The following is a 144179-nucleotide window of genomic DNA, read 5'->3' as shown; positions in this document are numbered from 1 at the left end:
ACTTTTACATTTTTGACCCAAATCAGAAAAACGCGTAGACCCGTGGTATGTCGTTTTGGTGAAAAGTTTGACCAATCATGAATTCTTGTTTTTTTCATGAAAAATTACTAGAATAAGTGGGGAAATGCATGGATATGGTATATTGGACCAAATTTAGCTCAAAAATGCGACAAAAAGCACTTTTCAATTTTTGACCCAAATCAGAAAAACGCGTAGACCCGCGGTATGTCGTTTTGGTGAAAATTTTGACCAATCATGAAACCTTGTTTTTTTCATGAAAAATTACTCAAATGAGTGGGGAAATGCATGGACATGGTATATTGGACCAAATTTTGCTCAGAAATGTGACAATAAGCACTTTTAAATTTTTGACCCAAATCAGAAAAACGCGTAGACCCGCGGTATGTCGTTTTGGTGAAAATTTTGACCAATCATTAAACCTTGCTTTTTCATGAAAAATTACTCAAATGAGTGGGGAAATGCATGGACATGGTATATTGGACCAAATTTTGCTCAGAAATGCGACAAAAAGCACTTTTCAATTTTTGACCCAAATCAGAAAAACGCCTAGACCCGCGGTATGTCGTTTTGGTGAAAATTTTTACCAATCATGAAACCTTGTTTTTTTCATGAAAAATTACTCAAATGAGTGGGGAAATGCATGGACATGGTATATTGGACCAAATTTTGCTCAGAAATGCGACAAAAAGCACTTTTCAATTTTTGACCCAAATCAGAAAAACGCGTAGACCCGCGGTATGTTGTTTTGGTGAAAATGTTGACCAATCAAAAAACCTTGTTTTTTCATGAAAAATTACTCAAATGAGTGGGGAAATGCATGGACATGGTATATTGGACCAAATTTTGCTCAGAAATGCGACAAAAAGCACTTTTAAATTTTTGACCCAAATCAGAAAAACGCGTAGACCCACGGTATGTCGTTTTGGTGAAAATTTTGACCAATCATGAAACCTTGTTTTTTTCATGAAAAATTACTCAAATGAGTGGGGAAATGCATGGACATGGTATATTGGACCAAATTTTGCTCAGAAATGTGACAAAAAGCACTTTTAAATTTTTGACCCAAATCAGAAAAACGCGTAGACCTGCGGTATGTCGTTTTGGTGAAAATTTTGACCAATCATTAAACCTTGCTTTTTCATGAAAAATTACTCAAATGAGTGGGGAAATGCATGGACATGGTATATTGGACCAAATTTTGCTCAGAAATGCAACAAAAAGCACTTTTACATTTTTGACCCAAATCAGAAAAACGCGTAGACCCGTGGTATGTCGTTTTGGTGAAAAGTTTGACCAATCATGAATTCTTGTTTTTTTCATGAAAAATTACTAGAATAAGTGGGGAAATGCATGGATATGGTATATTGGACCAAATTTAGCTCAAAAATGCGACAAAAAGCACTTTTCAATTTTTGACCCAAATCAGAAAAACGCGTAGACCCGCGGTATGTCGTTTTGGTGAAAATTTTGACCAATCATGAAACCTAGTTTTTTCATGAAAAATTACTCAAATGAGTGGGGAAATGCATGGACATGGTACATTGGACCAAATTTTGCTCCGAAAAGCGACAAAAAGCACTTTTCAATTTTTGACCCAAATCAGAAAAACGACTAGACCCGCGGTATGTCGTTTTGGTGAAAATTTTGACCAATCATGAAACCTTGTTTTTTTCATGAAAAATTACTCAAATGAGTGGGGAAATGCATGGACATGGTATATTGGACCAAATTTTGCTCAGAAATGCGACAAAAAGCACTTTTCAATTTTTGACCCAAATCAGAAAAACGCCTAGACCCGCGGTATGTCGTTTTGGTGAAAATTTTGACCAATCATGAAACCTTGTTTTTTTTCATGAAAAATTACTCAAATGAGTGGGGAAATGCATGGACATGGTATATTGGACCAAATTTTGCTCAGAAATGCGACAAAAAGCACTTTTCAATTTTTGACCCAAATCAGAAAAACGCGTAGACCCGCGGTATGTCGTTTTGGTGAAAATTTTGACCAATCATGAAACCTTGTTTTTTTCATGAAAAATTACTCAAATGAGTGGGGAAATGCATGGACATGGTACATTGGACCAAATTTTGCTCAGAAATGCGACAAAAAGCACTTTTCAATTTTTGACCCAAATCAGAAAAACGCGTAGACCCGCGGTATGTCGTTTTGGTGAAAATTTTGACCAATCATGAAACCTTGTTTTTTTCATGAAAAATTACTCAAATGAGTGGGGAAATGCATGGACATGGTATATTGGACCAAATTTTGCTCAGAAATGTGACAATAAGCACTTTTAAATTTTTGACCCAAATCAGAAAAACGCGTAGACCCGCGGTATGTCGTTTTGGTGAAAATTTTGACCAATCATTAAACCTTGCTTTTTCATGAAAAATTACTCAAATGAGTGGGGAAATGCATGGACATGGTATATTGGACCAAATTTTGCTCAGAAATGCGACAAAAAGCACTTTTCAATTTTTGACCCAAATCAGAAAAACGCCTAGACCCGCGGTATGTCGTTTTGGTGAAAATTTTTACCAATCATGAAACCTTGTTTTTTTCATGAAAAATTACTCAAATGAGTGGGGAAATGCATGGACATGGTATATTGGACCAAATTTTGCTCAGAAATGCGACAAAAAGCACTTTTCAATTTTTGACCCAAATCAGAAAAACGCGTAGACCCGCGGTATGTTGTTTTGGTGAAAATGTTGACCAATCAAAAAACCTTGTTTTTTCATGAAAAATTACTCAAATGAGTGGGGAAATGCATGGACATGGTATATTGGACCAAATTTTGCTCAGAAATGTGACAAAAAGCACTTTTAAATTTTTGACCCAAATCAGAAAAACGCGTAGACCTGCGGTATGTCGTTTTGGTGAAAATTTTGACCAATCATTAAACCTTGCTTTTTCATGAAAAATTACTCAAATGAGTGGGGAAATGCATGGACATGGTATATTGGACCAAATTTTGCTCAGAAATGCAACAAAAAGCACTTTTACATTTTTGACCCAAATCAGAAAAACGCGTAGACCCGTGGTATGTCGTTTTGGTGAAAAGTTTGACCAATCATGAATTCTTGTTTTTTTCATGAAAAATTACTAGAATAAGTGGGGAAATGCATGGATATGGTATATTGGACCAAATTTAGCTCAAAAATGCGACAAAAAGCACTTTTCAATTTTTGACCCAAATCAGAAAAACGCGTAGACCCGCGGTATGTCGTTTTGGTGAAAATTTTGACCAATCATGAAACCTAGTTTTTTCATGAAAAATTACTCAAATGAGTGGGGAAATGCATGGACATGGTACATTGGACCAAATTTTGCTCCGAAAAGCGACAAAAAGCACTTTTCAATTTTTGACCCAAATCAGAAAAACGACTAGACCCGCGGTATGTCGTTTTGGTGAAAATTTTGACCAATCATGAAACCTTGTTTTTTTCATGAAAAATTACTCAAATGAGTGGGGAAATGCATGGACATGGTATATTGGACCAAATTTTGCTCAGAAATGCGACAAAAAGCACTTTTCAATTTTTGACCCAAATCAGAAAAACGCCTAGACCCGCGGTATGTCGTTTTGGTGAAAATTTTGACCAATCATGAAACCTTGTTTTTTTTCATGAAAAATTACTCAAATGAGTGGGGAAATGCATGGACATGGTATATTGGACCAAATTTTGCTCAGAAATGCGACAAAAAGCACTTTTCAATTTTTGACCCAAATCAGAAAAACGCGTAGACCCGCGGTATGTCGTTTTGGTGAAAATTTTGACCAATCATTAAACCTTGCTTTTTCATGAAAAATTACTCAAATGAGTGGGGAAATGCATGGACATGGTATATTGGACCAAATTTTGCTCAGAAATGCGACAAAAAGCACTTTTCAATTTTTGACCCAAATCAGAAAAACGCCTAGACCCGCGGTATGTCGTTTTGGTGAAAATTTTTACCAATCATGAAACCTTGTTTTTTTCATGAAAAATTACTCAAATGAGTGGGGAAATGCATGGACATGGTATATTGGACCAAATTTTGCTCAGAAATGCGACAAAAAGCACTTTTCAATTTTTGACCCAAATCAGAAAAACGCGTAGACCCGCGGTATGTTGTTTTGGTGAAAATGTTGACCAATCAAAAAACCTTGTTTTTTCATGAAAAATTACTCAAATGAGTGGGGAAATGCATGGACATGGTATATTGGACCAAATTTTGCTCAGAAATGCGACAAAAAGCACTTTTAAATTTTTGACCCAAATCAGAAAAACGCGTAGACCCGCGGTATGTCGTTTTGGTGAAAATTTTGACCAATCATGAAACCTTGTTTTTTTCATGAAAAATTACTCAAATGAGTGGGGAAATGCATGGACATGGTATATTGGACCAAATTTTGCTCAGAAATGTGACAAAAAGCACTTTTAAATTTTTGACCCAAATCAGAAAAACGCGTAGACCTGCGGTATGTCGTTTTGGTGAAAATTTTGACCAATCATTAAACCTTGCTTTTTCATGAAAAATTACTCAAATGAGTGGGGAAATGCATGGACATGGTATATTGGACCAAATTTTGCTCAGAAATGCAACAAAAAGCACTTTTACATTTTTGACCCAAATCAGAAAAACGCGTAGACCCGTGGTATGTCGTTTTGGTGAAAAGTTTGACCAATCATGAATTCTTGTTTTTTTCATGAAAAATTACTAGAATAAGTGGGGAAATGCATGGATATGGTATATTGGACCAAATTTAGCTCAAAAATGCGACAAAAAGCACTTTTCAATTTTTGACCCAAATCAGAAAAACGCGTAGACCCGCGGTATGTCGTTTTGGTGAAAATTTTGACCAATCATGAAACCTAGTTTTTTCATGAAAAATTACTCAAATGAGTGGGGAAATGCATGGACATGGTACATTGGACCAAATTTTGCTCCGAAAAGCGACAAAAAGCACTTTTCAATTTTTGACCCAAATCAGAAAAACGACTAGACCCGCGGTATGTCGTTTTGGTGAAAATTTTGACCAATCATGAAACCTTGTTTTTTTCATGAAAAATTACTCAAATGAGTGGGGAAATGCATGGACATGGTATATTGGACCAAATTTTGCTCAGAAATGCGACAAAAAGCACTTTTCAATTTTTGACCCAAATCAGAAAAACGCCTAGACCCGCGGTATGTCGTTTTGGTGAAAATTTTGACCAATCATGAAACCTTGTTTTTTTTCATGAAAAATTACTCAAATGAGTGGGGAAATGCATGGACATGGTATATTGGACCAAATTTTGCTCAGAAATGCGACAAAAAGCACTTTTCAATTTTTGACCCAAATCAGAAAAACGCGTAGACCCGCGGTATGTCGTTTTGGTGAAAATTTTGACCAATCATGAAACCTTGTTTTTTTCATGAAAAATTACTCAAATGAGTGGGGAAATGCATGGACATGGTACATTGGACCAAATTTTGCTCAGAAATGCGACAAAAAGCACTTTTCAATTTTTGACCCAAATCAGAAAAACGCGTAGACCCGCGGTATGTCGTTTTGGTGAAAATTTTGACCAATCATGAAACCTTGTTTTTTTCATGAAAAATTACTCAAATGAGTGGGGAAATGCATGGACATGGTACATTGGACCAAATTTTGCTCAGAAATGCGACAAAAAGCACTTTTCAATTTTTGACCCAAATCAGAAAAACGCGTAGACCCGCGGTATGTCGTTTTGGTGAAAATTTTGACCAATCATGAAACCTTGTTTTTTTCATGAAAAATTACTCAAATGAGTGGGGAAATGCATGGACATGGTATATTGGACCAAATTTTGCTCAGAAATGTGACAATAAGCACTTTTAAATTTTTGACCCAAATCAGAAAAACGCGTAGACCCGCGGTATGTCGTTTTGGTGAAAATTTTGACCAATCATTAAACCTTGCTTTTTCATGAAAAATTACTCAAATGAGTGGGGAAATGCATGGACATGGTATATTGGACCAAATTTTGCTCAGAAATGCGACAAAAAGCACTTTTCAATTTTTGACCCAAATCAGAAAAACGCCTAGACCCGCGGTATGTCGTTTTGGTGAAAATTTTTACCAATCATGAAACCTTGTTTTTTTCATGAAAAATTACTCAAATGAGTGGGGAAATGCATGGACATGGTATATTGGACCAAATTTTGCTCAGAAATGCGACAAAAAGCACTTTTCAATTTTTGACCCAAATCAGAAAAACGCGTAGACCCGCGGTATGTTGTTTTGGTGAAAATGTTGACCAATCAAAAAACCTTGTTTTTTCATGAAAAATTACTCAAATGAGTGGGGAAATGCATGGACATGGTATATTGGACCAAATTTTGCTCAGAAATGTGACAAAAAGCACTTTTAAATTTTTGACCCAAATCAGAAAAACGCGTAGACCTGCGGTATGTCGTTTTGGTGAAAATTTTGACCAATCATTAAACCTTGCTTTTTCATGAAAAATTACTCAAATGAGTGGGGAAATGCATGGACATGGTATATTGGACCAAATTTTGCTCAGAAATGCAACAAAAAGCACTTTTACATTTTTGACCCAAATCAGAAAAACGCGTAGACCCGTGGTATGTCGTTTTGGTGAAAAGTTTGACCAATCATGAATTCTTGTTTTTTTCATGAAAAATTACTAGAATAAGTGGGGAAATGCATGGATATGGTATATTGGACCAAATTTAGCTCAAAAATGCGACAAAAAGCACTTTTCAATTTTTGACCCAAATCAGAAAAACGCGTAGACCCGCGGTATGTCGTTTTGGTGAAAATTTTGACCAATCATGAAACCTAGTTTTTTCATGAAAAATTACTCAAATGAGTGGGGAAATGCATGGACATGGTACATTGGACCAAATTTTGCTCCGAAAAGCGACAAAAAGCACTTTTCAATTTTTGACCCAAATCAGAAAAACGACTAGACCCGCGGTATGTCGTTTTGGTGAAAATTTTGACCAATCATGAAACCTTGTTTTTTTCATGAAAAATTACTCAAATGAGTGGGGAAATGCATGGACATGGTATATTGGACCAAATTTTGCTCAGAAATGCGACAAAAAGCACTTTTCAATTTTTGACCCAAATCAGAAAAACGCCTAGACCCGCGGTATGTCGTTTTGGTGAAAATTTTGACCAATCATGAAACCTTGTTTTTTTTCATGAAAAATTACTCAAATGAGTGGGGAAATGCATGGACATGGTATATTGGACCAAATTTTGCTCAGAAATGCGACAAAAAGCACTTTTCAATTTTTGACCCAAATCAGAAAAACGCGTAGACCCGCGGTATGTCGTTTTGGTGAAAATTTTGACCAATCATTAAACCTTGCTTTTTCATGAAAAATTACTCAAATGAGTGGGGAAATGCATGGACATGGTATATTGGACCAAATTTTGCTCAGAAATGCGACAAAAAGCACTTTTCAATTTTTGACCCAAATCAGAAAAACGCCTAGACCCGCGGTATGTCGTTTTGGTGAAAATTTTTACCAATCATGAAACCTTGTTTTTTTCATGAAAAATTACTCAAATGAGTGGGGAAATGCATGGACATGGTATATTGGACCAAATTTTGCTCAGAAATGCGACAAAAAGCACTTTTCAATTTTTGACCCAAATCAGAAAAACGCGTAGACCCGCGGTATGTTGTTTTGGTGAAAATGTTGACCAATCAAAAAACCTTGTTTTTTCATGAAAAATTACTCAAATGAGTGGGGAAATGCATGGACATGGTATATTGGACCAAATTTTGCTCAGAAATGCGACAAAAAGCACTTTTAAATTTTTGACCCAAATCAGAAAAACGCGTAGACCCGCGGTATGTCGTTTTGGTGAAAATTTTGACCAATCATGAAACCTTGTTTTTTTCATGAAAAATTACTCAAATGAGTGGGGAAATGCATGGACATGGTATATTGGACCAAATTTTGCTCAGAAATGTGACAAAAAGCACTTTTAAATTTTTGACCCAAATCAGAAAAACGCGTAGACCTGCGGTATGTCGTTTTGGTGAAAATTTTGACCAATCATTAAACCTTGCTTTTTCATGAAAAATTACTCAAATGAGTGGGGAAATGCATGGACATGGTATATTGGACCAAATTTTGCTCAGAAATGCAACAAAAAGCACTTTTACATTTTTGACCCAAATCAGAAAAACGCGTAGACCCGTGGTATGTCGTTTTGGTGAAAAGTTTGACCAATCATGAATTCTTGTTTTTTTCATGAAAAATTACTAGAATAAGTGGGGAAATGCATGGATATGGTATATTGGACCAAATTTAGCTCAAAAATGCGACAAAAAGCACTTTTCAATTTTTGACCCAAATCAGAAAAACGCGTAGACCCGCGGTATGTCGTTTTGGTGAAAATTTTGACCAATCATGAAACCTAGTTTTTTCATGAAAAATTACTCAAATGAGTGGGGAAGAGCATGGACATGGTACATTGGACCAAATTTTGCTCCGAAAAGCGACAAAAAGCACTTTTCAATTTTTGACCCAAATCAGAAAAACGACTAGACCCGCGGTATGTCGTTTTGGTGAAAATTTTGACCAATCATGAAACCTTGTTTTTTTCATGAAAAATTACTCAAATGAGTGGGGAAATGCATGGACATGGTATATTGGACCAAATTTTGCTCAGAAATGCGACAAAAAGCACTTTTCAATTTTTGACCCAAATCAGAAAAACGCCTAGACCCGCGGTATGTCGTTTTGGTGAAAATTTTGACCAATCATGAAACCTTGTTTTTTTTCATGAAAAATTACTCAAATGAGTGGGGAAATGCATGGACATGGTATATTGGACCAAATTTTGCTCAGAAATGCGACAAAAAGCACTTTTCAATTTTTGACCCAAATCAGAAAAACGCGTAGACCCGCGGTATGTCGTTTTGGTGAAAATTTTGACCAATCATGAAACCTTGTTTTTTTCATGAAAAATTACTCAAATGAGTGGGGAAATGCATGGACATGGTACATTGGACCAAATTTTGCTCAGAAATGCGACAAAAAGCACTTTTCAATTTTTGACCCAAATCAGAAAAACGCGTAGACCCGCGGTATGTCGTTTTGGTGAAAATTTTGACCAATCATGAAACCTTGTTTTTTTCATGAAAAATTACTCAAATGAGTGGGGAAATGCATGGACATGGTATATTGGACCAAATTTTGCTCAGAAATGTGACAAAAAGCACTTTTAAATTTTTGACCCAAATCAGAAAAACGCGTAGACCCGCGGTATGTCGTTTTGGTGAAAATTTTGACCAATCATGAAACCTTGTTTTTTTCATGAAAAATTACTCAAATGAGTGGGGAAATGCATGGACATGGTATATTGGACCAAATTTTGCTCAGAAATGTGACAAAAAGCACTTTTAAATTTTTGACCCAAATCAGAAAAACGCGTAGACCCGCGGTATGTCATTTTGGTGAAAATTTTGACCAATCATGAAACCTTGTTTTTTTCATGAAAAATTACTCAAATGAGTGGGGAAATGCATGGACATGGTATATTGGAACAAATTTAGCTCAAAAATGCGACAAAAAGCACTTTTCAATTTTTGACCCAAATCAGAAAAACGCGTAGACCCGAGATATGTCGTTTTGGTGAAAATTTTGACCAATCATGAAACCTTGTTTTTTTCATGAAAAATTACTCAAATGAGTGGGGGAATGCATGGACATGGTATATTGGACCAAATTTTGCTCAGAAATGCGACAAAAAGCACTTTTAAATTTTTGACCCAAATCAGAAAAACGCGTAGACCCGCGGTATGTCGTTTTGGTGAAAATTTTGACCAATCATAAAACCTTGTTTTTTTTCATGAAAAATTACTCAAATGAGTGGGGAAATGCATGGACATGGTATATTGGACCAAATTTTGCTCAGAAATGCGACAAAAAGCACTTTTCAATTTTTGACCCAAATCAGAAAAACGCGTAGACCCGTGGTATGTCATTTTGGTGAAAATTTTGACCAATCATGAAACCTTGTTTTTTTCATGAAAAATTACTCAAATGAGTGGGGAAATGCATGGACATGGTATATTGGACCAAATTTTGCTCAGAAATGCGACAAAAAGCACTTTTCAATTTTTGACCCAAATCAGAAAAACGCGTAGACCCGCGGTATGTAAATTTGGTGAAAATTTTGACCAATCATGACACCTTGTTTTTTTCATGAAAAATTACTCAAATGAGTGGGGAAATGCATGGACATGGTATATTGGACCAAATTTTGCTCAAAAAAGCGTCAAAAAGCACTTTTCAATTTTGTCCCAAATCAGAAAAACGCGTAGACCCGCGGTATGTCGTTTTGGTGAAAATTTTGACCAATCATGAAACCTTGTTTTTTTCATGAAAAATTACTCAAATGAGTGGGGAAATGCATGGACATGGTATATTGGACCAAATTTTGCTCAGAAATGTGACAAAAAGCACTTTTCAATTTTTGACCCAAATCAGAAAAACGCGTAGACCCGCGGTATGTCGTTTTGGTGAAAATTTTGACCAATCATGAAACCTTGTTTTTTTCATGAAAAATTACTCAAATGAGTGGGGAAATGCATGGACATGGTATATTGGACCAAATTTTGCTCAGAAATGTGACAATAAGCACTTTTAAATTTTTGACCCAAATCAGAAAAACGCGTAGACCCGCGGTATGTCGTTTTGGTGAAAATTTTGACCAATCATTAAACCTTGCTTTTTCATGAAAAATTACTCAAATTAGTGGGGAAATGCATGGACATGGTATATTGGACCAAATTTTGCTCAAAAAAGCGACAAAAAGGACTTTTCAATTTTTGACCCAAATCAGAAAAACGCGTAGACCCGCGGTATGTCGTTTTGGTGAAAATTTTGACCAATCATGAAACCTTGTTTTTTTCATGAAAAATTACTCAAATGAGTGGGGAAATGCATGGACATGGTATATTGGACCAAATTTTGCTCAGAAATGTGACAAAAAGCACTTTTAAATTTTTGACCCAAATCAGAAAAACGCGTAGACCCGCGGTATGTCGTTTTGGTGAAAATTTTGACCAATCATTAAACCTTGCTTTTTTCATGAAAAATTACTCAAATGAGTGGGGAAATGCATGGACATGGTATATTGGACCAAATTTTGCTCAGAAATGTGACAAAAAGCACTTTTAAATTTTTGACCCAAATCAGAAAAACGCGTAGACCCGCGGTATGTCGTTTTGGTGAAAATTTTGACCAATCATGAAACCTTGTTTTTTTCATGAAAAATTACTCAAATGAGTGGGGAAATGCATGGACATGGTATATTGGACCAAATTTTGCTCAGAAATGTGACAATAAGCACTTTTCAATTTTTGACCCAAATCAGAAAAACGCGTAGACCCGCGATATGTCGTTTTGGTGAAAATTTTGACCAATCATGAAACCTTGTTTTTTTCATGACAAATTACTCAAATGAGTGGGGAAATGCATGGACATGGTATATTGGACCAAATTTTGCTCAGAAATGCAACAAAAAGCACTTTTAAATTTTTGACCCAAATCAGAAAAACGCGTAGACCCGTGGTATGTCGTTTTGGTGAAAAGTTTGACCAATCATGAATTCTTGTTTTTTTCATGAAAAATGACTAGAATAAGTGGGGAAATGCATGGATATGGTATATTGGACCAAATTTAGCTCAAAAATGCGACAAAAAGCACTTTTCAATTTTTGACCCAAATCAGAAAAACGCGTAGACGCGTATGTCGTTTTGGTGAAAATTTTGACCAATCATAAAACCTAGTTTTTTCATGAAAAATTACTCAAATAAGTGGGGAAATGCATGGACATGGTATATTGGACCAAATTTTGCTCAGAAATGCGACAAACAGCACTTTTCAATTTTTGACCCAAATCAGAAAAACGCGTAGACCCGCGGTATGTCGTTTTGGTGAAAATTTTGACCAATCATGACACCTTGTTTTTTTCATGAAAAATTACTCAAATAAGTGGGGAAATGCATGGACATGGTATATTGGACCAAATTTTGCTCAGAAATGCGACAAAAAGCACTTTTCAATTTTTGACCCAAATCAGAAAAACGCGTAGACCCGCGGTATGTCGTTTTGGTGAAAATTTTGACCAATCATGAAACCTTGGTTTTTTTCATGAAAAATTACTCAAATGAGTGGGGAAATGCATGGACATGGTATATTGGACCAAATTTTGCTCAGAAATGCGACAAAAAGCACTTTTCAATTTTTGACCCAAATCAGAAAAACGCGTAGACCCGCGGTATGTCGTTTTGGTGAAAATTTTGACCAATCATGAAACCTTGTTTTTTTCATGAAAAATTACTCAAATGAGTGGGGAAATGCATGGACATGGTATATTGGACCAAATTTTGCTCAGAAATGTGAAAAAAGCACTTTTCAATTGTTGACCCATATCAGAAAAACGCGTAGACCTGCGGTATATCGTTTTGGTGAAAATTTTGACCAATCATAAAACCTTGTTTTTTTCATGAAAAATTACTCAAATGAGTGGGGAAATGCATGGACATGGTATATTGGACCGAATTTTGCTCAAAAATGCGACAAAAAGCACTTTTCAATTTTTGAACCAAATCAGAAAAACGTGTAGACCCGCGCTATGTCGTTTTGGTGAAAATTTTGACCAATCATGAAACCTTGTTTTTTTCATGAAAAATTACTCAAATGAGTGGGGAAATGCATGGACATGGTATATTGGACCAAATTTTGCTCAAAAAAGCGTCAAAAAGCACTTTTCAATTTTTGACCCAAATCAGAAAAACGCGTAGACCCGCGGTATGTCGTTTTGGTGAAAATTTTGACCAATCATGAAACCTTGTTTTTTTCATGAAAAATTACTCAAATGAGTGGGGAAATGCATGGACATGGTATATTGGACCAAATTTTGCTCAGAAATGCGACAAAAAGCACTTTTCAATTTTTGATCCAAATCAGAAAAACGCGTAGACCCGCGGTATGTCGTTTTGGTGAAAATTTTGACCAATCATGAAACCTTGTTTTTTTCATGAAAAATCACTCAAATGAGTGGGGAAATGCATGGACATGGTATATTGGACCAAATTTTGCTCAGAAATGCGACAAAACGCACTTTTCAATTTTTGTCCCAAATCAGAAAAACGCGTAGACCCGCGGTATGTCGTTTTGGTGAAAATTTTGACCATTCATGAAACCTTGTTTTTTTCATGAAAAATTACTCAAATGAGTGGGGAAATGCATGGACATGGTATATTGGACCAAATTTTGCTCAGAAATGCGACAAAAAGCACTTTTCAATTTTTGACCCAAATCAGAAAAACGCGTAGACCCGCGGTATGTCGTTTTGGTGAAAATTTTGACCAATCATAAAACCTTGTTTTTTTCATGAAAAATTACTCAAATGAGTGGGGAAATGCATGGACATGGTATATTGGACCAAATTTTGCTCAGAAATGCGACAAAAAGCACTTTTCAATTTTTGACCCAAATCAGAAAAACGCGTAGACCCGCGGTATGTCGTTTTGGTGAAAATTTTGACCAATCATAAAACCTTGTTTTTTTTCATGAAAAATTACTCAAATGAGTGAGGAAATGCATGGACATGGTATATTGGACCAAATTTTGCTCAGAAATGCGACAAAAAGCACTTTTCAATTTTTGACCCAAATCAGAAAAACGCGTAGACCCGCGGTATGTCGTTTTGGTGAAAATTTTGACCAATCATGAAACCTTGTTTTTTTCATGAAAAATCACTCAAATGAGTGGGGAAATGCATGGACATGGTATATTGGACCAAATTTTGCTCAGAAATGCGACAAAACGCACTTTTCAATTTTTGTCCCAAATCAGAAAAACGCGTAGACCCGCGGTATGTCGTTTTGGTGAAAATTTTGACCATTCATGAAACCTTGTTTTTTTCATGAAAAATTACTCAAATGAGTGGGGAAATGCATGGACATGGTATATTGGACCAAATTTTGCTCAGAAATGCGACAAAAAGCACTTTTCAATTTTTGACCCAAATCAGAAAATCGCGCAGACCCGCGGTATGTCGTTTTGGTGAAAATTTTGACCAATCATAAAACCTTGGTTTTTTTCATGAAAAATTACTCAAATGAGCGGGGAAATGCATGGACATGGCATATTGGACCAAATTTTGCTCAGAAATGTGACAAAAAGCACTTTTCAATTGTTGACCCAAATCAGAAAAACGCGTAGACCCGCGGTATGTCGTTTTGGTGAAAATTTTGACCAATCATGAAACCTTGTTTTTTTCATGAAAAATTACTCAAATGAGTGGGGAAATGCATGGACATGGTATATTGGACCAAATTTTGCTCAGAAATGCGACAAAAAGCACTTTTCAATTTTTGACCCAAATCAGAAAAACGCGTAGACCCGCGGTATGTCGTTTTGGTGAAAATTTTGACCAATCATAAAACCTTGGTTTTTTTCATGAAAAATTACTCAAATGAGTGGGGAAATGCATGGACATGGTATATTGGACCAAATTTTGCTCAGAAATGCGACAAAAAGCACTTTTCAATTTTTGACCCAAATCAGAAAAACTCATAGACCCGCGGTATGTCGTTTTGGTGTAAATTTTGACCAATCATAAAACCTTGGTTTTTTTCATGAAAAATTACTCAAATGAGTGGGGAAATGCATGGACATGGTATATTGGACAAAATTTTGCTCAGAAATGCGACAAAAAGCACTTTTCAATTTTTGACCCAAATCAGAAAAACGCGTAGACCCGCGGTATGTCGTTTTGGTGAAAATTTTGACCAATCATAAAACCTTGTTTTTTTCATGAAAAATTACTCAAATGAGTGGGGAAATGCATGGACATGGTATATTGGACCAAATTTTGCTCAGAAATGCGACAAAAAGCACTTTTCAATTTTTGACCGAAATCAGAAAAACGCGTAGACCCGCGGTATGTCGTTTTGGTGAAAATTTTGACCATTCATGAAACCTTGTTTTTTTCATGAAAAATTACTTAAATGAGTGGGGAAATGCATGGACATGGTATATTGGACCAAATTTTGCTCAGAAATGCGACAAAAAGCACTTTTCAATTTTTGACCCAAATCAGAAAATCGCGTAGACCCGCGGTATGTCGTTTTGGTGAAAATTTTGACCAATCATAAAACCTTGTTTTTTTTCATGAAAAATTACTCAAATGAGCGGGGAAATGCATGGACATGGTATATTGGACCAAATTTTGCTCAGAAATGTGACAAAACGCACTTTTCAATTTTTGTCCCAAATCAGAAAAACGCGTAGACCCGCGGTATGTCGTTTTGGTGAAAATTTTGACCATTCATGAAACCTTGTTTTTTTCATGAAAAATTACTCAAATGAGTGGGGAAATGCATGGACATGGTATATTGGACCAAATTTTGCTCAGAAATGCGACAAAAAGCACTTTTCAATTTTTGACCCAAATCAGAAAATCGCGCAGACCCGCGGTATGTCGTTTTGGTGAAAATTTTGACCAATCATAAAACCTTGGTTTTTTTCATGAAAAATTACTCAAATGAGCGGGGAAATGCATGGACATGGCATATTGGACCAAATTTTGCTCAGAAATGTGACAAAAAGCACTTTTCAATTGTTGACCCAAATCAGAAAAACGCGTAGACCCGCGGTATGTCGTTTTGGTGAAAATTTTGACCAATCATGAAACCTTGTTTTTTTCATGAAAAATTACTCAAATGAGTGGGGAAATGCATGGACATGGTATATTGGACCAAATTTTGCTCAGAAATGCGACAAAAAGCACTTTTCAATTTTTGACCCAAATCAGAAAAACGCGTAGACCCGCGGTATGTCGTTTTGGTGAAAATTTTGACCAATCATAAAACCTTGGTTTTTTTCATGAAAAATTACTCAAATGAGCGGGGAAATGCATGGACATGGCATATTGGACCAAATTTTGCTCAGAAATGTGACAAAAAGCACTTTTCAATTGTTGACCCAAATCAGAAAAACGCGTAGACCCGCGGTATGTCGTTTTGGTGAAAATTTTGACCAATCATGAAACCTTGTTTTTTTCATGAAAAATTACTCAAATGAGTGGGGAAATGCATGGACATGGTATATTGGACCAAATTTTGCTCAGAAATGCGACAAAAAGCACTTTTCAATTTTTGACCCAAATCAGAAAAACGCGTAGACCCGCGGTATGTCGTTTTGGTGAAAATTTTGACCAATCATAAAACCTTGGTTTTTTTCATGAAAAATTACTCAAATGAGTGGGGAAATGCATGGACATGGTATATTGGACCAAATTTTGCTCAGAAATGCGACAAAAAGCACTTTTCAATTTTTGACCCAAATCAGAAAAACTCGTAGACCCGCGGTATGTCGTTTTGGTGTAAATTTTGACCAATCATAAAACCTTGGTTTTTTTCATGAAAAATTACTCAAATGAGTGGGGAAATGCATGGACATGGTATATTGGACAAAATTTTGCTCAGAAATGCGACAAAAAGCACTTTTCAATTTTTGACCCAAATCAGAAAAACGCGTAGACCCGCGGTCATGAAATGCATGGACATGGTATATTGGACCAAATTTTGCTCAGAAATGCGACAAAAAGCACTTTTCAATTTTTGACCCAAATCAGAAAAACGCGTAGACCCGCGGTATGTCGTTTTGGTGAAAATTTTGACCAATCATAAAACCTTGTTTTTTCATGAAAAATTACTCAAATGAGTGGGGAAATGCATGGACATGGTATATTGGACCAAATTTTGCTCAGAAATGCGACAAAAAGCACTTTTCAATTTTTGACCGAAATCAGAAAAACGCGTAGACCCGCGGTATGTCGTTTTGGTGAAAATTTTGACCAATCATGAAACCTTGTTTTTTTCATGAAAAATTACTCAAATGAGTGGGGAAATGCATGGACATGGTATATTGGACCAAATTTTGCGCAGAAATGCGACAAAAAGCACTTTTCAATTTTTGACCCAAATCAGAAAAACGCGTAGACCCGCGGTATGTCGTTTTGGTGAAAATTTTGACCAATCATAAAACCTTGGTTTTTTTCATGAAAAATTACTCAAATGAGTGAGGAAATGCATGGACATGGTATATTGGACCAAATTTTGCTCAGAAATGCGACAAAAAGCACTTTTCAATTTTTGACCCAAATCAGAAAAACGCGTAGACCCGCGGTATGTCGTTTTGGTGAAAATTTTGACCAATCATAAAACCTTGGTTTTTTTCATGAAAAATTACTCAAATGAGTGAGGAAATGCATGGACATGGTATATTGGACCAAATTTTGCTCAGAAATGCGACAAAAAGCACTTTTCAATTTTTGACCCAAATCAGAAAAACGCGTAGACCCGCGGTATGTCGTTTTGGTGAAAATTTTGACCAATCATGAAACCTTGTTTTTTTCATGAAAAATCACTCAAATGAGTGGGGAAATGCATGGACATGGTATATTGGACCAAATTTTGCTCAGAAATGCGACAAAACGCACTTTTCAATTTTTGTCCCAAATCAGAAAAACGCGTAGACCCGCGGTATGTCGTTTTGGTGAAAATTTTGACCATTCATGAAACCTTGTTTTTTTCATGAAAAATTACTCAAATGAGTGGGGAAATGCATGGACATGGTATATTGGACCAAATTTTGCTCAGAAATGCGACAAAAAGCACTTTTCAATTTTTGACCCAAATCAGAAAATCGCGTAGACCCGCGGTATGTCGTTTTGGTGAAAATTTTGACCAATCATAAAACCTTGGTTTTTTTCATGAAAAATTACTCAAATGAGCGGGGAAATGCATGGACATGGTATATTGGACCAAATTTTGCTCAGAAATGTGACAAAAAGCACTTTTCAATTGTTGACCCAAATCAGAAAAACGCGTAGACCCGCGGTATGTCGTTTTGGTGAAAATTTTGACCAATCATGAAACCTTGTGTTTTTCATGAAAAATTACTCAAATGAGTGGGGAAATGCATGGACATGGTATATTGGACCAAATTTTGCTCAGAAATGTGACAAAAAGCACTTTAAAATTTTTGTCCGAAATCAGAAAAACGCGTAGACCCGCGGTATGTTGTTTTGGTGAAAATTTTGACCAATCATGAAACCTTGTTTTTTTTCATGAAAAATTACTCAAATGAGTGGGGAAATGCATGGACATGGTATATTGGACCAAATTTTGCTCAGAAATGTGACAAAAAGCACTTTTAAATTTTTGACCCAAATCAGAAAAACGCGTAGACCCGCGGTATGTCGTTTTGGTGAAAATTTTGACCAATCATGAAACCTTGTTTTTTTCATGAAAAATTACTCAAATGAGTGGGGAAATGCATGGACATGGTATATTGGACCAAATTTTGCTCAGAAATGTGACAAAAAGTACTTTTAAATTTTTGACCCAAATCAGAAAAACGCGTAGACCCGCGGTATGTCGTTTTGGTGAAAATTTTGACCAATCATGAAACCTTGTTTTTTTCATGAAAAATTACTCAAATGAGTGGGGAAATGCATGGACATGGTATATTGGACCAAATTTTGCTCAGAAATGTGACAAAAAGCACTTTTAAATTTTTGACCCAAATCAGAAAAACGCGTAGACCCGCGGTATGTCGTTTTGGTGAAAATTTTGACCGATCATGAAACCTTGTTTTGTTCATGAAAAATTACTCAAATGAGTGGGGAAATGCATGGACATGGTATATTGGAACAAATTTTACTCAAAAAAGCGACAAAAAGGACTTTTCAATTTTTGACTCAAATCAGAAAAACGCGTAGACCCGCGGTATGTCGTTTTGGTGAAAATTTTGACCAATCATGAAACCTTGTTTTTTTCATGAAAAATTACTCAAATGAGTGGGGAAATGCATGGACATGGTATATTGGACCAAATTTTGCTCAGAAATGTGACAAAAAGCACTTTTAAATTTTTGACCCAAATCAGAAAAACGCGTAGACCCGCGGTATGTCGTTTTGGTGAAAATTTTGACCAATCATGAAACCTTGTTTTTTTCATGAAAAATTACTCAAATGAGTGGGGAAATGCATGGACATGGTATATTGGACCAAATTTTGCTCAGAAATGTGACAAAAAGTACTTTTAAATTTTTGACCCAAATCAGAAAAACGCGTAGACCCGCGGTATGTCGTTTTGGTGAAAATTTTGACCAATCATGAAACCTTGTTTTTTTCATGAAAAATTACTCAAATGAGTGGGGAAATGCATGGACATGGTATATTGGACCAAATTTTGCTCAGAAATGTGACAAAAAGCACTTTAAAATTTTTGACCCAAATCAGAAAAACGCGTAGACCCGCGGTATGTCGTTTTGGTGAAAATTTTGACCAATCATGAAACCTTGTTTTTTTCATGAAAAATTACTCAAATGAGTGGGGAAATGCATGGACATGGTATATTGGACCAAATTTTGCTCAGAAATGTGACAAAAAGCACTTTAAAATTTTTGACCGAAATCAGAAAAACGCGTAGACCCGCGGTATGTCGTTTTGGTGAAAATTTTGACCAATCATGAAACCTTGTTTTTTTTCATGAAAAATTACTCAAATGAGTGGGGAAATGCATGGACATGGTATATTGGACCAAATTTTGCTCAGAAATGTGACAAAAATCACTTTTAAATTTTTGACCCAAATCAGAAAAACGCATAGACCCGCGGTATGTCGTTTTGGTGAAAATTTTGACCAATCATGAAACCTTGTTTTTTTCATGAAAAATTACTCAAATGAGTGGGGAAATGCATGGACATGGTATATTGGACCAAATTTTGCTCAGAAATGTGACAAAAAGTACTTTTAAATTTTTGACCCAAATCAGAAAAACGCGTAGACCCGCGGTATGTCGTTTTGGTGAAAATTTTGACCAATCATGAAACCTTGTTTTTTTCATGAAAAATTACTCAAATGAGTGGGGAAATGCATGGACATGGTATATTGGACCAAATTTTGCTCAGAAATGTGACAAAAAGCACTTTTAAATTTTTGACCCAAATCAGAAAAACGCGTAGACCCGCGGTATGTCGTTTTGGTGAAAATTTTGACCGATCATGAAACCTTGTTTTTTTCATGAAAAATTACTCAAATGAGTGGGGAAATGCATGGACATGGTATATTGGACCAAATTTTGCTCAGAAATGTGACAAAAAGTACTTTTAAATTTTTGACCCAAATCAGAAAAACGCGTAGACCCGCGGTATGTCGTTTTGGTGAAAATTTTGACCAATCATGAAACCTTGTTTTTTTCATGAAAAATTACTCAAATGAGTGGGGAAATGCATGGACATGGTATATTGGACCAAATTTTGCTCAGAAATGTGACAAAAAGCACTTTTAAATTTTTGACCCAAATCAGAAAAACGCGTAGACCCGCGGTATGTCGTTTTGGTGAAAATTTTGACCGATCATGAAACCTTGTTTTTTTCATGAAAAATTACTCAAATGAGTGGGGAAATGCATGGACATGGTATATTGGAACAAATTTTGCTCAAAAAAGCGACAAAAAGGACTTTTCAATTTTTGACTCAAATCAGAAAAACGCGTAGACCCGCGGTATGTCGTTTTGGTGAAAATTTTGACCAATCATGAAACCTTGTTTTTTTCATGAAAAATTACTCAAATGAGTGGGGAAATGCATGGACAGGGTATATTGGACCAAATTTTGCTCAGAAATGTGACAAAAAGCACTTTTAAATTTTTGACCCAAATCAGAAAAACGCGTAGACCCGCGGTATGTCGTTTTGGTGAAAATTTTGACCAATCATGAAACCTTGTTTTTTTCATGAAAAATTACTCAAATGAGTGGGGAAATGCATGGACATGGTATATTGGACCAAATTTTGCTCAGAAATGTGACAAAAAGCACTTTTAAATTTTTGACCCAAATCAGAAAAACGCGTAGACCCGCGGTATGTCGTTTTGGTGAAAATTTTGACCAATCATTAAACCTTGCTTTTTTCATGAAAAATTACTCAAATGAGTGGGGAAATGCATGGACATGGTATATTGGACCAAATTTTGCTCAGAAATGTGACAAAAAGCACTTTTAAATTTTTGACCCAAATCAGAAAAACGCGTAGACCCGCGGTATGTCGTTTTGGTGAAAATTTTGACCAATCATGAAACCTTGTTTTTTTCATGAAAAATTACTCAAATGAGTGGGGAAATGCATGGACATGGTATATTGGACCAAATTTTGCTCAGAAATGTGACAAAAAGAACTTTAAAATTTTTGACCCAAATCAGAAAAACGCGTAGACCCGCGGTATGTCGTTTTGGTGAAAATTTTGACCAATCATGAAACCTTGTTTTTTTCATGAAAAATTACTCAAATGAGTGGGGAAATGCATGGACATGGTATATTGGACCAAATTTTGCTCAGAAATGTGACAAAAAGCACTTTAAAATTTTTGTCCGAAATCAGAAAAACGCGTAGACCCGCGGTATGTCGTTTTGGTGAAAATTTTGACCAATCATGAAACCTTGTTTTTTTTCATGAAAAATTACTCAAATGAGTGGGGAAATGCATGGACATGGTATATTGGACCAAATTTTGCTCAGAAATGTGACAAAAAGTACTTTTAAATTTTTGACCCAAATCAGAAAAACGCGTAGACCCGCGGTATGTCGTTTTGGTGAAAATTTTGACCAATCATGAAACCTTGTTTTTTTCATGAAAAATTACTCAAATGAGTGGGGAAATGCATGGACATGGTATATTGGACCAAATTTTGCTCAGAAATGTGACAAAAAGCACTTTTAAATTTTTGACCCAAATCAGAAAAACGCGTAGACCCGCGGTATGTCGTTTTGGTGAAAATTTTGACCGATCATGAAACCTTGTTTTTTTCATGAAAAATTACTCAAATGAGTGGGGAAATGCATGGACATGGTATATTGGAACAAATTTTGCTCAAAAAAGCGACAAAAAGGACTTTTCAATTTTTGACTCAAATCAGAAAAACGCGTAGACCCGCGGTATGTCGTTTTGGTGAAAATTTTGACCAATCATGAAACCTTGTTTTTTTCATGAAAAATTACTCAAATGAGTGGGGAAATGCATGGACATGGTATATTGGACCAAATTTTGCTCAGAAATGTGACAAAAAGCACTTTTAAATTTTTGACCCAAATCAGAAAAACGCGTAGACCCGCGGTATGTCGTTTTGGTGAAAATTTTGACCAATCATGAAACCTTGTTTTTTTCATGAAAAATTACTCAAATGAGTGGGGAAATGCATGGACATGGTATATTGGACCAAATTTTGCTCAGAAATGTGACAAAAAGCACTTTTAAATTTTTGACCCAAATCAGAAAAACGCGTAGACCCGCGGTATGTCGTTTTGGTGAAAATTTTGACCAATCATGAAACCTTGTTTTTTTCATGAAAAATTACTCAAATGAGTGGGGAAATGCATGGACATGGTATATTGGACCAAATTTTGCTCAGAAATGTGACAAAAAGTACTTTTAAATTTTTGACCCAAATCAGAAAAACGCGTAGACCCGCGGTATGTCGTTTTGGTGAAAATTTTGACCAATCATGAAACCTTGTTTTTTTCATGAAAAATTACTCAAATGAGTGGGGAAATGCATGGACATGGTATATTGGACCAAATTTTGCTCAGAAATGTGACAAAAAGCACTTTTAAATTTTTGACCCAAATCAGAAAAACGCGTAGACCCGCGGTATGTCGTTTTGGTGAAAATTTTGACCAATCATTAAACCTTGCTTTTTTCATGAAAAATTACTCAAATGAGTGGGGAAATGCATGGACATGGTATATTGGACCAAATTTCGCTCAGAAATGTGACAAAAAGCACTTTTAAATTTTTGACCCAAATCAGAAAAACGCGTAGACCCGCGGTATGTCGTTTTGGTGAAAATTTTGACCAATCATGAAACCTTGTTTTTTTCATGAAAAATTACTCAAATGAGTGGGGAAATGCATGGACATGGTATATTGGACCAAATTTTGCTCAGAAATGTGACAAAAAGCACTTTTAAATTTTTGACCCAAATCAGAAAAACGCGTAGACCCGCGGTATGTCGTTTTGGTGAAAATTTTGACCAATCATGAAACCTTGTTTTTTTCATGAAAAATTACTCAAATGAGTGGGGAAATGCATGGACATGGTATATTGGACCAAATTTTGCTCAGAAATGTGACAAAAAGCACTTTTAAATTTTTGACCCAAATCAGAAAAACGCGTAGACCCGCGGTATGTCGTTTTGGTGAAAATTTTGACCAATCATGAAACCTTGTTTTTTTCATGAAAAATTACTCAAATGAGTGGGGAAATGCATGGACATGGTATATTGGACCAAATTTTGCTCAGAAATGTGACAATAAGCACTTTTAAATTTTTGACCCAAATCAGAAAAACGCGTAGACCCGCGGTATGTCGTTTTGGTGAAAATTTTGACCAATCATTAAACCTTGCTTTTTCATGAAAAATTACTCAAATGAGTGGGGAAATGCATGGACATGGTATATTGGACCAAATTTTGCTCAGAAATGCGACAAAAAGCACTTTTCAATTTTTGACCCAAATCAGAAAAACGCCTAGACCCGCGGTATGTCGTTTTGGTGAAAATTTTGACCAATCATGAAACCTTGTTTTTTTTCATGAAAAATTACTCAAATGAGTGGGGAAATGCATGGACATGGTATATTGGACCAAATTTTGCTCAGAAATGCGACAAAAAGCACTTTTCAATTTTTGACCCAAATCAGAAAAACGCGTAGACCCGCGGTATGTCGTTTTGGTGAAAATTTTGACCAATCATGAAACCTTGTTTTTTTCATGAAAAATTACTCAAATGAGTGGGGAAATGCATGGACATGGTACATTGGACCAAATTTTGCTCAGAAATGCGACAAAAAGCACTTTTCAATTTTTGACCCAAATCAGAAAAACGCGTAGACCCGCGGTATGTCGTTTTGGTGAAAATTTTGACCAATCATGAAACCTTGTTTTTTTCATGAAAAATTACTCAAATGAGTGGGGAAATGCATGGACATGGTATATTGGACCAAATGTTGCTCAGAAATGTGACAAAAAGCACTTTTAAATTTTTGACCCAAATCAGAAAAACGCGTAGACCCGCGGTATGTCGTTTTGGTGAAAATTTTGACCAATCATGAAACCTTGTTTTTTTCATGAAAAATTACTCAAATGAGTGGGGAAATGCATGGACATGGTATATTGGACCAAATTTTGCTCAGAAATGTGACAAAAAGCACTTTTAAATTTTTGACCCAAATCAGAAAAACGCGTAGACCCGCGGTATGTCATTTTGGTGAAAATTTTGACCAATCATGAAACCTTGTTTTTTTCATGAAAAATTACTCAAATGAGTGGGGAAATGCATGGACATGGTATATTGGAACAAATTTAGCTCAAAAATGCGACAAAAAGCACTTTTCAATTTTTGACCCAAATCAGAAAAACGCGTAGACCCGCGATATGTCGTTTTGGTGAAAATTTTGACCAATCATGAAACCTTGTTTTTTTCATGAAAAATTACTCAAATGAGTGGGGAAATGCATGGACATGGTACATTGGACCAAATTTTGCTCAGAAATGCGACAAAAAGCACTTTTCAATTTTTGACCCAAATCAGAAAAACGTGTAGACCCGCGGTATGTCGTTTTGGTGAAAATTTTGACCAATCATGAAACCTTGTTTTTTTCATGAAAAACTACTCAAATGAGTGGGGAAATGCATGGACATGGTATATTGGACCAAATTTTGCTCAGAAATGTGACAAAAAGCACTTTTAAATTTTTGACCCAAATCAGAAAAACGCGTAGACCCGCGGTATGTCGTTTTGGTGAAAATTTTGACCAATCATGAAACCTTGTTTTTTTCATGAAAAATTACTCAAATGAGTGGGGAAATGCATGGACATGGTATATTGGACCAAATTTTGCTCAGAAATGTGACAAAAAGCACTTTTAAATTTTTGACCCAAATCAGAAAAACGCGTAGACCCGCGGTATGTCATTTTGGTGAAAATTTTGACCAATCATGAAACCTTGTTTTTTTCATGAAAAATTACTCAAATGAGTGGGGAAATGCATGGACATGGTATATTGGAACAAATTTAGCTCAAAAATGCGACAAAAAGCACTTTTCAATTTTTGACCCAAATCAGAAAAACGCGTAGACCCGCGATATGTCGTTTTGGTGAAAATTTTGACCAATCATGAAACCTTGTTTTTTTCATGAAAAATTACTCAAATGAGTGGGGGAATGCATGGACATGGTATATTGGACCAAATTTTGCTCAGAAATGCGACAAAAAGCACTTTTCAATTTTTGACCCAAATCAGAAAAACGCGTAGACCCGCGGTATGTCGTTTTGGTGAAAATTTTGACCAATCATAAAACCTTGTTTTTTTTCATGAAAAATTACTCAAATGAGTGGGGAAATGCATGGACATGGTATATTGGACCAAATTTTGCTCAGAAATGCGACAAAAAGCACTTTTCAATTTTTGACCCAAATCAGAAAAACGCGTAGACCCGCGGTATGTCATTTTGGTGAAAATTTTGACCAATCATGAAACCTTGTTTTTTTCATGAAAAATTACTCAAATGAGTGGGGAAATGCATGGACATGGTATATTGGACCAAATTTTGCTCAAAAAAGCGTCAAAAAGCACTTTTCAATTTTGTCCCAAATCAGAAAAACGCGTAGACCCGCGGTATGTCGTTTTGGTGAAAATTTTGACCAATCATGAAACCTTGTTTTTTTCATGAAAAATTACTCAAATGAGTGGGGAAATGCATGGACATGGTATATTGGACCAAATTTTGCTCAGAAATGTGACAAAAAGCACTTTTCAATTTTTGACCCAAATCAGAAAAACGCGTAGACCCGCGGTATGTCGTTTTGGTGAAAATTTTGACCAATCATGAAACCTTGTTTTTTTCATGAAAAATTACTCAAATGAGTGGGGAAATGCATGGACATGGTATATTGGACCAAATTTTGCTCAGAAATGTGACAATAAGCACTTTTAAATTTTTGACCCAAATCAGAAAAACGCGTAGACCCGCGGTATGTCGTTTTGGTGAAAATTTTGACCAATCATTAAACCTTGCTTTTTCATGAAAAATTACTCAAATTAGTGGGGAAATGCATGGACATGGTATATTGGACCAAATTTTGCTCAAAAAAGCGACAAAAAGGACTTTTCAATTTTTGACCCAAATCAGAAAAACGCGTAGACCCGCGGTATGTCGTTTTGGTGAAAATTTTGACCAATCATGAAACCTTGTTTTTTTCATGAAAAATTACTCAAATGAGTGGGGAAATGCATGGACATGGTATATTGGACCGAATTTTGCTCAGAAATGTGACAAAAAGCACTTTTAAATTTTTGACCCAAATCAGAAAAACGCGTAGACCCGCGGTATGTTGTTTTGGTGAAAATTTTGACCAATCATTAAACCTTGCTTTTTTCATGAAAAATTACTCAAATGAGTGGGGAAATGCATGGACATGGTATATTGGACCAAATTTTGCTCAGAAATGTGACAAAAAGCACTTTTAAATTTTTGACCCAAATCAGAAAAACGCGTAGACCCGCGGTATGTCGTTTTGGTGAAAATTTTGACCAATCATGAAACCTTGTTTTTTTCATGAAAAATTACTCAAATGAGTGGGGAAATGCATGGACATGGTATATTGGACCAAATTTTGCTCAGAAATGTGACAATAAGCACTTTTCAATTTTTGACCCAAATCAGAAAAACGCGTAGACCCGCGATATGTCGTTTTGGTGAAAATTTTGACCAATCATGAAACCTTGTTTTTTTCATGAAAAATTACTCAAATGAGTGGGGAAATGCATGGACATGGTATATTGGACCAAATTTTGCTCAGAAATGCAACAAAAAGCACTTTTAAATTTTTGACCCAAATCAGAAAAACGCGTAGACCCGTGGTATGTCGTTTTGGTGAAAAGTTTGACCAATCATGAATTCTTGTTTTTTTCATGAAAAATGACTAGAATAAGTGGGGAAATGCATGGATATGGTATATTGGACCAAATTTAGCTCAAAAATGCGACAAAAAGCACTTTTCAATTTTTGACCCAAATCAGAAAAACGCGTAGACGCGTATGTCGTTTTGGTGAAAATTTTGACCAATCATAAAACCTAGTTTTTTCATGAAAAATTACTCAAATAAGTGGGGAAATGCATGGACATGGTATATTGGACCAAATTTTGCTCAGAAATGCGACAAACAGCACTTTTCAATTTTTGACCCAAATCAGAAAAACGCGTAGACCCGCGGTATGTCGTTTTGGTGAAAATTTTGACCAATCATGACACCTTGTTTTTTTCATGAAAAATTACTCAAATAAGTGGGGAAATGCATGGACATGGTATATTGGACCAAATTTTGCTCAGAAATGCGACAAAAAGCACTTTTCAATTTTTGACCCAAATCAGAAAAACGCGTAGACCCGCGGTATGTCGTTTTGGTGAAAATTTTGACCAATCATGAAACCTTGTTTTTTTCATGAAAAATTACTCAAATGAGTGGGGAAATGCATGGACATGGTATATTGGACCAAATTTTGCTCAGAAATGCGACAAAAAGCACTTTTCAATTTTTGACCCAAATCAGAAAAACGCGTAGACCCGCGGTATGTCGTTTTGGTGAAAATTTTGACCATTCATGAAACCTTGTTTTTTTCATGAAAAATTACTCAAATGAGTGGGGAAATGCATGGACATGGTATATTGGACCAAATTTTGCTCAGAAATGCGACAAAAAGCACTTTTCAATTTTTGACCCAAATCAGAAAAACGCGTAGACCCGCGGTATGTCGTTTTGGTGAAAATTTTGACCAATCATAAAACCTTGTTTTTTTCATGAAAAATTACTCAAATGAGTGGGGAAGTGCATGGACATGGTATATTGGACCAAATTTTGCTCAGAAATGCGACAAAAAGCACTTTTCAATTTTTGACCCAAATCAGAAAAACGCGTAGACCCGCGGTATGTCGTTTTGGTGAAAATTTTGACCAATCATGAAACCTTGTTTTTTTCATGAAAAATCACTCAAATGAGTGGGGAAATGCATGGACATGGTATATTGGACCAAATTTTGCTCAGAAATGCGACAAAACGCACTTTTCAATTTTTGTCCCAAATCAGAAAAACGCGTAGACCCGCGGTATGTCGTTTTGGTGAAAATGTTGACCATTCATGAAACCTTGTTTTTTTCATGAAAAATTACTCAAATGAGTGGGGAAATGCATGGACATGGTATATTGGACCAAATTTTGCTCAGAAATGCGACAAAAAGCACTTTTCAATTTTTGACCCAAATCAGAAAATCGCGTAGACCCGTGGTATGTCGTTTTGGTGAAAATTTTGACCAATCATAAAACCTTGGTTTTTTTCATGAAAAATTACTCAAATGAGTGGGGAAATGCATGGACATGGCATATTGGACCAAATTTTGCTCAGAAATGTGACAAAAAGCACTTTTCAATTGTTGACCCAAATCAGAAAAACGCGTAGACCCGCGGTATGTCGTTTTGGTGAAAATTTTGACCAATCATGAAACCTTGTTTTTTTCATGAAAAATTACTCAAATGAGTGGGGAAATGCATGGACATGGTATATTGGACCAAATTTTGCTCAGAAATGCGACAAAAAGCACTTTTCAATTTTTGACCCAAATCAGAAAAACGCGTAGACCCGCGGTATGTCGTTTTGGTGAAAATTTTGACCAATCATAAAACCTTGGTTTTTTTCATGAAAAATTACTCAAATGAGTGGGGAAATGCATGGACATGGTATATTGGACCAAATTTTGCTCAGAAATGCGACAAAAAGCACTTTTCAATTTTTGACCCAAATCAGAAAAACTCATAGACCCGCGGTATGTCGTTTTGGTGAAAATTTTGACCAATCATAAAACCTTGGTTTTTTTCATGAAAAATTACTCAAATGAGTGGGGAAATGCATGGACATGGTATATTGGACAAAATTTTGCTCAGAAATGCGACAAAAAGCACTTTTCAATTTTTGACCCAAATCAGAAAAACGCGTAGACCCGCGGTATGTCGTTTTGGTGAAAATTTTGACCAATCATAAAACCTTGTTTTTTTCATGAAAAATTACTCAAATGAGTGGGGAAATGCATGGACATGGTATATTGGACCAAATTTTGCTCAGAAATGCGACAAAAAGCACTTTTCAATTTTTGACCGAAATCAGAAAAACGCGTAGACCCGCGGTATGTCGTTTTGGTGAAAATTTTGACCATTCATGAAACCTTGTTTTTTTCATGAAAAATTACTTAAATGAGTGGGGAAATGCATGGACATGGTATATTGGACCAAATTTTGCTCAGAAATGCGACAAAAAGCACTTTTCAATTTTTGACCCAAATCAGAAAATCGCGTAGACCCGCGGTATGTCGTTTTGGTGAAAATTTTGACCAATCATAAAACCTTGGTTTTTTTCATGAAAAATTACTCAAATGAGCGGGGAAATGCATGGACATGGTATATTGGACCAAATTTTGCTCAGAAATGTGACAAAACGCACTTTTCAATTTTTGTCCCAAATCAGAAAAACGCGTAGACCCGCGGTATGTCGTTTTGGTGAAAATTTTGACCATTCATGAAACCTTGTTTTTTTCATGAAAAATTACTCAAATGAGTGGGGAAATGCATGGACATGGTATATTGGACCAAATTTTGCTCAGAAATGCGACAAAAAGCACTTTTCAATTTTTGACCCAAATCAGAAAATCGCGTAGACCCCGCGGTATGTCGTTTTGGTGAAAATTTTGACCAATCATAAAACCTTGGTTTTTTTCATGAAAAATTACTCAAATGAGCGGGGAAATGCATGGACATGGCATATTGGACCAAATTTTGCTCAGAAATGTGACAAAAAGCACTTTTCAATTGTTGACCCAAATCAGAAAAACGCGTAGACCCGCGGTATGTCGTTTTGGTGAAAATTTTGACCAATCATGAAACCTTGTTTTTTTCATGAAAAATTACTCAAATGAGTGGGGAAATGCATGGACATGGTATATTGGACCAAATTTTGCTCAGAAATGCGACAAAAAGCACTTTTCAATTTTTGACCCAAATCAGAAAAACGTGTAGACCCGCGGTATGTCGTTTTGGTGAAAATTTTGACCAATCATAAAACCTTGGTTTTTTTCATGAAAAATTACTCAAATGAGTGGGGAAATGCATGGACATGGTATATTGGACCAAATTTTGCTCAGAAATGCGACAAAAAGCACTTTTCAATTTTTGACCCAAATCAGAAAAACTCGTAGACCCGCGGTATGTCGTTTTGGTGAAAATTTTGACCAATCATAAAACCTTGGTTTTTTTCATGAAAAATTACTCAAATGAGTGGGGAAATGCATGGACATGGTATATTGGACAAAATTTTGCTCAGAAATGCGACAAAAAGCACTTTTCAATTTTTGACCCAAATCAGAAAAACGCGTAGACCCGCGGTATGTCGTTTTGGTGAAAATTTTGACCAATCATAAAACCTTGTTTTTTTCATGAAAAATTACTCAAATGAGTGGGGAAATGCATGGACATGGTATATTGGACCAAATTTTGCTCAGAAATGCGACAAAAAGCACTTTTCAATTTTTGACCGAAATCAGAAAAACGCGTAGACCCGCGGTATGTCGTTTTGGTGAAAATTTTGACCAATCATGAAACCTTGTTTTTTTCATGAAAAATTACTCAAATGAGTGGGGAAATGCATGGACATGGTATATTGGACCAAATTTTGCGCAGAAATGCGACAAAAAGCACTTTTCAATTTTTGACCCAAATCAGAAAAACGCGTAGACCCGCGGTATGTCGTTTTGGTGAAAATTTTGACCAATCATAAAACCTTGTTTTTTTTCATGAAAAATTACTCAAATGAGTCGGGAAATGCATGGACATGGTATATTGGACCAAATTTTGCTCAGAAATGCGACAAAAAGCACTTTTCAATTTTTGACCCAAATCAGAAAAACGCGTAGACCCGCGGTATGTCGTTTTGGTGAAAATTTTGACCAATCATAAAACCTTGGTTTTTTTCATGAAAAATTACTCAAATGAGTGGGGAAATGCATGGACATGGCATATTGGACCAAATTTTGCTCAGAAATGTGACAAAAAGCACTTTTCAATTGTTGACCCAAATCAGAAAAACGTGTAGACCCGCGGTATGTCGTTTTGGTGAAAATTTTGACCAATCATGAAACCTTGTTTTTTTCATGAAAAATTACTCAAATGAGTGGGGAAATGCATGGACATGGTATATTGGACCAAATTTTGCTCAGAAATGCGACAAAAAGCACTTTTCAATTTTTGACCCAAATCAGAAAAACGCGTAGACCCGCGGTATGTCGTTTTGGTGAAAATTTTGACCAATCATAAAACCTTGGTTTTTTTCATGAAAAATTACTCAAATGAGTGGGGAAATGCATGGACATGGTATATTGGACCAAATTTTGCTCAGAAATGCGACAAAAAGCACTTTTCAATTTTTGACCCAAATCAGAAAAACTCATAGACCCGCGGTATGTCGTTTTGGTGAAAATTTTGACCAATCATAAAACCTTGGTTTTTTTCATGAAAAATTACTCAAATGAGTGGGGAAATGCATGGACATGGTATATTGGACAAAATTTTGCTCAGAAATGCGACAAAAAGCACTTTTCAATTTTTGACCCAAATCAGAAAAACGCGTAGACCCGCGGTATGTCGTTTTGGTGAAAATTTTGACCAATCATAAAACCTTGTTTTTTTCATGAAAAATTACTCAAATGAGTGGGGAAATGCATGGACACGGTATATTGGACCAAATTTTGCTCAGAAATGCGACAAAAAGCACTTTTCAATTTTTGACCGAAATCAGAAACACGCGTAGACCCGCGGTATGTCGTTTTGGTGAAAATTTTGACCATTCATGAAACCTTGTTTTTTTCATGAAAAATTACTTAAATGAGTGGGGAAATGCATGGACATGGTATATTGGACCAAATTTTGCTCAGAAATGCGACAAAAAGCACTTTTCAATTTTTGACCCAAATCAGAAAATCGCGTAGACCCGCGGTATGTCGTTTTGGTGAAAATTTTGACCAATCATAAAACCTTGGTTTTTTTCATGAAAAATTACTCAAATGAGCGGGGAAATGCATGGACATGGTATATTGGACCAAATTTTGCTCAGAAATGTGACAAAACGCACTTTTCAATTTTTGTCCCAAATCAGAAAAACGCGTAGACCCGCGGTATGTCGTTTTGGTGAAAATTTTGACCATTCATGAAACCTTGTTTTTTTCATGAAAAATTACTCAAATGAGTGGGGAAATGCATGGACATGGTATATTGGACCAAATTTTGCTCAGAAATGCGACAAAAAGCACTTTTCAATTTTTGACCCAAATCAGAAAATCGCGTAGACCCGCGGTATGTCGTTTTGGTGAAAATTTTGACCAATCATAAAACCTTGGTTTTTTTCATGAAAAATTACTCAAATGAGCGGGGAAATGCATGGACATGGCATATTGGACCAAATTTTGCTCAGAAATGTGACAAAAAGCACTTTTCAATTGTTGACCCAAATCAGAAAAACGCGTAGACCCGCGGTATGTCGTTTTGGTGAAAATTTTGACCAATCATGAAACCTTGTTTTTTTCATGAAAAATTACTCAAATGAGTGGGGAAATGCATGGACATGGTATATTGGACCAAATTTTGCTCAGAAATGCGACAAAAAGCACTTTTCAATTTTTGACCCAAATCAGAAAAACGCGTAGACCCGCGGTATGTCGTTTTGGTGAAAATTTTGACCAATCATAAAACCTTGGTTTTTTTCATGAAAAATTACTCAAATGAGTGGGGAAATGCATGGACATGGTATATTGGACCAAATTTTGCTCAGAAATGCGACAAAAAGCACTTTTCAATTTTTGACCCAAATCAGAAAAACTCGTAGACCCGCGGTATGTCGTTTTGGTGAAAATTTTGACCAATCATAAAACCTTGGTTTTTTTCATGAAAAATTACTCAAATGAGTGGGGAAATGCATGGACATGGTATATTGGACAAAATTTTGCTCAGAAATGCGACAAAAAGCACTTTTCAATTTTTGACCCAAATCAGAAAAACGCGTAGACCCGCGGTATGTCGTTTTGGTGAAAATTTTGACCAATCATAAAACCTTGTTTTTTTCATGAAAAATTACTCAAATGAGTGGGGAAATGCATGGACATGGTATATTGGACCAAATTTTGCTCAGAAATGCGACAAAAAGCACTTTTCAATTTTTGACCGAAATCAGAAAAACGCGTAGACCCGCGGTATGTCGTTTTGGTGAAAATTTTGACCAATCATGAAACCTTGTTTTTTACATGAAAAATTACTCAAATGAGTGGGGAAATGCATGGACATGGTATATTGGACCAAATTTTGCGCAGAAATGCGACAAAAAGCACTTTTCAATTTTTGACCCAAATCAGAAAAACGCGTAGACCCGCGGTATGTCGTTTTGGTGAAAATTTTGACCAATCATAAAACCTTGTTTTTTTTCATGAAAAATTACTCAAATGAGTGAGGAAATGCATGGACATGGTATATTGGACCAAATTTTGCTCAGAAATGCGACAAAAAGCACTTTTCAATTTTTGACCCAAATCAGAAAAACGCGTAGACCCGCGGTATGTCGTTTTGGTGAAAATTTTGACCAATCATGAAACCTTGTTTTTTTCATGAAAAATCACTCAAATGAGTGGGGAAATGCATGGACATGGTATATTGGACCAAATTTTGCTCAGAAATGCGACAAAACGCACTTTTCAATTTTTGTCCCAAATCAGAAAAACGCGTAGACCCGCGGTATGTCGTTTTGGTGAAAATTTTGACCAATCATAAAACCTTGGTTTTTTTCATGAAAAATTACTCAAATGAGTGAGGAAATGCATGGACATGGTATATTGGACCAAATTTTGCTCAGAAATGCGACAAAAAGCACTTTTCAATTTTTGACCCAAATCAGAAAAACGCGTAGACCCGCGGTATGTCGTTTTGGTGAAAATTTTGACCAATCATGAAACCTTGTTTTTTTCATGAAAAATCACTCAAATGAGTGGGGAAATGCATGGACATGGTATATTGGACCAAATTTTGCTCAGAAATGCGACAAAACGCACTTTTCAATTTTTGTCCCAAATCAGAAAAACGCGTAGACCCGCGGTATGTCGTTTTGGTGAAAATTTTGACCATTCATGAAACCTTGTTTTTTTCATGAAAAATTACTCAAATGAGTGGGGAAATGCATGGACATGGTATATTGGACCAAATTTTGCTCAGAAATGCGACAAAAAGCACTTTTCAATTTTTGACCCAAATCAGAAAATCGCGTAGACCCGCGGTATGTCGTTTTGGTGAAAATTTTGACCAATCATAAAACCTTGGTTTTTTTCATGAAAAATTACTCAAATGAGCGGGGAAATGCATGGACATGGTATATTGGACCAAATTTTGCTCAGAAATGTGACAAAAAGCACTTTTCAATTGTTGACCCAAATCAGAAAAACGCGTAGACCCGCGGTATGTCGTTTTGGTGAAAATTTTGACCAATCATGAAACCTTGTGTTTTTCATGAAAAATTACTCAAATGAGTGGGGAAATGCATGGACATGGTATATTGGACCAAATTTTGCTCAGAAATGCGACAAAAAGCACTTTTCAATTTTTGACCCAAATCAGAAAAACGCGTAGACCCGCGGTATGTCGTTTTGGTGAAAATTTTGACCAATCATGAAACCTTGTTTTTTTCATGAAAAATTACTCAAATGAGTGGGGAAATGCATGGACATGGTATATTGGACCAAATTTTGCTCAGAAATGCGACAAAAAGCACTTTTCAATTTTTGACCCAAATCAGAAAAACGCGTAGACCCGCGGTATGTCGTTTTGGTGAAAATTTTGACCAATCATAAAACCTTGGTTTTTTTCATGAAAAATTACTCAAATGAGTGGGGAAATGCATGGACATGGTATATTGGACCAAATTTTGCTCAGAAATGCGACAAAAAGCACTTTTCAATTTTTGACCCAAATCAGAAAAACTCGTAGACCCGCGGTATGTCGTTTTGGTGAAAATTTTGACCAATCATAAAACCTTGGTTTTTTTCATGAAAAATTACTCAAATGAGTGGGGAAATGCATGGACATGGTATATTGGACAAAATTTTGCTCAGAAATGCGACAAAAAGCACTTTTCAATTGTTGACCCAAATCAGAAAAACGCGTAGACCCGCGGTATGTCGTTTTGGTGAAAATTTTGACCAATCATGAAACCTTGTGTTTTTCATGAAAAATTACTCAAATGAGTGGGGAAATGCATGGACATGGTATATTGGACCAAATTTTGCTCAGAAATGCGACAAAAAGCACTTTTCAATTTTTGACCCAAATCAGAAAAACGCGTAGACCCGCGGTATGTCGTTTTGGTGAAAATTTTGACCAATCATGAAACCTTGTTTTTTTCATGAAAAATTACTCAAATGAGTGGGGAAATGCATGGACATGGTATATTGGACCAAGTTTTGCTCAGAAATGTGACAAAAAGCACTTTTCAATTGTTGACCCAAATCAGAAAAACGCGTAGACCTGCGGTATGTCGTTTTGGTGAAAATTTTGACCAATCATAAAACCTTGTTTTTTTCATGAAAAATTACTCAAATGAGTGGGGAAATGTATGGACATGGTATATTGGACCAAATTTTGCTCAAAAATGCTACAAAAAGCACTTTTCAATTTTTGACCCAAATCAGAAAAACGCGTAGACCCGCGGTATGTCGTTTTGGTGAAAATTTTGACCAATCATAAAACCTTGGTTTTTTTCATGAAAAATTACTCAAATGAGTGGGGAAATGCATGGACATGGTATATTGGACCAAATTTTGCTCAGAAAGGCGACAAAAAGCACTTTTCAATTTTTGACCCAAATCAGAAAAACGCGTAGACCCGCGGTATGTCGTTTTGGTGAAAATTTTGACCAATCATGAAACCTTGTTTTTTTCATGAAAAATTACTCAAATGAGTGGGGAAATGCATGGACATGTTATATTGGACCAAATTTTGCTCAGAAATGCGACAAAAAGCACTTTTCAATTTTTGACCCAAATCAGAAAAACGTGTAGACCCGCGGTATGTCGTTTTGGTGAAAATTTTGACCAATCATGAAACCTTGTTTTTTTCATGAAAAATTACTCAAATGAGTGGGGAAATGCATGGACATGGTATATTGGACCAAATTTTGCTCAGAAATGCGACAAAAAGCACTTTTCAATTTTTGACCCAAATCAGAAAAACGCGTAGACCCGCGGTATGTCGTTTTGGTGAAAATTTTGACCAATCATGAAACCTTGTTTTTTTCATGAAAAATTACTCAAATGAGTGGGGAAATGCATGGACATGGTATATTGGACCAAATTTTGCTCAGAAATGCGACAAAAAGCACTTTTCAATTTTTGACCCAAATTAGAAAAACGCGTAGACCCGCGGTATGTCGTTTTGGTGAAAATTTTGACCAATCATGAAACCTTGTTTTTTTCATGAAAAATCACTCAAATGAGTGGGGAAATGCATGGACATGGTATATTGGACCAAATTTTGCTCAGAAATGCGACAAAACGCACTTTTCAATTTTTGTCCCAAATCAGAAAAACGCGTAGACCCGTATGTCGTTTTGGTGAAAATTTTGACCAATCATGAAACCTTGTTTTTTTTCATGAAAAATTACTCAAATGAGTGGGGAAATGCATGGACATGGTATATTGGACCAAATTTTGCTCAGAAATGCGACAAAAAGCACTTTTCAATTTTTGACCCAAATCAGAAAAACGCGTAGACCCGCGGTATGTCGTTTTGGTGAAAATTTTGACCAATCATGAAACCTTGTTTTTTTCATGAAAAATTACTCAAATGAGTGGGGAAATGCATGGACATGGTATATTGGACCAAATTTTGCTCAGAAATGCGACAAAAAGCACTTTTCAATTTTTGACCCAAATTAGAAAAACGCGTAGACCCGCGGTATGTCGTTTTGGTGAAAATTTTGACCAATCATGAAACCTTGTTTTTTTCATGAAAAATCACTCAAATGAGTGGGGAAATGCATGGACATGGTATATTGGACCAAATTTTGCTCAGAAATGCGACAAAACGCACTTTTCAATTTTTGTCCCAAATCAGAAAAACGCGTAGACCCGTATGTCGTTTTGGTGAAAATTTTGACCAATCATGAAACCTTGTTTTTTTCATGAAAAATTACTCAAATGAGTGGGGAAATGCATGGACATGGTATATTGGACCAAATTTTGCTCAGAAATGCGACAAAAAGCACTTTTCAATTTTTGACCCAAATCAGAAAAACGCGTAGACCCGCGGTATGTCGTTTTGGTGAAAATTTTGACCAATCATGAAACCTTGTTTTTTTTCATGAAAAATTACTCAAATGAGTGGGGAAATGCATGGACATGGTATATTGGACCAAATTTTGCTCAGAAATGCGACAAAAAGCACTTTTCAATTTTTGACCCAAATCAGAAAAACGCGTAGACCCGCGGTATGTCGTTTTGATGAAAATTTTGACCAATCATGAAACCTTGTTTTTTTCATGAAAAATTACTCAAATGAGTGGGGAAATGCATGGACATGGTATATTGGACTAAATTTTGCGCAGAAATGCGACAAAAAGCACTTTTCAATTTTTGACCCAAATCAGAAAAACGCGTAGACCCGCAGTATGTCGTTTTGGTGAAAATTTTGACCAATCATAAAACCTTGGTTTTTTTCATGAAAAATTACTCAAATGAGTGGGGAAATGCATGGACATGGTATATTGGACCAAATTTTGCTCAGAAATGCGACAAAAAGCACTTTTCAATTTTTGACCCAAATCAGAAAAACGCGTAGACCCGCGGTATGTCGTTTTGGTGAAAATTTTGACCAATCATGAAACCTTGTTTTTTTCATGAAAAATCACTCAAATGAGTGGGGAAATGCATGGACATGGTATATTGGACCAAATTTTGCTCAGAAATGCGACAAAACGCACTTTTCAATTTTTGTCCCAAATCAGAAAAACGCGTAGACCCGTATGTCGTTTTGGTGAAAATTTTGACCAATCATGAAACCTTGTTTTTTTCATGAAAAATTACTCAAATGAGTGGGGAAATGCATGGACATGGTATATTGGACCAAATTTTGCTCAGAAATGCGACAAAAAGCACTTTTCAATTTTTGACCCAAATCAGAAAAACGCATAGACCCGCGGTATGTCGTTTTGGTGAAAATTTTGACCAATCATAAAACCTTATTTTTTTTCATGAAAAATTACTCAAATGAGCGGGGAAATGCATGGACATGGTATATTGGACCAAATTTTGCTCAGAAATGCGACAAAAAGCACTTTTCAATTTTTGACCCAAATCAGAAAAACGCATAGACCCGCGGTATGTCGTTTTGGTGAAAATTTTGACCAATCATGAAACCTTGTGTTTTTCATGAAAAATTACTCAAATGAGTGGGGAAATGCATGGACATGGTATATTGGACCAAATTTTGCTCAGAAATGCGACAAAAAGCACTTTTCAATTTTTGACCCAAATCAGAAAAACGCGTAGACCCGCGGTATGTCGTTTTGGTGAAAATTTTGACCAATCATGAAACCTTGTTTTTTTCATGAAAAATTACTCAAATGAGTGGGGAAATGCATGGACATGGTATATTGGACCAAATTTTGCTCAGAAATGCGACAAAAAGCACTTTTCAATTTTTGACCCAAATCAGAAAAACGCGTAGACCCGCGGTATGTCGTTTTGGTGAAAATTTTGACCATTCTTGAAACCTTGGTTTTTTTCATGAAAAATCACTCAAATGAGTGGGAAAATGCATGGACATGGTATATTGGACCAAATTTTGCTCAGAAATGCGACAAAACGCACTTTTCAATTTTTGTCCCACATCAGAAAAACGCGTAGACCCGCGGTATGTCGTTTTGGTGAAAATTTTGACCATTCATGAAACCTTGTTTTTTTCATGAAAAATTACTCAAATGAGTGGGGAAATGCATGGACATGGTATATTGGACCAAATTTTGCTCAGAAATGCGACAAAAAGCACTTTTCAATTTTTGACCCAAATCAGAAAAACGCGTAGACCCGCGGTATGTCGTTTTGGTGAAAATTTTGACCAATCTTGAAACCTTGTTTTTTTCATGAAAAATCACTCAAATGAGTGGGAAAATGCATGGACATGGTATATTGGACCAAATTTTGCTCAGAAATGCGACAAAACGCACTTTTCAATTTTTGTCCCACATCAGAAAAACGCGTAGACCTGCGGTATGTCGTTTTGGTGAAAATTTTGACCAATCATAAAACCTTGGTTTTTTTCATGAAAAATTACTCAAATGAGTGGGGAAATGCATGGACATGGTATATTGGACCAAATTTTGCTCAGAAATGCGACAAAAAGCACTTTTCAATTTTTGACCCAAATCAGAAAAACGCGTAGACCCGCGGTATGTCGTTTTGGTGAAAATTTTGACCAATCATGAAACCTTGTTTTTTTCATGAAAAATCACTCAAATGAGTGGGGAAATGCATGGACATGGTATATTGGACCAAATTTTGCTCAGAAATGCGACAAAACGCACTTTTCAATTTTTGTCCCAAATCAGAAAAACGCGTAGACCCGTATGTCGTTTTGGTGAAAATTTTGACCAATCATGAAACCTTGTTTTTTTCATGAAAAATTACTCAAATGAGTGGGGAAATGCATGGACATGGTATATTGGACCAAATTTTGCTCAGAAATGCGACAAAAAGCACTTTTCAATTTTTGACCCAAATCAGAAAAACGCGTAGACCCGCGGTATGTCGTTTTGGTGAAAATTTTGACCAATCATAAAACCTTATTTTTTTTCATGAAAAATTACTCAAATGAGCGGGGAAATGCATGGACATGGTATATTGGACCAAATTTTGCTCAGAAATGCGACAAAAAGCACTTTTCAATTTTTGACCCAAATCAGAAAAACGCATAGACCCGCGGTATGTCGTTTTGGTGAAAATTTTGACCAATCATGAAACCTTGTGTTTTTCATGAAAAATTACTCAAATGAGTGGGGAAATGCATGGACATGGTATATTGGACCAAATTTTGCTCAGAAATGCGACAAAAAGCACTTTTCAATTTTTGACCCAAATCAGAAAAACGCGTAGACCCGCGGTATGTCGTTTTGGTGAAAATTTTGACCAATCATGAAACCTTGTTTTTTTCATGAAAAATTACTCAAATGAGTGGGGAAATGCATGGACATGGTATATTGGACCAAATTTTGCTCAGAAATGCGACAAAAAGCACTTTTCACTTTTTGACCCAAATCAGAAAAACGCGTAGACCCGCGGTATGTCGTTTTGGTGAAAATTTTGACCATTCTTGAAACCTTGTTTTTTTCATGAAAAATCACTCAAATGAGTGGGAAAATGCATGGACATGGTATATTGGACCAAATTTTGCTCAGAAATGCGACAAAACGCACTTTTCAATTTTTGTCCCACATCAGAAAAACGCGTAGACCCGCGGTATGTCGTTTTGGTGAAAATTTTGACCATTCATGAAACCTTGTTTTTTTCATGAAAAATTACTCAAATGAGTGGGGAAATGCATGGACATGGTATATTGGACCAAATTTTGCTCAGAAATGCGACAAAAAGCACTTTTCAATTTTTGACCCAAATCAGAAAAACGCGTAGACCCGCGGTATGTCGTTTTGGTGAAAATTTTGACCAATCTTGAAACCTTGTTTTTTTCATGAAAAATCACTCAAATGAGTGGGAAAATGCATGGACATGGTATATTGGACCAAATTTTGCTCAGAAATGCGACAAAACGCACTTTTCAATTTTTATCCCACATCAGAAAAACGCGTAGACCTGCGGTATGTCGTTTTGGTGAAAATTTTGACCAATCATAAAACCTTGTTTTTTTTCATGAAAAATTACTCAAATGAGTGGGGAAATGCATGGACATGGTGTATTGGACCAAATTTTGCTCAGAAATGCGACAAAAAGCACTTTTCAATTTTTGACCCAAATCAGAAAAACGCGTAGACCCGCGGTATGTCGTTTTTGTGAAAATTTTGACCATTCATGAAACCTTGTTTTTTTCATGAAAAATTACTCAAATGAGTGGGGAAATGCATGGACATGGTATATTGGACCAAATTTTGCTCAGAAATGTGACAAAAAGCACTTTTCAATTGTTGACCCAAATCAGAAAAACGTGTAGACCCGCGGTATGTCGTTTTGGTGAAAATTTTGACCAATCATAAAACCTTGTTTTTTTTCATGAAAAATTACTCAAATGAGTGGGGAAATGCATGGACATGGTATATTGGACCAAATTTTGCTCAGAAATGCGACAAAAAGCACTTTTCAATTTTTGACCCAAATCAGAAAAACGCGTAGACCCGCGGTATGTCGTTTTGGTGAAAATTTTGACCAATCATGAAACCTTGTTTTTTTCATGAAAAATTACTTAAATGAGTGGGGAAATGCATGGACATGGTATATTGGACCAAATTTTGCTCAAAAATGCGACAAAAAGCACTTTTCAATTTTTGACCCAAATCAGAAAAACGCGTAGACCCGCGGTATGTCGTTTTGGTGAAAATTTTGACCAATCATAAAACCTTGTTTTTTTTCATGAAAAATTACTCAAATGAGTGGGGAAATGCATGGACATGGTGTATTGGACCAAATTTTGCTCAGAAATGCGACAAAAAGCACTTTTCAATTTTTGACCCAAATCAGAAAAACGCGTAGACCCGCGGTATGTCGTTTTGGTGAAAATTTTGACCAATCATTAAACCTTGGTTTTTTTCATGAAAAATTACTCAAATGAGTGGGGAAATGCATGGACATGGTATATTGGACCAAATTTTGCTCAGAAATGCGACAAAAAGCACTTTTCAATTTTTGACCCAAATCAGAAAAACGCCTAGACCCGCGGTATGTCGTTTTGGTGAAAATTTTGACCAATCATGAAACCTTGTTTTTTTCATGAAAAATTACTCAAATGAGTGGGGAAATGCATGGACATGGTATATTGGACCAAATTTTGCTCAGAAATGCGACAAAAAGCACTTTTCAATTTTTGACCCAAATCAGAAAAACGCGTAGACCCACGGTATGTCGTTTTGGTGAAAATTTTGACCAATCATGAAACCTTGTTTTTTTCATGAAAAATTACTCAAATGAGTGGGGAAATGCATGGACATGGTATATTGGACCAAATTTTGCTCAGAAATGCGACAAAAAGCACTTTTCAATTTTTGACCCAAATCAGAAAAACGCGTAGACCCCCGGTATGTCGTTTTGGTGAAAATTTTGACCAATCATGAAACCTTGTTTTTTTCATGAAAAATTACTCAAATGAGTGGGGAAATGCATGGACATGGTATATTGGACCAAATTTTGCTCAGAAATGTGACAAAAAGCACTTTTCAATTTTTGACCCAAATCAGAAAAACGCGTAGACCCGCGGTATGTCGTTTTGGTGAAAATTTTGACCAATCATGAAACCTTGTTTTTTTTCATGAAAAATCACTCAAATGAGTGGGGAAATGCATGGACATGGTATATTGGACCAAATTTTGTTCAGAAATGCGACAAAACGCACTTTTCAATTTTTGTCCCAAATCAGAAAAACGCGTAGACCCGCGGTATGTCGTTTTGGTGAAAATTTTGACCATTCATGAAACCTTGTTTTTTTCATGAAAAATTACTCAAATGAGTGGGGAAATGCATGGACATGGTATATTGGACCAAATTTTGCTCAGAAATGCGACAAAAAGCACTTTTCAATTTTTGACCCAAATCAGAAAAACGCATAGACCCGCGGTATGTCGTTTTGGTGAAAATTTTGACCAATCATGAAACCTTGAGTTTTTCATGAAAAATTACTCAAATGAGTGGGGAAATGCATGGACATGGTATATTGGACCAAATTTTGCTCAGAAATGCGACAAAAAGCACTTTTCAATTTTTGACCCAAATCAGAAAAACGCGTAGACCCGCGGTATGTCGTTTTGGTGAAAATTTTGACCAATCATGAAACCTTGTTTTTTTTCATGAAAAATTACTCAAATGAGTGGGGAAATGCATGGACATGGTATATTGGACCAAATTTTGCTCAGAAATGCGACAAAAAGCACTTTTCAATTTTTGACCCAAATCAGAAAAACGCGTACACCCGCGGTATGTCGTTTTGGTGAAAATTTTGACCAATCATGAAACCTTGTTTTTTTCATGAAAAATTACTCAAATGAGTGGGGAAATGCATGGACATGGTATATTGGACCAAATTTTGCTCAGAAATGCGACAAAAAGCACTTTTCAATTTTTGACCCAAATCAGAAAAACGCGTAGACCCGCGGTATGTCGTATTGGTGAAAATTTTGACCAATCATGAAACCTTGTTTTTTTCATGAAAAATTACTCAAATGAGTGGGGAAATGCATGGACATGGTATATTGGACCAAATTTTGCTCAGAAATGCGACAAAAAGCACTTTTCAATTTTTGACCCAAATCAGAAAAACGCGTAGACCCGCGGTATGTCGTTTTGGTGAAAATTTTGACCAATCATAAAACCTTGTTTTTTTTCATGAAAAATTACTCAAATGAGTGAGGAAATGCATGGACATGGTATATTGGACCAAATTTTGCTCAGAAATGCAACAAAAAGCACTTTTCAATTTTTGACCCAAATCAGAAAAACGCGTAGACCCGCGGTATGTCGTTTTGGTGAAAATTTTGACCAATCATGAAACCTTGTTTTTTTCATGAAAAATCACTCAAATGAGTGGGGAAATGCATGGACATGGTATATTGGACCAAATTTTGATCAGAAATGCGACAAAACGCACTTTTCAATTTTTGTCCCACATCAGAAAAACGCGTAGACCCGCGGTATGTCGTTTTGGTGAAAATTTTGACCAATCATGAAACCTTGTTTTTTTTCATGAAAAATTACTCAAATGAGTGGGGAAATGCATGGACATGGTATATTGGACCAAATTTTGCTCAGAAATGCGACAAAAAGCACTTTTCAATTTTTGACCCAAATCAGAAAAACGCGTAGACCCGCGGTATGTCGTTTTGGTGAAAATTTTGACCAATCATGAAACCTTGTTTTTTTCATGAAAAATCACTCAAATGAGTGGGGAAATGCATGGACATGGTATATTGGACCAAATTTTGATCAGAAATGCGACAAAACGCACTTTTCAATTTTTGTCCCACATCAGAAAAACGCGTAGACCCGCGGTATGTCGTTTTGGTGAAAATTTTGACCAATCATGAAACCTTGTTTTTTTTCATGAAAAATCACTCAAATGAGTGGGGAAATGCATGGACATGGTATATTGGACCAAATTTTGCTCAGAAATGCGACAAAACGCACTTTTCAATTTTTGTCCCACATCAGAAAAACGCGTAGACCCGCGGTATGTCGTTTTGGTGAAAATTTTGACCATTCATGAAACCTTGTTTTTTTCATGAAAAATTACTCAAATGAGTGGGGAAATGCATGGACATGGTATATTGGACCAAATTTTGCTCAGAAATGTGACAAAAAGCACTTTTCAATTGTTGACCCAAATCAGAAAAACGTGTAGACCCGCGGTATGTCGTTTTGGTGAAAATTTTGACCAATCATAAAACCTTGTTTTTTTTCATGAAAAATTACTCAAATGAGTGGGGAAATGCATGGACATGGTATATTGGACCAAATTTTGCTCAGAAATGCGACAAAAAGCACTTTTCAATTTTTGACCCAAATCAGAAAAACGCGTAGACCCGCGGTATGTCGTTTTGGTGAAAATTTTGACCAATCATGAAACCTTGTTTTTTTCATGAAAAATTACTCAAATGAGTGGGGAAATGCATGGACATGGTATATTGGACCAAATTTTGCTCAGAAATGCGACAAAAATTACTTTTCAATTTTTGACCCAAATCAGAAAAACGCGTAGACCCGCGGTATGTCGTTTTGGTGAAAATTTTGACCAATCATGAAACCTTGAGTTTTTCATGAAAAATTACTCAAATGAGTGGGGAAATGCATGGACATGGTATATTGGACCAAATTTTGCTCAGAAATGCGACAAAAAGCACTTTTCAATTTTTGACCCAAATCAGAAAAACGCGTAGACCCGCGGTATGTCGTTTTGGTGAAAATTTTGACCAATCATGAAACCTTGTTTTTTTCATGAAAAATTACTCAAATGAGTGGGGAAATGCATGGACATGGTATATTGGACCAAATTTTGCTCAGAAATGCGACAAAAAGCACTTTTCAATTTTTGACCCATATCAGAAAAACGCGTAGACCCGCGGTATGTCGTTTTGGTGAAAATTTTGACTAATCATAAAACCTTGGTTTTTTTCATGAAAAATTACTCAAATGAGTGGGGAAATGCATGGACATGGTATATTGGACCAAATTTTGCTCAGAAATGCGACAAAAAGCACTTTTCAATTTTTGACCCAAATCAGAAAAACGCGTAGACCCGCGGTATGTCGTTTTGGTGAAAATTTTGACCAATCATAAAACCTTGTTTTTTTTTCATGAAAAATTACTCAAATGAGCGGGTAAATGCATGGACATGGTATATTGGACCAAATTTTGCTCAGAAATGCGACAAAAAGCACTTTTCAATTTTTGACCCAAATCAGAAAAACGCATAGACCCGCGGTATGTCGTTTTGGTGAAAATTTTGACCAATCATGAAACCTTGAGTTTTTCATGAAAAATTACTCAAATGAGTGGGGAAATGCATGGACATGGTATATTGGACCAAATTTTGCTCAGAAATGCGACAAAAAGCACTTTTCAATTTTTGACCCAAATCAGAAAAACGCGTAGACCCGCGGTATGTCGTTTTGGTGAAAATTTTGACCAATCATGAAACCTTGTTTTTTTTCATGAAAAATTACTCAAATGAGTGGGGAAATGCATGGACATGGTATATTGGACCAAATTTTGCTCAGAAATGCGACAAAAAGCACTTTTCAATTTTTGACCCAAATCAGAAAAACGCGTAGACCCGCGGTATGTCGTTTTGGTGAAAATTTTGACCAATCATGAAACCTTGTTTTTTTCATGAAAAATTACTCAAATGAGTGGGGAAATGCATGGACATGGTATATTGGACCAAATTTTGCTCAGAAATGCGACAAAAAGCACTTTTCAATTTTTGACCCAAATCAGAAAAACGCGTAGACCCGCGGTATGTCGTTTTGGTGAAAATTTTGACCAATCATGAAACCTTGTTTTTTTCATGAAAAATTACTCAAATGAGTGGGGAAATGCATGGACATGGTATATTGGACCAAATTTTGCTCAGAAATGCGACAAAAAGCACTTTTCAATTTTTGACCCAAATCAGAAAAACGCGTAGACCCGCGGTATGTCGTTTTGGTGAAAATTTTGACCAATCATGAAACCTTGTTTTTTTCATGAAAAATCACTCAAATGAGTGGGGAAATGCATGGACATGGTATATTGGACCAAATTTTGATCAGAAATGCGACAAAACGCACTTTTCAATTTTTGTCCCACATCAGAAAAACGCGTAGACCCGCGGTATGTCGTTTTGGTGAAAATTTTGACCATTCATGAAACCTTGTTTTTTTCATGAAAAATTACTCAAATGAGTGGGGAAATGCATGGACATGGTATATTGGACCAAATTTTGCTCAAAAATGCTACAAAAAGCACTTTTCAATTTTTGACCCAAATCAGAAAAACGCGTAGACCCGCAGTATGTCGTTTTGGTGAAAATTTTGACCAATCATGAAACCTTTTTTTTTTCATGAAAAATTACTCAAATGAGTGGGGAAATGCATGGACATGGTATATTGGACCAAATTTTGCTCAGAAATGCGACAAAAAGCACTTTTCAATTTTTGACCCAAATCAGAAAAACGCGTTGTGATGTTGTCAATAGGTCTGACACATCACCAGCACTTCTTTATACCATGTTGATTATTGTTTGTAACCTGTAAATGCTCACCTCATAACTTTCCTCAGTGGTCTTCCAGCTCTCTCAGGGGTGATCGAAGGGCCCTCGATTCACTTGTGGGGAGGGGGGTTTGGACTACTGCTCCGTAAAACCTGTGGGGGAAAAAAAGGGGAAATGTTGTTATTAATAAATTGTTGTAGAGGTACTTACCGGTAATATTATTTTGGTTATGTTGTGACGTCTGTAAATAACTGGATCCAGTAATGTATAGATTATTGTTGGTTTGTGTAGGTTTGTATATTTTAGACACCCCTATTAATGGTAGCAGCCAATTGCTCAGTGGGAGGGGCTATAGCCTTAAAAGGGGAGGCGTGTCTAAACATGGGAGGTTGGTTGGTTTTTTTTTTTGGTTTGGGTTCCTCGTGGCAGGGGGGGATGGCGCTGATAGAGGGAGATCGGGTTTTTATGCAGCAAGCCAGCTGTAGCCCTTTACTGGCTGATGTTTAGTCAGATAGCCCTCATCATTTTTTTTAAACTTATTACATTTCTTTCTTTTTGTACAGTTTTTTCTTTTGTTGTTTTGCTGCGTGCTGAAAACTAAAAATAAAAATCACTGGGATTTATCACTTACCTGGGATGTGTTCGTCTCTCTCTGGTTGGAGAAGCCCGCCTTTCAGTCCTTACACTCATCCCCACGTAAACCCATCACCAGCTAAACTCACAAATGGTGGCAGTGGACTAGTACTTGGTGGAGCTACGCTGATCGGCGGATGGTCACGAATGATGGCAGTAAACCAGTGCCTGGTCGAGCGACGCTGAACGTCGGATGGTCACCTGTGGAAAGAAAACGGGTCAGTAACAGCTTAAAACCAAGACTAACAGCAAGACAGAGACAATGCCTCCTAAAAAAGTGACAGTGAGTTCATCACAGCAGCAAGGAGAGGAGTCGGGGTCGCACAATCTGCTTTTACCCTCGTCCACCATGGCGACGGCGAGTAACACAACTGCAAGCGTGGAACAACTGTGTTCGATGCTTCAGAGCTTCATGACGGAGCAGAGGGAGAAAGATGAGTATCTCAAGAGAGAAGCGGCGAAACAGGAGCTTAGGTGGAAAACGATGCACCACCAGTTCGGACTGCTGCAGGAGGTGGTTCACAAGGGCCGGGCCGAAGGAGGACGGGAGGGAGAAGAGAGAGAGGAGTCAGCGGAGTGTCAGCGAACTCAGATTCTGAGGCGCACACAAGGTGGGAGTGCAGAACCGCAACACTTAGAAGACCCGCGGCACAGTTCACCACCAGTTCAAGCTCAGACAATGTGGCCAGCGCCAAGAATGCCAACACTGAAAGAATCGGATGACATCGAACACTTTCTGACTATGTTTGAACGCATAGCACAGACAGCGAATTGGCCGAGGGGCAGCTGGGCGCTTCATCTGGTCCCGCTGTTGGACGGTAAAGCCAGAGCGGCGTACGTGGCCATGGACAGTGCGGACATTGGCGACTACCAGAAAGTTAAGGACGCTATCCTGCGCAAGTATGAAATAAACAAAGACACTTACCGGCGACGATTCAGGAGCAGCGCGGGCCGGGAGGAAGAGACGCCGCGCGAGCTCTACACCAGGCTGAAGGGGCTCTATGAGAAGTGGATGGCGCCGCATGAAAAGTCCAAAGAGGAGATCGGTGACGCGATCGTGTTGGAGCAGTTCTTGCGAGTGGTCAAGCCAGATCTCAGAAGCTGGATAATCGAGCGCAGCCCTGAATCTACTCTTCATGCGGTGGAAATGGCCGAGGCGTATGTAGCGGCGAGGCTGGCTGAGGGCAACTTCCGCAGCGATGACAACAACAAACTACGTCAGCACGTCAACCCGGGTAAGTTTGTCGGTGGGCGGGGTGGTAGTCCTATGCCTCAATTCAGTAGACAGCCCACTCGGGGGCGCCAGTTCGCTACAAACATTAATGCTGATGGAGTTAGGTGTCCTGCAGAGAAAATGATGAAATGTTTTAACTGTAACCAACCTGGCCACAAAGTTAGTGTGTGTCCTAAACTGCCTAGCGGTTCAAATAACCTGTGTTATAATCCTAAAAATGTGGCTAATTTTAAACCAATCGCTAACTGTAGTGACAGCACTATTATGGTTAAAATAGGTGCTAGGCGGTTTAAAGCTCTAGTTGATACGGGAGCAAGCCAGTCTTTGGTGTCGGTTAATTGTCTGCCCAAACAGGAGTTAGTTCATACGGGGTCATTGACTGTAAAGTGTATCCATGGCGATGAACAGGAGTATCCCACAGCTGAGGTTAGCATTGAAGTGCAGGGACAGGCTTACCTGTTAAACGTGGGGTTATTGCAGCAAGCTCCTTATGCAGTTATTTTGGGCAGAGATATTCCAGTCTTGGTAGATCTTTTAGTGGAGAAACGGAACTCTGCGGATGTTATGGTTGTGACCAGGCTACAGGCTCAGTTAAAGAGCGAGGGTGAGGAGAACCAGGCTCTCCTCAATGAGCTACCTTATAGTGAGACACCTAAACTTAAAAAGTCCAAAAGACAAAAACGGCAGGGTAAAGTTAGAGGCACAGTTCTAACAGAGCAATTAGACGCCCCTGACATAGACGTTGAGTCATTGCCTAGCAATGTTGCACAGCTACAACGGCAGGATAAGTCACTAGCTTCGCTGTTCTTAAAAGCAGAGAATAACAAGGCTGACAGGAGTGGCATCCAATTTGTTTTACATAATGACATTCTGTACAGAGTCAAAGGCGATGTAGAGCAGTTGGTGGTTCCAGCGGGTTTGAGGCAGCAGGTGCTTCAATTAGCTCACGCTGACCCATGGGCGGGTCACCTAGGGCACGTTAAAACTCAGAGTAGAATAGCGCGCCGTTTTTTCTGGCCACGTCAACACTTGGACGTAATTGAGTTTTGTAAGGTATGTCCTGCGTGTCAGTTAGTAGCCCCCCAGCTAAAATCGGATAAGGTTCCGATGATAAACCTGCCAATTATAGATGTGCCCTTTTCACGCATTGCTATGGACATCGTAGGTCCATTACCAAAAAGCCAGAGTGGCAAGCGTTACATTTTGGTAATTTCAGACTATGCTACACGCTATCCGGAAGCGTTCGCACTGGGCAAGGTTAAGACTCGCCAGGTGGTTAATGCGCTGGCGCAGTTAATTTCTAGGGTAGGGATCCCGCGAGAAATCCTCACTGACCAGGGCACTAATTTTATGTCTAGCCAGCTCAAGGGTGTATTTTCGCTGCTAGGGATAAAAGGCATTAGGACTACCCCCTTCCATCCACAGACTGACGGGCTTGTTGAGAGGTTCAACAAAACCCTGAAGAGCATGCTCCGCAAGTTCGTGTCGGAGACGGGTTCTGACTGGGATACCTGGCTCCCTTACCTGCTCTTCGCCTACCGGGAGGTGCCACAGGCATCAACTGGGTTCTCCCCTTTCCAGCTTCTCTATGGGAGGGAAGTGAGGGGACCTCTGGATGTCCTCAAAGAGTCATGGGAGGGCCCTAACCCAGTCCAGGGCCTGAATATTCTGTCTTATGTCATTAAGATGAGGGACAAGATGGCGTCGCTGACAGAACTGGTGCGTGAGAACATGGAGGCTGCACAGCATCGTCAGAAGGAGTGGTATGACAAGGTAGCAAAGCACAGAGAGCTGTGTCCAGGAGAGAAGGCGCTAGTGCTTTTACCCACGTCGGACACTAGTCTGCTGGCAAAGTGGCAGGGGCCATATGAGGTGGTACGCCGGATCGGGCAGACCTCGTACGAGCTGTTCCTTCCTGACAGACGGAAGAAACATCAGGTCCTGCATATCAACATGCTCAGAAAATGGAGAGAATCCGCTAAGAACGTCACAGAGCAACTATGGGTTCGGGCTGTTGAGGAAGAGGAAGACAGCTGTGAGCAATACTTCCCGGGGGGCAGAGGACCCGCAGCACCACCCAGTCTGGCACATCTCGAGCCGTGGCAACAACAACAATTGAAGGCTCACATTCCGCCGAGGGTCTTCAGCAGCGATCCTGGTAGAACCAGTGTCACGCAGCACGACATCCGCCTGCTGAAGCACGACCCCATTAGGCAGACGAACTGTAGAGTGCCAGCCCGCCTGATCCCAGTGTTGAGGCAGGAGGTGGAGAAGATGCTCCAGCTGGGGGTGATTGTGCCATCAAAGAGTGAGTGGTGTAGTCCTGTGGTCCTGGTCCCCAAGAAAGATGGACAGCTACGCTTCTGTGTGGATTTTTCTAAGCTAAACTCAGTTTCAGCGTTTGATGCTTATCCGATGCCACGTGCAGATGAATTGATTGAACGTCTGGGAAAGGCAAAATTTCTGACCGCACTTGACCTGTGTAAAGGTTATTGGCAAGTGCCTCTGTGCCAATCAGCACAAGATCTAACTGCGTTCCGGGTACCCAGTGGATTGTACCAATTTACGGTCATGCCGTTTGGCCTTCACGGAGCTGCTGCGACCTTCCAGAGGCTGATGGACGTGGTACTCAGGGGTACGGAGGAGTTCGCAGCCTGTTACATAGACGATGTGGTGGTGTACAGTGCTACCTGGGAGGAGCATGTACAACATGTTGGCGAGGTCTTACGACGCATTGCAGATGCGGGGCTGACGGCCAACGCAACGAAGTGCACCTTGGCGAAAGACACGGTGGTCTACTTGGGTTATGTCTTGGGAGGAGGTCTCCTAAGGCCCCAGGTTGACAAGGTGGAGGCGGTCAAGGGGTGTCCAGCACCTACAACGAAGAGAAGGGTGAGGTCCTTCTTGGGTCTCGTAGGATGGTACCGGCGCTTCATTCCTAACTTCTCCAGCAGAGCGGCTGTATTAACAGAGCTGATCAAAAAAGATAAACCTCAACGTGTGAAATGGACTGAGGCCTGTGAGAACGCTTTCAACGATCTCAAAATGTGTCTGTGTCAAGACCCTGTTCTGCGCAGCCCTGACTTTGATAAGCCCTTTGTGGTCCAGACGGACGCGTCAGGCTGTGGCTTGGGGGCCGTGTTGCTCCAAGGAGAGGGCGAGGACCAGAAGCCAGTTCTTTACATAAGTAGGAAGATGTTCCCCAGGGAGTTGAACTATTCCACTGTTGAAAAGGAGGCCCTGGCTGTTAAATGGGCATTGGACTCATTGAGGTATTACCTCACAAATGCTGACTTTGTGTTGGAAACTGATCATAGGGCGCTGCAATGGATGCAGCGCATGCGCAACAGTAACGCCAGAATTACTCGCTGGTATTTATCCTTGCAGCCCTTTAAGTTTCAGGTGCGGTACCGAAAGGGCACCCAGAACATTACTGCTGACTTTCTTTCTCGTCACTCTGACGAGTGACTTCCGTAAGGGGGGGGGTATGTGATGTTGTCAATAGGTCTGACACATCACCAGCACTTCTTTATACCATGTTGATTATTGTTTGTAACCTGTAAATGCTCACCTCATAACTTTCCTCAGTGGTCTTCCAGCTCTCTCAGGGGTGATCGAAGGGCCCTCGATTCACTTGTGGGGAGGTGGGTTTGGACTACTGCTCCGTAAAACCTGTGGGGGAAAAAAAGGGGAAATGTTGTTATTAATAAATTGTTGTAGAGGTACTTACCGGTAATATTATTTTGGTTATGTTGTGACGTCTGTAAATAACTGGATCCAGTAATGTATAGATTATTGTTGGTTTGTGTAGGTTTGTATATTTTAGACACCCCTATTAATGGTAGCAGCCAATTGCTCAGTGGGAGGGGCTATAGCCTTAAAAGGGGAGGCGTGTCTAAACATGGGAGGTTGGTTGGTTTTTTTTTTGGTTTGGGTTCCTCGTGGCAGGGGGGGATGGCGCTGATAGAGGGAGATCGGGTTTTTATGCAGCAAGCCAGCTGTAGCCCTTTACTGGCTGATGTTTAGTCAGATAGCCCTCATCATTTTTTTTAAACTTATTACATTTCTTTCTTTTTGTACAGTTTTTTCTTTTGTTGTTTTGCTGCGTGCTGAAAACTAAAAATAAAAATCACTGGGATTTATCACTTACCTGGGATGTGTTCGTCTCTCTCTGGTTGGAGAAGCCCGCCTTTCAGTCCTTACACTCATCCCCACGTAAACCCATCACCAGCTCAACTCACACGCGTAGACCCGCGGTATGTCGTTTTGGTGAAAATTTTGACCAATCATAAAACCTTGTTTTTTTTTCATGAAAAATTACTCAAATGAGTGGGGAAATGCATGGACATGGTATATTGGACCAAATTTTGCTCAGAAAGGCGACAAAAAGCACTTTTCAATTTTTGACCCAAATCAGAAAAACGCGTAGACCCGCGGTATGTCGTTTTGGTGAAAATTTTGACCAATCATGAAACCTTGTTTTTTTCATGAAAAATTACTCAAATGAGTGGGGAAATGCATGGACATGGTATATTGGACCAACTTTTGCTCAGAAATGCGACAAAAAGCACTTTTCAATTTTTGACCCAAATCAGAAAAACGCGTAGACCCGCGGTATGTCGTTTTGGTGAAAATTTTGACCAATCATAAAACCTTGTTTTTTTTCATGAAAAATTACTCAAATGAGTGGGGAAATGCATGGACATGGTATATTGGACCAAATTTTGCTCAGAAATGTGACAAAAAGCACTTTTCAATTTTTGACCCAAATCAGAAAAACGCATAGACCCGCGGTATGTCGTTTTGGTGAAAATTTTGACCAATCATGAAACCTTGAGTTTTTTTCATGAAAAATTACTCAAATGAGTGGGGAAATGCATGGACATGGTATATTGGACCAAATTTTGCTCAGAAAGGCGACAAAAAGCACTTTTCAATTTTTGACCCAAATCAGAAAAACGCGTAGACCCGCGGTATGTCGTTTTGGTGAAAATTTTGACCAATCATAAAACCTTGTTTTTTTCATGAAAAATTACTCAAATGAGTGGGGAAATGCATGGACATGGTATATTGGACCAAATTTTGCTCAGAAATGCGACAAAAAGCACTTTTCAATTTTTGACCCAAATCAGAAAAACGCGTAGACCCGCGGTATGTCGTTTTGGTGAAAATTTTGACCAATCATAAAACCTTGGTTTTTTTCATGAAAAATTACTCAAATGAGTGGGGAAATGCATGGACATGGTATATTGGACCAAATTTTGCTCAGAAATGCGACAAAAAGCACTTTTCAATTTTTGACCCAAATCAGAAAAACGCGTAGACCCGCGGTATGTCGTTTTGGTGAAAATTTTGACCAATCATAAAACCTTGGTTTTTTTCATGAAAAATTACTCAAATGAGTGGGGAAATGCATGGACATGGTATATTGGACCAAATTTTGCTCAGAAATGCGACAAAAAGCACTTTTCAATTTTTGACCCAAATCAGAAAAACGCGTAGACCCGCGGTATGTCGTTTTGGTGAAAATTTTGACCAATCATGAAACCTTGAGTTTTTCATGAAAAATTACTCAAATGAGTGGGGAAATGCATGGACATGGTATATTGGACCAAATTTTGCTCAGAAATGCGACAAAAAGCACTTTTCAATTTTTGACCCAAATCAGAAAAACGCGTAGACCCGCGGTATGTCGTTTTGGTGAAAATTTTGACCAATCATGAAACCTTGTTTTTTTTCATGAAAAATTACTCAAATGAGTGGGGAAATGCATGGACATGGTATATTGGACCAAATTTTGCTCAGAAATGCGACAAAAAGCACTTTTCAATTTTTGACCCAAATCAGAAAAACGCGTAGACCCGCGGTATGTCGTTTTGGTGAAAATTTTGACCAATCATGAAACCTTGTTTTTTTCATGAAAAATTACTCAAATGAGTGGGGAAATGCATGGACATGGTATATTGGACCAAATTTTGCTCAGAAATGCGACAAAAAGCACTTTTCAATTTTTGACCCAAATCAGAAAAACGCGTAGACCCGCGGTATGTCGTTTTGGTGAAAATTTTGACCAATCATAAAACCTTGGTTTTTTTCATGAAAAATTACTCAAATGAGTGGGGAAATGCATGGACATGGTATATTGGACCAAATTTTGCTCAGAAATGCGACAAAAAGCACTTTTCAATTTTTGACCCAAATCAGAAAAACGCGAAGACCCGCGGTATGTCGTTTTGGTGAAAATTTTGACCAATCATGAAACCTTGTTTTTTTCATGAAAAATTACTCAAATGAGTGGGGAAATGCATGGACATGGTATATTGGACCAAATTTTGCTCAGAAATGCGACAAAAAGCACTTTTCAATTTTTGACCCAAATCAGAAAAACGCATAGACCCGCGGTATGTCGTTTTGGTGAAAATTTTGACCAATCATGAAACCTTGAGTTTTTCATGAAAAATTACTCAAATGAGTGGGGAAATGCATGGACATGGTATATTGGACCAAATTTTGCTCAGAAATGCGACAAAAAGCACTTTTCAATTTTTGACCCAAATCAGAAAAACGCGTAGACCCGCGGTATGTCGTTTTGGTGAAAATTTTGACCAATCATGAAACCTTGTTTTTTTTCATGAAAAATTACTCAAATGAGTGGGGAAATGCATGGACATGGTATATTGGACCAAATTTTGCTCAGAAATGCGACAAAAAGCACTTTTCAATTTTTGACCCAAATCAGAAAAACGCGTAGACCCGCGGTATGTCGTTTTGGTGAAAATTTTGACCAATCATGAAACCTTGTTTTTTTCATGAAAAATTACTCAAATGAGTGGGGAAATGCATGGACATGGTATATTGGACCAAATTTTGCTCAGAAATGCGACAAAAAGCACTTTTCAATTTTTGACCCAAATCAGAAAAACGCGTAGACCCGCGGTATGTCGTTTTGGTGAAAATTTTGACCAATCATGAAACCTTGGTTTTTTTCATGAAAAATTACTCAAATGAGTGGGGAAATGCATGGACATGGTATATTGGACCAAATTTTGCTCAGAAATGCGACAAAAAGCACTTTTCAATTTTTGACCCAAATCAGAAAAACGCGTAGACCCGCGGTATGTCGTTTTGGTGAAAATTTTGACCAATCATGAAACCTTGTTTTTTTTCATGAAAAATTACTCAAATGAGTGGGGAAATGCATGGACATGGTATATTGGACCAAATTTTGCTCAGAAATGCGACAAAAAGCACTTTTCAATTTTTGACCCAAATCAGAAAAACGCGTAGACCCGCGGTATGTCGTTTTGGTGAAAATTTTGACCAATCATGAAACCTTGTTTTTTTCATGAAAAATTACTCAAATGAGTGGGGAAATGCATGGACATGGTATATTGGACCAAATTTTGCTCAGAAATGCGACAAAAAGCACTTTTCAATTTTTGACCCAAATCAGAAAAACGCGTAGACCCGCGGTATGTCGTTTTGGTGAAAATTTTGACCAATCATAAAACCTTGGTTTTTTTCATGAAAAATTACTCAAATGAGTGAGGAAATGCATGGACATGGTATATTGGACCAAATTTTGCTCAGAAATGCAACAAAAAGCACTTTTCAATTTTTGACCCAAATCAGAAAAACGCGTAGACCCGCGGTATGTCGTTTTGGTGAAAATTTTGACCAATCATGAAACCTTGTTTTTTTCATGAAAAATCACTCAAATGAGTGGGGAAATGCATGGACATGGTATATTGGACCAAATTTTGCTCAGAAATGCGACAAAACGCACTTTTCAATTTTTGTCCCACATCAGAAAAACGCGTAGACCCGCGGTATGTCGTTTTGGTGAAAATTTTGACCATTCATGAAACCTTGTTTTTTTCATGAAAAATTACTCAAATGAGTGGGGAAATGCATGGACATGGTATATTGGACCAAATTTTGCTCAAAAATGCTACAAAAAGCACTTTTCAATTTTTGACCCAAATCAGAAAAACGCGTAGACCCGCGGTATGTCGTTTTGGTGAAAATTTTGACCAATCATGAAACCTTGTTTTTTTCATGAAAAATTACTCAAATGAGTGGGGAAATGCATGGACATGGTATATTGGACCAAATTTTGCTCAGAAAGGCGACAAAAAGCACTTTTCAATTTTTGACCCAAATCAGAAAAACGCGTAGACCCGCGGTATGTCGTTTTGGTGAAAATTTTGACCAATCATGAAACCTTGTTTTTTTCATGAAAAATTACTCAAATGAGTGGGGAAATGCATGGACATGGTATATTGGACCAAATTTTGCTCAGAAATGCGACAAAAAGCACTTTTCAATTTTTGACCCAAATCAGAAAAACGCGTAGACCCGCGGTATGTCGTTTTGGTGAAAATTTTGACCAATCATAAAACCTTGGTTTTTTTCATGAAAAATTACTCAAATGAGTGGGGAAATGCATGGACATGGTATATTGGACCAAATTTTGCTCAGAAATGCGACAAAAAGCACTTTTCAATTTTTGACCCAAATCAGAAAAACGCGTAGACCCGCGGTATGTCGTTTTGGTGAAAATTTTGACCAATCATGAAACCTTGTTTTTTTCATGAAAAATTACTCAAATGTGTGGGGAAATGCATGGACATGGTATATTGGACCAAATTTTGCTCAGAAATGCGACAAAAAGCACTTTTCAATTTTTGACCCAAATCAGAAAAACGCGTAGACCCACGGTATGTCGTTTTGGTGAAAATTTTGACCAATCATGAAACCTTGTTTTTTTCATGAAAAATTACTAAAATGATTGGGGAAATGCATGGACATGGTATATTGGACCAAATTTTGCTCAGAAATGCGACAAAAAGCACTTTTCAATTTTTGACCCAAATCAGAAAAACGCGTAGACCCGCGGTATGTCGTTTTGGTGAAAATTTTGACCAATCATGAAACCTTGTTTTTTTCATGAAAAATTACTCAAATGAGTGGGGAAATGCATGGACATGGTATATTGGACCAAATGTTGCTCAGAAATGCGACAAAAAGCACTTTTCAATTTTTGACCCAAATCAGAAAAACGCGTAGACCCGCGGTATGTCGTTTTGGTGAAAATTTTGACCAATCATGAAACCTTGTTTTTTTCATGAAAAATCACTCAAATGAGTGGGGAAATGCATGGACATGGTATATTGGACCAAATTTTGCTCAGAAATGCGACAAAACGCACTTTTCAAAATTTTGACCATTCATGAAACCTTGTTTTTTTCATGAAAAATTACTCAAATGAGTGGGGAAATGCATGGACATGGTATATTGGACCAAATTTTGCTCAGAAATGCGACAAAAAGCACTTTTCAATTTTTGACCCAAATCAGAAAATCGCGTAGACCCGCGGTATGTCGTTTTGGTGAAAATTTTGACCAATCATAAAACCTTGGTTTTTTCATGAAAAATTATTCAAATGAGCGGGGAAATGCATGGACATGGTATATTGGACCAAATTTTGCTCAGAAATGCGACAAAAAGCACTTTTCAATTTTTGACCCAAATCAGAAAAACGCGTAGACCCGCGGTATGTCGTTTTGGTGAAAATTTTGACCAATCATAAAACCTTGTTTTTTTTCATGAAAAATTACTCAAATGAGTGGGGAAATGCATGGACATGGTATATTGGACCAAATTTTGCTCAGAAATGCGACAAAAAGCACTTTTCAATTTTTGACCCAAATCAGAAAAACGCGTAGACCCGCGGTATGTCGTTTTGGTGAAAATTTTGACCAATCATAAAACCTTGGTTTTTTTCATGAAAAATTACTCAAATGAGTGGGGAAATGCATGGACATGGTATATTGGACCAAATTTTGCTCAGAAAGGCGACAAAAAGCACTTTTCAATTTTTGACCCAAATCAGAAAAACGCGTAGACCCGCGGTATGTCGTTTTGGTGAAAATTTTGACCAATCATAAAACCTTGGTTTTTTTCATGAAAAATTACTCAAATGAGTGGGGAAATGCATGGACATGGTATATTGGACCAAATTTTGCTCAGAAATGCGACAAAAAGCACTTTTCAATTTTTGACCCAAATCAGAAAAACGCGTAGACCCGCGGTATGTCGTTTTGGTGAAAATTTTGACCAATCATGAAACCTTGTTTTTTTCATGAAAAATTACTCAAATGAGTGGGGAAATGCATGGACATGGTATATTGGACCAAATTTTGCTCAGAAATGCGACAAAAAGCACTTTTCAATTTTTGACCCAAATCAGAAAAACGCGTAGACCCGCGGTATGTCGTTTTGGTGAAAATTTTGACCAATCATGAAACCTTGGTTTTTTTCATGAAAAATTACTCAAATGAGTGGGGAAATGCATGGACATGGTATATTGGACCAAATTTTGCTCAGAAATGCGACAAAAAGCACTTCAATTTTTGACCCAAATCAGAAAAACGCGTAGACCCGCGGTATGTCGTTTTGGTGAAAATTTTGACCAATCATGAAACCTTGTTTTTTTCAGGAAAAATTACTCAAATGAGTGGGGAAATGCATGGACATGGTATATTGGACCAAATTTTGCGCAGAAATGCGACAAAAAGCACTTTTCAATTTTTGACCCAAATCAGAAAAACGCGTAGACCCGCGGTATGTCGTTTTGGTGAAAATTTTGACCAATCATAAAACCTTGTTTTTTTTCATGAAAAATTACTCAAATGAGTGGGGAAATGCATGGACATGGTATATTGGACCAAATTTTGCTCAGAAATGCGACAAAAAGCACTTTTAAATTTTTGACCCAAATCAGAAAAACGCGTAGACCCGCGGTATGTCGTTTTGGTGAAAATTTTGACCAATCATGAAACCTTGTTTTTTCATGAAAAATCACTCAAATGAGTGGGGAAATGCATGGACATGGTATATTGGACCAAATTTTGCTCAGAAATGCGACAAAACGCACTTTTCAATTTTTGTCCCAAATCAGAAAACCGCGTAGACCCGCGGTATGTCGTTTTGGTGAAAATTTTGACCAATCATGAAACCTTGTTTTTTTCATGAAAAATTACTCAAATGAGCGGGGAAATGCATGGACATGGTATATTGGACCAAATTTTGCTCAGAAATGCGACAAAAAGCACTTTTCAATTTTTGACCCAAATCAGAAAAACGCGTAGACCCGCGGTATGTCGTTTTGGTGAAAATTTTGACCAATCATGAAACCTTGTTTTTTTCATGAAAAATTACTCAAATGAGTGGGGAAATGCATGGACATGGTATATTGGACCAAATTTTGCGCAGAAATGCGACAAAAAGCACTTTTCAATTTTTGACCCAAATCAGAAAAACGCGTAGACCCGCGGTATGTCGTTTTGGTGAAAATTTTGACCAATCATGAAACCTTGTTTTTTTCATGAAAAATTACTCAAATGAGTGGGGAAATGCATGGACATGGTATATTGGACCAAATTTTGCTCAGAAATGCGACAAAAAGCACTTTTCAATTTTTGACCCAAATCAGAAAAACGCGTAGACCCGCGGTATGTCGTTTTGGTGAAAATTTTGACCAATCATAAAACCTTGGTTTTTTTCATGAAAAATTACTCAAATGAGTGAGAAAATGCATGGACATGGTATATTGGACCAAATTTTGCTCAGAAATGCAACAAAAAGCACTTTTCAATTTTTGACCCAAATCAGAAAAACGCGTAGACCCGCGGTATGTCGTTTTGGTGAAAATTTTGACCAATCATGAAACCTTGTTTTTTTCATGAAAAATCACTCAAATGAGTGGGGAAATGCATGGACATGGTATATTGGACCAAATTTTGCTCAGAAATGCGACAAAACGCACTTTTCAATTTTTGTCCCACATCAGAAAAACGCGTAGACCCGCGGTATGTCGTTTTGGTGAAAATTTTGACCATTCATGAAACCTTGTTTTTTTCATGAAAAATTACTCAAATGAGTGGGGAAATGCATGGACATGGTATATTGGACCAAATTTTGCTCAAAAATGCGACAAAAAGCACTTTTCAATTTTTGACCCAAATCAGAAAAACGCGTAGACCCGCGGTCGTTTTGGTGAAAATTTTGACCAATCATGAAACCTTGTTTTTTTTCATGAAAAATTACTCAAATGAGTGGGGAAATGCATGGACATGGTATATTGGACCAAATTTTGCTCAGAAAGGCGACAAAAAGCACTTTTCAATTTTTGACCCAAATCAGAAAAACGCGTAGACCCGCGGTATGTCGTTTTGGTGAAAATTTTGACCAATCATGAAACCTTGTTTTTTTTCATGAAAAATTACTCAAATGAGTGGGGAAATGCATGGACATGGTATATTGGACCAAATTTTGCTCAGAAAGGCGACAAAAAGCACTTTTCAATTTTTGACCCAAATCAGAAAAACGCGTAGACCCGCGGTATGTCGTTTTGGTGAAAATTTTGACCAATCATGAAACCTTGTTTTTTTCATGAAAAATTACTCAAATGTGTGGGGAAATGCATGGACATGGTATATTGGACCAAATTTTGCTCAGAAATGCGACAAAAAGCACTTTTCAATTTTTGACCCAAATCAGAAAAACGCGTAGACCCACGGTATGTCGTTTTGGTGAAAATTTTGACCAATCATGAAACCTTGTTTTTTTCATGAAAAATTACTAAAATGAGTGGGGAAATGCATGGACATGGTATATTGGACCAAATTTTGCTCAGAAATGCGACAAAAAGCACTTTTCAATTTTTGTCCCACATCAGAAAAACGCGTAGACCCGCGGTATGTCGTTTTGGTGAAAATTTTGACCATTCATGAAACCTTGTTTTTTTCATGAAAAATTACTCAAATGAGTGGGGAAATGCATGGACATGGTATATTGGACCAAATTTTGCTCAAAAATGCGACAAAAAGCACTTTTCAATTTTTGACCCAAATCAGAAAAACGCGTAGACCCGCGGTATGTCGTTTTGGTGAAAATTTTGACCAATCATGAAACCTTGTTTTTTTTCATGAAAAATTACTCAAATGAGTGGGGAAATGCATGGACATGGTATATTGGACCAAATTTTGCTCAGAAAGGCGACAAAAAGCACTTTTCAATTTTTGACCCAAATCAGAAAAACGCGTAGACCCGCGGTATGTCGTTTTGGTGAAAATTTTGACCAATCATGAAACCTTGTTTTTTTTCATGAAAAATTACTCAAATGAGTGGGGAAATGCATGGACATGGTATATTGGACCAAATTTTGCTCAGAAAGGCGACAAAAAGCACTTTTCAATTTTTGACCCAAATCAGAAAAACGCGTAGACCCGCGGTATGTCGTTTTGGTGAAAATTTTGACCAATCATGAAACCTTGTTTTTTTCATGAAAAATTACTCAAATGTGTGGGGAAATGCATGGACATGGTATATTGGACCAAATTTTGCTCAAAAATGCGACAAAAAGCACTTTTCAATTTTTGACCCAAATCAGAAAAACGCGTAGACCCACGGTATGTCGTTTTGGTGAAAATTTTGACCAATCATGAAACCTTGTTTTTTTCATGAAAAATTACTAAAATGAGTGGGGAAATGCATGGACATGGTATATTGGACCAAATTTTGCTCAGAAATGCGACAAAAAGCACTTTTCAATTTTTGACCCAAATCAGAAAAACGCGTAGACCCGCGGTATGTCGTTTTGGTGAAAATTTTGACCAATCATGAAACCTTGTTTTTTTCATGAAAAATTACTCAAATGAGTGGGGAAATGCATGGACATGGTATATTGGACCAAATGTTGCTCAGAAATGCGACAAAAAGCACTTTTCAATTTTTGACCCAAATCAGAAAAACGCGTAGACCCGCGGTATGTCGTTTTGGTGAAAATTTTGACCAATCATGAAACCTTGTTTTTTTCATGAAAAATCACTCAAATGAGTGGGGAAATGCATGGACATGGTATATTGGACCAAATTTTGCTCAGAAATGCGACAAAACGCACTTTTCAATTTTTGTCCCAAATCAGAAAAATGCGTAGACCCGCGGTATGTCGTTTTGGTGAAAATTTTGACCATTCATGAAACCTTGTTTTTTTCATGAAAAATTACTCAAATGAGTGGGGAAATGCATGGACATGGTATATTGGACCAAATTTTGCTCAGAAATGCGACAAAAAGCACTTTTCAATTTTTGACCCAAATCAGAAAATCGCGTAGACCCGCGGTATGTCGTTTTGGTGAAAATTTTGACCAATCATAAAACCTTGGTTTTTTTCATGAAAAATTACTCAAATGAGCGGGGAAATGCATGGACATGGTATATTGGACCAAATTTTGCTCAGAAATGCGACAAAAAGCACTTTTCAATTTTTGACCCAAATCAGAAAAACGCGTAGACCCGCGGTATGTCGTTTTGGTGAAAATTTTGACCAATCATAAAACCTTGTTTTTTTTCATGAAAAATTACTCAAATGAGTGGGGAAATGCATGGACATGGTATATTGGACCAAATTTTGCTCAGAAATGCGACAAAAAGCACTTTTCAATTTTTGACCCAAATCAGAAAAACGCGTAGACCCGCGGTATGTCGTTTTGGTGAAAATTTTGAACAATCATAAAACCTTGGTTTTTTTCATGAAAAATTACTCAAATGAGTGGGGAAATGCATGGACATGGTATATTGGACCAAATTTTGCTCAGAAAGGCGACAAAAAGCACTTTTCAATTTTTGACCCAAATCAGAAAAACGCGTAGACCCGCGGTATGTCGTTTTGGTGAAAATTTTGACCAATCATAAAACCTTGGTTTTTTTCATGAAAAATTACTCAAATGAGTGGGGAAATGCATGGACATGGTATATTGGACCAAATTTTGCTCAGAAATGCGACAAAAAGCACTTTTCAATTTTTGACCCAAATCAGAAAAACGCGTAGACCCGCGGTATGTCGTTTTGGTGAAAATTTTGACCAATCATGAAACCTTGTTTTTTTCATGAAAAATTACTCAAATGAGTGGGGAAATGCATGGACATGGTATATTGGACCAAATTTTGCTCAGAAATGCGACAAAAAGCACTTTTCAATTTTTGACCCAAATCAGAAAAACGCGTAGACCCGCGGTATGTCGTTTTGGTGAAAATTTTGACCAATCATGAAACCTTGGTTTTTTTCATGAAAAATTACTCAAATGAGTGGGGAAATGCATGGACATGGTATATTGGACCAAATTTTGCTCAGAAATGCGACAAAAAGCACTTTTCAATTTTTGACCCAAATCAGAAAAACGCGTAGACCCGCGGTATGTCGTTTTGGTGAAAATTTTGACCAATCATGAAACCTTGTTTTTTTCATGAAAAATTACTCAAATGAGTGGGGAAATGCATGGACATGGTATATTGGACCAAATTTTGCTCAGAAATGCGACAAAAAGCACTTCAATTTTTGACCCAAATCAGAAAAACGCGTAGACCCGCGGTATGTCGTTTTGGTGAAAATTTTGACCAATCATGAAACCTTGTTTTTTTCAGGAAAAATTACTCAAATGAGTGGGGAAATGCATGGACATGGTATATTGGACCAAATTTTGCGCAGAAATGCGACAAAAAGCACTTTTAAATTTTTGACCCAAATCAGAAAAACGCGTAGACCCGCGGTATGTCGTTTTGGTGAAAATTTTGACCAATCATGAAACCTTGTTTTTTCATGAAAAATCACTCAAATGAGTGGGGAAATGCATGGACATGGTATATTGGACCAAATTTTGCTCAGAAATGCGACAAAACGCACTTTTCAATTTTTGTCCCAAATGAGAAAACCGCGTAGACCCGCAATATGTCGTTTTGGTGAAAATTTTGACCAATCATGAAACCTTGTTTTTTTCATGAAAAATTACTCAAATGAGTGGGGAAATGCATGGACATGGTATATTGGACCAAATTTTGCTCAGAAATGCGACAAAAAGCACTTTTCAATTTTTGACCCAAATCAGAAAAACGCGTAGACCCGCAGTGTGTCGTTTTGGTGAAAATTTTGACCAATCATGAAACCTTGGTTTTTTTCATGAAAAATTACTCAAATGAGCGGGGAAATGCATGGACATGGTATATTGGACCAAATTTTGCTCAGAAATGCGACAAAAAGCACTTTTCAATTTTTGACCCAAATCAGAAAAACGCGTAGACCCGCGGTATGTCGTTTTGGTGAAAATTTTGACCAATCATGAAACCTTGTTTTTTTCATGAAAAATTACTCAAATGAGTGGGGAAATGCATGGACATGGTATATTGGACCAAATTTTGCGCAGAAATGCGACAAAAAGCACTTTTCAATTTTTGACCCAAATCAGAAAAACGCGTAGACCCGCGGTATGTCGTTTTGGTGAAAATTTTGACCAATCATGAAACCTTGTTTTTTTTCATGAAAAATTACTCAAATGAGTGGGGAAATGCATGGACATGGTATATTGGACCAAATTTTGCTCAGAAATGCGACAAAAAGCACTTTTCAATTTTTGACCCAAATCAGAAAAACGCGTAGACCCGCGGTATGTCGTTTTGGTGAAAATTTTGACCAATCATGAAACCTTGTTTTTTTCATGAAAAATTACTCAAATGAGTGGGGAAATGCATGGACATGGTATATTGGACCAAATTTTGCTCAGAAATGCGACAAAAAGCACTTCAATTTTTGACCCAAATCAGAAAAACGCGTAGACCCGCGGTATGTCGTTTTGGTGAAAATTTTGACCAATCATGAAACCTTGTTTTTTTCAGGAAAAATTACTCAAATGAGTGGGGAAATGCATGGACATGGTATATTGGACCAAATTTTGCGCAGAAATGCGACAAAAAGCACTTTTCAATTTTTGACCCAAATCAGAAAAACGCGTAGACCCGCGGTATGTCGTTTTGGTGAAAATTTTGACCAATCATAAAACCTTGGTTTTTTTCATGAAAAATTACTCAAATGAGTGGGGAAATGCATGGACATGGTATATTGGACCAAATTTTGCTCAGAAATGCGACAAAAAGCACTTTTCAATTTTTGACCCAAATCAGAAAAACGCGTAGACCCGCGGTATGTCGTTTTGGTGAAAATTTTGACCAATCATGAAACCTTGTTTTTTCATGAAAAATCACTCAAATGAGTGGGGAAATGCATGGACATGGTATATTGGACCAAATTTTGCTCAGAAATGCGACAAAACGCACTTTTCAATTTTTGTCCCAAATCAGAAAACCGCGTAGACCCGCGGTATGTCGTTTTGGTGAAAATTTTGACCAATCATGAAACCTTGTTTTTTTCATGAAAAATTACTCAAATGAGTGGGGAAATGCATGGACATGGTATATTGGACCAAATTTTGCTCAGAAATGCGACAAAAAGCACTTTTCAATTTTTGACCCAAATCAGAAAAACGCGTAGACCCGCAGTGTGTCGTTTTGGTGAAAATTTTGACCAATCATGAAACCTTGGTTTTTTTCATGAAAAATTACTCAAATGAGCGGGGAAATGCATGGACATGGTATATTGGACCAAATTTTGCTCAGAAATGCGACAAAAAGCACTTTTCAATTTTTGACCCAAATCAGAAAAACGCGTAGACCCGCGGTATGTCGTTTTGGTGAAAATTTTGACCAATCATGAAACCTTGTTTTTTTCATGAAAAATTACTCAAATGAGTGGGGAAATGCATGGACATGGTATATTGGACCAAATTTTGCGCAGAAATGCGACAAAAAGCACTTTTCAATTTTTGACCCAAATCAGAAAAACGCGTAGACCCGCGGTATGTCGTTTTGGTGAAAATTTTGACCAATCATAAAACCTTGTTTTTTTTCATGAAAAATTACTCAAATGAGTGGGGAAATGCATGGACATGGTATATTGGACCAAATTTTGCTCAGAAATGCGACAAAAAGCACTTTTAAATTTTTGACCCAAATCAGAAAAACGCGTAGACCCGCGGTATGTCGTTTTGGTGAAAATTTTGACCAATCATGAAACCTTGTTTTTTCATGAAAAATCACTCAAATGAGTGGGGAAATGCATGGACATGGTATATTGGACCAAATTTTGCTCAGAAATGCGACAAAACGCACTTTTCAATTTTTGTCCCAAATCAGAAAACCGCGTAGACCCGCGGTATGTCGTTTTGGTGAAAATTTTGACCAATCATGAAACCTTGTTTTTTTCATGAAAAATTACTCAAATGAGTGGGGAAATGCATGGACATGGTATATTGGACCAAATTTTGCTCAGAAATGCGACAAAAAGCACTTTTCAATTTTTGACCCAAATCAGAAAAACGCGTAGACCCGCAGTGTGTCGTTTTGGTGAAAATTTTGACCAATCATAAAACCTTGGTTTTTTTCATGAAAAATTACTCAAATGAGCGGGGAAATGCATGGACATGGTATATTGGACCAAATTTTGCTCAGAAATGCGACAAAAAGCACTTTTCAATTTTTGACCCAAATCAGAAAAACGCATAGACCTGCGGTATGTCGTTTTGGTGAAAATTTTGACCAATCATGAAACCTTGTGTTTTTCATGAAAAATTACTCAAATGAGTGGGGAAATGCATGGACATGGTATATTGGACCAAATTTTGCGCAGAAATGCGACAGAAAGCACTTTTCAATTTTTAACCCAAATCAGAAAAACGCGTAGACCCGCGGTATGTCGTTTTGGTGAAAATTTTGACCAATCATAAAACCTTGGTTTTTTTCATGAAAAATTACTCAAATGAGTGGGGAAATGCATGGACATGGTATATTGGACCAAATTTTGCTCAGAAATGCGACAAAAAGCACTTTTAAATTTTTGACCCAAATCAGAAAAACGCGTAGATCCGCGGTATGTCGTTTTGGTGAAAATTTTGACCAATCATGAAACCTTGTTTTTTCATGAAAAATCACTCAAATGAGTGGGGAAATGCATGGACATGGTATATTGGACCAAATTTTGCTCAGAAATGCGACAAAACGCACTTTTCAATTTTTGTCCCAAATCAGAAAACCGCGTAGACCCGCGGTATGTCGTTTTGGTGAAAATTTTGACCAATCATGAAACCTTGTTTTTTTCATGAAAAATTACTCAAATGAGTGGGGAAATGCATGGACATGGTATATTGGACCAAATTTTGCTCAGAAATGCGACAAAAAGCACTTTTCAATTTTTGACCCAAATCAGAAAAACGCGTAGACCCGCAGTGTGTCGTTTTGGTGAAAATTTTGACCAATCATAAAACCTTGGTTTTTTTCATGAAAAATTACTCAAATGAGCGGGGAAATACATGGACATGGTATATTGGACCAAATTTTGCTCAGACATGCGACAAAAAGCACTTTTCAATTTTTGACCCAAATCAGAAAAACGCATAGACCCGCGGTATGTCGTTTTGGTGAAAATTGACCAATCATGAAACCTTGTGTTTTTCATGAAAAATTACTCAAATGAGTGGGGAAATGCATGGACATGGTATATTGGACCAAATTTTGCTCAGAAATGCGACAAAAAGCACTTTTCAATTTTTGACCCAAATCAGAAAAACGCGTAGACCCGCGGTATGTCGTTTTGGTGAAAATTTTGACCATTCATGAAACCTTGTTTTTTTCATGAAAAATTACTCAAATGAGTGGGGAAATGCATGGACATGGTATATTGGACCAAATTTTGCTCAGAAATGTGACAAAAAGCACTTTTCAATTGTTGACCCAAATCAGAAAAACGCGTAGACCCGCGGTATGTCGTTTTGGTGAAAATTTTGACCAATCATAAAACCTTGGTTTTTTTCATGAAAAATTACTCAAATGAGTGGGGAAATGCATGGACATCGTATATTGGACCAAATTTTGCTCAGAAAGGCGACAAAAAGCACTTTTCAATTTTTGACCCAAATCAGAAATACACGTAGACCCCGCGGTATGTCGTTTTGGTGAAAATTTTGACCAATTATGAAACCTTGTTTTTTTCATGAAAAATTACTCAAATGAGTGGGGAAATGCATGGACATGGTATATTGGACAAAATTTTGCTCAGAAATGCGACAAAAAGCACTTTTCAATTTTTGGCCCAAATCAGAAAAACACGTAGACCCGCGGTATGTCGTTTTGGTGAAAATTTTGACAAATCATGAAACCTTGTTTTTTTTCATGAAAAATTACTCAAATGAGTGGGGAAATGCATGGACATGGTATATTGGACCAAATTTTGCTCAGAAATGTGACAAAAAGGACTTTTCAATTTTTGACCCAAATCAGAAAAACGCGTAGACCCGCGGTATGTCGTTTTGGTGAAAATTTTGACCAATCATGAAACCTTGTTTTTTTCATGAAAAATTACTCAAATGAGTGGGGAAATGCATGGACATGGTACATTGGACCAAATTTTGCTCAGAAATGCGACAAAAAGCACTTTTCAATTTTGACCCAAATCAGAAAAACGCGTAGACCCGCGCTATGTCGTTTTGGTGAAAATTTTGACCAATCATGAAACCTTGTTTTTTTCATGAAAAATTTCTCAAATGATTGGGGAAATGCATGGACATGGTATATTGGACCAAATTTTGCTCAGAAATGTGACAAAAAGCAATTTTCAATTTTTGACCCAAATCAGAAAAACGCGTAGACCCGCGGTATGTCGTTTTGGTGAAAATTTTGACCAATCATAAAACCTTGGTTTTTTTCATGAAAAATTACTCAAATGAGTGGGGAAATGCATGGACATGGTATATTGGACCAAATTTTGCTCAGAAATGCGACAAAAAGCACTTTTCAATTTTTGACCCAAATCAGAAAAACGCGTAGACCCGCGCTATGTCGTTTTGGTGAAAATTTTGACCAATCATGAAACCTTGTTTTTTTCATGAAAAATTACTCAAATGAGTGGGGAAATGCATGGACATGGTATATTGGACCAAATTTTGCTCAAAAAAGCGTCAAAAAACACTTTTCAATTTTTGACCCAAATCAGAAAAACGCGTAGACCCGCGGTATGTCGTTTTGGTGAAAATTTTGACCAATCATGAAACCTTGTTTTTTTCATGAAAAATTACTCAAATGAGTGGGGAAATGCATGGACATGGTATATTGGACCAAATTTTGCTCAGAAATGCGACAAAAAGCACTTTTCAATTTTTGACCCAAATCAGAAAAACGCGTAGACCCGCGGTATGTCGTTTTGGTGAAAATTTTGACCAATCATGAAACCTTGTTTTTTTCAAGAAAAATTACTCAAATGAGTGGGGAAATGCATGGACATGGTATATTGGACCAAATTTTGCTCAGAAATGCGACAAAAAGCACTTTTCAATTTTTGACCCAAATCAGAAAAACGCATAGACCCGCGGTATGTCGTTTTGGTGAAAATTTTGACCAATCATGAAACCTTGTTTTTTTCATGAAAAATTACTCAAATGAGTGGGGAAATGCATGGACATGGTATATTGGACCAAATTTTGCTCAAAAAAGCGTCAAAAAACACTTTTCAATTTTTGACCCAAATCAGAAAAACGCGTAGACCCGTATGTCGTTTTGGTGAAAATTTTGACCAATCATGAAACCTTGTTTTTTTCATGAAAAATTACTCAAATGAGTGGAGAAATGCATGGACATGGTATATTGGACCAAATTTTGCTCAGAAATGCGACAAAAAGCACTTTTCAATTTTTTACCCATATCAGAAAAACGCGTAGACCCGCGCTATGTCGTTTTGGTGAAAATTTTGACCAATCATGAAACCTTGTTTTTTTCAAGAAAAATTACTCAAATGAGTGGGGAAATGCATGGACATGGTATATTGGACCAAATTTTGCTCAGAAATGCGACAAAAAGCACTTTTCAATTTTTGACCCAAATCAGAAAAACGCATAGACCCGCGGTATGTCGTTTTGGTGAAAATTTTGACCAATCATGAATTCTTGTTTTTTTCATGAAAAATTACTCAAATGAGTGGGGAAATGCATGGACATGGTATATTGGACCAAATTTTGCTCAGAAATGCGACAAAAAGCAATTTCAATTTTTGACCCAAATCAGAAAAACGCGTAGACCCGCGGTATGTCGTTTTGGTGAAAATTTTGACCAATCATGAAACCTTGTTTTTTTCATGAAAAATTACTCAAATGAGTGGGGAATGGCATGGACATGGTATATTGGACCAAATTTTGCTGAGAAATGCGACAAAAAGCACTTTTCAATTTTTGACCCAAATCAGAAAAACGCGTAGACCCCGCGGTATGTCGTTTTGGTGAAAATTTTGACCAATCATGAAACCTTGTTTTTTTCATGAAAAATTACTCAAATGAGTGGGGAAATGCATGGACATGGTATATTGGACCAAATTTTGCTCAGAAATGCGACAAAAAGCACTTTTCAATTTTTGACCCAAATCAGAAAAACGCGTAGACCCCCGGTATGTCGTTTTGGTGAAAATTTTGACCAATCATGAAACCTTGTTTTTTTCATGAAAAATTACTCAAATGAGTGGGGAAATGCATGGACATGGTATATTGGACCAAATTTTGCTCAGAAGTGCGACAAAAAGCACTTTTCAATTTTTGACCCAAATCAGAAAAACGCGTAGACCCGCGGTATGTCGTTTTGGTGAAAATTTTGACCAATCATGAAACCTTGTTTTTTTCATGAAAAATTACTCAAATGAGTGGGGAAATGCATGGACATGGTATATTGGACCAAATTTTGCTCAAAAAAGCGTCAAAAAGCACTTTTCAATTTTTGACCCAAATCAGAAAAACGCGTAGACCCGCGGTATGTCGTTTTGGTGAAAATTTTGACCAATCATAAAACCTTGGTTTTTTTCATGAAAAATTACTCAAATGAGTGGGGAAATGCATGGACAGGGTATATTGGACCAAATTTTGCTCAGAAATGCGACAAAAAGCACTTTTCAATTTTTGACCCAAATCAGAAAAACGCGTAGACCCGCGGTATGTCGTTTTGGTGAAAATTTTGATCAATCATGAAACCTTGTATTTTTCATGAAAAATTACTCAAATGAGTGGGGAAATGCATGGACATGGTATATTGGACCAAATTTTGCTCAGAAATGCGACAAAAAGCACTTTTCAATTTTTGTCCCACATCAGAAAAACGCGTAGACCCGCGGTATGTCGTTTTGGTGAAAATTTTGACCATTCATGAAACCTTGTTTTTTTCATGAAAAATTACTCAAATGAGTGGGGAAATGCATGGACATGGTATATTGGACCAAATTTTGCTCAAAAATGCGACAAAAAGCACTTTTCAATTTTTGACCCAAATCAGAAAAACGCGTAGACCCGCGGTATGTCGTTTTGGTGAAAATTTTGACCAATCATGAAACCTTGTTTTTTTTCATGAAAAATTACTCAAATGAGTGGGGAAATGCATGGACATGGTATATTGGACCAAATTTTGCTCAGAAAGGCGACAAAAAGCACTTTTCAATTTTTGACCCAAATCAGAAAAACGCGTAGACCCGCGGTATGTCGTTTTGGTGAAAATTTTGACCAATCATGAAACCTTGTTTTTTTTCATGAAAAATTACTCAAATGAGTGGGGAAATGCATGGACATGGTATATTGGACCAAATTTTGCTCAGAAAGGCGACAAAAAGCACTTTTCAATTTTTGACCCAAATCAGAAAAACGCGTAGACCCGCGGTATGTCGTTTTGGTGAAAATTTTGACCAATCATGAAACCTTGTTTTTTTCATGAAAAATTACTCAAATGTGTGGGGAAATGCATGGACATGGTATATTGGACCAAATTTTGCTCAAAAATGCGACAAAAAGCACTTTTCAATTTTTGACCCAAATCAGAAAAACGCGTAGACCCACGGTATGTCGTTTTGGTGAAAATTTTGACCAATCATGAAACCTTGTTTTTTTCATGAAAAATTACTAAAATGAGTGGGGAAATGCATGGACATGGTATATTGGACCAAATTTTGCTCAGAAATGCGACAAAAAGCACTTTTCAATTTTTGACCCAAATCAGAAAAACGCGTAGACCCGCGGTATGTCGTTTTGGTGAAAATTTTGACCAATCATGAAACCTTGTTTTTTTCATGAAAAATTACTCAAATGAGTGGGGAAATGCATGGACATGGTATATTGGACCAAATGTTGCTCAGAAATGCGACAAAAAGCACTTTTCAATTTTTGACCCAAATCAGAAAAACGCGTAGACCCGCGGTATGTCGTTTTGGTGAAAATTTTGACCAATCATGAAACCTTGTTTTTTTCATGAAAAATCACTCAAATGAGTGGGGAAATGCATGGACATGGTATATTGGACCAAATTTTGCTCAGAAATGCGACAAAACGCACTTTTCAATTTTTGTCCCAAATCAGAAAAATGCGTAGACCCGCGGTATGTCGTTTTGGTGAAAATTTTGACCATTCATGAAACCTTGTTTTTTTCATGAAAAATTACTCAAATGAGTGGGGAAATGCATGGACATGGTATATTGGACCAAATTTTGCTCAGAAATGCGACAAAAAGCACTTTTCAATTTTTGACCCAAATCAGAAAATCGCGTAGACCCGCGGTATGTCGTTTTGGTGAAAATTTTGACCAATCATAAAACCTTGGTTTTTTTCATGAAAAATTACTCAAATGAGCGGGGAAATGCATGGACATGGTATATTGGACCAAATTTTGCTCAGAAATGCGACAAAAAGCACTTTTCAATTTTTGACCCAAATCAGAAAAACGCGTAGACCCGCGGTATGTCGTTTTGGTGAAAATTTTGACCAATCATAAAACCTTGTTTTTTTTCATGAAAAATTACTCAAATGAGTGGGGAAATGCATGGACATGGTATATTGGACCAAATTTTGCTCAGAAATGCGACAAAAAGCACTTTTCAATTTTTGACCCAAATCAGAAAAACGCGTAGACCCGCGGTATGTCGTTTTGGTGAAAATTTTGACCAATCATAAAACCTTGGTTTTTTTCATGAAAAATTACTCAAATGAGTGGGGAAATGCATGGACATGGTATATTGGACCAAATTTTGCTCAGAAAGGCGACAAAAAGCACTTTTCAATTTTTGACCCAAATCAGAAAAACGCGTAGACCCGCGGTATGTCGTTTTGGTGAAAATTTTGACCAATCATAAAACCTTGGTTTTTTTCATGAAAAATTACTCAAATGAGTGGGGAAATGCATGGACATGGTATATTGGACCAAATTTTGCTCAGAAATGCGACAAAAAGCACTTTTCAATTTTTGACCCAAATCAGAAAAACGCGTAGACCCGCGGTATGTCGTTTTGGTGAAAATTTTGACCAATCATGAAACCTTGTTTTTTTCATGAAAAATTACTCAAATGAGTGGGGAAATGCATGGACATGGTATATTGGACCAAATTTTGCTCAGAAATGCGACAAAAAGCACTTTTCAATTTTTGACCCAAATCAGAAAAACGCGTAGACCCGCGGTATGTCGTTTTGGTGAAAATTTTGACCAATCATGAAACCTTGGTTTTTTTCATGAAAAATTACTCAAATGAGTGGGGAAATGCATGGACATGGTATATTGGACCAAATTTTGCTCAGAAATGCGACAAAAAGCACTTTTCAATTTTTGACCCAAATCAGAAAAACGCGTAGACCCGCGGTATGTCGTTTTGGTGAAAATTTTGACCAATCATGAAACCTTGTTTTTTTCATGAAAAATTACTCAAATGAGTGGGGAAATGCATGGACATGGTATATTGGACCAAATTTTGCTCAGAAATGCGACAAAAAGCACTTCAATTTTTGACCCAAATCAGAAAAACGCGTAGACCCGCGGTATGTCGTTTTGGTGAAAATTTTGACCAATCATGAAACCTTGTTTTTTTCAGGAAAAATTACTCAAATGAGTGGGGAAATGCATGGACATGGTATATTGGACCAAATTTTGCGCAGAAATGCGACAAAAAGCACTTTTAAATTTTTGACCCAAATCAGAAAAACGCGTAGACCCGCGGTATGTCGTTTTGGTGAAAATTTTGACCAATCATGAAACCTTGTTTTTTCATGAAAAATCACTCAAATGAGTGGGGAAATGCATGGACATGGTATATTGGACCAAATTTTGCTCAGAAATGCGACAAAACGCACTTTTCAATTTTTGTCCCAAATCAGAAAACCGCGTAGACCCGCGGTATGTCGTTTTGGTGAAAATTTTGACCAATCATGAAACCTTGTTTTTTTCATGAAAAATTACTCAAATGAGTGGGGAAATGCATGGACATGGTATATTGGACCAAATTTTGCTCAGAAATGCGACAAAAAGCACTTTTCAATTTTTGACCCAAATCAGAAAAACGCGTAGACCCGCAGTGTGTCGTTTTGGTGAAAATTTTGACCAATCATGAAACCTTGGTTTTTTTCATGAAAAATTACTCAAATGAGCGGGGAAATGCATGGACATGGTATATTGGACCAAATTTTGCTCAGAAATGCGACAAAAAGCACTTTTCAATTTTTGACCCAAATCAGAAAAACGCGTAGACCCGCGGTATGTCGTTTTGGTGAAAATTTTGACCAATCATGAAACCTTGTTTTTTTCATGAAAAATTACTCAAATGAGTGGGGAAATGCATGGACATGGTATATTGGACCAAATTTTGCGCAGAAATGCGACAAAAAGCACTTTTCAATTTTTGACCCAAATCAGAAAAACGCGTAGACCCGCGGTATGTCGTTTTGGTGAAAATTTTGACCAATCATGAAACCTTGTTTTTTTTCATGAAAAATTACTCAAATGAGTGGGGAAATGCATGGACATGGTATATTGGACCAAATTTTGCTCAGAAATGCGACAAAAAGCACTTTTCAATTTTTGACCCAAATCAGAAAAACGCGTAGACCCGCGGTATGTCGTTTTGGTGAAAATTTTGACCAATCATGAAACCTTGTTTTTTTCATGAAAAATTACTCAAATGAGTGGGGAAATGCATGGACATGGTATATTGGACCAAATTTTGCTCAGAAATGCGACAAAAAGCACTTCAATTTTTGACCCAAATCAGAAAAACGCGTAGACCCGCGGTATGTCGTTTTGGTGAAAATTTTGACCAATCATGAAACCTTGTTTTTTTCAGGAAAAATTACTCAAATGAGTGGGGAAATGCATGGACATGGTATATTGGACCAAATTTTGCGCAGAAATGCGACAAAAAGCACTTTTCAATTTTTGACCCAAATCAGAAAAACGCGTAGACCCGCGGTATGTCGTTTTGGTGAAAATTTTGACCAATCATAAAACCTTGGTTTTTTTCATGAAAAATTACTCAAATGAGTGGGGAAATGCATGGACATGGTATATTGGACCAAATTTTGCGCAGAAATGCGACAAAAAGCACTTTTCAATTTTTGACCCAAATCAGAAAAACGCGTAGACCCGCGGTATGTCGTTTTGGTGAAAATTTTGACCAATCATAAAACCTTGGTTTTTTTCATGAAAAATTACTCAAATGAGTGGGGAAATGCATGGACATGGTATATTGGACCAAATTTTGCTCAGAAATGCGACAAAAAGCACTTTTAAATTTTTGACCCAAATCAGAAAAACGCGTAGACCCGCGGTATGTCGTTTTGGTGAAAATTTTGACCAATCATGAAACCTTGTTTTTTCATGAAAAATCACTCAAATGAGTGGGGAAATGCATGGACATGGTATATTGGACCAAATTTTGCTCAGAAATGCGACAAAAAGCACTTTTCAATTTTTGACCCAAATCAGAAAAACGCGTAGACCCGCAGTGTGTCGTTTTGGTGAAAATTTTGACCAATCATGAAACCTTGGTTTTTTTCATGAAAAATTACTCAAATGAGCGGGGAAATGCATGGACATGGTATATTGGACCAAATTTTGCTCAGAAATGCGACAAAAAGCACTTTTCAATTTTTGACCCAAATCAGAAAAACGCGTAGACCCGCGGTATGTCGTTTTGGTGAAAATTTTGACCAATCATGAAACCTTGTTTTTTTCATGAAAAATTACTCAAATGAGTGGGGAAATGCATGGACATGGTATATTGGACCAAATTTTGCGCAGAAATGCGACAAAAAGCACTTTTCAATTTTTGACCCAAATCAGAAAAACGCGTAGACCCGCGGTATGTCGTTTTGGTGAAAATTTTGACCAATCATAAAACCTTGTTTTTTTTCATGAAAAATTACTCAAATGAGTGGGGAAATGCATGGACATGGTATATTGGACCAAATTTTGCTCAGAAATGCGACAAAAAGCACTTTTAAATTTTTGACCCAAATCAGAAAAACGCGTAGACCCGCGGTATGTCGTTTTGGTGAAAATTTTGACCAATCATGAAACCTTGTTTTTTCATGAAAAATCACTCAAATGAGTGGGGAAATGCATGGACATGGTATATTGGACCAAATTTTGCTCAGAAATGCGACAAAACGCACTTTTCAATTTTTGTCCCAAATCAGAAAACCGCGTAGACCCGCGGTATGTCGTTTTGGTGAAAATTTTGACCAATCATGAAACCTTGTTTTTTTCATGAAAAATTACTCAAATGAGTGGGGAAATGCATGGACATGGTATATTGGACCAAATTTTGCTCAGAAATGCGACAAAAAGCACTTTTCAATTTTTGACCCAAATCAGAAAAACGCGTAGACCCGCAGTGTGTCGTTTTGGTGAAAATTTTGACCAATCATAAAACCTTGGTTTTTTTCATGAAAAATTACTCAAATGAGCGGGGAAATGCATGGACATGGTATATTGGACCAAATTTTGCTCAGAAATGCGACAAAAAGCACTTTTCAATTTTTGACCCAAATCAGAAAAACGCATAGACCCGCGGTATGTCGTTTTGGTGAAAATTTTGACCAATCATGAAACCTTGTGTTTTTCATGAAAAATTACTCAAATGAGTGGGGAAATGCATGGACATGGTATATTGGACCAAATTTTGCGCAGAAATGCGACAGAAAGCACTTTTCAATTTTTAACCCAAATCAGAAAAACGCGTAGACCCGCGGTATGTCGTTTTGGTGAAAATTTTGACCAATCATAAAACCTTGGTTTTTTTCATGAAAAATTACTCAAATGAGTGGGGAAATGCATGGACATGGTATATTGGACCAAATTTTGCTCAGAAATGCGACAAAAAGCACTTTTAAATTTTTGACCCAAATCAGAAAAACGCGTAGATCCGCGGTATGTCGTTTTGGTGAAAATTTTGACCAATCATGAAACCTTGTTTTTTCATGAAAAATCACTCAAATGAGTGGGGAAATGCATGGACATGGTATATTGGACCAAATTTTGCTCAGAAATGCGACAAAACGCACTTTTCAATTTTTGTCCCAAATCAGAAAACCGCGTAGACCCGCGGTATGTCGTTTTGGTGAAAATTTTGACCAATCATGAAACCTTGTTTTTTTCATGAAAAATTACTCAAATGAGTGGGGAAATGCATGGACATGGTATATTGGACCAAATTTTGCTCAGAAATGCGACAAAAAGCACTTTTCAATTTTTGACCCAAATCAGAAAAACGCGTAGACCCGCAGTGTGTCGTTTTGGTGAAAATTTTGACCAATCATAAAACCTTGGTTTTTTTCATGAAAAATTACTCAAATGAGCGGGGAAATGCATGGACATGGTATATTGGACCAAATTTTGCTCAGACATGCGACAAAAAGCACTTTTCAATTTTTGACCCAAATCAGAAAAACGCATAGACCCGCGGTATGTCGTTTTGGTGAAAATTGACCAATCATGAAACCTTGTGTTTTTCATGAAAAATTACTCAAATGAGTGGGGAAATGCATGGACATGGTATATTGGACCAAATTTTGCTCAGAAATGCGACAAAAAGCACTTTTCAATTTTTGACCCAAATCAGAAAAACGCGTAGACCCGCGGTATGTCGTTTTGGTGAAAATTTTGACCATTCATGAAACCTTGTTTTTTTCATGAAAAATTACTCAAATGAGTGGGGAAATGCATGGACATGGTATATTGGACCAAATTTTGCTCAGAAATGTGATAAAAAGCACTTTTCAATTGTTGACCCAAATCAGAAAAACGCGTAGACCTGCGGTATGTCGTTTTGGTGAAAATTTTGACCAATCATAAAACCTTGTTTTTTTTTCATGAAAAATTACTCAAATGAGTGGGGAAATGCATGGACATGGTATATTGGACCAAATTTTGCTCAGAAATGCGACAAAAAGCACTTTTCAATTTTTGACCCAAATCAGAAAAACGCGTAGACCCGCGGTATGTCGTTTTGGTGAAAATTTTGACCAATCATGAAACCTTGTTTTTTTCATGAAAAATTACTCAAATGAGTGGGGAAATGCATGGACATGGTATATTGGACCAAATTTTGCTCAGAAATGCGACAAAAAGCACTTTTCAATTTTTGACCCAAATCAGAAAAACGCGTAGACCCGCGGTATGTCGTTTTGGTGAAAATTTTGACCAATCATAAAACCTTGGTTTTTTTCATGAAAAATTACTCAAATGAGTGGGGAAATGCATGGACATCGTATATTGGACCAAATTTTGCTCAGAAAGGCGACAAAAAGCACTTTTCAATTTTTGACCCAAATCAGAAATACACGTAGACCCCGCGGTATGTCGTTTTGGTGAAAATTTTGACCAATTATGAAACCTTGTTTTTTTCATGAAAAATTACTCAAATGAGTGGGGAAATGCATGGACATGGTATATTGGACAAAATTTTGCTCAGAAATGCGACAAAAAGCACTTTTCAATTTTTGGCCCAAATCAGAAAAACACGTAGACCCGCGGTATGTCGTTTTGGTGAAAATTTTGACAAATCATGAAACCTTGTTTTTTTTCATGAAAAATTACTCAAATGAGTGGGGAAATGCATGGACATGGTATATTGGACCAAATTTTGCTCAGAAATGTGACAAAAAGGACTTTTCAATTTTTGACCCAAATCAGAAAAACGCGTAGACCCGCGGTATGTCGTTTTGGTGAAAATTTTGACCAATCATGAAACCTTGTTTTTTTCATGAAAAATTACTCAAATGAGTGGGGAAATGCATGGACATGGTACATTGGACCAAATTTTGCTCAGAAATGCGACAAAAAGCACTTTTCAATTTTGACCCAAATCAGAAAAACGCGTAGACCCGCGCTATGTCGTTTTGGTGAAAATTTTGACCAATCATGAAACCTTGTTTTTTTCATGAAAAATTTCTCAAATGATTGGGGAAATGCATGGACATGGTATATTGGACCAAATTTTGCTCAGAAATGTGACAAAAAGCAATTTTCAATTTTTGACCCAAATCAGAAAAACGCATAGACCCGCGGTATGTCGTTTTGGTGAAAATTTTGACCAATCATAAAACCTTGGTTTTTTTCATGAAAAATTACTCAAATGAGTGGGGAAATGCATGGACATGGTATATTGGACCAAATTTTGCTCAGAAATGCGACAAAAAGCACTTTTCAATTTTTGACCCAAATCAGAAAAACGCGTAGACCCGCGCTATGTCGTTTTGGTGAAAATTTTGACCAATCATGAAACCTTGTTTTTTTCATGAAAAATTACTCAAATGAGTGGGGAAATGCATGGACATGGTATATTGGACCAAATTTTGCTCAAAAAAGCGTCAAAAAACACTTTTCAATTTTTGACCCAAATCAGAAAAACGCGTAGACCCGCGGTATGTCGTTTTGGTGAAAATTTTGACCAATCATGAAACCTTGTTTTTTTCATGAAAAATTACTCAAATGAGTGGGGAAATGCATGGACATGGTATATTGGACCAAATTTTGCTCAGAAATGCGACAAAAAGCACTTTTCAATTTTTGACCCAAATCAGAAAAACGCGTAGACCCGCGGTATGTCGTTTTGGTGAAAATTTTGACCAATCATGAAACCTTGTTTTTTTCAAGAAAAATTACTCAAATGAGTGGGGAAATGCATGGACATGGTATATTGGACCAAATTTTGCTCAGAAATGCGACAAAAAGCACTTTTCAATTTTTGACCCAAATCAGAAAAACGCATAGACCCGCGGTATGTCGTTTTGGTGAAAATTTTGACCAATCATGAAACCTTGTTTTTTTCATGAAAAATTACTCAAATGAGTGGGGAAATGCATGGACATGGTATATTGGACCAAATTTTGCTCAAAAAAGCGTCAAAAAACACTTTTCAATTTTTGACCCAAATCAGAAAAACGCGTAGACCCGTATGTCGTTTTGGTGAAAATTTTGACCAATCATGAAACCTTGTTTTTTTCATGAAAAATTACTCAAATGAGTGGAGAAATGCATGGACATGGTATATTGGACCAAATTTTGCTCAGAAATGCGACAAAAAGCACTTTTCAATTTTTTACCCATATCAGAAAAACGCGTAGACCCGCGCTATGTCGTTTTGGTGAAAATTTTGACCAATCATGAAACCTTGTTTTTTTCAAGAAAAATTACTCAAATGAGTGGGGAAATGCATGGACATGGTATATTGGACCAAATTTTGCTCAGAAATGCGACAAAAAGCACTTTTCAATTTTTGACCCAAATCAGAAAAACGCATAGACCCGCGGTATGTCGTTTTGGTGAAAATTTTGACCAATCATGAATTCTTGTTTTTTTCATGAAAAATTACTCAAATGAGTGGGGAAATGCATGGACATGGTATATTGGACCAAATTTTGCTCAGAAATGCGACAAAAAGCAATTTCAATTTTTGACCCAAATCAGAAAAACGCGTAGACCCGCGGTATGTCGTTTTGGTGAAAATTTTGACCAATCATGAAACCTTGTTTTTTTCATGAAAAATTACTCAAATGAGTGGGGAAATGCATGGACATGGTATATTGGACCAAATTTTGCTGAGAAATGCGACAAAAAGCACTTTTCAATTTTTGACCCAAATCAGAAAAACGCGTAGACCCCGCGGTATGTCGTTTTGGTGAAAATTTTGACCAATCATGAAACCTTGTTTTTTTCATGAAAAATTACTCAAATGAGTGGGGAAATGCATGGACATGGTATATTGGACCAAATTTTGCTCAGAAATGCGACAAAAAGCACTTTTCAATTTTTGACCCAAATCAGAAAAACGCGTAGACCCCCGGTATGTCGTTTTGGTGAAAATTTTGACCAATCATGAAACCTTGTTTTTTTCATGAAAAATTACTCAAATGAGTGGGGAAATGCATGGACATGGTATATTGGACCAAATTTTGCTCAGAAATGCGACAAAAAGCACTTTTCAATTTTTGACCCAAATCAGAAAAACGCGTAGACCCGCGGTATGTCGTTTTGGTGAAAATTTTGACCAATCATGAAACCTTGTTTTTTTCAAGAAAAATTACTCAAATGAGTGGGGAAATGCATGGACATGGTATATTGGACCAAATTTTGCTCAGAAATGCGACAAAAAGCACTTTTCAATTTTTGACCCAAATCAGAAAAACGCATAGACCCGCGGTATGTCGTTTTGGTGAAAATTTTGACCAATCATGAAACCTTGTTTTTTTCATGAAAAATTACTCAAATGAGTGGGGAAATGCATGGACATGGTATATTGGACCAAATTTTGCTCAAAAAAGCGTCAAAAAACACTTTTCAATTTTTGACCCAAATCAGAAAAACGCGTAGACCCGTATGTCGTTTTGGTGAAAATTTTGACCAATCATGAAACCTTGTTTTTTTCATGAAAAATTACTCAAATGAGTGGAGAAATGCATGGACATGGTATATTGGACCAAATTTTGCTCAGAAATGCGACAAAAAGCACTTTTCAATTTTTTACCCATATCAGAAAAACGCGTAGACCCGCGCTATGTCGTTTTGGTGAAAATTTTGACCAATCATGAATTCTTGTTTTTTTCATGAAAAATTACTCAAATGAGTGGGGAAATGCATGGACATGGTATATTGGACCAAATTTTGCTCAGAAATGCGACAAAAAGCACTTTTCAATTTTTGACCCAAATCAGAAAAACGCGTAGACCCGCGGTATGTCGTTTTGGTGAAAATTTTGACCAATCATGAAACCTTGTTTTTTTCATGAAAAATTACTCAAATGAGTGGGGAAATGCATGGACATGGTATATTGGACCAAATTTTGCTGAGAAATGCGACAAAAAGCACTTTTCAATTTTTGACCCAAATCAGAAAAACGCGTAGACCCCGCGGTATGTCGTTTTGGTGAAAATTTTGACCAATCATGAAACCTTGTTTTTTTCATGAAAAATTACTCAAATGAGTGGGGAAATGCATGGACATGGTATATTGGACCAAATTTTGCTCAGAAATGCGACAAAAAGCACTTTTCAATTTTTGACCCAAATCAGAAAAACGCGTAGACCCCCGGTATGTCGTTTTGGTGAAAATTTTGACCAATCATGAAACCTTGTTTTTTTCATGAAAAATTACTCAAATGAGTGGGGAAATGCATGGACATGGTATATTGGACCAAATTTTGCTCAGAAGTGCGACAAAAAGCACTTTTCAATTTTTGACCCAAATCAGAAAAACGCGTAGACCCGCGGTATGTCGTTTTGGTGAAAATTTTGACCAATCATGAAACCTTGTTTTTTTCATGAAAAATTACTCAAATGAGTGGGGAAATGCATGGACATGGTATATTGGACCAAATTTTGCTCAAAAAAGCGTCAAAAAGCACTTTTCAATTTTTGACCCAAATCAGAAAAACGCGTAGACCCGCGGTATGTCGTTTTGGTGAAATTTTTGACCAATCATGAAACCTTGTTTTTTTCATGAAAAATTACTCAAATGAGTGGGGAAATGCATGGACATGGTATATTGGACAAAATTTTGCTCAGAAATGCTACAAAAAGCACTTTTAAATTTTTGACCCAAATCAGAAAAACGCGTAGACCCGCGGTATGTCGTTTTGGTGAAAATTTTGACCAATCATGAAACCTTGTTTTTTTCATGAAAAATTACTCAAATGAGTGGGGAAATGCATGGACATGGTATATTGGACCAAATTTTGCTCAGAAATGCGACAAAAAGCACTTTTCAATTTTTGACCCAAATCAGAAAAACGCGTAGACCCGAGCTATGTCGTTTTGGTAAAAATTTTGACCAATCATAAAACCTTGGTTTTTTTCATGAAAAATTACTCAAATGAGTGGGGAAATGCATGGACATGGTATATTGGACCAAATTTTGCTCAGAAATGCGACAAAAAGCACTTTTCAATTTTTGACCCAAATCAGAAAAACGCGTAGACCCGCGGTATGTCGTTTTGGTGAAAATTTTGACCAATCATGAAACCTTGTTTTTTTCATGAAAAATTACTCAAATGAGTGGGGAAATGCATGGACATGGTATATTGGACCAAATTTTGCTCAGAAATGCGACAAAAAGCACTTTTCAATTTTTGACCCAAATCAGAAAAACGCGTAGACCCGCGGTATGTCGTTTTGGTGAAAATTTTGACCAATCATGAATTCTTGTTTTTTTCATGAAAAATTACTCAAATGAGTGGGGAAATGCATGGACATGGTATATTGGACCAAATTTTGCTCAAAAAAGCGTCAAAAAGCACTTTTCAATTTTTGACCCAAATCAGAAAAACGCGTAGACCCGCGGTATGTCGTTTTGGTGAAAATTTTGACCAATCATGAAACCTTGTTTTTTTCATGAAAAATTACTCAAATGAGTGGGGAAATGCATGGACATGGTATATTGGACCAAATTTTGCTCAGAAATGCGACAAAAAGCACTTTTCAATTTTTGACCCAAATCAGAAAAACGCGTAGACCCGCGCTATGTCGTTTTGGTGAAAATTTTGACCAATCATGAAACCTTGTTTTTTTCATGAAAAATTACTCAAATGAGTGGGGAAATGCATGGACATGGTATATTGGACCAAATTTTGCTCAAAAAAGCGTCAAAAAGCACTTTTCAATTTTTGACCCAAATCAGAAAAATGCGTAGACCCGCGGTATGTCGTTTTGGTGAAAATTTTGACCAATCATAAAACCTTGGTTTTTTTCATGAAAAATTACTCAAATGAGTGGGGAAATGCATGGACATGGTATATTGGACCAAATTTTGCTTAGAAATGCGACAAAAAACACTTTTCAATTTTTGACCCAAATCAGAAAAACGCGTAGACCCGCGGTATGTCGTTTTGGTGAAAATTTTGACTAATCATAAAATTTTGTTTTTTTTCATGAAAAATTACTCAAATGAGTGGGGAAATGCATGGACATGGTATATTGGACCAAATTTTGCACAGAAATTCGACAAAAAGCACTTTTCAATTTTTGACCCAAATCAGAAAAACGCGTAGACCCGCGGTATGTCGTTTTGGTGAAAATTTTGACCAATCATGAAACCTTGTTTTTTTCATGAAAAATTACTCAAATGAGTGGGGAAATGCATGGACATGGTATATTGGACCAAATTTTGCTCAAAAAAGCGTCAAAAAGCACTTTTCAATTTTTGACCCAAATCAGAAAAACGCGTAGACCCGCGGTATGTCGTTTTGGTGAAAATTTTGACCAATCATGAAACCTTGTTTTTTTCATGAAAAATTACTCAAATGAGTGGGGAAATGCATGGACATGGTATATTGGACCAAATTTTGCTCAGAAATGCGACAAAAAGCACTTTTCAATTTTTGACCCAAATCAGAAAAACGCGTAGACCCCGCGGTATGTCGTTTTGGTGAAAATTTTGACCAATCATGAAACCTTGTTTTTTTCATGAAAAATTACTCAAATGAGTGGGGAAATGCATGGAAATGGTATATTGGACCAAATTTTGCTCAGAAATGCGACAAAAAGCACTTTTCAATTTTTGACCCAAATCAGAAAAACGCGTAGACCCGCGGTATGTCGTTTTGGTGAAAATTTTGACCAATCATGAAACCTTGTTTTTTTCATGAAAAATTACTCAAATGAGTGGGGAAATGCATGGACATGGTATATTGGACCAAATTTTGCTCAAAAGTGCGACAAAAAGCACTTTTCAATTTTTGACCCAAATCAGAAAAACGCATAGACCCGCGGTATGTCGTTTTGGTGAAAATTTTGACCAATCATGAAACCTTGTTTTTTTCATGAAAAATTACTCAAATGAGTGGGGAAATGCATGGACATGGTATATTGGACCAAATTTTGCTCAGAAATGCGACAAAAAGCACTTTTCAATTTTTGACCCAAATCAGAAAAACGCGTAGACCCGCGGTATGTCGTTTTGGTGAAAATTTTGACCAATCATGAAACCTTGGTTTTTTTCATGAAAAATTACTCAAATGAGTGGGGAAATGCATGGACATGGTATATTGGACCAAATTTTGCTCAGAAATGCGACAAAAAGCACTTTTCAATTTTTGACCCAAATCAGAAAAACGCGTAGACCCGCGGTATGTCGTTTTGGTGAAAATTTTGACCAATCATGAAACCTGGTTTTTTTCATGAAAAATTACTCAAATGAGTGGGGAAATGCATGGACATGGTATATTGGACCAAATTTTGCTCAAAAAAGCGTCAAAAAGCACTTTTCAATTTTTGACCCAAATCAGAAAAACGCGTAGACCCGCAGTATGTCGTTTTGGTGAAAATTTTGACCAATCATAAAACCTTGGTTTTTTTCATGAAAAATTACTCAAATGAGTAGGGAAATGCATGGACATGGTATATTGGACCAAATTTTGCTCAAAAAAGCGTCAAAAAGCACTTTTCAATTTTTGACCCAAATCAGAAAAACGCGTAGACCCGCGGTATGTCGTTTTGGTGAAAATTTTGACCAATCATGAAACCTTGTTTTTTTCATGAAAAATTACTCAAATGAGTGGGGAAATGCATGGACATGGTATATTGGACCAAATTTTGCTCAGAAATGCGACAAAAAGCACTTTTCAATTTTTGACCCAAATCAGAAAAACGCGTAGACCCGCGGTATGTCGTTTTGGTGAAATTTTTGACCAATCATGAAACCTTGTTTTTTTCATGAAAAATTACTCAAATGAGTGGGGAAATGCATGGACATGGTATATTGGACAAAATTTTGCTCAGAAATGCTACAAAAAGCACTTTTCAATTTTTGACCCAAATCAGAAAAACGCGTAGACCCGCGGTATGTCGTTTTGGTGAAAATTTTGACCAATCATGAAACCTTGTTTTTTTCATGAAAAATTACTCAAATGAGTGGGGAAATGCATGGACATGGTATATTGGACCAAATTTTGCTCAGAAATGCGACAAAAAGCACTTTTCAATTTTTGACCCAAATCAGAAAAACGCGTAGACCCGCGCTATGTCGTTTTGGTAAAAATTTTGACCAATCATAAAACCTTGGTTTTTTTCATGAAAAATTACTCAAATGAGTGGGGAAATGCATGGACATGGTATATTGGACCAAATTTTGCTCAGAAATGCGACAAAAAGCACTTTTCAATTTTTGACCCAAATCAGAAAAACGCGTGGACCCGCGGTATGTCGTTTTGGTGAAAATTTTGACCAATCATGAAACCTTGTTTTTTTCATGAAAAATTACTCAAATGAGTGGGGAAATGCATGGACATGGTATATTGGACCAAATTTTGCTCAGAAATGCGACAAAAAGCACTTTTCAATTTTTGACCCAAATCAGAAAAACGCGTAGACCCGCGGTATGTCGTTTTGGTGAAAATTTTGACCAATCATGAATTCTTGTTTTTTTCATGAAAAATTACTCAAATGAGTGGGGAAATGCATGGACATGGTATATTGGACCAAATTTTGCTCAAAAAAGCGTCAAAAAGCACTTTTCAATTTTTGACCCAAATCAGAAAAACGCGTAGACCCGCGGTATGTCGTTTTGGTGAAAATTTTGACCAATCATGAAACCTTGTTTTTTTCATGAAAAATTACTCAAATGAGTGGGGAAATGCATGGACATGGTATATTGGACCAAATTTTGCTCAGAAATGCGACAAAAAGCACTTTTAAATTTTTGACCCAAATCAGAAAAACGCGTAGACCCGCGCTATGTCGTTTTGGTGAAAATTTTTACCAATCATGAAACCTTGTTTTTTTCAAGAAAAATTGCTCAAATGAGTGGGGAAATGCATGGACATGGTATATTGGACCAAATTTTGCTCAGAAATGCGACAAAAAGCACTTTTCAATTTTTGACCCAAATCAGAAAAACGCATAGACCCGCGGTATGTCGTTTTGGTGAAAATTTTGACCAATCATGAAACCTTGTTTTTTTCATGAAAAATTACTCAAATGAGTGGGGAAATGCATGGACATGGTATATTGGACCAAATTTTGCTCAGAAATGCGACAAAAAGCACTTTTCAATTTTTGACCCAAATCAGAAAAACGCGTAGACCCGCGGTATGTCGTTTTGGTGAAAATTTTGACCAATCATGAAACCTTGTTTTTTTCATGAAAAATTACTCAAATGAGTGGGGAAATGCATGGACATGGTATATTGGACCAAATTTTGCTCAGAAATGCGACAAAAAGCACTTTTCAATTTTTGACCCAAATCAGAAAAACGCGTAGACCCGCGGTATGTCGTTTTGGTGAAAATTTTGACCAATCATGAATTCTTGTTTTTTTCATGAAAAATTACTCAAATGAGTGGGGAAATGCATGGACATGGTATATTGGACCAAATTTTGCTCAAAAAAGCGTCAAAAAGCACTTTTCAATTTTTGACCCAAATCAGAAAAACGCGTAGACCCGCGGTATGTCGTTTTTGGTGAAAATTTTGACCAATCATGAAACCTTGTTTTTTTCATGAAAAATTACTCAAATGAGTGGGGAAATGCATGGACATGGTATATTGGACCAAATTTTGCTCAGAAATGCGACAAAAAGCACTTTTCAATTTTTGACCCAAATCAGAAAAACGCATAGACCCGCGCTATGTCGTTTTGGTGAAAATTTTTACCAATCATGAAACCTTGTTTTTTTCAAGAAAAATTACTCAAATGAGTGGGGAAATGCATGGACATGGTATATTGGACCAAATTTTGCTCAGAAATGCGACAAAAAGCACTTTTCAATTTTTGACGCAAATCAGAAAAACGCATAGACCCGCGGTATGTCGTTTTGGTGAAAATTTTGACCAATCATGAAACCTTGTTTTTTTCATGAAAAATTACTCAAATGAGTGGGGAAATGCATGGACATGGTATATTGGACCAAATTTTGCTCAGAAATGCGACAAAAAGCACTTTTCAATTTTTGACCCAAATCAGAAAAACGCGTAGACCCGCGGTATGTCGTTTTGGTGAAATTTTTGACCAATCATGAAACCTTGTTTTTTTCATGAAAAATTACTCAAATGAGTGGGGAAATGCATGGACATGGTATATTGGACAAAATTTTGCTCAGAAATGCTACAAAAAGCACTTTTCAATTTTTGACCCAAATCAGAAAACGCGGTATGTCGTTTTGGTGAAAATTTTGACCAATCATGAATTCTTGTTTTTTTCATGAAAAATTACTCAAATGAGTGGGGAAATGCATGGACATGGTATATTGAACCAAATTTTGCTCAAAAAAGCGTCAAAAAGCACTTTTCAATTTTTGACCCAAATCAGAAAAACGCGTAGACCCGCGGTATGTCGTTTTGGTGAAAATTTTGACCAATCATGAAACCTTGTTTTTTTCATGAAAAATTACTCAAATGAGTGGGGAAATGCATGGACATGGTATATTGGACCAAATTTTGCTCAGAAATGCGACAAAAAGCACTTTTCAATTTTTGACCCAAATCAGAAAAACACGTAGACCCGCGCTATGTCGTTTTGGTGAAAATTTTGACCAATCATGAAACCTTGTTTTTTTCATGAAAAATTACTCAAATGAGTGGGGAAATGCATGGACATGGTATATTGGACCAAATTTTGCTCAGAAATGCGACAAAAAGCACTTTTCAATTTTTGACCCAAATCAGAAAAACGCGTAGACCCGCGCTATGTCGTTTTGGTGAAAATTTTGACCAATCATGAAACCTTGTTTTTTTCATGAAAAATTACTCAAATGAGTGGGGAAATGCATGGACATGGTATATTGGACCAAATTTTGCTCAAAAAAGCGTCAAAAAGCACTTTTCAATTTTTGACCCAAATCAGAAAAACGCGTAGACCCGCGGTATGTCGTTTTGGTGAAAATTTTGACCAATCATAAAACCTTGGTATTTTTCATGAAAAATTACTCAAATGAGTGGGGAAATGCATGGACATGGTATATTGGACCAAATTTTGCTTAGAAATGCGACAAAAAGCACTTTTCAATTTTTGACCCAAATCAGAAAAACGCGTAGACCCGCGGTATGTCGTTTTGGTGAAAATTTTGACCAATCATAAAACTTTGGTTTTTTTCATGAAAAATTACTCAAATGAGTGGGGAAATGCATGGACATGGTATATTGGACCAAATTTTGCTCAGAAATGCGACAAAAAGCACTTTTAAATTTTTGACCCAAATCAGAAAAACGCGTAGACCCGCGGTATGTCGTTTTGGTGAAAATTTTGACCAATCATAAAACCTTGGTTTTTTTCATGAAAAATTACTCAAATGAGTGGGGAAATGCATGGACATCGTATATTGGACCAAATTTTGCTCAGAAAGGCGACAAAAAGCACTTTTAAATTTTTGACCCAAATCAGAAAAACGCGTAGACCCGCGGTATGTCGTTTTGGTGAAAATTTTGACCAATTATGAAACCTTGTTTTTTTCATGAAAAATTACTCAAATGAGTGGGGAAATGCATGGACATGGTATATTGGACAAAATTTTGCTCAGAAATGCGACAAAAAGCACTTTTCAATTTTTGACCCAAATCAGAAAAACGCGTAGACCCGCGGTATGTCGTTTTGGTGAAAATTTTGACAAATCATGAATCCTTGTTTTTTTTCATGAAAAATTACTCAAATGAGTGGGGAAATGCATGGACATGGTATATTGGACCAAATTTTGCTCAGAAATGTGACAAAAAGGACTTTTCAATTTTTGACCCAAATCAGAAAAACGCGTAGACCCGCGGTATGTCGTTTTGGTGAAAATTTTGACCAATCATGAAACCTTGTTTTTTTCATGAAAAATTACTCAAATGAGTGGGGAAATGCATGGACATGGTACATTGGACCAAATTTTGCTCAGAAATGCGACAAAAAGCACTTTTCAATTTTTGACCCAAATCAGAAAAACGCGTAGACCCGCGCTATGTCGTTTTGGTGAAAATTTTGACCAATCATGAAACCTTGTTTTTTTCATGAAAAATTTCTCAAATGATTGGGGAAATGCATGGACATGGTATATTGGACCAAATTTTGCTCAGAAATGTGACAAAAAGCAATTTTCAATTTTTGACCCAAATCAGAAAAACGCGTAGACCCGCGGTATGTCGTTTTGGTGAAAATTTTGACCAATCATAAAACCTTGGTTTTTTTCATGAAAAATTACTCAAATGAGTGGGGAAATGCATGGACAGGGTATATTGGACCAAATTTTGCTCAGAAATGCGACAAAAAGCACTTTTCAATTTTTGACCCAAATCAGAAAAACACGTAGACCCGCGCTATGTCGTTTTGGTGAAAATTTTGACCAATCATGAAACCTTGTTTTTTTCATGAAAAATTACTCAAATGAGTGGGGAAATGCATGGACATGGTATATTGGACCAAATTTTGCTCAAAAAAGCGTCAAAAAACACTTTTCAATTTTTGACCCAAATCAGAAAAACGCGTAGACCCGCGGTATGTCGTTTTGGTGAAAATTTTGACCAATCATGAAACCTTGTTTTTTTCATGAAAAATTACTCAAATGAGTGGGGAAATGCATGGGCATGGTATATTGGACCAAATTTTGCTCAGAAATGCGACAAAAAGCACTTTTCAATTTTTGACCCAAATCAGAAAAACGCGTAGACCCGCGGTATGTCGTTTTGGTGAAAATTTTGACCAATCATGAAACCTTGTTTTTTTCATGAAAAATTACTCAAATGAGTGGAGAAATGCATGGACATGGTATATTGGACCAAATTTTGCTCAGAAATGCGACAAAAAGCACTTTTCAATTTTTTACCCATATCAGAAAAACGCGTAGACCCGCGCTATGTCGTTTTGGTGAAAATTTTGACCAATCATGAAACCTTGTTTTTTTCATGAAAAATTACTCAAATGAGTGGGGAAATGCATGGACATGGTATATTGGACCAAATTTTGCTCAAAAAAGCATCAAAAAGCACTTTTCAATTTTTGACCCAAATCAGAAAAACACGTAGACCCGCGGTATGTCGTTTTGGTGAAAATTTTGACCAATCATAAAACCTTGTTTTTTTTCATGAAAAATTACTCAAATGAGTGGGGAAATGCATGGACATGGTATATTGGATCAAATTTTGCTCAGAAATGCGACAAAAAGCACTTTTCAATTTTTGACCCAAATCAGAAAAACGCGTAGACCCGCGGTATGTCGTTTTGGTGAAAATTTTGACCAATCATGAAACCTTGTTTTTTTCATGAAAAATTACTCAAATGAGTGGGGAAATGCATGGACATGGTATATTGGACCAAATTTTGCTCAGAAATGCGACAAAAGCACTTTTCAATTTTTGACCCAAATCAGAAAAACGCGTAGACCCGCGGTATGTCGTTTTGGTGAAAATTTTGACCAATTATGAAACCTTGTTTTTTTCATGAAAAATTACTCAAATGAGTGGGGAAATGCATGGACATGGTATATTGGACCAAATTTTGCTCAGAAATGCGACAAAAAGCACTTTTCAATTTTTGACCCAAATCAGAAAAACGCGTAGACCCGCGGTATGTCGTTTTGGTGAAATTTTTGACCAATCATGAAACCTTGTTTTTTTCATGAAAAATTACTCAAATGAGTGGGGAAATGCATGGACATGGTATATTGGACCAAATTTTGCTCAGAAATGCGACAAAAAGCACTTTTCAATTTTTGACCCAAATCAGAAAAACGCGTAGACCCGCGGTATGTTGTTTTGGTGAAAATTTTGACCAATCATGAAACCTTGTTTTTTTCATGAAAAATTACTCAAATGAGTGGGGAAATGCATGGACATGGTATATTGGACCAAATTTTGCTCAGAAATGCGACAAAAAGCACTTTTCAATTTTTGACCCAAATCAGAAAAACGCGTAGACCCGCGGTATGTCGTTTTGGTGAAAATTTTGACCAATCATGAAACCTTGTTTTTTTCATGAAAAATTACTCAAATGAGTGGGGAAATGCATGGACATGGTATATTGGACCAAATTTTGCTCAGAAATGCGACAAAAAGCACTTTTCAATTTTTGACCCAAATCAGAAAAACGCGTAGACCCGCGGTATGTCGTTTTGGTGAAAATTTTGACCAATCATGAATTCTTGTTTTTTTCATGAAAAATTACTCAAATGAGTGGGGAAATGCATGGACATGGTATATTGGACAAAATTTTGCTCAAAAAAGCGTCAAAAAGCACTTTTCAATTTTTGACCCAAATCAGAAAAACGCGTAGACCCGCGGTATGTCGTTTTGGTGAAAATTTTGACCAATCATGAAACCTTGTTTTTTTTTCATGAAAAATTACTCAAATGAGTGGGGAAATGCATGGACATGGTATATTGGACCAAATTTTGCTCAGAAATGCGACAAAAAGCACTTTTCAATTTTTGACCCAAATCAGAAAAACGCGTAGACCCGCGGTATGTCATTTTGGTGAAAATTTTGACCAATCTTGAAACCTTGTTTTTTTCATGAAAAATTACTCAAATGAGTGGGGAAATGCATGGACATGGTATATTGGACCAAATTTTGCTCAAAAAAGCGTCAAAAAGCACTTTTCAATTTTTGACCCAAATCAGAAAAACGCGTAGACCCGCGGTATGTCGTTTTGGTGAAATTTTTGACCAATCATGAAACCTTGTTTTTTTCATGAAAAATTACTCAAATGAGTGGGGAAATGCATGGACATGGTATATTGGACAAAATTTTGCTCAGAAATGCTACAAAAAGCACTTTTCAATTTTTGACCCAAATCAGAAAAACGCGTAGACCCGAGGTATGTCGTTTTGGTGAAAATTTTGACCAATCATGAAACCTTGTTTTTTTCATGAAAAATTACTCAAATGAGTGGGGAAATGCATGGACATGGTATATTGGACCAAATTTTGCTCAGAAATGCGACAAAAAGCACTTTTCAATTTTTGACCCAAATCAGAAAAACGCGTAGACCCGAGCTATGTCGTTTTGGTAAAAATTTTGACCAATCATAAAACCTTGGTTTTTTTCATGAAAAATTACTCAAATGAGTGGGGAAATGCATGGACATGGTATATTGGACCAAATTTTGCTCAGAAATGCGACAAAAAGCACTTTTCAATTTTTGACCCAAATCAGAAAAACGCGTAGACCCGCGGTATGTCGTTTTGGTGAAAATTTTGACCAATCATGAAACCTTGTTTTTTTCATGAAAAATTACTCAAATGAGTGGGGAAATGCATGGACATGGTATATTGGACCAAATTTTGCTCAGAAATGCGACAAAAAGCACTTTTCAATTTTTGACCCAAATCAGAAAAACGCGTTGACCCGCGGTATGTCGTTTTGGTGAAAATTTTGACCAATCATGAATTCTTGTTTTTTTCATGCAAAATTACTCAAATGAGTGGGGAAATGCATGGACATGGTATATTGGACCAAATTTTGCTCAGAAATGCGACAAAAAGCACTTTTCAATTTTTGACCCAAATCAGAAAAACGCGTAGACCCGCGCTATGTCGTTTTGGTGAAAATTTTGACCAATCATGAAACCTTGTTTTTTTCATGAAAAATTACTCAAATGAGTGGGGAAATGCATGGACATGGTATATTGGACCAAATTTTGCTCAAAAAAGCGTCAAAAAGCACTTTTCAATTTTTGACCCAAATCAGAAAAACGCGTAGACCCGCGGTATGTCGTTTTGGTGAAAATTTTGACTAATCATAAAACTTTGGTTTTTTTCATGAAAAATTACTCAAATGAGTGGGGAAATGCATGGACATGGTATATTGGACCAAATTTTGCTCAGAAATGCGACAAAAAGCATTTTTAAATTTTTGACCCAAATCAGAAAAACGTGTAGACCCGCGGTATGTCGTTTTGGTGAAAATTTTTACCAATCATGAAACCTTGTTTTTTTCAAGAAAAATTACTCAAATGAGTGGGGAAATGCATGGACATGGTATATTGGACCAAATTTTGCTCAGAAATGCGACAAAAAGCACTTTTCAATTTTTGACCCAAATCAGAAAAACGCATAGACCCGCGGTATGTCGTTTTGGTGAAAATTTTGACCAATCATGAAACCTTGTTTTTTTCATGAAAAATTACTCAAATGAGTGGGGAAATGCATGGACATGGTATATTGGACCAAATTTTGCACAGAAATGCGACAAAAAGCACTTTTCAATTTTTGACCCAAATCAGAAAAACGCGTAGACCCGCGGTATGTCGTTTTGGTGAAAATTTTGACCAATCATGAAACCTTGTTTTTTTCATGAAAAATTACTCAAATGAGTGGGGAAATGCATGGACATGGTATATTGGACCAAATTTGGCTCAAAAAAGCGTCAAAAAGCACTTTTCAATTTTTGACCCAAATCAGAAAAACGCGTAGACCCGCGGTATGTCGTTTTGGTGAAAATTTTGACCAATCATGAAACCTTGTTTTTTTCATGAAAAATTACTCAAATGAGTGGGGAAATGCATGGACATGGTATATTGGACCAAATTTTGCTCAGAAATGCGACAAAAAGCACTTTTCAATTTTTGACCCAAATCAGAAAAACGCGTAGACCCCGCGGTATGTCGTTTTGGTGAAAATTTTGACCAATCATGAAACCTTGTTTTTTTCATGAAAAATTACTCAAATGAGTGGGGAAATGCATGGACATGGTATATTGGACCAAATTTTGCTCAGAAATGCGACAAAAAGCACTTTTCAATTTTTGACCCAAATCAGAAAAACGCGTAGACCCGCGGTATGTCGTTTTGGTGAAAATTTTGACCAATCATGAAACCTTGTTTTTTTCATGAAAAATTACTCAAATGAGTGGGGAAATGCATGGACATGGTATATTGGACCAAATTTTGCTCAGAAGTGCGACAAAAAGCACTTTTCAATTTTTGACCCAAATCAGAAAAACGCGTAGACCCGCGGTATGTCGTTTTGGTGAAAATTTTGACCAATCATGAAACCTTGTTTTTTTCATGAAAAATTACTCAAATGAGTGGGGAAATGCATGGACATGGTATATTGGACCAAATTTTGCTCAGAAATGCGACAAAAAGCACTTTTCAATTTTTGACCGAAATCAGAAAAACGCGTAGACCCGCGGTATGTCGTTTTGGTGAAAATTTTGACCAATCATGAAACCTTGGTTTTTTTCATGAAAAATTACTCAAATGAGTGGGGAAATGCATGGACATGGTATATTGGACCAAATTTTGCTCAGAAATGCGACAAAAAGCACTTTTCAATTTTTGACCCAAATCAGAAAAACGCGTAGACCCGCGGTATGTCGTTTTGGTGAAAATTTTGACCAATCATGAAACCTTGTTTTTTTCATGAAAAATTACTCAAATGAGTGGGGAAATGCATGGACATGGTATATTGGACCAAATTTTGCTCAAAAAAGCGTCAAAAAGCACTTTTCAATTTTTGACCCAAATCAGAAAAACGCGTAGACCCGCAGTATGTCGTTTTGGTGAAAATTTTGACCAATCATAAAACCTTGGTTTTTTTCATGAAAAATTACTCAAATGAGTGGGGAAATGCATGGACATGGTATATTGGACCAAATTTTGCTCAAAAAAGCGTCAAAAAGCACTTTTCAATTTTTGACCCAAATCAGAAAAACGCGTAGACCCGCGGTATGTCGTTTTGGTGAAAATTTTGACCAATCATGAAACCTTGTTTTTTTCATGAAAAATTACTCAAATGAGTGGGGAAATGCATGGACATGGTATATTGGACCAAATTTTGCTCAGAAATGCGACAAAAAGCACTTTTCAATTTTTGACCCAAATCAGAAAAACGCATAGACCCGCGGTATGTCGTTTTGGTGAAAATTTTGACCAATCATGAAACCTTGTTTTTTTCATGAAAAATTACTCAAATGAGTGGGGAAATGCATGGACATGGTATATTGGACCAAATTTTGCTCAGAAATGCGACAAAAAGCACTTTTCAATTTTTGACCCAAATCAGAAAAACGCGTAGACCCGCGGTATGTCGTTTTGGTGAAATTTTTGACCAATCATGAAACCTTGTTTTTTTCATGAAAAATTACTCAAATGAGTGGGGAAATGCATGGACATGGTATATTGGACAAAATTTTGCTCAGAAATGCTACAAAAAGCACTTTTCAATTTTTGACCCAAATCAGAAAAACGCGTAGACCCGCGGTATGTCGTTTTGGTGAAAATTTTGACCAATCATGAATTCTTGTTTTTTTCATGAAAAATTACTCAAATGAGTGGGGAAATGCATGGACATGGTATATTGGACCAAATTTTGCTCAAAAAAGCGTCAAAAAGCACTTTTCAATTTTTGACCCAAATCAGAAAAACGCGTAGACCCGCGGTATGTCGTTTTGGTGAAAATTTTGACCAATCATGAAACCTTGTTTTTTTCATGAAAAATTACTCAAATGAGTGGGGAAATGCATGGACATGGTATATTGGACCAAATTTTGCTCAGAAATGCGACAAAAAGCAGTTTTCAATTTTTGACCCAAATCAGAAAAACGCGTAGACCCGCGGTATGTCGTTTTGGTGAAAATTTTGACCAATCATGAAACCTTGTTTTTTTCATGAAAAATTACTCAAATGAGTGGGGGAAAACATGGACATGGTATATTGGACCAAATTTTGCTCAGAAATGCGACAAAAAGCACTTTTAAATTTTTGACCCAAATCAGAAAAACGTGTAGACCCGCGGTATGTCGTTTTGGTGAAAATTTTGACCAATCATGAAACCTTGTTTTTTTCATGAAAAATTACTCAAATGAGTGGGGAAATGCATGGACATGGTATATTGGACCAAATTTTGCTCAGAAATGCGACAAAAAGCACTTTTCAATTTTTGACCCAAATCAGAAAAACGCGTAGACCCGCGGTATGTCGTTTTGGTGAAAATTTTGACCAATCATGAATTCTTGTTTTTTTCATGAAAAATTACTCAAATGAGTGGGGAAATGCATGGACATGGTATATTGGACCAAATTTTGCTCAAAAAAGCGTCAAAAAGCACTTTTCAATTTTTGACCCAAATCAGAAAAACGCGTAGACCCGCGGTATGTCGTTTTGGTGAAAATTTTGACCAATTATGAAACCTTGTTTTTTTCATGAAAAATTACTCAAATGAGTGGGGAAATGCATGGACATGGTATATTGGACCAAATTTTGCTCAGAAATGCGACAAAAAGCACTTTTCAATTTTTGACCCAAATCAGAAAAACGCGTAGACCCGCGCTATGTCGTTTTGGTGAAAATTTTTACCAATCATGAAACCTTGTTTTTTTCAAGAAAAATTACTCAAATGAGTGGGGAAATGCATGGACATGGTATATTGGACCAAATTTTGCTCAGAAATGCGACAAAAAGCACTTTTCAATTTTTGACCCAAATCAGAAAAACGCATAGACCCGCGGTATGTCGTTTTGGTGAAAATTTTGACCAATCATGAAACCTTGTTTTTTTCATGAAAAATTACTCAAATGAGTGGGGAAATGCATGGACATGGTATATTGGACCAAATTTTGCTCAGAAATGCGACAAAAAGCACTTTTCAATTTTTGACCCAAATCAGAAAAACGCGTAGACCCCGCGGTATGTCGTTTTGGTGAAATTTTTGACCAATCATGAAACCTTGTTTTTTTCATGAAAAATTACTCAAATGAGTGGGGAAATGCATGGACATGGTATATTGGACAAAATTTTGCTCAGAAATGCTACAAAAAGCACTTTTCAATTTTTGACCCAAATCAGAAAAACGCGTAGACCCGCGGTATGTCGTTTTGGTGAAAATTTTGACCAATCATGAATTCTTGTTTTTTTCATGAAAAATTACTCAAATGAGTGGGGAAATGCATGGACATGGTATATTGGACCAAATTTTGCTCAAAAAAGCGTCAAAAAGCACTTTTCAATTTTTGACCCAAATCAGAAAAACGCGTAGACCCGCGGTATGTCGTTTTGGTGAAAATTTTGACCAATCATGAAACCTTGTTTTTTTCATGAAAAATTACTCAAATGAGTGGGGAAATGCATGGACATGGTATATTGGACCAAATTTTGCTTAGAAATGCGACAAAAAGCACTTTTCAATTTTTGACCCAAATCAGAAAAACGCGTAGACCCGCGGTATGTCGTTTTGGTGAAAATTTTGACCAATCATAAAACTTTGTTTTTTTTCATGAAAAATTACTCAAATGAGTGGGGAAATGCATGGACATGGTATATTGGACCAAATTTTGCTCAGAAATGCGACAAAAAGCACTTTTAAATTTTTGACCCAAATCAGAAAAACGCGTAGACCCGCGGTATGTCGTTTTGGTGAAAATTTTTACCAATCATGAAACCTTGTTTTTTTCATGAAAAATTACTCAAATGAGTGGGGGAAAACATGGACATGGTATATTGGACCAAATTTTGCTCAGAAATGCGACAAAAAGCACTTTTAAATTTTTGACCCAAATCAGAAAAACGTGTAGACCCGCGGTATGTCGTTTTGGTGAAAATTTTGACCAATCATGAAACCTTGTTTTTTTCATGAAAAATTACTCAAATGAGTGGGGAAATGCATGGACATGGTATATTGGACCAAATTTTGCTCAGAAATGCGACAAAAAGCACTTTTCAATTTTTGACCCAAATCAGAAAAACGCGTAGACCCGCGGTATGTCGTTTTGGTGAAAATTTTGACCAATCATGAATTCTTGTTTTTTTCATGAAAAATTACTCAAATGAGTGGGGAAATGCATGGACATGGTATATTGGACCAAATTTTGCTCAAAAAAGCGTCAAAAAGCACTTTTCAATTTTTGACCCAAATCAGAAAAACGCGTAGACCCGCGGTATGTCGTTTTGGTGAAAATTTTGACCAATTATGAAACCTTGTTTTTTTCATGAAAAATTACTCAAATGAGTGGGGAAATGCATGGACATGGTATATTGGACCAAATTTTGCTCAGAAATGCGACAAAAAGCACTTTTCAATTTTTGACCCAAATCAGAAAAACGCGTAGACCCGCGCTATGTCGTTTTGGTGAAAATTTTTACCAATCATGAAACCTTGTTTTTTTCAAGAAAAATTACTCAAATGAGTGGGGAAATGCATGGACATGGTATATTGGACCAAATTTTGCTCAGAAATGCGACAAAAAGCACTTTTCAATTTTTGACCCAAATCAGAAAAACGCATAGACCCGCGGTATGTCGTTTTGGTGAAAATTTTGACCAATCATGAAACCTTGTTTTTTTCATGAAAAATACTCAAATGAGTGGGGAAATGCATGGACATGGTATATTGGACCAAATTTTGCTCAGAAATGCGACAAAAAGCACTTTTCAATTTTTGACCCAAATCAGAAAAACGCGTAGACCCCGCGGTATGTCGTTTTGGTGAAATTTTTGACCAATCATGAAACCTTGTTTTTTTCATGAAAAATTACTCAAATGAGTGGGGAAATGCATGGACATGGTATATTGGACAAAATTTTGCTCAGAAATGCTACAAAAAGCACTTTTCAATTTTTGACCCAAATCAGAAAAACGCGTAGACCCGCGGTATGTCGTTTTGGTGAAAATTTTGACCAATCATGAATTCTTGTTTTTTTCATGAAAAATTACTCAAATGAGTGGGGAAATGCATGGACATGGTATATTGGACCAAATTTTGCTCAAAAAAGCGTCAAAAAGCACTTTTCAATTTTTGACCCAAATCAGAAAAACGCGTAGACCCGCGGTATGTCGTTTTGGTGAAAATTTTGACCAATCATGAAACCTTGTTTTTTTCATGAAAAATTACTCAAATGAGTGGGGAAATGCATGGACATGGTATATTGGACCAAATTTTGCTCAGAAATGCGACAAAAAGCACTTTTCAATTTTTGACCCAAATCAGAAAAACGCGTAGACCCGCGCTATGTCGTTTTGGTGAAAATTTTGACCAATCATGAAACCTTGTTTTTTTCATGAAAAATTACTCAAATGAGTGGGGAAATGCATGGACATGGTATATTGGACCAAATTTTGCTCAGAAATGCGACAAAAAGCACTTTTCAATTTTTGACCCAAATCAGAAAAACGCGTAGACCCGCGCTATGTCGTTTTGGTGAAAATTTTGACCAATCATGAAACCTTGTTTTTTTCATGAAAAATTACTCAAATGAGTGGGGAAATGCATGGACATGGTATATTGGACCAAATTTTGCTCAAAAAAGCGTCAAAAAGCACTTTTCAATTTTTGACCCAAATCAGAAAAACGCGTAGACCCGCGGTATGTCGTTTTGGTGAAAATTTTGACCAATCATAAAACCTTGTTTTTTTTCATGAAAAATTACTCAAATGAGTGGGGAAATGCATGGACATGGTATATTGGACCAAATTTTGCTTAGAAATGCGACAAAAAGCACTTTTCAATTTTTGACCCAAATCAGAAAAACGCGTAGACCCGCGGTATGTCGTTTTGGTGAAAATTTTGACCAATCATAAAACTTTGGTTTTTTTCATGAAAAATTACTCAAATGAGTGGGGAAATGCATGGACATGGTATATTGGACCAAATTTTGCTCAGAAATGCGACAAAAAGCACTTTTAAATTTTTGACCCAAATCAGAAAAACGCGTAGACCCGCGCTATGTCGTTTTGGTGAAAATTTTGACCAATCATGAAACCTTGTTTTTTTCATGAAAAATTACTCAAATGAGTGGGGAAATGCATGGACATGGTATATTGGACCAAATTTTGCTCAGAAATGCGACAAAAAGCACTTTTCAATTTTTGACCCAAATCAGAAAAACGCATAGACCCGCGGTATGTCGTTTTGGTGAAAATTTTGACCAATCATGAAACCTTGTTTTTTTCATGAAAAATTACTCAAATGAGTGGGGAAATGCATGGACATGGTATATTGGACCAAATTTTGCACAGAAATGCGACAAAAAGCACTTTTCAATTTTTGACCCAAATCAGAAAAACGCGTAGACCCGCGGTATGTCGTTTTGGTGAAAATTTTGACCAATCATGAAACCTTGTTTTTTTCATGAAAAATTACTCAAATGAGTGGGGAAATGCATGGACATGGTATATTGGAACAAATTTTGCTCAGAAATGCGACAAAAAGCACTTTTCAATTTTTGACCAAAATCAGAAAAACGCGTAGACCCGCGGTATGTCGTTTTGGTGAAAATTTTGACCAATCATGAAACCTTGTTTTTTTCATGAAAAATTACTCAAATGAGTGGGGAAATGCATGGACATGGTATATTGGACCAAATTTTGCTCAGAAATGCGACAAAAAGCACTTTTCAATTTTTGACCCAAATCAGAAAAACGCGTAGACCCGCGGTATGTCGTTTTGGTGAAAAGTTTGACCAATCATAAAACCTTGTTTTTTTTCATGAAAAATTACTCAAATGAGTGGGGAAATGCATGGACAGGGTATATTGGACCAAATTTTGCTCAGAAATGCGACAAAAAAGCACTTTTCAATTTTTGACCCAAATCAGAAAAACGCGTAGACCCGCGGTATGTCGTTTTGGTGAAAATTTTGACCAATCATAAAACCTTGTTTTTTTTCATGAAAAATTACTCAAATGAGTGGGGAAATGCATGGACATGGTATATTGGACCAAATTTTGCTCAGAAATGCGACAAAAAGCACTTTTCAATTTTTGACCCAAATCAGAAAAACGCGTAGACCCGCGGTATGTCGTTTTGGTGAAAATTTTGACCAATCATGAAACCTTGTTTTTTTCATGAAAAATTACTCAAATGAGTGGGGAAATGCATGGACATGGTATATTGGACCAAATTTTGCTCAGAAATGCGACAAAAAGCACTTTTCAATTTTTGACTCAAATCAGAAAAACGCGTAGACCCGCGGTATGTCGTTTTGGTGAAAATTTTGACCAATCATGAAACCTTGTTTTTTTCATGAAAAATTACTCAAATGAGTGGGGAAATGCATGGACATGGTATATTGGACCAAATTTTGCGCAGAAATGCGACAAAAAGCACTTTTCAATTTTTGACCCAAATCAGAAAAACGCGTAGACCCGCGGTATGTCGTTTTGGTGAAAATTTTGACCAATCATGAAACCTTGTTTTTTTCATGAAAAATTACTCAAATGAGTGGGGAAATGCATGGACATGGTATATTGGACCAAATTTTGCTCAGAAATGCGACAAAAAGCACTTTTCAATTTTTGACCCAAATCAGAAAAACGCGTAGACCCGCGCTATGTCGTTTTAGTGAAAATTTTGACCGATCATGAAACCTTGTTTATTTCATGAAAAATTACTCAAATGAGTGGGGAAATGCATGGACATGGTATATTGGACCAAATTTTGCTCAAAAAAGCGTCAAAAAGCACTTTTCAATTTTTGACCCAAATCAGAAAAACGCGTAGACCCGCGGTATGTCGTTTTGGTGAAAATTTTGACCAATCATAAAACCTTGTTTTTTTTCATGAAAAATTACTCAAATGAGTGGGGAAATGCATGGACAGGGTATATTGGACCAAATTTTGCTCAGAAATGCGACAAAAAGCACTTTTCAATTTTTGACCCAAATCAGAAAAACGCGTAGACCCGCGGTATGTCGTTTTGGTGAAAATTTTGACCAATCATGAAACCTTGTTTTTTTCATGAAAAATTACTCAAATGAGTGGGGAAATGCATGGACATGGTATATTGGACCAAATTTTGCTCAGAAATGCAACAAAAAGCACTTTTCAATTTTTGACCCAAATCAGAAAAACGCGTAGACCCGCGGTATGTCGTTTTGGTGAAAATTTTGACCGATCATGAAACCTTGTTTTTTTCATGAAAAATTACTCAAATGAGTGGGGAAATGCATGGACATGGTATATTGGACCAAATTTTGCTCAGAAATGCGACAAAAAGCACTTTTCAATTTTTGACCCAAATCAGAAAAACGCGTAGACCCGCGCTATGTCGTTTTGGTGAAAATTTTGACCAATCATGAAACCTTGTTTTTTTCATGAAAAATTACTCAAATGAGTGGGGAAATGCATGGACATGGTATATTGGACCAAATTTTGCTCAAAAAAGCGTCAAAAAGCACTTTTCAATTTTTGACCCAAATCAGAAAAACGCGTAGACCCGCGGTATGTCGTTTTGGTGAAAAGTTTGACCAATCATAAAACCTTGTTTTTTTTCATGAAAAATTACTCAAATGAGTGGGGAAATGCATGGACAGGGTATATTGGACCAAATTTTGCTCAGAAATGCGACAAAAAGCACTTTTCAATTTTTGACCCAAATCAGAAAAACGCGTAGACCCGTGGTATGTCGTTTTGGTGAAAATTTTGACCAATCATGAAACCTTGTTTTTTTCATGAAAAATTACTCAAATGAGTGGGGAAATGCATGGACATGGTATATTGGACCAAATTTTGCTCAGAAATGCGACAAAAAGCACTTTTCAATTTTTGACCCAAATCAGAAAAACGCGTAGACCCGCGGTATGTCGTTTTGGTGAAAATTTTGACCAATCATAAAACCTTGGTTTTTTTTCATGAAAAATTACTCAAATGAGTGGGGAAATGCATGGACATGGTATATTGGACCAAATTTTGCTCAGAAATGCGACAAAAAGCACTTTTCAATTTTTGACCCAAATCAGAAAAACGCGTAGACCCGCGGTATGTCGTTTTGGTGAAAATTTTGACCAATCATGAAACCTTGTTTTTTTCATGAAAAATTACTCAAATGAGTGGGGAAATGCATGGACATGGTATATTGGACCAAATTTTGCTCAGAAATGCGACAAAAAGCACTTTTCAATTTTTGACCCAAATCAGAAAAACGCGTAGACCCGCGGTATGTCGTTTTGGTGAAAATTTTGACCAATCATGAAACCTTGTTTTTTTCATGAAAAATTACTCAAATGAGTGGGGAAATGCATGGACATGGTATATTGGACCAAATTTTGCTCAGAAATGCGACAAAAAGCACTTTTCAATTTTTGACCCAAATCAGAAAAACGCGTAGACCCGCGGTATGTCGTTTTGGTGAAAAGTTTGACCAATCATAAAACCTTGTTTTTTTTCATGAAAAATTACTCAAATGAGTGGGGAAATGCATGGACAGGGTATATTGGACCAAATTTTGCTCAGAAATGCGACAAAAAAGCACTTTTCAATTTTTGACCCAAATCAGAAAAACGCGTAGACCCGCGGTATGTCGTTTTGGTGAAAATTTTGACCAATCATAAAACCTTGGTTTTTTTCATGAAAAATTACTCAAATGAGTGGGGAAATGCATGGACATGGTATATTGGACCAAATTTTGCGCAGAAATGCGACAAAAAGCACTTTTCAATTTTTGACCCAAATCAGAAAAACGCGTAGACCCGCGGTATGTCGTTTTGGTGAAAATTTTGAACAATCATAAAACCTTGTTTTTTTCATGAAAAATTACTCAAATGAGTGGGGAAATGCATGGACATGGTATATTGGACCAAATTTTGCTCAGAAATGCGACAAAAAGCACTTTTCAATTTTTGACCCAAATCAGAAAAACGCGTAGACCCGCGGTATGTCGTTTTGGTGAAAATTTTGACCAATCATGAAACCTTGTTTTTTTCATGAAAAATTACTCAAATGAGTGGGGAAATGCATGGACATGGTATATTGGACCAAATTTTGCTCAGAAATGCGACAAAAAGTACTTTTCAATTTTTGACCCAAATCAGAAAAACTCGTAGACCCGCGCTATGTCGTTTTGGTGAAAATTTTGACCAATCATGAAACCTTGTTTTTTTCATGAAAAATTACTCAAATGAGTGGGGAAAAGCATGGACATGGTATATTGGACCAAATTTTGCTCAGAAATGCGACAAAAAGTACTTTTCAATTTTTGACCCAAATCAGAAAAACGCGTAGACCCGCGGTATGTCGTTTTGGTGAAAAGTTTGACCAATCATAAAACCTTGTTTTTTTTCATGAAAAATTACTCAAATGAGTGGGGAAATGCATGGACAGGGTATATTGGACCAAATTTTGCTCAGAAATGCGACAAAAAAGCACTTTTCAATTTTTGACCCAAATCAGAAAAACGCGTAGACCCGCGGTATGTCGTTTTGGTGAAAATTTTGACCAATCATAAAACCTTGGTTTTTTTCATGAAAAATTACTCAAATGCTCAAATGAGTGGGGAAATGCATGGACATGGTATATTGGACCAAATTTTGCTCAGAAATGCGACAAAAAGCACTTTTCAATTTTTGACCCAAATCAGAAAAACGCGTAGACCCGCGGTATGTCGTTTTGGTGAAAATTTTGACCAATCATGAAACCTTGTTTTTTTCATGAAAAATTACTCAAATGAGTGGGGAAATGCATGGACATGGTATATTGGACCAAATTTTGCTCAGAAATGCGACAAAAAGCACTTTTCAATTTTTGACTCAAATCAGAAAAACGCGTAGACCCGCGGTATGTCGTTTTGGTGAAAATTTTGACCAATCATGAAACCTTGTTTTTTTCATGAAAAATTACTCAAATGAGTGGGGAAATGCATGGACATGGTATATTGGACCAAATTTTGCGCAGAAATGCGACAAAAAGCACTTTTCAATTTTTGACCCAAATCAGAAAAACGCGTAGACCCGCGGTATGTCGTTTTGGTGAAAATTTTGAACAATCATAAAACCTTGTTTTGTTCATGAAAAATTACTCAAATGAGTGGGGAAATGCATGGACATGGTATATTGGACCAAATTTTGCTCAGAAATGCGACAAAAAGCACTTTTCAATTTTTGACCCAAATCAGAAAAACGCGTAGACCCGCGGTATGTCGTTTTGGTGAAAATTTTGACCAATCATGAAACCTTGTTTTTTTCATGAAAAATTACTCAAATGAGTGGGGAAATGCATGGACATGGTATATTGGACCAAATTTTGCTCAGAAATGCGACAAGAAGCACTTTTCAATTTTTGACCCAAATCAGAAAAACGCGTAGACCCGCGGTATGTCGTTTTGGTGAAAATTTTGACCAATCATGAAACCTTGTTTTTTTCATGAAAAATTACTCAAATGAGTGGGGAAATGCATGGACATGGTATATTGGACCAAATTTTGCTCAGAAATGCGACAAAAAGTACTTTTCAATTTTTGACCCAAATCAGAAAAACTCGTAGACCCGCGCTATGTCGTTTTGGTGAAAATTTTGACCAATCATGAAACCTTGTTTTTTCATGAAAAATTACTCAAATGAGTGGGGAAAAGCATGGACATGGTATATTGGACCAAATTTTGCTCAGAAATGCGACAAAAAGTACTTTTCAATTTTTGACCCAAATCAGAAAAACGCGTAGACCCGCGGTATGTCGTTTTGGTGAAAAGTTTGACCAATCATAAAACCTTGTTTTTTTTCATGAAAAATTACTCAAATGAGTGGGGAAATGCATGGACAGGGTATATTGGACCAAATTTTGCTCAGAAATGCGACAAAAAAGCACTTTTCAATTTTTGACCCAAATCAGAAAAACGCGTAGACCCGCGGTATGTCGTTTTGGTGAAAATTTTGACCAATCATAAAACCTTGGTTTTTTTCATGAAAAATTACTCAAATGAGTGGGGAAATGCATGGACATGGTATATTGGACCAAATTTTGCTCAGAAATGCGACAAAAAGCACTTTTCAATTTTTGACCCAAATCAGAAAAACGCGTAGACCCGCGGTATGTCGTTTTGGTGAAAATTTTGAACAATCATAAAACCTTGTTTTTTTCATGAAAAATTACTCAAATGAGTGGGGAAATGCATGGACATGGTATATTGGACCAAATTTTGCTCAGAAATGCGACAAAAAGCACTTTTCAATTTTTGACCCAAATCAGAAAAACGCGTAGACCCGCGGTATGTCGTTTTGGTGAAAATTTTGACCAATCATGAAACCTTGTTTTTTTCATGAAAAATTACTCAAATGAGTGGGGAAATGCATGGACATGGTATATTGGACCAAATTTTGCTCAGAAATGCGACAAGAAGCACTTTTCAATTTTTGACCCAAATCAGAAAAACGCGTAGACCCACGGTATGTCGTTTTGGTGAAAATTTTGACCAATCATGAAACCTTGTTTTTTTCATGAAAAATTACTCAAATGAGTGGGGAAATGCATGGACATGGTATATTGGACCAAATTTTGCTCAGAAATGCGACAAAAAGTACTTTTCAATTTTTGACCCAAATCAGACAAACTCGTAGACCCGCGCTATGTCGTTTTGGTGAAAATTTTGACCAATCATGAAACCTTGTTTTTTTCATGAAAAATTACTCAAATGAGTGGGGAAAAGCATGGACATGGTATATTGGACCAAATTTTGATCAGAAATGCGACAAAAAGTACTTTTCAATTTTTGACCCAAATCAGAAAAACGCGTAGACCCGCGCTATGTCGTTTTGGTGAAAATTTTGACCAATCATGAAACCTTGTTTTTTTCATGAAAAATTACTCAAATGAGTGGGGAAAAGCATGGACATGGTATATTGGACCAAATTTTGCTCAGAAATGCGACAAAAAGCACTTTTAAATTTTTGACCCAAATCAGAAAAACGTGTAGACCCGCGGTATGTCGTTTTGGTGAAAATTTTTGACCAATCATGAAACCTTGTTTTTTTCATGAAAAATTACTCAAATGAGTGGGGAAATGCATGGACATGGTATATTGGACCAAATTTTGCTCAGAAATGCGACAAAAAGCACTTTTCAATTTTTGACCCAAATCAGAAAAACGCGTAGACCCGCGGTATGTCGTTTTGGTGAAAATTTTGACCAATCATGAAACCTTGTTTTTTTCATGAAAAATTACTCAAATGAGTGGGGAAATGCATGGACATGGTATATTGGACCAAATTTTGCTCAGAAATGCGACAAAAAGCACTTTTCAATTTTTGACCCAAATCAGAAAAACGCGTAGACCCGTGGTATGTCGTTTTGGTGAAAATTTTGACCAATCATGAAACCTTGTTTTTTTCATGAAAAATTACTCAAATGAGTGGGGAAATGCATGGACATGGTATATTGGACCAAATTTTGCTCAGAAATGTGACAAAAAGCACTTTTCAATTTTTGACCCAAATCAGAAAAACGCGTAGACCTGCGGTATGTCGTTTTGGTGAAAATTTTGACCAATCATAAAACCTTGTTTTTTTCATGAAAAATTACTCAAATGAGTGGGGAAATGCATGGACATGGTATATTGGACCAAATTTTGCTCAGAAATGCGACAAAAAGCACTTTTCAATTGTTGACCCAAATCAGAAAAACGCGTAGACCTGCGGTATGTCGTTTTGGTGAAAATTTTGACCAATCATAAAACCTTGTTTTTTTCATGAAAAATTACTCAAATGAGTGGGGAAATGCATGGACATGGTATATTGGACCAAATTTTGCTCAGAAATGCGACAAAAAGCACTGTTCAATTTTTGACCCAAATCAGAAAAACGCGTAGACCCGCGGTATGTCGTTTTGGTGAAAATTTTGACCAATCATGAAACCTTGTTTTTTTCATGAAAAATTACTCAAACGAGTGGGGAAATGCATGGACATGGTATATTGGACCAAATTTTGCTCAGAAATGCGACAAAAAGCACTTTTCAATTTTTGACCCAAATCAGAAAAACGCGTAGACCCGCGCTTAGTCGTTTTGGTGAAAATTTTGACCAATCATGAAACCTTGTTTTTTTCATGAAAAATTACTCAAATGAGTGGGGAAATGCATGGACATGGTATATTGGACCAAATTTTGCTCAAAAAAGCGTCAAAAAGCACTTTTCAATTTTTGACCCAAATCAGAAAAACGCGTAGACCTGCGGTATGTCGTTTTGGTGAAAATTTTGACCAATCATAAAACCTTGGTTTTTTTCATGAAAAATTACTCAAATGAGTGGGGAAATGCATGGACATGGTATATTGGACCAAATTTTGCTCAGAAATGCGACAAAAAGCACTTTTCAATTTTTGACCCAAATCAGAAAAACGCGTAGACCTGCGGTATGTCGTTTTGGTGAAAATTTTGACCAATCATAAAACCTTGGTTTTTTTCATGAAAAATTACTCAAATGAGTGGGGAAATGCATGGACATGGTATATTGGAACAAATTTTGCTCAAAAAAGCGACAAAAAGGACTTTTCAATGTTTGACCCAAATCAGAAAAACGCGTAGACCCGCGGTATGTCGTTTTGGTGAAAATTTTGACCAATCATGAAACCTTGTTTTTTTCATGAAAAATTACTCAAATGAGTGGGGAAATGCATGGACATGGTATATTGGAACAAATTTTGCTCAAAAAAGCGACAAAAAGGACTTTTCAATTTTTGACCCAAATCAGAAAAACGCGTAGACCCGCGGTATGTCGTTTTGGTGAAAATTTTGACCAATCATGAAACCTTGTTTTTTTTCATGAAAAATTACTCAAATGAGTGGGGAAATGCATGGACATGGTATATTGGACCAAATTTTGCTCAAAAAAGCGACAAAAAGGACTTTTCAATTTTTGACCCAAATCAGAAAAACGCGTAGACCCGCGGTATGTCGTTTTGGTGAAAATTTTGACCAATCATGAAACCTTGTTTTTTTCATGAAAAATTACTCAAATGAGTGGGGAAATGCACGGACATGGTATATTGGAACAAATTTTGCTCAAAAATGCGACAAAAATGCGACAAAAAATGCGACAAAAAAATGCGACAAAAAGCACTTTTCAATTTTTGACCCAAATCAGAAAAACGCGTAGACCCGCGGTATGTCGTTTTGGTGAAAATTTTGACCAATCATGAAACCTTGTTTTTTTCATGAAAAATTACTCAAATGAGTGGGGAAATGCATGGACATGGTATATTGGACCAAATTTTGCGCAGAAATGCGACAAAAAGCACTTTTCAATTTTTGACCCAAATCAGAAAAACGCGTAGACCCGCGCTATGTCGTTTTAGTGAAAATTTTGACCGATCATGAAACCTTGTTTATTTCATGAAAAATTACTCAAATGAGTGGGGAAATGCATGGACATGGTATATTGGACCAAATTTTGCTCAAAAAAGCGTCAAAAAGCACTTTTCAATTTTTGACCCAAATCAGAAAAACGCGTAGACCCGCGGTATGTCGTTTTGGTGAAAATTTTGACCAATCATAAAACCTTGTTTTTTTTCATGAAAAATTACTCAAATGAGTGGGGAAATGCATGGACAGGGTATATTGGACCAAATTTTGCTCAGAAATGCGACAAAAAGCACTTTTCAATTTTTGACCCAAATCAGAAAAACGCGTAGACCCGCGGTATGTCGTTTTGGTGAAAATTTTGACCAATCATGAAACCTTGTTTTTTTCATGAAAAATTACTCAAATGAGTGGGGAAATGCATGGACATGGTATATTGGACCAAATTTTGCTCAGAAATGCAACAAAAAGCACTTTTCAATTTTTGACCCAAATCAGAAAAACGCGTAGACCCGCGGTATGTCGTTTTGGTGAAAATTTTGACCAATCATGAAACCTTGTTTTTTTTCATGAAAAATTACTCAAATGAGTGGGGAAATGCATGGACATGGTATATTGGACCAAATTTTGCTCAGAAATGCGACAAAAAGCACTTTTCAATTTTTGACCCAAATCAGAAAAACGCGTAGACCCGCGCTATGTCGTTTTGGTGAAAATTTTGACCAATCATGAAACCTTGTTTTTTTCATGAAAAATTACTCAAATGAGTGGGGAAATGCATGGACATGGTATATTGGACCAAATTTTGCTCAAAAAAGCGTCAAAAAGCACTTTTCAATTTTTGACCCAAATCAGAAAAACGCGTAGACCCGCGGTATGTCGTTTTGGTGAAAAGTTTGACCAATCATAAAACCTTGTTTTTTTTCATGAAAAATTACTCAAATGAGTGGGGAAATGCATGGACAGGGTATATTGGACCAAATTTTGCTCAGAAATGCGACAAAAAGCACTTTTCAATTTTTGACCCAAATCAGAAAAACGCGTAGACCCGTGGTATGTCGTTTTGGTGAAAATTTTGACCAATCATGAAACCTTGTTTTTTTCATGAAAAATTACTCAAATGAGTGGGGAAATGCATGGACATGGTATATTGGACCAAATTTTGCTCAGAAATGCGACAAAAAGCACTTTTCAATTTTTGACCCAAATCAGAAAAACGCGTAGACCCGCGGTATGTCGTTTTGGTGAAAATTTTGACCAATCATAAAACCTTGGTTTTTTTCATGAAAAATTACTCAAATGAGTGGGGAAATGCATGGACATGGTATATTGGACCAAATTTTGCTCAGAAATGCGACAAAAAGCACTTTTCAATTTTTGACCCAAATCAGAAAAACGCGTAGACCCGCGGTATGTCGTTTTGGTGAAAATTTTGACCAATCATGAAACCTTGTTTTTTTCATGAAAAATTACTCAAATGAGTGGGGAAATGCATGGACATGGTATATTGGACCAAATTTTGCTCAGAAATGCGACAAAAAGCACTTTTCAATTTTTGACCCAAATCAGAAAAACGCGTAGACCCGCGGTATGTCGTTTTGGTGAAAAGTTTGACCAATCATAAAACCTTGTTTTTTTTCATGAAAAATTACTCAAATGAGTGGGGAAATGCATGGACAGGGTATATTGGACCAAATTTTGCTCAGAAATGCGACAAAAAAGCACTTTTCAATTTTTGACCCAAATCAGAAAAACGCGTAGACCCGCGGTATGTCGTTTTGGTGAAAATTTTGACCAATCATAAAACCTTGGTTTTTTTCATGAAAAATTACTCAAATGAGTGGGGAAATGCATGGACATGGTATATTGGACCAAATTTTGCTCAGAAATGCGACAAAAAGCACTTTTCAATTTTTGACCCAAATCAGAAAAACGCGTAGACCCGCGGTATGTCGTTTTGGTGAAAATTTTGACCAATCATGAAACCTTGTTTTTTTCATGAAAAATTACTCAAATGAGTGGGGAAATGCATGGACATGGTATATTGGACCAAATTTTGCTCAGAAATGCGACAAAAAGCACTTTTCAATTTTTGACCCAAATCAGAAAAACGCGTAGACCCACGGTATGTCGTTTTGGTGAAAATTTTGACCAATCATGAAACCTTGTTTTTTTCATGAAAAATTACTCAAATGAGTGGGGAAATGCATGGACATGGTATATTGGACCAAATTTTGCTCAGAAATGCGACAAAAAGTACTTTTCAATTTTTGACCCAAATCAGAAAAACTCGTAGACCCGCGCTATGTCGTTTTGGTGAAAATTTTGACCAATCATGAAACCTTGTTTTTTTCATGAAAAATTACTCAAACGAGTGGGGAAATGCATGGACATGGTATATTGGACCAAATTTTGCTCAGAAATGCGACAAAAAGCACTTTTCAATTGTTGACCCAAATCAGAAAAACGCGTAGACCCGCGCTTAGTCGTTTTGGTGAAAATTTTGACCAATCATGAAACCTTGTTTTTTTCATGAAAAATTACTCAAATGAGTGGGGAAATGCATGGACATGGTATATTGGACCAAATTTTGCTCAAAAAAGCGTCAAAAAGCACTTTTCAATTTTTTACCCAAATCAGAAAAACGCGTAGACCTGCGGTATGTCGTTTTGGTGAAAATTTTGACCAATCATAAAACCTTGTTTTTTTCATGAAAAATTACTCAAATGAGTGGGGAAATGCATGGACATGGTATATTGGACCAAATTTTGCTCAGAAATGCGACAAAAAGCACTTTTCAATTGTTGACCCAAATCAGAAAAACGCGTAGACCTGCGGTATGTCGTTTTGGTGAAAATTTTGACCAATCATAAAACCTTGTTTTTTTCATGAAAAATTACTCAAATGAGTGGGGAAATGCATGGACATGGTATATTGGACCAAATTTTGCTCAGAAATGCGACAAAAAGCACTGTTCAATTTTTGACCCAAATCAGAAAAACGCGTAGACCCGCGGTATGTCGTTTTGGTGAAAATTTTGACCAATCATGAAACCTTGAGTTTTTTTCATGAAAAATTACTCAAACGAGTGGGGAAATGCATGGACATGGTATATTGGACAAAATTTTGCTCAGAAATGCGACAAAAAGCACTTTTCAATTTTTGACCCAAATCAGAAAAACGCGTAGACCCGCGCTTAGTCGTTTTGGTGAAAATTTTGACCAATCATGAAACCTTGTTTTTTTCATGAAAAATTACTCAAATGAGTGGGGAAATGCATGGACATGGTATATTGGACCAAATTTTGCTCAAAAAAGCGTCAAAAAGCACTTTTCAATTTTTGACCCAAATCAGAAAAACGCGTAGACCTGCGGTATGTCGTTTTGGTGAAAATTTTGACCAATCATAAAACCTTGGTTTTTTTCATGAAAAATTACTCAAATGAGTGGGGAAATGCATGGACATGGTATATTGGACCAAATTTTGCTCAGAAATGCGACAAAAAGCACTTTTCAATTTTTGACCCAAATCAGAAAAACGCGTAGACCTGCGGTATGTCGTTTTGGTGAAAATTTTGACCAATCATAAAACCTTGGTTTTTTTCATGAAAAATTACTCAAATGAGTGGGGAAATGCATGGACATGGTATATTGGAACAAATTTTGCTCAAAAAAGCGACAAAAAGGACTTTTCAATGTTTGACCCAAATCAGAAAAACGCGTAGACCCGCGGTATGTCGTTTTGGTGAAAATTTTGACCAATCATGAAACCTTGTTTTTTTCATGAAAAATTACTCAAATGAGTGGGGAAATGCATGGACATGGTATATTGGAACAAATTTTGCTCAAAAAAGCGACAAAAAGGACTTTTCAATTTTTGACCCAAATCAGAAAAACGCGTAGACCCGCGGTATGTCGTTTTGGTGAAAATTTTGACCAATCATGAAACCTTGTTTTTTTCATGAAAAATTACTCAAATGAGTGGGGAAATGCATGGACATGGTATATTGGACCAAATTTTGCTCAAAAAAGCGACAAAAAGGACTTTTCAATTTTTGACCCAAATCAGAAAAACGCGTAGACCCGCGGTATGTCGTTTTGGTGAAAATTTTGACCAATCATGAAACCTTGTTTTTTTCATGAAAAATTACTCAAATGAGTGGGGAAATGCACGGACATGGTATATTGGAACAAATTTTGCTCAAAAATGCGACAAAAATGCGACAAAAAATGCGACAAAAAAATGCGACAAAAAGCACTTTTCAATTTTTGACCCAAATCAGAAAAACGCGTAGACCCGCGATATGTCGTTTTGGTGAAAATTTTGACCAATCATGAAACCTTGTGTTTTTCATGAAAAATTACTCAAATGAGTGGGGAAATGCATGGACATGGTATATTGGACCAAATTTTGCTCAGAAATGCGACAAAAAGCACTTTTCAATTTTTGACCCAAATCAGAAAAACGCCTAGACCCGCGGTATGTCGTTTTGGTGAAAATTTTGACCAATCATGAAACCTTGTTTTTTTTCATGAAAAATTACTCAAATGAGTGAGGAAATGCATGGACATGGTATATTGGACCAAATTTTGCTCAGAAATGCGACAAAAAGCACTTTTCAATTTTTGACCCAAATCAGAAAAACGCGTAGACCCGCGGTATGTCGTTTTGGTGAAAATTTTGACCAATCATAAAACCTTGGTTTTTTTCATGAAAAATTACTCAAATGAGTGGGGAAATGCATGGACATGGTATATTGGAACAAATTTTGCTCAAAAAAGCGACAAAAAGGACTTTTCAATGTTTGACCCAAATCAGAAAAACGCGTAGACCCGCGATATGTCGTTTTGGTGAAAATTTTGACCAATCATGAAACCTTGTTTTTTTCATGAAAAATTACTCAAATGAGTGGGGAAATGCATGGACATGGTATATTGGAACAAATTTTGCTCAAAAAAGCGACAAAAAGGACTTTTCAATTTTTGACCCAAATCAGAAAAACGCGTAGACCCGCGGTATGTCGTTTTGGTGAAAATTTTGACCAATCATGAAACCTTGTTTTTTTCATGAAAAATTACTCAAATGAGTGGGGAAATGCATGGACATGGTATATTGGACCAAATTTTGCTCAAAAAAGCGACAAAAAGGACTTTTCAATTTTTGACCCAAATCAGAAAAACGCGTAGACCCGCGGTATGTCGTTTTGGTGAAAATTTTGACCAATCATGAAACCTTGTTTTTTTCATGAAAAATTACTCAAATGAGTGGGGAAATGCACGGACATGGTATATTGGAACAAATTTTGCTCAAAAATGCGACAAAAATGCAACAAAAAATGCGACAAAAAAATGCGACAAAAAGCACTTTTCAATTTTTGACCCAAATCAGAAAAACGCGTAGACCCGCGATATGTCGTTTTGGTGAAAATTTTGACCAATCATGAAACCTTGTGTTTTTCATGAAAAATTACTCAAATGAGTGGGGAAATGCATGGACATGGTATATTGGACCAAATTTTGCTCAGAAATGCGACAAAAAGCACTTTTCAATTTTTGACCCAAATCAGAAAAACGCATAGACCCGCGGTATGTCGTTTTGGTGAAAATTTTGACCAATCATGAAACCTTGTTTTTTTTCATGAAAAATTACTCAAATGAGTGAGGAAATGCATGGACATGGTATATTGGACCAAATTTTGCTCAGAAATGTGACAAAAAGCACTTTTCAATTTTTGACCCAAATCAGAAAAACGCGTAGACCCGCGGTATGTCGTTTTGGTGAAAATTTTGACCAATCATTAAACCTTGCTTTTTCATGAAAAATTACTCAAATGAGTGGGGAAATGCATGGACATGGTATATTGGACCAAATTTTGCTCAAAAAAGCGACAAAAAGGACTTTTCAATTTTTGACCCAAATCAGAAAAACGCGTAGACCCGCGGTATGTCGTTTTGGTGAAAATTTTGACCAATCATGAAACCTTGTTTTTTTCATGAAAAATTACTCAAATGAGTGGGGAAATGCATGGACATGGTATATTGGACCAAATTTTGCTCAGAAATGCTACAAAAAGCACTTTTCAATTTTTGACCCAAATCAGAAAAACGCGTAGACCCGCGGTATGTCGTTTTGGTGAAAATTTTGACCAATCATGAAACCTTGTTTTTTTCATGAAAAATTACTCAAATGAGTGGGGGAAAACATGGACATGGTATATTGGACCAAATTTTGCTCAGAAATGCGACAAAAAGCACTTTTCAATTTTTGACCCAAATCAGAAAAACGTGTAGACCCGCGGTATGTCGTTTTGGTGAAAATTTTGACCAATCATGAAACCTTGTTTTTTTCATGAAAAATTACTCAAATGAGTGGGGAAATGCATGGACATGGTATATTGGACCAAATTTTGCTCAGAAATGCGACAAAAAGCACTTTTCAATTTTTGACCCAAATCAGAAAAACGCATAGACCCGCGGTATGTCGTTTTGGTGAAAATTTTGACCAATCATAAAACCTTGTTTTTTTTCGTGAAAAATTACTCAAATGAGTGGGGAAATGCATGGACATGGTATATTGGACCAAATTTTGCTCAGAAATGCGACAAAAAGCACTTTTCAATTTTTGACCCAAATCAGAAAAACGCGTAGACCCGCGGTATGTCATTTTGGTGAAAATTTTGACCAATCATGAAACCTTGTTTTTTTCATGAAAAATTACTCAAATGAGTGGGGAAATGCATGGACATGGTATATTGGACCAAATTTTGCTCAGAAATGCGACAAAAAGCACTTTTCAATTTTTGACCCAAATCAGAAAAACGCGTAGACCCGCGGTATGTCGTTTTGGTGAAAATTTTGACCAATCATTAAACCTTGCTTTTTCATGAAAAATTATTCAAATGAGTGGGGAAATGCATGGACATGGTATATTGGACCAAATTTTGCTCAGAAATGCGACAAAAAGCACTTTTCAATTTTTGACCCAAATCAGAAAAACGCGTAGACCCGCGGTATGTCATTTTGGCGAAAATTTTGACCAATCATGAAACCTTGTTTTTTTTCATGAAAAATTACTCAAATGAGTGGGGAAATGCATGGACATGGTATATTGGACCAAATTTTGCTCAGAAATGCGACAAAAAGCACTTTTCAATTTTTGACCCAAATCAGAAAAACGCGTAGACCCGCGGTATGTCGTTTTGGTGAAAATTTTGACCAATCATGAAACCTTGTTTTTTTCATGAAAAATTACTCAAATGAGTGGGGAAATGCATGGACATGGTATATTGGAACAAATTTTGCTCAGAAATGCAACAAAAAGCACTTTTAAATTTTTGACCCAAATCAGAAAAACGCGTAGACCCGTGGTATGTCGTTTTGGTGAAAAGTTTGACCAATCATGAATTCTTGTTTTTTTCATGAAAAATTACTAGAATAAGTGGGGAAATGCATGGATATGGTATATTGGACCAAATTTAGCTCAAAAATGCGACAAAAAGCACTTTTCAATTTTTGACCCAAATCAGAAAAACGCGTAGACGCGTATGTCGTTTTGGTGAAAATTTTGACCAATCATGAAACCTAGTTTTTTCATGAAAAATTACTCAAATGAGTGGGAAAATGCATGGACATGGTATATTGGGCCAAATTTTGCTCCGAAAAGCACTTTTCAATTTTTGACCCAAATCAGAAAAACGCCTAGACCCGCGGTATGTCGTTTTGGTGAAAATTTTGACCAATCATGAAACCTTGTTTTTTTTCATGAAAAATTACTCAAATGAGTGGGGAAATGCATGGACATGGTATATTGGACCAAATTTTGCTCAGAAATGCGACAAAAAGCACTTTTCAATTTTTGACCCACATCAGAAAAACGCGTAGACCCGCGGTATGTCGTTTTGGTGAAAATTTTGACCAATCATGACAGCTTGTTTTTTTCATGAAAAATTACTCAAATGAGTGGGGAAATGCATGGACATGGTATATTGGACCAAATTTTGCTCAGAAATGCGACAAAAAGCACTTTTCAATTTTTGACCCAAATCAGAAAAACGCCTAGACCCGCGGTATGTCGTTTTGGTGAAAATTTTGACCAATCATGAAACCTTGTTTTTTTCATGAAAAATTAATCAAATGAGTGGGGAAATGCATGGACATGGTATATTGGACCAAATTTTGCTCAGAAATGCGACAAAAAGCACTTTTCAATTTTTGATCCAAATCAGAAAAACGCGTAGACCCGCGGTATGTCGTTTTGGTGAAAATTTTGACCAATCATGAAACCTTGTTTTTTTCATGAAAAATTACTCAAATGAGTGGGGAAATGCATGGACATGGTATATTGGACCAAATTTTGCTCAGAAATGCGACAAAAAGCACTTTTCAATTATTGACCCAAATCAGAAAAACGCGTAGACCCGCGGTATGTCGTTTTGGTGAAAATTTTGAACAATCATGAAACCTTGTTTTTTTTCATGAAAAATTACTCAAATGAGTGGGGAAATGCATGGACATGGTATATTGGACCAAATTTTGCTCAGAAATGCGACAAAAAGCACTTTTCAATTTTTGACCCAAATCAGAAAAACGCGTAGACCCGCGGTATGTCGTTTTGGTGAAAATTTTGACCAATCATGAAACCTTGTTTTTTTCATGAAAAACTACTCAAATGAGTGGGGAAATGCATGGACATGGTATATTGGACAAAATTTTGCTCAGAAATGCTACAAAAAGCACTTTTCAATTTTTGACCCAAATCAGAAAAACGCGTAGACCCGCGGTATGTCGTTTTGGTGAAAATTTTGACCAATCATGAAACCTTGTTTTTTTCATGAAAAATTACTCAAATGAGTGGGGAAATGCATGGACATGGTATATTGGACCAAATTTTGCTCAGAAATGCGACAAAAAGCAGTTTTCAATTTTTGACCCAAATCAGAAAAACGCGTAGACCCGCGGTATGTCGTTTTGGTGAAAATTTTGACCAATCATGAAACCTTGTTTTTTTCATGAAAAATTACTCAAATGAGTGGGGGAAAACATGGACATGGTATATTGGACCAAATTTTGCTCAGAAATGCGACAAAAAGCACTTTTCAATTTTTGACCCAAATCAGAAAAACGCGTAGACCCGCGGTATGTCGTTTTGGTGAAAATTTTGACCAATCATAAAACCATGTTTTTTTTCATGAAAAATTACTCAAATGAGTGGGGAAATGCATGGACATGGTATATTGGACCAAATTTTGCTCAGAAATGCAACAAAAAGCACTTTTCAATTTTTGACCCACATCAGAAAAACGCGTAGACCCGCGGTATGTCATTTTGGTGAAAATTTTGACCAATCATGAAACCTTGTTTTTTTCATGAAAAATTACTCAAATGAGTGGGGAAATGCATGGACATGGTATATTGGACCAAATTTTGCTCAGAAATGCGACAAAAAGCACTTTTAAATTTTTGACCCAAATCAGAAAAACGCGTAGACCCGCGGTATGTCGTTTTGGTGAAAATTTTGACCAATCATGAAACCTTGTTTTTTTCATGAAAAATTACTCAAATGAGTGGGGAAATGCATGGACATGGTATATTGGAACAAATTTTGCTCAGAAATGCAACAAAAAGCACTTTTAAATTTTTGACCCAAATCAGAAAAACGCGTAGAACCGTGGTATGTCGTTTTGGTGAAAAGTTTGACCAATCATGAATTCTTGTTTTTTTCATGAAAAATTACTAGAATAAGTGGGGAAATGCATGGATATGGTATATTGGACCAAATTTAGCTCAAAAATGCGACAAAAAGCACTTTTCAATTTTTGACCCAAATCAGAAAAACGCGTAGAGCCGCGGTATGTCGTTTTGGTGAAAATTTTGACCAATCATGAAACCTTGTTTTTTTCATGAAAAATTACTCAAATGAGTGGGGAAATGCATGGACATGGTATATTGGAACAAATTTTGCTCAGAAATGCAACAAAAAGCACTTTTAAATTTTTGACCCAAATCAGAAAAACGCGTAGACCCGTGGTATGTCGTTTTGGTGAAAAGTTTGACCAATCATGAATTCTTGTTTTTTTCATGAAAAATTACTAGAATAAGTGGGGAAATGCATGGATATGGTATATTGGACCAAATTTAGCTCAAAAATGCGACAAAAAGCACTTTTCAATTTTTGACCGAAATCAGAAAAACGCGTAGACGCGTATGTCGTTTTGGTGAAAATTTTGACCAATCATGAAACCTAGTTTTTTCATGAAAAATTACTCAAATGAGTGGGGAAATGCATGGACATGGTATATTGGACCAAATTTTGCTCCGAAAAGCGACAAAAAGCACTTTTCAATTTTTGACCCAAATCAGAAAAACGCCTAGACCCGCGGTATGTCGTTTTGGTGAAAATTTTGACCAATCATGAAACCTTGTTTTTTTTCATGAAAAATTACTCAAATGAGTGGGGAAATGCATGGACATGGTATATTGGACCAAATTTTGCTCAGAAATGCGACAAAAAGCACTTTTCAATTTTTGACCCAAATCAGAAAAACGCGTAGACCCGCGGTATGTCGTTTTGGTGAAAATTTTGACCAATCATGACACCTTGTTTTTTTCATGAAAAATTACTCAAATGAGTGGGGAAATGCATGGACATGGTATATTGGACCAAATTTTGCTCAAAAAAGCGTCAAAAAGCACTTTTCAATTTTGACCCAAATCAGAAAAATGCGTAGACCCGCGGTATGTCGTTTTGGTGAAAATTTTGACCAATCATGAAACCTTGTTTTTTTCATGAAAAATTACTCAAATGAGTGGGGAAATGCATGGACATGGTACATTGGACCAAATTTTGCTCAGAAATGCGACAAAAAGCACTTTTCAATTTTTGACCCAAATCAGAAAAACGCGTAGACCCGCGGTATGTCGTTTTGGTGAAAATTTTGACCAATCATGAAACCTTGTTTTTTTCATGAAAAATTACTCAAATGAGTGGGGAAATGCATGGACATGGTATATTGGACCAAATTTTGCTCAGAAATGCGACAAAAAGCACTTTTCAATTTTTGACCCAAATCAGAAAAACGCCTAGACCCGCGGTATGTCGTTTTGGTGAAAATTTTGACCAATCATGAAACCTTGTTTTTTTCATGAAAAATTAATCAAATGAGTGGGGAAATGCATGGACATGGTATATTGGACCAAATTTTGCTCAGAAATGCGACAAAAAGCACTTTTCAATTTTTGACCCAAATCAGAAAAACGCGTAGACCCGCGGTATGTCGTTTTGGTGAAAATTTTGACCAATCATGAAACCTTGTTTTTTTCATGAAAAATTACTCAAATGAGTGGGGAAATGCATGGACATGGTATATTGGACCAAATTTTGCTCAGAAATGCGACAAAAAGCACTTTTCAATTATTGACCCAAATCAGAAAAACGCGTAGACCCGCGGTATGTCGTTTTGGTGAAAATTTTGAACAATCATGAAACCTTGTTTTTTTCATGAAAAATTACTCAAATGAGTGGGGAAATGCATGGACATGGTATATTGGACCAAATTTTGCTCAGAAATGCGACAAAAAGCACTTTTCAATTTTTGACCCAAATCAGAAAAACGCGTAGACCCGCGGTATGTCGTTTTGGTGAAAATTTTGACCAATCATGAAACCTTGTTTTTTTCATGAAAAACTACTTAAATGAGTGGGGAAATGCATGGACATGGTATATTGGACCAAATTTTGCTCAGAAATGCGACAAAAAGCACTTTTCAATTTTTGACCCAAATCAGAAAAACGCGTAGACCCGTGGTATGTCGTTTTGGTGAAAATTTTGAACAATCATGAAACCTTGTTTTTTTCATGAAAAATTACTCAAATGAGTGGGGAAATGCATGGACATGGTATATTGGACAAAATTTTGCTCAGAAATGCTACAAAAAGCACTTTTCAATTTTTGACCCAAATCAGAAAAACGCGTAGACCCGCGGTATGTCGTTTTGGTGAAAATTTTGACCAATCATGAAACCTTGTTTTTTTCATGAAAAATTTCTCAAATGAGTGGGGAAATGCATGGACATGGTATATTGGACCAAATTTTGCTCAGAAATGTGACAAAAAGCACTTTTCAATTTTTGACCCAAATCAGAAAAACGCGTAGACCCGCGGTATTTCGTTTTGGTGAAAATTTTGACCAATCATAAAACCTTGTTTTTTTCATGAAAAATTACTCAAATGAGTGGGGAAATGCATGGACATGGTATATTGGACCAAATTTTGCTCAGAAATGCGACAAAAAGCACTTTTCAATTGTTGACCCAAATCAGAAAAACGCGTAGACCTGCGGTATGTCGTTTTGGTGAAAATTTTGACCAATCATAAAACCTTGTTTTTTTCATGAAAAATTACTCAAATGAGTGGGGAAATGCATGGACATGGTATATTGGACCAAATTTTGCTCAGAAATGCGACAAAAAGCACTGTTCAATTTTTGACCCAAATCAGAAAAACGCGTAGACCCGCGGTATGTCGTTTTGGTGAAAATTTTGACCAATCATGAAACCTTGTTTTTTTCATGAAAAATTACTCAAACGAGTGGGGAAATGCATGGACATGGTATATTGGACCAAATTTTGCTCAGAAATGTGACAAAAAGCACTTTTCAATTTTTGACCCAAATCAGAAAAACGCGTAGACCCGTGGTATGTCGTTTTGGTGAAAATTTTGACCAATCATGAAACCTTGTTTTTTTCATGAAAAATTACTCAAATGAGTGGGGAAATGCATGGACATGGTATATTGGACCAAATTTTGCTCAGAAATGCGACAAAAAGCACTTTTCAATTTTTGACCCAAATCAGAAAAACGCGTAGACCCGCGGTATGTCGTTTTGGTGAAAATTTTGACCAATCATGAAACCTTGTTTTTTTCATGAAAAATTACTCAAATGAGTGGGGAAATGCATGGACATGGTATATTGGACCAAATTTTGCTCAGAAATGCGACAAAAAGCACTTTTCAATTATTGACCCAAATCAGAAAAACGCGTAGACCCGCGGTATGTCGTTTTGGTGAAAATTTTGAACAATCATGAAACCTTGTTTTTTTCATGAAAAATTACTCAAATGAGTGGGGAAATGCATGGACATGGTATATTGGACCAAATTTTGCTCAGAAATGCGACAAAAAGCACTTTTCAATTTTTGACCCAAATCAGAAAAACGCGTAGACCCGCGGTATGTCGTTTTGGTGAAAATTTTGACCAATCATGAAACCTTGTTTTTTTCATGAAAAACTACTTAAATGAGTGGGGAAATGCATGGACATGGTATATTGGACCAAATTTTGCTCAGAAATGCGACAAAAAGCACTTTTCAATTTTTGACCCAAATCAGAAAAACGCGTAGACCCGTGGTATGTCGTTTTGGTGAAAATTTTGAACAATCATGAAACCTTGTTTTTTTCATGAAAAATTACTCAAATGAGTGGGGAAATGCATGGACATGGTATATTGGACAAAATTTTGCTCAGAAATGCTACAAAAAGCACTTTTCAATTTTTGACCCAAATCAGAAAAACGCGTAGACCCGCGGTATGTCGTTTTGGTGAAAATTTTGACCAATCATGAAACCTTGTTTTTTTCATGAAAAATTTCTCAAATGAGTGGGGAAATGCATGGACATGGTATATTGGACCAAATTTTGCTCAGAAATGTGACAAAAAGCACTTTTCAATTTTTGACCCAAATCAGAAAAACGCGTAGACCCGCGGTATTTCGTTTTGGTGAAAATTTTGACCAATCATAAAACCTTGTTTTTTTCATGAAAAATTACTCAAATGAGTGGGGAAATGCATGGACATGGTATATTGGACCAAATTTTGCTCAGAAATGCGACAAAAAGCACTTTTCAATTTTTGACCCAAATCAGAAAAACGCGTAGACCCGCGGTATGTCGTTTTGGTGAAAATTTTGACCAATCATGAAACCTTGTTTTTTTCATGAAAAATTACTCAAACGAGTGGGGAAATGCATGGACATGGTATATTGGACCAAATTTTGCTCAGAAATCTGACAAAAAGCACTTTTCAATTTTTGACCCAAATCAGAAAAACGCGTAGACCCGCGGTATGTCGTTTTGGTGAAAATTTTGACCAATCATGAAACCTTGTTTTTTTCATGAAAAATTACTCAAATGAGTGGGGAAATGCATGGACATGGTATATTGGACCAAATTTTGCTCAGAAATGCGACAAAAAGCACTTTTCAATTTTTGACCCAAATCAGAAAAACGCGTAGACCCGCGGTATGTCGTTTTGGTGAAAATTTTGACCAATCATGAAACCTTGTTTTTTTCATGAAAAATTACTCAAATGAGTGGGGGAAAACATGGACATGGTATATTGGACCAAATTTTGCTCAGAAATGCGACAAAAAGCACTTTTCAATTTTTGACCCAAATCAGAAAAACGTGTAGACCCGCGGTATGTCGTTTTGGTGAAAATTTTGACCAATCATGAAACCTTGTTTTTTTCATGAAAAATTACTCAAATGAGTGGGGAAATGCATGGACATGGTATATTGGACCAAATTTTGCTCAGAAATGCGACAAAAAGCACTTTTCAATTTTTGACCCAAATCAGAAAAACGCGTAGACCCGCGGTATGTCATTTTGGTGAAAATTTTGACCAATCATGAAACCTTGTTTTTTTCATGAAAAATTACTCAAATGAGTGGGGAAATGCATGGACATGGTATATTGGACCAAATTTTGATCAGAAATGCGACAAAAAGCACTTTTCAATTTTTGACCCAAATCAGAAAAACGCGTAGACCCGCGGTATGTCGTTTTGGTGAAAATTTTGACCAATCATGAAACCTTGTTTTTTTCATGAAAAATTACTCAAATGAGTGGGGAAATGCATGGACATGGTATATTGGAACAAATTTTGCTCAGAAATGCAACAAAAAGCACTTTTAAATTTTTGACCCAAATCAGAAAAACGCGTAGACCCGTGGTATGTCGTTTTGGTGAAAAGTTTGACCAATCATGAATTCTTGTTTTTTTCATGAAAAATTACTAGAATAAGTGGGGAAATGCATGGATATGGTATATTGGACCAAATTTAGCTCAAAAATGCGACAAAAAGCACTTTTCAATTTTTGACCCAAATCAGAAAAACGCGTAGAGCCGCGGTATGTCGTTTTGGTGAAAATTTTGACCAATCATGAAACCTTGTTTTTTTCATGAAAAATTACTCAAATGAGTGGGGAAATGCATGGACATGGTATATTGGAACAAATTTTGCTCAGAAATGCAACAAAAAGCACTTTTAAATTTTTGACCCAAATCAGAAAAACGCGTAGACCCGTGGTATGTCGTTTTGGTGAAAAGTTTGACCAATCATGAATTCTTGTTTTTTTCATGAAAAATTACTAGAATAAGTGGGGAAATGCATGGATATGGTATATTGGACCAAATTTAGCTCAAAAATGCGACAAAAAGCACTTTTCAATTTTTGACCAAAATCAGAAAAACGCGTAGACGTGTATGTCGTTTTGGTGAAAATTTTGACCAATCATGACACCTTGTTTTTTTCATGAAAAATTACTCAAATGAGTGGGGAAATGCATGGACATGGTATATTGGACCAAATTTTGCTCAAAAAAGCGTCAAAAAGCACTTTTCAATTTTGACCCAAATCAGAAAAACGCGTAGACCCGCGGTATGTCGTTTTGGTGAAAATTTTGACCAATCATGAAACCTTGTTTTTTTCATGAAAAATTACTCAAATGAGTGGGGAAATGCATGGACATGGTACATTGGACCAAATTTTGCTCAGAAATGCGACAAAAAGCACTTTTCAATTTTTGACCCAAATCAGAAAAACGCGTAGACCCGCGGTATGTCGTTTTGGTGAAAATTTTGACCAATCATGAAACCTTGTTTTTTTCATGAAAAATTACTCAAATGAGTGGGGAAATGCATGGACATGGTATATTGGACCAAATTTTGCTCAGAAATGTGACAAAAAGCACTTTTCAATTTTTGACCCAAATCAGAAAAACGCCTAGACCCGCGGTATGTCGTTTTGGTGAAAATTTTGACCAATCATGAAACCTTGTTTTTTTCATGAAAAATTACTCAAATGAGTGGGGAAATGCATGGACATGGTATATTGGACCAAATTTTGCTCAGAAATGCGACAAAAAGCACTTTTCAATTTTTGACCCAAATCAGAAAAACGCGTAGACCCGCGGTATGTCGTTTTGGTGAAAATTTTGACCAATCATGAAACCTTGTTTTTTTCATGAAAAACTACTCAAATGAGTGGGGAAATGCATGGACATGGTATATTGGACCAAATTTTGCTCAGAAATGCGACAAAAAGCACTTTTCAATTATTGACCCAAATCAGAAAAACGCGTAGACCCGCGGTATGTCGTTTTGGTGAAAAGTTTGACCAATCATGAAACCTTGTTTTTTTCATGAAAAATTAATCAAATGAGTGGGGAAATGCATGGACATGGTATATTGGACCAAATTTTGCTCAGAAATGCGACAAAAAGTACTTTTCAATTTTTGACCCAAATCAGAAAAACGCGTAGACCCGCGGTATGTCGTTTTGGTGAAAATTTTGACCAATCATGAAACCTTGTTTTTTTCATGAAAAACTACTCAAATGAGTGGGGAAATGCATGGACATGGTATATTGGACCAAATTTTGCTCAGAAATGCGACAAAAAGCACTTTTCAATTTTTGACCCAAATCAGAAAAACGCGTAGACCCGCGGTATGTCGTTTTGGTGAAAATTTTGACCAATCATGAAACCTTGTTTTTTTTCATGAAAAACTACTTAAATGAGTGGGGAAATGCATGGACATGGTATATTGGACCAAATTTTGCTCAGAAATGCGACAAAAAGCACTTTTCAATTTTTGACCCAAATCAGAAAAACGCGTAGACCCGTGGTATGTCGTTTTGGTGAAAATTTTGACCAATCATGAAACCTTGTTTTTTTCATGAAAAATTACTCAAATGAGTGGGGAAATGCATGGACATGGTATATTGGACCAAATTTTGCTCCGAAAAGCGACAAAAAGCACTTTTCAATTTTTGACCCAAATCAGAAAAACGCCTAGACCCGCGGTATGTCGTTTTGGTGAAAATTTTGACCAATCATGAAACCTTGTTTTTTTTCATGAAAAATTACTCAAATGAGTGGGGAAATGCATGGACATGGTATATTGGACCAAATTTTGCTCAGAAATGCGACAAAAAGCACTTTTCAATTTTTGACCCAAATCAGAAAAACGCGTAGACCCGGTATGTCGTTTTGGTGAAAATTTTGACCAATCATGAAACCTTGTTTTTTTCATGAAAAATTACTCAAATGAGTGGGGAAATGCATGGACATGGTATATTGGACCAAATTTTGCTCAAAAAAGCGTCAAAAAGCACTTTTCAATTTTGACCCAAATCAGAAAAACGCGTAGACCCGCGGTATGTCGTTTTGGTGAAAATTTTGACCAATCATGAAACCTTGTTTTTTTCATGAAAAATTACTCAAATGAGTGGGGAAATGCATGGACATGGTACATTGGACCAAATTTTGCTCAGAAATGCGACAAAAAGCACTTTTCAATTTTTGACCCAAATCAGAAAAACGCGTAGACCCGCGGTATGTCGTTTTGGTGAAAATTTTGACCAATCATGAAACCTTGTTTTTTTCATGAAAAATTACTCAAATGAGTGGGGAAATGCATGGACATGGTATATTGGACCAAATTTTGCTCAGAAATGCGACAAAAAGCACTTTTCAATTTTTGACCCAAATCAGAAAAACGCGTAGACCCGTGGTATGTCGTTTTGGTGAAAATTTTGACCAATCATGAAACCTTGTTTTTTTCATGAAAAATTACTCAAATGAGTGGGGAAATGCATGGACATGGTATATTGGACCAAATTTTGCTCAGAAATGCGACAAAAAGCACTTTTCAATTTTTTACCCAAATCAGAAAAACGCGTAGACCCGCGCTATGTCGTTTTGGTGAAAATTTTGACCAATCATGAAACCTTGTTTTTTTCATGAAAAATTACTCAAATGAGTGGGGAAATGCATGGACATGGTATATTGGACCAAATTTTGCTCAGAAATGTGACAAAAAGCACTTTTCAATTTTTGACCCAAATCAGAAAAACGCGTAGACCCGCGCTATGTCGTTTTGGTGAAAATTTTGACCAATCATGAAACCTTGTTTTTTTCATGAAAAATTACTCAAATGAGTGGGGAAATGCATGGACATGGTATATTGGACCAAATTTTGCTCAGAAATGCGACAAAAAGCACTTTTCAATTTTTTACCCAAATCAGAAAAACGCGTAGACCCGCGGTATGTCGTTTTGGTGAAAATTTTGACCAATCATGAAACCTTGTTTTTTTCATGAAAAATTACTCAAATGAGTGGGGAAATGCATGGACATGGTATATTGGACCAAATTTTGCTCAGAAATGTGACAAAAAGCACTTTTCAATTTTTGACCCAAATCAGAAAAACGCGTAGACCCGCGGTATGTCGTTTTGGTGAAAATTTTGACCAATCATGAAACCTTGTTTTTTTCATGAAAAATTACTCAAACGAGTGGGGAAATGCATGGACATGGTATATTGGACCAAATTTTGCTCAGAAATGTGACAAAAAGCACTTTTCAATTGTTGACCCAAATCAGAAAAACGCGTAGACCCGCGGTATGTCGTTTTGGTGAAAATTTTGACCAATCATGAAACCTTGTTTTTTTCATGAAAAATTACTCAAACGAGTGGGGAAATGCATGGACATGGTATATTGGACCAAATTTTGCTCAGAAATGTGACAAAAAGCACTTTTCAATTGTTGACCCAAATCAGAAAAACGCGTAGACCCGCGGTATGTCGTTTTGGTGAAAATTTTGACCAATCATGAAACCTTGTTTTTTTCATGAAAAACTACTCAAATGAGTGGGGAAATGCATGGACATGGTATATTGGACCAAATTTTGCTCAGAAATGCGACAAAAAGCACTTTTAAATTTTTGACCCAAATCATAAAAACGTGTAGACCCGCGGTATGTCGTTTTGGTGAAAAATTTTGACCAATCATGACACCTTGTTTTTTTCATGAAAAATTACTCAAATGAGTGGGGAAATGCATGGACATGGTATATTGGACCAAATTTTGCTCAGAAATGCGACAAAAAGCACTTTTCAATTTTTGACCCAAATCAGAAAAACGCGTAGACCCGCGGTATGTCGTTTTGGTGAAAATTTTGACCAATCATGAAACCTTGTTTTTTTCATGAAAAACTACTCAAATGAGTGGGGAAATGCATGGACATGGTATATTGGACCAAATTTTGCTCAGAAATGCGACAAAAAGCACTTTTCAATTTTTGACCCAAATCAGAAAAACGCGTAGACCCGTGGTATGTCGTTTTGGTGAAAATTTTGACCAATCATGAAACCTTGTTTTTTTCATGAAAAATTACTCAAATGAGTGGGGAAATGCATGGACATGGTATATTGGACCAAATTTTGCTCAGAAATGCGACAAAAAGCACTTTTCAATTTTTTACCCAAATCAGAAAAACGCGTAGACCCGCGCTATGTCGTTTTGGTGAAAATTTTGACCAATCATGAAACCTTGTTTTTTTCATGAAAAATTACTCAAATGAGTGGGGAAATGCATGGACATGGTATATTGGACCAAATTTTGCTCAAAAATGCGACAAAAAGCACTTTTCAATTTTTGACCCAAATCAGAAAAACGCGTAGACCCGCGGTATGTCGTTTTGGTGAAAATTTTGACCAATCATGAAACCTTGTTTTTTTCATGAAAAATTACTCAAATGAGTGGGGAAATGCATGGACATGGTATATTGGACAAAATTTTGCTCAGAAATGCTACAAAAAGCACTTTTCAATTTTTGACCCAAATCAGAAAAACGCGTAGACCCGCGGTATGTCGTTTTGGTGAAAATTTTGACCAATCATGAAACCTTGTTTTTTTCATGAAAAATTACTCAAATGAGTGGGGAAATGCATGGACATGGTATATTGGACCAAATTTTGCTCAGAAATGTGACAAAAAGCACTTTTCAATTTTTGACCCAAATCAGAAAAACGCGTAGACCCGCGGTATGTCGTTTTGGTGAAAATTTTGACCAATCATAAAACCTTGTTTTTTTCATGAAAAATTACTCAAATGAGTGGGGAAATGCATGGACATGGTATATTGGACCAAATTTTGCTCAGAAATGCGACAAAAAGCACTTTTCAATTGTTGACCCAAATCAGAAAAACGCGTAGACCTGCGGTATGTCGTTTTGGTGAAAATTTTGACCAATCATAAAACCTTGTTTTTTTCATGAAAAATTACTCAAATGAGTGGGGAAATGCATGGACATGGTATATTGGACCAAATTTTGCTCAGAAATGCGACAAAAAGCACTGTTCAATTTTTGACCCAAATCAGAAAAACGCGTAGACCCGCGGTATGTCGTTTTGGTGAAAATTTTGACCAATCATGAAACCTTGTTTTTTTCATGAAAAATTACTCAAACGAGTGGGGAAATGCATGGACATGGTATATTGGACCAAATTTTGCTCAGAAATGTGACAAAAAGCACTTTTCAATTGTTGACCCAAATCAGAAAAACACGTAGACCTGCGGTACGTCGTTTTGGTGAAAATTTTGACCAATCATAAAACCTTGTTTTTTTCATGAAAAATTACTCAAATGAGTGGGGAAATGCATGGACATGGTATATTGGACCAAATTTTGCTCAGAAATGCGACAAAAAGCACTTTTCAATTTTTGACCCAAATCAGAAAAACGCGTAGACCCGCGCTATGTCGTTTTGGTGAAAATTTTGACCAATCATGAAACCTTGTTTTTTTCATGAAAAATTACTCAAATGAGTGGGGAAATGCATGGACATGGTATATTGGACCAAATTTTGCTCAGAAATGCGACAAAAAGCACTTTTCAATTTTTGACCCAAATCAGAAAAACGCGTAGACCCGCGCTTAGTCGTTTTGGTGAAAATTTTGACCAATCATGAAACCTTGTTTTTTTCATGAAAAATTACTCAAATGAGTGGGGAAATGCATGGACATGGTATATTGGACCAAATTTTGCTCAAAAAAGCGTCAAAAAGCACTTTTCAATTTTTGACCCAAATCAGAAAAACGCGTAGACCTGCGGTATGTCGTTTTGGTGAAAATTTTGACCAATCATAAAACCTTGGTTTTTTTCATGAAAAATTACTCAAATGAGTGGGGAAATGCATGGACATGGTATATTGGACCAAATTTTGCTCAGAAATGCGACAAAAAGCACTTTTCAATTTTTGAACCAAATCAGAAAAACGCGTAGACCTGCGGTATGTCGTTTTGGTGAAAATTTTGACCAGTCATAAAACCTTGGTTTTTTTCATGAAAAATTACTCAAATGAGTGGGGAAATGCATGGACATGGTATATTGGAACAAATTTTGCTCAAAAAAGCGACAAAAAGGACTTTTCAATGTTTGACCCAAATCAGAAAAACGCGTAGACCCGCGGTATGTCGTTTTGGTGAAAATTTTGACCAATCATGAAACCTTGTTTTTTTCATGAAAAATTACTCAAATGAGTGGGGAAATGCATGGACATGGTATATTGGACCAAATTTTGCTCAAAAAAGCGACAAAAAGGACTTTTCAATTTTTGACCCAAATCAGAAAAACGCGTAGACCCGCGATATGTCGTTTTGGTGAAAATTTTGACCAATCATGAAACCTTGTTTTTTTCATGAAAAATTACTCAAATGAGTAGGGAAATGCATGGATATGGTATATTGGACCAAATTTTGCTCAGAAATGTGACAAAAAGCACTTTTAAATTTTTGACCCAAATCAGAAAAACGCGTAGACCCGCGGTATGTCGTTTTGGTGAAAATTTTGACCAATCATGAAACCTTGTTTTTTTCATGAAAAATTACTCAAATGAGTGGGGAAATGCATGGACATGGTATATTGGACCAAATTTTGCTCAGAAATGTGACAAAAAGTACTTTTAAATTTTTGACCCAAATCAGAAAAACGCGTAGACCCGCGGTATGTCGTTTTGGTGAAAATTTTGACCAATCATGAAACCTTGTTTTTTTCATGAAAAATTACTCAAATGAGTGGGGAAATGCATGGACATGGTATATTGGACCAAATTTTGCTCAGAAATGTGACAAAAAGCACTTTTAAATTTTTGACCCAAATCAGAAAAACGCGTAGACCCGCGGTATGTCGTTTTGGTGAAAATTTTGACCAATCATTAAACCTTGCTTTTTTCATGAAAAATTACTCAAATGAGTGGGGAAATGCATGGACATGGTATATTGGACCAAATTTCGCTCAGAAATGTGACAAAAAGCACTTTTAAATTTTTGACCCAAATCAGAAAAACGCGTAGACCCGCGGTATGTCGTTTTGGTGAAAATTTTGACCAATCATGAAACCTTGTTTTTTTCATGAAAAATTACTCAAATGAGTGGGGAAATGCATGGACATGGTATATTGGAACAAATTTTGCTCAAAAAAGCGACAAAAAGGACTTTTCAATTTTTGACCCAAATCAGAAAAACGCGTAGACCCGCGGTACGTCGTTTTGGTGAAAATTTTGACCAATCATGAAACCTTGTTTTTTTCATGAAAAATTACTCAAATGAGTGGGGAAATGCATGGACATGGTATATTGGACCAAATTTTGCTCAAAAAAGCGACAAAAAGGACTTTTCAATTTTTGACCCAAATCAGAAAAACGCGTAGACCCGCGGTATGTCGTTTTGGTGAAAATTTTGACCAATCATTAAACCTTGCTTTTTTCATGAAAAATTACTCAAATGAGTGGGGAAATGCATGGACATGGTATATTAGACCAAATTTCGCTCAGAAATGTGACAAAAAGCACTTTTAAATTTTTGACCCAAATCAGAAAAACGCGTAGACCCGCGGTATGTCGTTTTGGTGAAAATTTTGACCAATCATGAAACCTTGTTTTTTTCATGAAAAATTACTCAAATGAGTGGGGAAATGCATGGACATGGTATATTGGACCAAATTTTGCTCAAAAAAGCGACAAAAAGGACTTTTCAATTTTTGACCCAAATCAGAAAAACGCGTAGACCCGCGGTATGTCGTTTTGGTGAAAATTTTGACCAATCATGAAACCTTGTTTTTTTCATGAAAAATTACTCAAATGAGTGGGGAAAAGCACGGACATGGTATATTGGAACAAATTTTGCTCAAAAATGCGACAAAAATGCAACAAAAAATGCGACAAAAAAATGCGACAAAAAGCACTTTTCAATTTTTGACCCAAATCAGAAAAACGCGTAGACCCGAGATATGTCGTTTTGGTGAAAATTTTGACCAATCATGAAACCTTGTGTTTTTCATGAAAAATTACTCAAATGAGTGGAGAAATGCATGGACATGGTATATTGGACCAAATTTTGCTCAGAAATGCAACAAAAAGCACTTTTAAATTTTTGACCCAAATCAGAAAAACGCGTAGACCCGTGGTATGTCGTTTTGGTGAAAAGTTTGACCAATCATGAATTCTTGTTTTTTTCATGAAAAATTACTAGAATAAGTGGGGAAATGCATGGATATGGTATATTGGACCAAATTTAGCTCAAAAATGCGACAAAAAGCACTTTTCAATTTTTGACCCAAATCAGAAAAACGCGTAGACGCGTATGTCGTTTTGGTGAAAATTTTGACCAATCATGAAACCTAGTTTTTTCATGAAAAATTACTCAAATGAGTGGGGAAATGCATGGACATGGTATATTGGACCAAATTTTGCTCCGAAAAGCGACAAAAAGCACTTTTCAATTTTTGACCCAAATCAGAAAAACGCCTAGACCCGCGGTATGTCGTTTTGGTGAAAATTTTGACCAATCATGAAACCTTGTTTTTTTTCATGAAAAATTACTCAAATGAGTGGGGAAATGCATGGACATGGTATATTGGACCAAATTTTGCTCAGAAATGCGACAAAAAGCACTTTTCAATTTTTGACCCAAATCAGAAAAACGCGTAGACCCGCGGTATGTCGTTTTGGTGAAAATTTTGACCAATCATGAAACCTTGTTTTTTTCATGAAAAATTACTCAAATGAGTGGGGAAATGCATGGACATGGTATATTGGACCAAATTTTGCTCAGAAATGCGACAAAAAGCACTTTTCAATTTTTGACCCAAATCAGAAAAACGCCTAGACCCGCGGTATGTCGTTTTGGTGAAAATTTTGACCAATCATGAAACCTTGTTTTTTTTCATGAAAAATTACTCAAATGAGTGAGGAAATGCATGGACATGGTATATTGGACCAAATTTTGCTCAGAAATGCGACAAAATCACTTTTCAATTTTTGACCCAAATCAGAAAAACGCGTAGACCCGCGGTATGTCGTTTTGGTGAAAATTTTGACCAATCATTAAACCTTGCTTTTTCATGAAAAATTACTCAAATGAGTGGGGAAATGCATGGACATGGTATATTGGACCAAATTTTGCTCAAAAAAGCGACAAAAAGGACTTTTCAATTTTTGACCCAAATCAGAAAAACGCGTAGACCCGCGGTATGTCGTTTTGGTGAAAATTTTGACCAATCATGAAACCTTGTTTTTTTCATGAAAAATTACTCAAATGAGTGGGGAAATGCATGGACATGGTATATTGGACCAAATTTTGCTCAAAAAAGCGACAAAAAGGACTTTTCAATTTTTGACCCAAATCAGAAAAACGCGTAGACCCGCGGTATGTCGTTTTGGTGAAAATTTTGACCAATCATGAAACCTTGTTTTTTTCATGAAAAATTACTCAAATGAGTGGGGAAATGCTCGGACATGGTATATTGGAACAAATTTTGCTCAAAAATGCGACAAAAATGCAACAAAAAATGCGACAAAAAAATGCGACAAAAAGCACTTTTCAATTTTTGACCCAAATCAGAAAAACGCGTAGACCCGCGATATGTCGTTTTGGTGAAAATTTTGACCAATCATGAAACCTTGTGTTTTTCATGAAAAATTACTCAAATGAGTGGAGAAATGCATGGACATGGTATATTGGACCAAATTTTGCTCAGAAATGCAACAAAAAGCACTTTTAAATTTTTTACCCAAATCAGAAAAACGCGTAGACCCGTGGTATGTCGTTTTGGTGAAAAGTTTGACCAATCATGAATTCTTGTTTTTTTCATGAAAAATTACTAGAATAAGTGGGGAAATGCATGGATATGGTATATTGGACCAAATTTAGCTCAAAAATGCGACAAAAAGCACTTTTCAATTTTTGACCCAAATCAGAAAAACGCCTAGACCCGCGGTATGTCGTTTTGGTGAAAATTTTGACCAATCATGAAACCTAGTTTTTTCATGAAAAATTACTCAAATGAGTGGGGAAATGCATGGACATGGTATATTGGACCAAATTTTGCTCCGAAAAGCGACAAAAAGCACTTTTCAATTTTTGACCCAAATCAGAAAAACGCCTAGACCCGCGGTATGTCGTTTTGGTGAAAATTTTGACCAATCATGAAACCTTGTTTTTTTTCATGAAAAATTACTCAAATGAGTGGGGAAATGCATGGACATGGTATATTGGACCAAATTTTGCTCAGAAATGCGACAAAAAGCACTTTTCAATTTTTGACCCAAATCAGAAAAACGCCTAGACCCGCGGTATGTCGTTTTGGTGAAAATTTTGACCAATCATGAAACCTTGTTTTTTTTCATGAAAAATTACTCAAATGAGTGAGGAAATGCATGGACATGGTATATTGGACCAAATTTTGCTCAGAAATGCGACAAAAAGCACTTTTCAATTTTTGACCCAAATCAGAAAAACGCGTAGACCCGCGGTATGTCGTTTTGGTGAAAATTTTGACCAATCATTAAACCTTGCTTTTTCATGAAAAATTACTCAAATGAGTGGGGAAATGCATGGACATGGTATATTGGACCAAATTTTGCTCAAAAAAGCGACAAAAAGGACTTTTCAATTATTGACCCAAATCAGAAAAACGCGTAGACCCGCGGTATGTCGTTTTGGTGAAAATTTTGACCAATCATGAAACCTTGTTTTTTTCATGAAAAATTACTCAAATGAGTGGGGAAATGCATGGACATAGTATATTGGACCAAATTTTGCTCAGAAATGCGACAAAAAGCACTTTTCAATTTTTGACCCAAATCAGAAAAACGCGTAGACCCGCGGTATGTCGTTTTGGTGAAAATTTTGACCAATCATGAAACCTTGTTTTTTTCATGAAAAATTACTCAAATGAGTGGGGGAAAACATGGACATGGTATATTTGACCAAATTTTGCTCAGAAATGCGACAAAAAGCACTTTTCAATTTTTGACCCAAATCAGAAAAACGTGTAGACCCGCGGTATGTCGTTTTGGTGAAAATTTTGACCAATCATGAAACCTTGTTTTTTTCATGAAAAATTACTCAAATGAGTGGGGAAATGCATGGACATGGTATATTGGACCAAATTTTGCTCAGAAATGCGACAAAAAGCACTTTTCAATTTTTGACCCAAATCAGAAAAACGCGTAGACCCGCGGTATGTCGTTTTGGTGAAAATTTTGACCAATCATGAAACCTTGTTTTTTTCATGAAAAATTACTCAAATGAGTGGGGAAATGCATGGACATGGTATATTGGACCAAATTTTGCTCAGAAATGCGACAAAAAGCACTTTTCAATTTTTGACCCAAATCAGAAAAACGCGTAGACCCGCGGTATGTCGTTTTGGTGAAAATTTTGACCAATCATAAAACCTTGTTTTTTTTCATGAAAAATTACTCAAATGAGTGGGGAAATGCATGGACATGGTATATTGGACCAAATTTTGCTCAGAAATGCGACAAAAAGCACTTTTCAATTTTTGACCCAAATCAGAAAAACGCGTAGACCCGCGGTATGTCATTTTGGTGAAAATTTTGACCAATCATGAAACCTTGTTTTTTTCATGAAAAATTACTCAAATGAGTGGGGAAATGCATGGACATGGTATATTGGACCAAATTTTGCTCAGAAATGCGACAAAAAGCACTTTTCAATTTTTGACCCAAATCAGAAAAACGCGTAGACCCGCGGTATGTCGTTTTGGTGAAAATTTTGACCAATCATAAAACCTTGTTTTTTTTCATGAAAAATTACTCAAATGAGTGGGGAAATGCATGGACATGGTATATTGGACCAAATTTTGCTCAGAAATGCGACAAAAAGCACTTTTCAATTTTTGACCCAAATCAGAAAAACGCGTAGACCCGCGGTATGTCATTTTGGTGAAAATTTTGACCAATCATGAAACCTTGTTTTTTTCATGAAAAATTACTCAAATGAGTGGGGAAATGCATGGACATGGTATATTGGACCAAATTTTGCTCAGAAATGCGACAAAAAGCACTTTTCAATTTTTGACCCAAATCAGAAAAACGCGTAGACCCGCGGTATGTCGTTTTGGTGAAAATTTTGACCAATCATGAAACCTTGTTTTTTTCATGAAAAATTACTCAAATGAGTGGGGAAATGCATGGACATGGTATATTGGACCAAATTTTGCTCAAAAAAGCGACAAAAAGGACTTTTCAATTTTTGACCCAAATCAGAAAAACGCGTAGACCCGCGGTATGTCGTTTTGGTGAAAATTTTGACCAATCATGAAACCTTGTTTTTTTCATGAAAAATTACTCAAATGAGTGGGGAAATGCACGGACATGGTATATTGGAACAAATTTTGCTCAAAAATGCGACAAAAATGCAACAAAAAATGCGACAAAAAAATGCGACAAAAAGCACTTTTCAATTTTTGACCCAAATCAGAAAAACGCGTAGACCCGAGATATGTCGTTTTGGTGAAAATTTTGACCAATCATGAAACCTTGTGTTTTTCATGAAAAATTACTCAAATGAGTGGAGAAATGCATGGACATGGTATATTGGACCAAATTTTGCTCAGAAATGCAACAAAAAGCACTTTTAAATTTTTGACCCAAATCAGAAAAACGCGTAGACCCGTGGTATGTCGTTTTGGTGAAAAGTTTGACCAATCATGAATTCTTGTTTTTTTCATGAAAAATTACTAGAATAAGTGGGGAAATGCATGGATATGGTATATTGGACCAAATTTAGCTCAAAAATGCGACAAAAAGCACTTTTCAATTTTTGACCCAAATCAGAAAAACGCGTAGACGCGTATGTCGTTTTGGTGAAAATTTTGACCAATCATGAAACCTAGTTTTTTCATGAAAAATTACTCAAATGAGTGGGGAAATGCATGGACATGGTATATTGGAACAAATTTTGCTCCGAAAAGCGACAAAAAGCACTTTTCAATTTTTGACCCAAATCAGAAAAACGCCTAGACCCGCGGTATGTCGTTTTGGTGAAAATTTTGACCAATCATGAAACCTTGTTTTTTTTCATGAAAAATTACTCAAATGAGTGGGGAAATGCATGGACATGGTATATTGGACCAAATTTTGCTCAGAAATGCGACAAAAAGCACTTTTCAATTTTTGACCCAAATCAGAAAAACGCGTAGACCCGCGGTATGTCGTTTTGGTGAAAATTTTGACCAATCATGAAACCTTGTTTTTTTCATGAAAAATTACTCAAATGAGTGGGGAAATGCATGGACATGGTATATTGGACCAAATTTTGCTCAGAAATGCGACAAAAAGCACTTTTCAATTTTTGACCCAAATCAGAAAAACGCCTAGACCCGCGGTATGTCGTTTTGGTGAAAATTTTGACCAATCATGAAACCTTGTTTTTTTTCATGAAAAATTACTCAAATGAGTGAGGAAATGCATGGACATGGTATATTGGACCAAATTTTGCTCAGAAATGCGACAAAATCACTTTTCAATTTTTGACCCAAATCAGAAAAACGCGTAGACCCGCGGTATGTCGTTTTGGTGAAAATTTTGACCAATCATTAAACTTTGCTTTTTCATGAAAAATTACTCAAATGAGTGGGGAAATGCATGGACATGGTATATTGGACCAAATTTTGCTCAAAAAAGCGACAAAAAGGACTTTTCAATTTTTGACCCAAATCAGAAAAACGCGTAGACCCGCGGTATGTCGTTTTGGTGAAAATTTTGACCAATCATGAAACCTTGTTTTTTTCATGAAAAATTACTCAAATGAGTGGGGAAATGCATGGACATGGTATATTGGACCAAATTTTGCTCAAAAAAGCGACAAAAAGGACTTTTCAATTTTTGACCCAAATCAGAAAAACGCGTAGACCCGCGGTATGTCGTTTTGGTGAAAATTTTGACCAATCATGAAACCTTGTTTTTTTCATGAAAAATTACTCAAATGAGTGGGGAAATGCACGGACATGGTATATTGGAACAAATTTTGCTCAAAAATGCGACAAAAATGCAACAAAAAATGCGACAAAAAAATGCGACAAAAAGCACTTTTCAATTTTTGACCCAAATCAGAAAAACGCGTAGACCCGCGATATGTCGTTTTGGTGAAAATTTTGACCAATCATGAAACCTTGTGTTTTTCATGAAAAATTACTCAAATGAGTGGAGAAATGCATGGACATGGTATATTGGACCAAATTTTGCTCAGAAATGCAACAAAAAGCACTTTTAAATTTTTTACCCAAATCAGAAAAACGCGTAGACCCGTGGTATGTCGTTTTGGTGAAAAGTTTGACCAATCATGAATTCTTGTTTTTTTCATGAAAAATTACTAGAATAAGTGGGGAAATGCATGGATATGGTATATTGGACCAAATTTAGCTCAAAAATGCGACAAAAAGCACTTTTCAATTTTTGACCCAAATCAGAAAAACGCGTAGACGCGTATGTCGTTTTGGTGAAAATTTTGACCAATCATGAAACCTTGTTTTTTTTCATGAAAAATTACTCAAATGAGTGGGGAAATGCATGGACATGGTATATTGGACCAAATTTTGCTCAGAAATGCGACAAAAAGCACTTTTCAATTTTTGACCCAAATCAGAAAAACGCCTAGACCCGCGGTATGTCGTTTTGGTGAAAATTTTGACCAATCATGAAACCTTGTTTTTTTTCATGAAAAATTACTCAAATGAGTGGGGAAATGCATGGACATGGTATATTGGACCAAATTTTGCTCAGAAATGCGACAAAAAGCACTTTTCAATTTTTGACCCAAATCAGAAAAACGCGTAGACCCGCGGTATGTCGTTTTGGTGAAAATTTTGACCAATCATGAAACCTTGTTTTTTTCATGAAAAATTACTCAAATGAGTGGGGAAATGCATGGACATAGTATATTGGACCAAATTTTGCTCAGAAATGCGACAAAAAGCACTTTTCAATTTTTGACCCAAATCAGAAAAACGCCTAGACCCGCGGTATGTCGTTTTGGTGAAAATTTTGACCAATCATGAAACCTTGCTTTTTCATGAAAAATTACTCAAATGAGTGGGGAAATGCATGGACATGGTATATTGGACCAAATTTTGCTCAAAAAAGCGACAAAAAGGACTTTTCAATTATTGACCCAAATCAGAAAAACGCGTAGACCCGCGGTATGTCGTTTTGGTGAAAATTTTGACCAATCATGAAACCTTGTTTTTTTCATGAAAAATTACTCAAATGAGTGGGGAAATGCATGGACATGGTATATTGGACCACATTTTGCTCAGAAATGCGACAAAAAGCACTTTTCAATTTTTGACCCAAATCAGAAAAACGCGTAGACCCGCGGTATGTCGTTTTGGTGAAAATTTTGACCAATCATGAAACCTTGTTTTTTTCATGAAAAATTACTCAAATGAGTGGGGGAAAACATGGACATGGTATATTTGACCAAATTTTGCTCAGAAATGCGACAAAAAGCACTTTTCAATTTTTGACCCAAATCAGAAAAACGTGTAGACCCGCGGTATGTCGTTTTGGTGAAAATTTTGACCAATCATGAAACCTTGTTTTTTTCATGAAAAATTACTCAAATGAGTGGGGAAATGCATGGACATGGTATATTGGACCAAATTTTGCTCAGAAATGCGACAAAAAGCACTTTTCAATTTTTGACCCAAATCAGAAAAACGCGTAGACCCGCGGTATGTCGTTTTGGTGAAAATTTTGACCAATCATAAAACCTTGTTTTTTTTCATGAAAAATTACTCAAATGAGTGGGGAAATGCATGGACATGGTATATTGGACCAAATTTTGCTCAGAAATGCGACAAAAAGCACTTTTCAATTTTTGACCCAAATCAGAAAAACGCGTAGACCCGCGGTATGTCATTTTGGTGAAAATTTTGACCAATCATGAAACCTTGTTTTTTTCATGAAAAATTACTCAAATGAGTGGGGAAATGCATGGACATGGTATATTGGACCAAATTTTGCTCAGAAATGCGACAAAAAGCACTTTTCAATTTTTGACCCAAATCAGAAAAACGCGTAGACCCGCGGTATGTCGTTTTGGTGAAAATTTTGACCAATCATGAAACCTTGTTTTTTTCATGAAAAATTACTCAAATGAGTGGGGAAATGCATGGACATGGTATATTGGACCAAATTTAGCTCAAAAATGCGACAAAAAGCACTTTTCAATTTTTGACCCAAATCAGAAAAACGCGTAGACCCGCTGTATGTCGTTTTGGTGAAAATTTTGACCAATCATGAAACCTTGTTTTTTTCATGAAAAATTACTCAAATGAGTGGGGAAATGCATGGACATGGTATATTGGAACAAATTTTGCTCAGAAATGCAACAAAAAGCACTTTTAAATTTTTGACCCAAATCAGAAAAACGCGTAGACCCGTGGTATGTCGTTTTGGTGAAAAGTTTGACCAATCATGAATTCTTGTTTTTTTCATGAAAAATTACTAGAATAAGTGGGGAAATGCATGGATATGGTATATTGGACCAAATTTAGCTCAAAAATGCGACAAAAAGCATTTTTCAATTTTTGACCCAAATCAGAAAAACGCATAGACGCGTATGTCATTTTGGTGAAAATTTTGACCAATCATGAAACCTAGTTTTTTCATGAAAAATTACTCAAATGAGTGGGGAAATGCATGGACATGGTATATTGGACCAAATTTTGCTCCGAAAAGCGACAAAAAGCACTTTTCAATTTTTGACCCAAATCAGAAAAAGCCTAGACCCGCGGTATGTCGTTTTGGTGAAAATTTTGACCAATCATGAAACCTTGTTTTTTTTCATGAAAAATTACTCAAATGAGTGGGGAAATGCATGGACATGGTATATTGGACCAAATTTTGCTCAAAAATGCGACAAAAAGCACTTTTCAATTTTTGACCCAAATCAGAAAAACGCCTAGACCCGCGGTATGTCGTTTTGGTGAAAATTTTGACCAATCATGAAACCTTGTTTTTTTCATGAAAAATTACTCAAATGAGTGGGGAAATGCATGGACATGGTATATTGGACCAAATTTTGCTCAGAAATGCGACAAAAAGCACTTTTCAATTATTGACCCAAATCAGAAAAACGCGTAGACCCGCGGTATGTCGTTTTGGTGAAAATTTTGAACAATCATGAAACCTTGTTTTTTTCATGAAAAATTACTCAAATGAGTGGGGAAATGCATGGACATGGTATATTGGACCAAATTTTGCTCAGAAATGCGACAAAAAGCACTTTTCAATTTTTGACCCAAATCAGAAAAACGCGTAGACCCGCGGTATGTCGTTTTGGTGAAAATTTTGACCAATCATGAAACCTTGTTTTTTTCATGAAAAACTACTCAAATGAGTGGGGAAATGCATGGACATGGTATATTGGACCAAATTTTGCTCAGAAATGCGACAAAAAGCACTTTTCAATTATTGACCCAAATCAGAAAAACGCGTAGACCCGCGGTATGTCGTTTTGGTG

This window comes from Astyanax mexicanus, chromosome 3 (genome assembly GCF_023375975.1).
Source record: "Astyanax mexicanus isolate ESR-SI-001 chromosome 3, AstMex3_surface, whole genome shotgun sequence".
Taxonomy (NCBI): Eukaryota; Metazoa; Chordata; class Actinopteri; order Characiformes; family Acestrorhamphidae; genus Astyanax; species Astyanax mexicanus.
The sequence above is the reverse complement of the archived record's forward strand: the minus strand, read 5'-3'. Positions refer to the sequence as shown.